Source organism: Mustela lutreola, chromosome 10 (genome assembly GCF_030435805.1).
Source record: "Mustela lutreola isolate mMusLut2 chromosome 10, mMusLut2.pri, whole genome shotgun sequence".
NCBI lineage: Eukaryota > Metazoa > Chordata > Mammalia > Carnivora > Mustelidae > Mustela > Mustela lutreola.
In genome coordinates this window covers 47104394-47248572 of record NC_081299.1, presented here as the reverse complement: position 1 = coordinate 47248572, position 144179 = coordinate 47104394, and the positions used below count along the sequence as shown (strand labels likewise).

Below are 144179 nucleotides of genomic sequence, written 5' to 3'. Positions count from 1 at the left end.
AGGAAGGAAGCAGCAGACAAGGAAGATTCCCCGTGATCAACTACATGCATTGAACATGGCAGGGAACCCCCCGTCACCCAGATTAGAGTTTCCAATGCTCACAAAAGCAGTCAGAGGTAGGTATCATGATCTCATTTTATAGGAGAAGCAGCCAAGGTTCATAAGGGCTTAGTCACGTATCCCAGATTATAAACCAAGGAATGGTAGAGCGAGAGTAGATTCAATTGCATGACTAATAATGGCTGAGATTTGTTTAGGTGCTTATTCTCTGCTGGGCTGTGGGATATGGACTTGGATACATTTAATCCTTACAACAATTCTATGAGGCAGATATCGGTTTTTGTTCTATTTTGCAGACGAGGTAATTTAGACCAAGGTCACAGCTCAGGATGGAGATTCAAAGAACAGCCTGTCCTCCAAAGCCTTGGTTTGTCTCCAGACTGTCATATTATCCTGGTCTCGGGCAAAACATGTAGGCAAATCAGGAACTTGCCCCAAATCACAGGACATAATGCCACTAAGACAAAAAGTTCATTTCTAAAACAGATGAGCTCTCCAGGGTCTGGGTTTAAATCTCACCATTTGTCAGCCTCTTCCTCGCCTCCCAAGGGGTGGTGATGCTACCCCATCGCAGAGGCAGGTAAACCCCAGACTGGCGAATGTGCTCCGCCCAGGCACAGGGATAAGGATCAAGTCACGTGAGCCCTCACTTCTCAGGCAGGAAGCAGGTTTATGGTTTATCTTCGCCTGCAGAGGGCTGGCTCCTCTCCGGGTATCTGTTTTGACCCAGTGAGGCTGCTCTCCAGTGTTTGCCCATGTCTCAGACAGGAAGGGATGCTCAAGGTCCCTCTGTTCGGGGGCAACTCTGGGGTTCTGTGATAGAGAGCAAGGGACAAACCCTAGGCTGGGAGAGGGGCAGGGCAGGGCGATGGGGTAGCTGGACGTGGGGTCTAACTGCTTCCAAGAAGATGGGATAGTTCACTAAATCCTCTCAACAGAACTGAGAGGCAAGTGTGATCTCCGTTTTTCAGAAAAGTAAACTGAGGAAGTTGACATGGAACAAATGGGCAGGAGGAGGAACTGAGTGGCGGGGCAGGTGGAGAACGAGCAGAGAGAGAAGCGGGGGAGATCTCTTCCCCTCTCGCAGGTGGCGCGTTCCACACCAGCATGCCCAGTCTCCTGCCCCACTTGGGGAGAAAAGGTGAACTCTGGATGGGGGAGGTGTGGGCGCAAAGGTGGTATTATGATGCCCACTTATAAGGTAAGAAGCCAGAGGCCCTGCCTGAGGGCCACAGATGGTAGATGGTGGAGGAGAGCCTGGAACTCAGGCTGGTCCTGCTCTCGCACTGATGGGGTCTCTCGTACCCATCCATACCTTGCTTAAAGTGTTACCAGGACCAGCAGCTTCATTCTCACCTGGAGATTTTTTTTTTTTTTTTTTTTTTTTATAAAAGGAATCTCAGGGCCAGCCCCAAGCCTCCTGGCCAAAATTTGCCTCTTACCTGGATCCCTAAGTGATTCCAACATCCACTCACACTGAGAAGTCCTGTCCTACACCACACACAGGTTTTCCTGAGGTTCCTTCTAACCCCCAGGTTCTCACTTTTCCATCGCAGGTGGGCACGTCCCCGTCGCCTCTCTCTGTTTCTCTCTCTCACAGCCTTGGCTCCCAGACCCCCTGCAGCACACACAGCGTGCTCTGCTCTCTGCCAGGCACCTGGGATTCTTGGTTCCCACTCTCGTCCATCTCCGTGAGCTGGTGAGTGCGTTGGGGGACAGGAGTGCAGCATAGCATGTTGTCCACACAGCAAAAGCAGCTCCTTAGCTCCTTACTCGTCTCCACCGCTATCTACAGACCTCATCTCATCCTGATCTTTATCAAAGTAAATTACAGACTTGCCCAGGTTTTCAGAGCTAGTTTCGTTCAGATGAAGGGCTCTTCAGTGCTCCTTTCTCTCTCTCCGTGAAAAGAAAATCTCACTGCCAGTTTGGAGATACTGAAACACAGGCATAGTACGTATTCTTTATTTGTTTTTAAGATTTTATTTGCTTATTTGAGAGAGAGCGAGTGAGAACCCACGAGAGAACATGAGCACAGGGAGAGGCAGAGAGAGAAGGAGAAGCAGGCTTCCCCATGTGGGGCTTAATCCCAGGATCCTGGGATCATGACCCGAGCCAAAGGTAGACACTTAACCGACTGAGCCACCTAGGCACCCCTAGTACGTATTGTTTTAAATGAGGATACTGGTTGCTACAAGAATTAGTCTTCTGGAATGCCCTCTGACCTGCACGAGTCCCCCGTGACACTGGGACAGTGGCCCGTCCTGAGGCGTGCTTCCTCTGCTGGCCAATCTCATCATTCCAGAAACCAGTAGCCTTAGCCTCCAGCCTCCACTCTCACTCACTTGCCGTGAGACTTTGTGAAAATTGGCTCTGATGTAAGAAGCACTTAGTTCAGGGACGCCTGGATGGCTCAGTTGGTTAAGCAGCTGCCTTCGGCTCAGGTCATGATCCCAGCGTCCTGGGATCGAGTCCCACATCGGGCTCCTTGCTCCGCAGGAGCCTGCTTCTCCCTCTCCTTCTGACTCTGCCTTCCACTCTGTCTGCCTGTGCTCGCTCTCTCTCTGACAAATAAATAAATAAAATCTTTAAAAAAAAAAAAAAAAAGAAGCACTTAGTTCAGTGCCACAAGCAAAGGAGACAGGAAGAGGCACTTCCTATTGATCCCTGGGTCTCAGTTTCCCCATCCAGGGAATGAAGGTGTTCTGCTAGAATCAATTTTCAAACTGTGGTCTACAGAGCTTTGGGAATCAGGCTGGATCTATACCTGGTTTGGGCTGAGACAGGAAAGAGAAAGCAAAGGGATCCCTGGCTGCCCCTGGTTTCAGTCAGGACAGCTGACATTTATCTGTTTTACACACAAACTTTCTCAGGAGACATTCTATAAACATATATATTTTCTGGTCTAAAATAATTTTGAAAACCATTGTGCTGAAAACTGTCTGAGATTCCTTCTAGCTAGGACCAACTGTGATTCCAGGCCTGACTGGGATTTATTAAGGAGCACTAAGCAAATATTTATTGAGTATCATCCTGTCCTTTGCTGAGTGACGTGCCTGGATGGCTGCTTTACGATGTTCCTTTTGGTGGCTGTAGGGAAAGCGGACCATAAGGATAGGTGAACATCCACTCAATGTTCTCTCTGTAGCAGCAGAGCCCAATTTTTAGCTGGACCCCTGGTTGCGCAGAACACACTCTGTTCCCAGCCGCCTGGGTAGCTGTTTGACTATATTCTGAACAATTCCATAAATGGAAGTGGGTACAATTTGTGCACCATGCCGTTAAAAAAAGAGGGGGTGTATGTGCCTTCCCCTTCTCCATTGCTTCCTCCCAACTGGACAGTATGCAGACAGTGTGGTGAGCAATGTTGGGTTACATGAGCCAGAAAATACCAGAACTTCTACTTACATTTATTGTATCCTATCCTCGTAACCTATTTTTTTGTATTTATCTCATAATATACATCCACATTAGTATGACAATACTCGTAATAATAGCCACCTCTTAATGAGACCTACTGGAAACTGGACCCTCTTCTAAGTACTATGCATTAAACAGCTCATACAATTGCCCCAATGAGCGGGTGAGGTTGCTATTACTATCATAAAACTGATTTTGCAAAGGGGAAAACTGAAGCACAGAAATTAAAAATACCATGTGCCTGGGCAGACACAGAGATAGGCTGTATTTATGCCTCTCAAAAGGACAGCATGAGGGGCACCTGGGTGGTGTAGTGGTTTAAGCATAGGAATCTGGATTTCGGCTCAGGTCATGATCTTGGGGTGGTGAGATCCAGCTCCCAGCTCAGTAGGGTGTCTGCTTGAGATTCTCTCCCTCTGCCCCTTCCCCACTCACGTGTATTCTCATAAAAAAAAAAGAAAGGAAGGAAGAAAAGAAAAGAAAAGAAAAGAAGAGAAAAGAAAGGGAAAGGAAAGAAAAGAAAAGAATAGAAAAAAAGTCCTCGGGGAGCGGACAGCCTCCGGTAGTTCATTCTTCCTGGCAGGCTTGTCCCTTCCCAATGCAGCCCCAGCCAATGCCTGAGCAAGACAATGGCAGAAGGGGCTCAGCCTCTCCACCCAAAGTGGGATTCATCTAAAGGACTCCCTCCCTCCTACAGCACTCTCCTTTGGGCAAGCAGAGACTTTATCAAAGAGTAGTTCCAGCAGCTTCCTCTGTAGTTCTAGCAGCTTCCTCTGCCTAGTCATGCTCGCTCCTTTCCTAAGTCTACTCTTGGGAAGTTACTTACTCTCTGTGGCTCAGCCACTACTTCCCAGTATGCCCAACGGACACAGTGGCAGAGCTAGGATAGATGCCCGAGCAATACAGATGACTCTTTGTGCACCCCTCGTTATCCTGTCCCTGCTTCTGTCTTTGCACTTGCCATATGCAGTGACATTTTGGGTTTCTGAGTCTGGGGTGTGTGTGCATGTGCGTGTGCACATGCCAAAACATACATAACATAAAATCTGACATCTTAACCATTTTTGCAGCGTACAGTTCAATGGCTTTAATTATATTCACACTGCTGTGCAACCGTCCCCATGCCATTTCCAATACTTGTTCATCAGCCAAAACAGAAGCTCCGCGCCCCTTAAACAATAACCTGAATCTGCTTTTTAGGCCCAAATATAAGCTGAGCTTCATCAAGACAGCAATTCTGCCTTACTCATCTCTATCTGCAACTCCTAATGGGGCCTGATATTTACTAGGCATCCAAGACATTGCTTCCTGAACTGAAGAATTAAACGAGAAAATTTCTTCTGAGATACCTGGAAAAATTTGGGAGAAGTGACATTTCACTGGACTCTTACAAGATGAATGAGATTTCAATAGGTGGGCAGGAGAAAAGGGCATCCCAGGCTGTGGGAACAGAAGGACAGGGTGACTACTTCTGGCGGCCACTCCAAAGTCAAAGTTCCCCTCTCAGAACTGCAGTTTTGTTTACGGCAGCAAGGTGCACAAGTAAGAAATATACATACATTTCCTATCCTCTCTTTCAGATCCAGATGGCCATGTAACAGTTGTAGCCAATGAGATGTAGGCAAAAAAACAAATGGTGATTTTGGGGGAAGGTTCACATTCCTGAAATGGGTATTGCCACTTCCTCCTTGTTTTCTTCCTTCTACTTCTCATCTGGAATGTGGGTGTAATGGCTGGAGCAATCGTAGCCGTCTTGCAACCTTGTAAAATTATGGAGTCCTTGGTCTTGCCATTTTTGTGCCACTGAATTAACGACTCTAGATGTTTGTGTTTAATTCCTAACTGTAAAACTTGCCTGAGATTTTTTTTTCATAAATGGCATTTAATATGTCTTTTTTAAAAAAATATTTTATTTATTTATTTGACAGAGAGAGAGAGACCACAAGTAGGCAGAGAGGCAGGCAGAGAGAGAGGGGGAAGCAGGCTCCCCACCAAGCAGAAAGCCCAATGCAGGGCTCGATCCCAGGACCCTGGGATCATGACCTGAGCCGAAGGCAGAGGCCCAACCCACTGAGCCACCCAGGTGCCCCTAATATAAGTCTTAACTGATATGTTAGTCAGCAGTTTTAGAAGCACTGGTAAGCTTGGAAAACGAAACTAAGTACCACCCCAAGAGCCATGGATGGCTCTGACCAGCAGAAGAAATTCTGCCTTCTCTGCCTCATGTAACTAGCAGCCAAATGGGGAAGTGGCCTCTGCAGTGGCTCTCTGGCAGGATCAGGAAACCACACAAGTCAGCAAAAGCCACAGTCTAGAAGTGAAAATGACCAAGAAGCCGCCATAGTCAAGCAGTGTCTCTGGGAAGCCAGATCTCCTGGGCATTTGCCAGCAGAGCCCCAGAAGCAGGCAGGTGAGGCCACCTTGCCACTCTATCTTCTAAACCCTGCTTGAGAATATATGACTGATTGGACTAATTCATATTTAGAACTCGTACCACAAAGGAACTCTGGAAATGCATTTTTGTTTTTGTTTTTGTTTTTAGGTTTCCAGTCTACACTCGCCAGAAGGAGGTTGGAGTAGAGACTGAATGCCATGCATGACATGTACCATAGCCTGGAACAGATATGTTCTCCATCTTCCCCTGACCAAGTACTGCTTATCCTCCAGTTTTGGGGTTAGACTTCAACTGCTGGAGAAGGCATTACCCGACCCCCCCGGTCTATTTAGATGGCCCACCTCATGTCCTTGCTGAAAATCCCCATATCATCCTGCAATTTTCCATAACAAACCTCATATTCAATATACTCCTGCTCTTAGAGCGTGTCTTCCTTGCTAAGCTCCATGATAGCAGAGATGGGTCTCTCTTCCTCACCCCATGTCCTGGGTAGTTTGCCCAGTGGGTGCAACATTACAGTCTCTCTGTGTGAAATGAGTGAGCGTGTTGCACGAGTAAATCAATGGATGCACAAAGGAGAGCATAGGGGTAAGCACTTTGGAAGAGCAGGTCATGAGGCCAATACAGACATTGGTCAGTTCCTCTGACACGGGAGGGGATTTCCATCTCTGAATTGTTTGGCAGCAATGATAAGTATAAAGGCTGGTGGACCTGAATATCATCTGGAAAAACCTGTCACACTGTAAATAATTTTCATCATCTTTGAATGGAATGAGACTCGCCTAAGAGAAGGGGATTTCCTATTCACGTGTGTCTGTCTCCAACACCAAACCCTGGTCCCCAGACAACTTGACATTGAGGAGTCCGAAGAGGCATGAGATGCTCAGGAGCCTAAAAGATGCAGGAAAGGGGTTTGTTCAGAGGTTGCCCACAGCCTGGTCCCCAGAACAGACTATCTCAGAAAAGGAACATTTCCCATATAGTTCTGGGACAGGAATGTTTTGAATACAGACTCACTTCTTCAAGGGTTTGACTTGATAACTTGTTCTCCTGTGTGGAAGCCTGGTCATAATATTGAAAAGTTCACTTCTCCGAAGAGAGAGCCTGAATGGTAGCTATGTGTTAGCACAGTAATGCTTAGGCTCTGGCACAAAATCAGTCTATCAGAAGCTCCTTCCCTCTAAATACAGGGACCAGTTACACAGGCTCGACAAAGGTCTTGAGTCAAATGAATGCAGAGCCCATTTTGGGATTCCCAGCCCTGCTGTCTCTCGCTCCAAAAAACTGATTACAGTTGAAATTAGTAACAGCCCAGAGGCAGCAAAGCCTAGGGGAGAAACTGGCGCTGATCAAAGGAGAGTCACACTTTGGGGCTTGGTTTTGACATATGTTATGTGGAGTCACACTTCCCCCAAGATACACTCATATGGTAACAAAACGAAACTTTGCAAGGTCAAGGTCACATAGAAAAGAGGTATTAATTAGAAACTTATAATATGTGTATATGTATATGTATACATATGTACATAAATATGGAATATAGGTATTTACAAAACATCAGTGGACAGTGGTCAGCGTCATTTAAGATGTTCAGGACCCACTTGTGCCTCATTCTCACGTGGTCTCACTATTGATCCATTCATCCCCAATCCATCCCACCCATGAATCCTCCTGCCTTGCTTACAAATCTAGGAAACATTTAATTTTTTGTTTTCTTTCAGTGGTCCTCTTTTCTTTCTTACTACTTTCTTGGTTTAGAATAGTCATTGAAAGTTAGAGCTCTGGACTCAGACTTTCTCAGTTTAAATTCCAATCTACCACTTGCTGCTCTGTGACCTAGGAAAATTAACCTAATTTCTCCCTGTCTCAGCTTCTACTCTCTAAAATGGAGATTAAAATATCTCTAACCACACGGAACTGTTGTGGGAATTCAATGAAGTCACCTACATGGCATTTAAAATAATGCCTGGCATATTGTAACTTCTCAATGATATTCGTTATCCTTCTTATAATTACTGTTATTAATATTTATGGTAGCACTCCTTTACTGTTTGGAGGCTTAAATTCCATAAATTTTATGTAGTAAGTCAAATTTATGGTTTAAATGACAGCTAGATCAAATTTGTTTCTCTTCCATTCTCCATTCTGGGACTTTGAATAGAGCAAGTGAGCTTGGGTTGATCTCAGAATGAGCTGGAACTGAAGAAATTAAGCTTACTCACCAAATGTGCAAATTTCAAAGAAAAGAATTATAGCATTAATTGGGTTGCCTTGGGAAGCAGACAAATCCTGCACAAACTGGCTTAATCTAGAAACAAACACATTAGTTCACATAGTAGATATCCAGCGGTAGGCAGGGGTTAGGTGGGTGGGGACCTCCAGGGTTGGTTGATTCAGAGATTTGATGATGCCATTTTGGTCCTAGGTTCCTGTTCTTTCCATCCCTCCCCTCTGTCCTCTGTAGCAGTGACCTCATCCTAAGTCTGCCTCCCCTTGTGTTCATATGGTGACAGCCAATGACAACGATGACACATGCGTCTTCTTTGCCATCCAGTGAGGGAGGAAAAAAAGGCTAAATAACCCTGAAACATTCTTCACTGGAGTCTCCAGGAGGCTCTCCTCATGACTCAGGGGCCTCCCAAATCTACCTGGAAAGAATGGTGATACCATGGTTTCTGTAGACCCATCAGCTGAGGTGGTGTGCAGATTGGAGTTCAGTCCCTGTGACCTTTGTAGAGATCACATGCCATGTGAAGAGGCTTTCAGGTGGTGCTAGGGTTTACCTCCAGTGTCAGCAAATGAGGGTGGTGTGTTTGTCTATTGCTATACAGCAAATGACCCCAAACTTAGAGATTTGAAGATACAGCTATTTTGTATCTCACAATTTATGGGTCATGAATTCAGGCAGGGCACAGCTGGGAGATACTCCAGCCTCACACAGCTTTGACTGGGATCACTGATTGATATCAGCTGGTAAATAGGCTGGTCTGAGGGTCCGAGGATGTCATCACTTGCACCCTAGGGACAGCTGGGGGCTGGGCTCAGCTGGATGCCTCCCCCTTAGTGGGTGGTCTTTCTACAGAGGAGCTGGACTTCTCCCAGCTCAGTCTGCTACCCTGCTATAAGGGACTGAGAAATTGTGAAATAGAAGGTGATTCCAAATGATTTGAAATGTTGTCTTCAGTACACATAAAGCGCATAAAGAAATAGGCATGCAACTTCTACTAATAGACACTTTGTTTCCCTTCATGCCCACTAAATGGAAGTGTCCATTTTTAAAATATCGGTTTGAAGATGTGCTGCTTTGTCATACAGCCCAGGGAGCCAGTGTCACTGGCTAGCCCGGTCCTGGGTGAGCTGTGGGGCCATCTTTCCTTCTCATCAGCCCTGCTTGGTCTAGGGCGCCATCACACACATCTCCAGGGTATCCCAGGAGCCTCCATTCTGAACTTCCTGCCACCAGTCTCATCCTTGAGCGGTCCACTCATCCTCTGTATTGTTTTCCAGTGTGGTTTCTCTGAAACACAAATCTGCTCAGACCACTCTCTTGCTTAAAGTCAATATTGGGTTTTCATTTAACAACCGGATCCAATCCAAAGTCTTCACTATGGCTCACAAGCTTTTCCTCTCCGGGGTCAATTCCCCCAGCTACCAGTGGAATGTAACCTCCAAGAGGGCAGGGATCTTGTCTTTCTTATTCATTGCTTTATCTAGGAGGCACTTCATATATGTCTGTGAAAGGAAGGGAAGAAGGGAGGATGAGAAAGACAGCGGAAGAAAGGAAGGAAAGCCGGAAGTAAGTCCCTGTCACACCCTGTGCTTCACCTACGGTAAAACTCACTTTTAGTTTCATGTCTGGCTTCCTCATGGATGGTCAAGTCCATGGGGGGAATAGACAGATCTTATGCACTACTCCTAGCACAGCGCCCGGAACAATGTAGGTGCTCAAAAACATTCCTAAAATAAGTGAATTAATTAATAATGTGCTAAGTGCTTAAGGCACGTACACAGAAGGCTGAAAGCCTGAAAGGAAGGCCACTTGATTCTCTGGAGTTTGGGAGTGGCAATGGGAAGGGGACAGGGCAGGAACGTGTCCTTGGAGGGTGATGCCAATGGCTTCTGCTTGGGGGTCCGGGCTCACAGGAGTTCAAAGGACTGGTTCCCTTTAGTTCTATGGTCCTGGAAATTTAAATCCTTTGCTAGGTCCTGATATCTCTTTTGTGCATCCAGTTTTCTTATTTGGCATGGGTATCCAACCCTGCTAGTTTTTTTCCAAGAGAACAAGTTTTTTGAAGTGATGCGTGGACTGCCTTGTCTCAGCCTCCTGGAATGTGACCTCATTCCTTCCCCAGGTCAGTCCCCTCATTAAGCGGCCTGCCCGGTCCTGCTCCATCAGGCAGTCTGCCAGCCATGCACTTGGCATAGGAGTGCCAACTCCGGGGCCAAGGCAACCTTGACTCTTTAAGAGCATGGGTTTGAGATTCAAAGAGACCAGATTTTGGATCCTGAATCCACCACTTACTAGCTGTGTGGTCTTGAGCGAGTTGCTGCCTTGACTTCCTCACCTGTAAAGTGGAGCTAATAATAGTGCCTAATTCAGAGCGTATTTGTGAGGATTAAATTAGATACTCCATTAGCCTACACCACAGAGAGCTCAATAAATGTTGCTTATTATTTTCCTGCTCAAGGATGACTCAAGACAATTTCTCTGGGATGGAGCAGGGGTGAAGGGAGAGAAGGGGAAGGGGAGGTAGCATGCATTGAGTGCTTACGAGGTACCAGGCACAGTGTGGCGTGTCTGCAAGAGATATCTCCCCCACACCACATGACAACCCTGTTGCTGTGTCTAACGTTCGTCCCATTTTCCAGTGGAAGGCATGCAGACTGTAGAGGAGACAAGCGGTTGGAAGGCAGATGCTCAGCGTGCACTTGCCACATGAGTCTGGGTGAGGCCCTCCGCCTCTCCAGGCCTCGGTTCTCCACCAGCAGTGGTAGTTTCTATCTGATAGGCTTGCTGTGTATGTGCCTTAAGCACTTACCACATTATTAATTAATTCACTTATTTTAGGAATGATTTCAAGCAAAAGCACTGAGCAGGAAGGCAGGAGGGCAGGAGCCCGGGTGTCTGATGTCCGGGCAGCTCTGTCTGCCATCTGATCTCTGGCAAGTCACTTCCCCAACCTGGGCCTTTGTTTGTCCGACGGTAAAATGCAGTGGTGGCAGGGCGCCTGGGTGGCTCAGTGGGTTAAGCCGCTGCCTTTGGCTCAGGTCATGATCTCAGGGTCCTGGGATGGAGTCCCGCATCGGGCTCTCTGCTCAGCAGGGGGCCTGCTTCCTCCTCTCTCTCTCTGCCTGCCTCTCTGCCTACTTGTGATCTCTCTCTGTCAAATAAATAAATAAAATCTTTAAAAAAAAAAATGCAGTGGTGGCAAATAGATGGTGGGGGCCCCTCTACCTCAGACATGTGGCTGCGCTTGTGTCTGGAGTTTCCACTGTCAGAGATCCTCTAAAGTAGGGTAGGTACGGGCAGAAAGTGGCTGAACTGGCAGAACTGGCCTCCTCTAGGGACAAGAGTCAGAGCTTTCCCAATACCCGGGAGCCCAGAACACAGGGAGCTCTGGGATCAGCCCTGTCTCCTCCCTGTGGCTCTGTCCCGACCCAGAAACCAAGGCCTGTGGTCCCCATCCCAGCCCCTCCCAGCGGTCTCTGACCTGTGATATTTGCTGCTTCGGACTTGAAGCTTCCCCGAACATAATTAGAGCTTTTGCCACTTCGCCCACTCAAGCCGGACGTGGATGGGAAGGCCTCTGCACCAGGGAGGCTCCATGCACCTTGGCAACGTCGACTTATTTGTAACAAACAGGTTTGCTGAGTTGGGCAGCCGGCACCTTGTTTTCTGTTGTGATTTAAGCCACCTGAAGGTAAATCGGGCATTTGAAAAAGTCCTGGTTTGGGAAAGTAGAAAGTAACACTTACTGAAAATGTACGGCGGGCCACAGGCTGCTCTAATCTAAGGGTCTGGAAACTACGAACCAAGGGCCAAATCCTATTTTTGTATGACTGCCTGTTTTTATGCGGTTGTGCATTAAGAATGTATTTTACATTTTTAAATAATTCTCTTAGGATGCCACAATAGCTGTGAATTTTGCTCCTTACCCAACAAAGCTTACATTATTGACTATCTTGGGGCACCTGGGTGGCTCAGTGGGTTGAAGCCTCTGCCTTCGGCTCAGGTCATGATCTCAGAGTCCTGGGATCAAGCCCTGCATCGGGCTCTCTGCTCAGCAGGGAGCCTGCTTCCTTCTCTCTATCTGCGTGCCTGCTTGTGATCTCCGTCTGTCAAATAAATAAATAAAATCTTAAAAAAAAAAATTATTGACTATCTTGCGACCTACAAAAAGCTTGCCTACCTCTGCTCAAAGTTCTTCACATAGATGCACTCCCAATCCTCACAATAACCTCACAAGTACGTTACTATTACCTCCGTTTTACAGATGAGAAAACAAGAGGCTTAGAGAAGTTAAGTGTTTTCCTAAAAATCAGTAGCTGATAAATGGTAAGATCAGGATTTGAACCCAAGTAACCGGCTTCTGAGCTCCTTAAAACCAAGCAGATGTTTTCACGAACTGACTTTGTGACCTCAAAGAAGTCATCGCTGTCTCCACTGAATGAGGAGAAGGCACTGAACAGCATTAGAGATTCTAACTTGGGGGTGGGAGGGTTCTTGAGATAAATAGACTCCAGAGGCTCCCAGATGCCTCCCCTGGAAACCCAGTCAAGATTCATGAGTTCCGTGTAAATGTTCGTGTGTCCACATAGTCACATTTACTCGAGAGAATCCTAGTCACCCTCCCCCCACCCCTCAGCAATGGATTCCATGACTTGAACACCACAGAACTCCTGGGCTAGCTTTCTTGGAGAGTCATTTCTAGCTGTAATGTGCTTTGCTGTTTCCCATTTGGGCTGTCAGTTTTGTCCCTCAAGTGGTATCTTCTTTTTTTTTTTTTTTTTAATTTCTTTATAGGGTAACAGAATTGTTTATGCACCACACCCAGTGCTCCATGCAATCCGTGCCCTCCTTAATACCCACCACCTGGTACCCCGACCTCCCACCCCCTGCCCCTTCAAACCCCTCAGATTGTTTTTCAGAGTCCATAGTCTCTCATGGTTCATTTCCTCTTCCAATTTCTCCCAACTCCCTTCTCCTCTCCATCTCCCAATGTCCTCTGTGTTATTTGTTATGCTCCACAAATAAGTGAAACCATATGATAATTGACTCTCTCTTCTTGACTTATTTTACTCAGCATAATCTCTTCCAACAAGTGGTATCTTCTTAGGCTATCTTTTCCTACTCAAATGGTCTTTATTTCAGTCATATTTTCTGTATATGTTACCTATTGGGTTGTGTTTTTCCCCAACCCCCACCCCCAAAGCTCTTTGTACTCATCACTGAGAAAAATGAGAAAGGAAAAAAAAAAACAGACACACTTAAGAACCAGTGAGGTTTTTCTGCTGGTGTATTGTGTAAAGAGGTGAATAACCCACGTGAGTGGGGAGGGTAGGAACTGTACTTTATAACCCTTCATTGTAATTATCTGTTCAACAAATATGTACTGAGCCCCGACTAGATGGTGGTCGTTGCATGGGCTGTGAGCTGCTCAGGGTCAGGGGTCAGGTGCTATTGGCCCTATAGCCCCGTGGCCAGGTCCAGGCCCGGCACAAGGCAGACCCTCTGTGAGCTTTTAAAATGAACAAGTCATGCCTGGTAGCTGGACAAATGGAGGGTGAAGGGGCGTAAGAGAACCCAGTCGGGCGGGTGGGGAGAGGAGGCACACAGTGGCACGCGGATTAGTTCTGCTGGCTCTCCCTTGCTTTCCAGTCGACAGCCTTCTGTGTTCATGGAGAAGTTTCAGAAGGCAGTCTTCATTTTCCCATCGCCATGGTTTGAAAGGTTATAGCTGACGTTTCGCTGACAGAGCCAGGACTTCCCACATGAATCCAAAGAATGAGTCCCATCTCTTGCATCCCACAGAGGCCAGAGGAACAACGGGGGCTTCCTGGCCCTCTGTCTTGGACCCAGACATCCCCACGTTTGAGAACAATGAAGCCTCTTTCTCCCTCCTTCCCATTCTCCCCAGACTTCTGAACTTTCCTTCTCTCCTACTCCTTCTCGCCTCTACTTCCGTCTAGTGACTCAGAGCTACTGAGGGTAGGAATCCAAGCCCCTCTGTATGGTCGGCTCCTTGGGCTGATGGGTCTGGAAACATCTAGAAATAAACAGCCTCAGAGGCTGGGAAGAGCAGAGGGAAAACCACAGCCCAGGAGAGGGTTGAGATGCTCGTGCCCCTGGAAGGGCAACACAGGAGCTGAGGAAAGCATCTACTGCTGGGAAGTCTGGAAGGTTCTGACCTGCTCTGAAGCTGGATGAGCCATTACCCTGCACTTAACTGGTTTTTTTTTTTTTTTTTTTTTTTTTTCCATCCACATGATGTATATCATGCCTCGTCTGCTTCCCCGAAAGGGTGAGTTCAATCAAGATGTCAGGGAGCAAAACTGTAAGTTGTCCTATAAAATCAAAGCCGTACCTTTACTTGGCTTCAGTTGAGAGACTATTTTGATGTTCTGATTCAGCATCTGTAGAAGAAAAAGAAGTTGCGGCGTAGTTTGAACTTGTAGAGGAGTGAATTTGTAGGAAGGTGTGGTGGAGGTTAAAACATTTGGGCTGGGGAGATGAACATGGTCTGTAGCAGCACGGTGTTAGAAAGAAGAGAATCTGAGTCAGACAGGAATGAGTGTGAATTCCAGCCCTGCCATTTACTGGCCAAACATTCCTGGGCAAGGGTCCTTCTGCATGGGTTTCTTATTTGTAGGGTAAAAATAACAGAACGTCCCTCGTTTGGATGATGTAAGGTGAAAGATAAGCCATGTTGAGCAGCGGGGCCATAACAGGCTCTCAGCAAATTTTTCTCCTCCCCCTCTTCCTCCTTCTTTTCTTCTTTTTTAAGACATCTATTTATTTATTTGACAGAGAGAGAGAGCGATCACAAGTAGGCAGAGAGGCAGGCAGAGGGAGAGGGGGAAGCAGGCTCCCCGCAGAGCAGAGAGCCCGATGTGGGGCTCGATCCCAGAACCCTGAGACCATGACCTGAGCCGAAGGCAGAGGGTTTAACCCACTGAGCCATCCAGCTGCCCCGAAAGAGCTCTTCTGAAAAGCTTGCTTAGAAAAACAAACACAGGAAAACAGGCTATCTCTTGTCTAATTCTGTTAGAGACCAGAATTTGTAGATATTACGAATATTGCTCAGATGGGAACAGAGGGAACGAGTAGACAGGTAAGGGATGGTTTGGGTTACACCTACCTTCCCAGGCAGAGAAGAGAAGCAGGACACCAGGAACAAACTCTCCTTCAGAGCTTCCAGGAGGATCCTCGACTAGGATCTCCCCACACTGCCTCGTTCCGTAACATTATGTGTTGAATGGGGTCACTGACAGAAACAACGCCACAACCCAGCGTGTGAGATTGGCAGAGGAGGAAGGATGAGGACAAAGGGAGGTTTCACTAGAGAAAGGCAAGAAAAGAGGCAGGAAGGACTGGAGAGGAGAGCGAGGGGACCAGAGAGCTGGCTTCAGATCCATCCCGGAGGAGCCACTGAGGGGAAGGTGAACATGGCTTCCTTGGTGTTGCTCTACAGATGGAAATTCAGAGTGTGGGAAGATTAGAGGCCCAGAATTTCCCTGAATATTTTGAGGAGCCTTACGGAGTTGGTTGGGACTAGGCCAGACTGTCTGGTGGGGAAGACGGTTGTTTCAGCACCGCAGCAGTGCGTAAGGCCCTGTTACGGGACTTGGAGACAGAACCCACTCTTTGGGTGGGAGAGGGAGGTCAATGACCTGTGATGTCCTTCTCAATACCCCTAAGGAGCATCCCTTGGACCAGGACTGCCCAAAACAGGCAGGCTGGTCTGGAAGGGGTAGCTGCACATTTGAGGCCTGTCACCACTGTCCTCACCTTGAAAGGACTGGAAGCCCCCAGAAACAGCAACACCTCCACACCCCCTCATGGGAGCCTCACACCTCGGCTGGCTCACTCTGGGAAAGGAAGCACCATGACTCACAAATGTGGGGTTGGAGAAACGTGGCTGCCTCCGGAATGTTGTGACAAGGTTTCCCAATCTCTCCTCATTTGCTGCCAAATCTCTCCGGAAACAACACTCCCAAGAGCCAGTGAGATTAACTACAAAGTAACTACACAGTTCTTGGGTGTTTTATCGGCTTTTACCCTGAGTGTAAAACCCTTGGAAAAGAAGCCAGTTACCTCAGGGCAAAGAGCCCAGATGTGAGGGGAGGGAGGCCGTTAAATGGTTTACAACTCCTGAGAAGGAGACCCTGACAAGATCGTGAAGGGAAGTTCATAGGTAGGAGATACTGAAATGAAACAATGACACACACTCTTCCGGTGACGCCCGCAGTCACTTTTCAAATCCTGATGGACTACAAAAGCCAATCAGCGTCCCGAATAAATACAGTAAGGCCGCACCCAAAAGACCACACAACAGAGAAACTATTGTCTTTCCAGAAAAGTGAAAAGATTAGACATTCCATTCCTGAGGCCTCCCAGACCCAAACCCCGCCCAAACCACACCCTGTGTACCATTCTTACGTCTTTCTTCTACTCTTACTCATTCAAGACTCTTCATCAAGACACTAAACTGTGTCACAGGAAAGTGTAGATGCCCCTCTCACCAGAGCTGGCTTCAAGGCCCTCCTCCATTGAGTCCTAGGAGTGTGACCTTAAGCCTCAGCTTCCCCATCTGGCAAATGGGGACAAGAATAATTATTTTTGTAGAGATGCTGGAAGGATTCTAGGGAATTTATTTATAAAGTGCCTGGCACAAGGTTGGTGATCAAAAAATGGCAGTTCATATTAATAACAGAAACTATGGAAATGGGAAAATAAGATAATTTGAAGCAGAAACAGAAATTTTACCTCAAATAGTTTCCTAAAACTTAATTTGAGGGATTGACTTATTTTTAAAAAATTAATCAACATTTCAATAACAATAAACATGAAAATATAGAGGGTGTACCTTATCTCCAGGCTCTTTTGAATTCTACTACTTGGCAATGCTTTTTTTTTTTTTTTTAAACATTTCTAAAGAAATGAAACATTAAAGCTAGAATCATGTATGTTTTATCTATTCTGTGGTCTGCATCCCTGCTCCCTAAGCCCTGCGCTGACTTCCCATTCTTCCTATGGTTTCTTGGGGCTTTCTTCCTCCATCCTGAGCTAACAATCACCACAGCCCACTTCTCTGTCTGCATTTTCTGCATTCTGACTGAAGCATCACCTGCTTCCTCCAGCGCTCCAAGCTGTCTCTCAGAAGGAAGGGAAACCCTGACTGGCCTTCCGGAATTGCCCCTTGCCTCAGTAGCCGCTCCTGACAGAGAACAGAGCTGACTGTGGTCAGGCCAAAAAGAGGACTGAGCGGTCTTCCTAACCTGGCCTGAGCAGCTTCACAGACATTACACTGCAGAATCCCCACCATGTCGCTCACAGGCAACATCATCTCCGTTCTACAAGAGTAAACCAAGCAGAAGGTGCTGCCTGTGGCCTGGCAGGGCAGAATGCAAATGTGGGCTGCTTCATCCCAGCAAGGCAGATAGCAAGGAAGGTGTCCACTCCAATATGGAGGAACTGGTGGGTAATGGCATGAGTCTTAGGGTTTCGGGTGTGGGATCACTGCTGTGCCCTATGCAAGTAGCTAGGTTTTTTGCTTTTCTCAAAACCTGAACTTTCTAAAAAAAAAAAATGTGTATAACTAAGAGAAAGAAAGAAAAAGAAAATCCGAGGAACCTCAGATGAGACTCTAACCTCTTGACCCCTTTGATTCTCTTCCACCTTTTTAATTTGTATGTACAGGTGGTGTCAGGAGACCCGAATTCTAGGCCTGACCTCACCACTTATAAGCTTGTGACCATGAGCCATTCCTTCTCTTGTCCTCCCAAGGCCTCTGTTTCCACATCTGTGAAATAGGGATAATGTCTTCCCTGCACATTCTCCAAGGGTGCTGTAGGGCTTTCAGCAGATGATGAGCAAAGAAATGCTAAAGCCTGATCTGCAACTAGATAATCTCCTTGTTCCTGCATCCTGGGGGTCAGGACGACAAGGGCTCAGGGGCAGCTCCCCTCCCTTGCACACAGCCTCTGGGGCAGGTCTTCAGCAATCCCCACAGTCACCAGCTTTGCGCAGGAACCTATAATGATCCCCAGGCATCCTCACGCCCCTGAGACAGTTGATAATAATAACTGAGATGAATTCTCCCTAGTGTATGCCATACACTGTGTTGGGCATTTTATATTTTTTATCTTGAATCATTAAAAATAATTATAGATGGTAAGTATTTTTTTTTATTAATCAAATACAGTTTTGTTTTTATAAATCACACCCTGAAATAGAAAACTGATGAGCTGGTATTGGTCTTGCACAGAGGAAAGTCAGATTGTCAACACCAGCTTAGAAAACAGGGTGCAAGGGGCACGTGGGTGGCTCAGCAGGTTAAAGCCTTTGCCTTTGGCTTAGGTCATGATCCCAGGGTGCTGGGATCAAGCCCTGCATCAGGCCCTCTGCTCAGCAGGGAGCCTGATTCCTCCTTTCTCTCTGCCTGCCTTTCTGCCTACTTGTGATCTCTGTCAAGTAAATAAATAAAATCTTTTTTAAAAAATGAAAAAGAAAACAGGGCACAAGGAGACATGAAGTTGAAGTTCAGTTGGGGAAGAATGTGTTCATAATAACAAGGCAGGAAGTCATCCTTTTCACAGGTTCTGGGGAAATGTAGATATTATTACACCCCCCCATTTTATAATTAAAGAAATTGAGGGGTGAAGTAACTTATTCAAAATCACACAGCCAGTGAGTGACGTGAAGCCAGGATGGGAGCCTAAGTCTCACTAGATCCCGTTTTCCTTTAGCTGCACTGGACTATGTTTCTCTGAATCTCTGTCAGCTCACAGACCCATCAGCCTGTATCCCGACTCCCTATGGCTACTGGCCGGTAAAAGTTCGGGATCGTGCATAAAAGCAAAAGTAACAGTCAGTTTAGCATTACTCAATCCTCCTTGAAACTGGGTGTTTGGAGGTTGGGTTAGGGTACAGTAGGATAGAGGTTTGTGGCAGGGGTCGATGATGAGAATTGGACTTGCAGAGAAGAACTGAAATGGCCACCATGAACACTCCTGGGAATGTGTATTGATCCTCTGACATTCGCGGCACATCCCACAGTTAATTAACCCAATAAGCATTACTGAGCCCCTAATAAATGCTGGTGCTGGGGCTCAGTAGTGCTCAGATATGGTTCCTGTCCCCCATAGACATTTGACAAACCTGAGTTCACGGAATGCCTTTGTTAAATACTTGAAAGTTAAAATAAATAAAAAAAAAATACAAAGAGCTAAAGCTAACGCGTGGTATTTTGCAGACCTTGTCAGGAAAGGGATGAAGCGAGGAGGGAGAATCAGAGCTGAGGCTGTGCTTAGTTAATAAACCCATAAGGGCACCTGATTGGCTCAGTCAGTAGAGCATGGGACTCTTGATCTTGGGGTTAGGAGTTCAAGTCCCACACTGGGCATAGAGCCTACTTAGAAAAAATAATTAAAGTATTTCCCAACTAACTCCCAAAAGAATCTATAAAAAAGAAAAACCAAAACAAAAAACTCATCATGTTTGTGTGTCTGTTGGGGAAAGCCTGGCTCACCACAGAAATTAAGAAAGAGAAGGGGGGGGTCACTCTGACTTCCACAGAGGACATTGAGAATAGGCTCCCTTTATCCCCATCCCCCAAACACTTACTATGGCTGAAAAAGGCCAAGGCTTGGAGACTTCATAACACTAGCCTAAATAGCTAAGCAGTCAAAGACACCTTTGTACACATTCCCCAGCCCTGAGAACCCTTCCCCATTAGCTTTCCTCCTGTCAGCCTGCGATGCATTGGAATATCAGACAGGTAGCTCTGCCATTTACAGAGGATTAGGGCTACTTAGTCAGTAGCTGGAAAATTAAAAAGACAGGATATGTTTTTAACAAATAAAAATGCAACCTGACATTTTTACAGTGTCTTTCAGTTTATAAAACTTTGGTATCTACTGTCTCATCTATTTTAGATTTGATTGTCAGAATGCCTTATGAAATAGAGAGATGCAGGGCACCTGGGGGGTTCAGTGGGTTAAAGTCTCTGCTTTCGGCTCAGGTCATGATCTCAGAGTCCTGGGATGGAGCCCCACATCGGGCTTTCTGCTCAGCAGGGAGCCTGCTTCCTCCTCCTCTCTCTCTCTCTGCCTGCCTCTCTGCCTACTTGTGATCTTTGTCTGTCAAATAAATAAATAAAATCTTAAAAAAAAAAAAAAAAAAAAGAAATAGAGAGATGCTATCATCTCCATTTTACAGATGGGCGGACAGAAGCCCAGAAAAGTTAGTTTTGCTGTTCTGGTATGTTACAGGATTTAGGAAAGCACAGAGAAGGAGCACAGCCCTCAGTGCAATAGACAGGGCCTATCAGGTAAGGCTTCCTGGGGGCGATCCAAGAGCTCAGTAGAAATAGCACAATAATGCACTAAATAAATGAGGGGGAGAGTCCCAGTACATGATTTCACGAAGGCTTGAAAATGTGGAGAAGACTGGAGATACTGGCAGGAGCAAGATGAATATAACCACGGTGGTGTTGGGGACCAGGACAGCCGCTAACACCTATCCATGTTTACTAAGCGCAGCTACTGTTAGAACAGACACTCTTCTAAGCTGTTTATCTACATTAATTCTCACACCTACCTAGTTAGTAGGTACTTTTATTATCCCCATTTAACAGATGAGGACATTAAGGCACAGAGAAGCACCTTGCTCAAGGCCATACACCATCTTGTTTGCTAACTTAAAAAGTGTGAATTCTATTCCAAGCGCCACAAGCACCTCCCACTAGGCTCTCAGCAGAGATCAACACAGATTTGTGATTTAGAAAGCCTTCTCTGGGGGTGCCTGGGTGGTTCAGTGGGTTAAAGCCTCTGCCTTCAGCTCAGGTCATGATCCCCAGGTCCTGGGATCCAGCCCTACCTTGGTCTCTCTGCTCAGCGGGGAGCCTGCTTCCTCCTCTCTCTGCCTGCCTCTTTACCTACTTGTGATCTCTGACTGTCAAATAAATAAATAAATAAATAAGCTTAAAAAAAAAAAGAAAGAAAGCCTTCTCTGACACAGGATAGACTGGGTGTTGGAGAGGGGGAAAGAAACTGGAATCTGACTAGGTTTTTGGTTCAAGGAGCTGAACAGAGACAGCGGGAGTAGAGAGCAGGGGAGCATTCCCACAATACCTGGTGCTTGTGGGGAAGAAATTGCCCTCACATGACTCTGCTTTCTCTACCTGTAAAGGGAGAATGATGTATTTCCACCTACCCGCCTCAGGAATTACTCGAAAATTAATGGGATAGAGGCTATGTGGCTTTCATGTGTTAAACAACACCCTTGTACTACTGCTGGTGTTCATTAAATGCTGAACATATAAAATGTGCTTTGAACGAAGGAGCTGGGAATAATTATAGCTTGCTAATTATTGTTAATTTTACCACAGCGTTGAAACCCAGGACTTTCTCAATGATTCAAAAAAGAGATTGCAACCCCGCCATCCCATTAAAGTAGCCACGAAGAGGCAGACCAGCCATTTCCCACAGGCCCATCCATTTCTTCTTTGCAGTGGTTCAGCTACTTATCTGGGCACAGAAAAAGAAAAGCGACTTACTCTTTCAGAATCAACGTATACAAAGAACCCCTTGTAATGTTACTTGTTCTTCTGAAGAACTAGTTCCTTTCTGTTTCCCTACTCTGACTACATGTATGAATGTTATGTTTCTGTGTGTGTGTGTGTGTGTGTGTGTGTGTAGAGGAAAACTGTGTTTAACAGAACTTCTGACACACTGGATTCCGGGACACCTGGGTTTTACTCATGATATGGTAACACTGCTCCCTTTCTTCCGACTCTGCACCACTCTGTTTCCATAAACACTGATTTAAGGTTTCACAATCACTAGGCAGAATACCAAAGACTCCTCCGAAGAATTTGAGGATATTGATGGCTTGGTGACTTTAAGTCTCAGCCTCAACTGCATCGCCTATAAAATGGGTCTGAAAGATTGTACATACCTGTCAGGACTGAAGCGAGGCTGAGATAATGCCTGTGAATTCTAAACTAACCGACGGCTACTGGGAGAACTGGGTGGTAGGTTATGGATAGGGGTTGGGAAGGGAGGGGGTAGGGGACAAAAGGCTGGCGATCTCCTGCGCCTTACTTTTTAAACAAATTCTTAAGAATTCCTGTTCAGGAGAGCAGCCAGGCCACCCGCCGTCCTCAGGCTGGGGGCGGCTGGGATGGCTGCTCCTCCCCAGGTGAGGCAAGGGCGGGCCGGGGGCGGGGCGGGGTCCCGCAGCCCGCAGGTGAGTATCGGTTTTCCTCTCCCGGGCTTTCGGTCTGGAGGAGGCGGGAGCAGCCTCCGCTCCTCCGATCCTATCGCGGGCGGCGCAGGGCGGGCTGTGCCTTCCGTGGGACGGTGACGGGGCGGGGGCCGCGGGATGTGTCACCCAAATACCAGAGGGTGAGTCCGCCCAACCAGCCCGGCAGGTCCGGCGGAGTATAAGAGCGGAAGGGAGCGGCCAGCCGCAGAAGCCCGAGACCGTCCCAGCGCGGAGCTGGAGCCCCGCAGAGTCCCCAGCGCCTGGTCCGCCCGCGTCCCGTCTGCGCTCCGCAGCCCCACCATGGCCCGGGGTTCGGGCCTCGCGCTGCCGTCGCCCCCGCTGCCGCTGCTGTTGCTGCTCCTGGTGGCGGCGATAGGCCCTGCGGCCGCAAAGGACAACTGCACGTGCGCCACCAATAAGATGACCCTGTGCCGCGCGGACGGCCCCGGCGGCCGCTGCCAGTGCCGCGTGCTCGGCTTGGACTTCCCGGTGGACTGCTCCACGCTGACCTCCAAGTGCCTGCTGCTCAAGGCGCGCATGAGGGCCCCCAAGAGCGGCCGCGCACTCGTGCGGCCCAGCGAGCACGCGCTCTTGGACAACGACGGCCTGTACGACCCCGACTGCGACCACGAGGGCCGCTTCAAGGCCCGCCAGTGCAACCAGACGTCGGTGTGCTGGTGCGTGAACTCGGTGGGCGTGCGCCGCACCGACAAGGGCGACCTGAACCTGCGCTGCGACGAGCTGGTGCGCACCCACCACATCCTCATCGACCTGCGCCACCGCCCGGCCGCCCGCGCCTTCAACCACTCGGACTTGGACGCCGAGCTGCGGCGGCTCTTCCGCGAGCGCTACCGGCTGCACCCCAGGTTCGTGGCGGCCGTGCACTACGAGCGGCCCACCATCCAGATCGAGCTGCGGCAGAACGCCACCGAGAAGGGCCCCGGCGACGTGGACATCGCGGACGCCGCCTACTACTTCGAGAGGGACGTCAAGGGCGAGTCGCTGTTCCCCGGCCCCGGCGGCCTGGACGTGCGCGTGCGCGGCGAGCCGCTGCTGGTGGAGCGCACGCTCATCTACTACCTGGACGAGAAGCCCCCCCAGTTCTCCATGAAGCGCCTCACGGCCGGCCTCATCGCCGTCATCGTGGTGGTCGTGGTGGCCCTCGTCGCCGGCGTGGCCGTCCTGGTGATCACCAACCGGAGGAAGTCGGGGAAGTACAGGAAGGTGGAGGTCAAGGAGCTGGGGGAGCTGAGAAAGGAGCCGAGCTTGTAGGTCCCAGCGGGGCAGGGGGGTGGGGTGGGTTACCGGATTGCAGCCCGGCCCCAGCCCAAAGAGAGCCGCTCGCCTTGACTCTTGGCCCAGAGGGGACCTTGCTCTTTCCAAATTCCTGCCTCTCCCCACCCCCATTGGGTTTAATCAGGGTCACCTCTCCTTCTGACTTCTGGCTTCAGAGGAGGCATTTCTAAAATTCCTTCCCTTTCGGTCCGACAAGAAGCCTGACTCAAGAGTTCAGCGAAGTTCGGCGCAGGGTTACGTATGAGAATCACCTGTTGGTGTGACGCTGCGGCCGGCTTTGCCATGGACGCGGAAGGTGTTGGAGGCTCGCCAGCGCTTCGATGGGGGGAGGGAGGACAGCGCTTTTTACTGTCTTGGGTTAAGTTACGTGGTTAGCTCCACCAGGATCCTGGCGGTGCTGGTGAGGAGAGGAGTTTGCCCACTGAGCCCGCGTAGTACCCGCTGTTGTCGTGGTTTGTACGACCAACCACATCTGCTGGTCGGTGCTGGTGAGGAGAGGAGTTTGCCCACTGAGCCCGCGTAGTACCCGCTGTTGCCGTGGTTTGTACGACCAACCACATCTGCTGGTTACCGGGAAAGAAGCCTGTTTCAGCCGCCCGAACACATTTGAGATTCTTTGTTTGAGAGCAGACTGTGCCCTCGAAACCCAGAGTTTGTTCCTCAGCCTGCCCTTGGTATAGCTGGTATTAGTAATGTTTCTTTTGTAAAATGTTTGTACATATTTTGTCTTTGATAATGCTGCTGTGATTTTAAAAAAAAAAAAAAAAAACCACGAATTTAATAAAATATGGAAAAGGCACAGACCAAAAGATGAAGTTTGTGAAAACTCGCTCCAGATTTCTGTCATTTGGGTTTCCTCCGTTCCCAAGACTCAAGATTTCTTATTTCAAATTCTAACACTTTTTCTTTTTTTTTCTTGCAGGAGTAGGCATTTCATTTTGCCACTCTGGTGTTTTCTGAGATGCCTTATACAGGCTGGTATAAATACTGATCTTTCTAAGTAGGATTGTTTGGAAGCTTCCTCCAGAGTGGGGGAGGGAGGGTGGGGGAGGCTAGAACTAGATGCTATTGTAGGGAAAGGGGACCAGCTTTTGGTTCTCTAAAGGCTCTCCAGTGGAGAAAAAAAGCACCACCTTTGTTTCAGAAACTGTGTCTCCTTTGACTCCTAGCCCTGCTGGGAAGTAGTGGTATTATTCCCATATAGCCCCTGGCGATTTACTTCATGTCAAAGTACCCTGGCTTGCCAGACAGGTTAAAGGACTTTCCCATGTAGTTACAGCTAGTCTGTAGTGGGTCCTACCCCGTGGTGTGGGGGGGAGGTAGGGGGAAGCACACACCCAAGTTGTTTTCCTAAAATTTCACTAGTAATATGCTTTTAAAATTTTTACTTCCTATTAGCTGTAAAAACTGGCAACCTGTCGCTCCCGCCTCCTGGCTAAGTTCAAGTGTAAAACCAGCAACCTGTCTCCTTCAAGCTCCTGTCCTCATTTTTACTCCTTCCCGTTCATGGATGTGGAGTGTGTTAGAAGGTCACTGTTGGGTAGTCTACAGGTAAACATGTTTCAGCAATTACTGGGAAATTGATTCAACAGTGGGTGTACACAAAGGAGGGAGTGGTTGGTACACCCAAGGGCTAACTGCAGGACTACTGTTTCCTCCCCTGGAACCCACCTCTTTCTCCTCCTCCCTACTCCTACTCGACTCTGTGGTTTATGCCTACCACTCAAAGACTGAAACACCAGTTAAGAACTGGAGATGTGGCTTTCAGCTGTGGCCTTCCCAGCCTGAGGTGCATCCCTAAGTATATAAACACACACTCCCTTCAGCTGCCCCCACCTATCCTCCAAAGTCCCCTCTAGTTCAAATGAGGCTTAAGGAGGGGAATGGGAAGGTGTAGGCTGGCTTTCCCCAAGTGCATTCTGCCCCAGGCCAGAATGGGAGCTGGTAGAGTGTCAGACTTCACTCTCCTTCGGCTCCCCTGAGTTCCTGAAAGTGCCTTAGCTGCATGGATCTTGGCCATCACCTCTAGCGCAGTCCCTTATTTTACTGAAGACACAGGCAAGTGATTGTTCCCATGGCCACAGCTGGAACCAGACAGTCTCACATTCCCTAGTCCAGGATTTTTTTCACGACCCCAGGCTGCTATTGTTTCAAGAGTCACTTCAAAAAACCAGCACTTGACTGCCTACAAAATAAACAGATTAAGGACTGAGTAGGCAGCTGAGCAGTGGGAAAAACCCTGAAAAAGCCTGTTTCTTCATAGAGTATCACTTCTGGTAATTTCTAAATTCCTATGTTAATTCGGGACTGAGAGTCTTTGCACTTTATTACACTTGATACTTCACAAAAACACTTTTTACACTTATCTTCTTCGAGACATGGGCTTACTGGAAATAACCCAAGTGATGACAACCCCGAGTCCAAATCCTGCTCCACTAGACAAGTCACTTCCCTCTGTGCAGTTTCCCCATCTGTTGACTGAAACCTACAGATCTCTCTCATCAATGCGAAGTTTAAATGCAGTAACTGGTAAGAGTGCATGGAATGATCTGCGCACTTAGAGTTCAGGGTATGTTAAATTTCCTCCTTTCTTTTAGATTGGATCCATTTCACATGTCAGAAAACTGAGGTCCAAAGAGATGGGGTTACCCAGGATCACCCAACCTCCAGGTGCCAAAGCCAGGGTTTAGAACATTGGTCTTTGGCTTCCTAGCCCAGGTCACTATTCCATGTACCTTCACACTTGTGCTTTGAAACAGGTCACATCTGCTGAGGGCAGGATCATCCAGACCTCGCTCTAGCCAGGGTTTTAGCCTCCCCCTCCAGGGTTTCCCCTAGAACACCCATTCACTGCCTTGGGCACAGGCCTGGGACCAGCCTTGGGAGGAATGTGAGGAGCAGGTGTGCCTTTACCAAGCAGGTCGCAGCTTGTCTTCTGAGCCCTGTGGGAGGCCCATCTGATTTCCTTGTTTCAGTCACTGGGGCTTTCTCACTCTTGCTATTTCCTTAAATGGAGCAATTTAAAAAAAAAATTACATGATTTCTCCCTGCTCCCATATCTTTGGCTTTACTGTTTTCCAAACGGAGTCACAGAATGTCAGAGGTAGAAAAAAGATCATTGAGTTTATGACTCTACTTTGCCCATGAAGGAATGGAGGCCCAGAGGAGAGAATGGATTTAACCGAGTCAGGCGGAGAGTGGCAGCCTTACTCCAAACCACCGATACCCTGATTTCTGTCTTGTCTAATGTTTGTTGCGCTTGTCTCCCTAATAAGTCTTCTGCTTGTTTTTATTTTTTCCTTCATCATTCCTACTCCTAAATTGTGTTGTTTTTCTTTAGCTTTTGAATATCACTTAAATTCAAGGGAGAGAAACTTTGTTTAAATGTAAAATGTATGGGCTTTGAAGTCACCTGGACTTTCAGACTCTGGTTTTCTTACTTGTAAAATAGGTAGAGTCTTACCTAATATGCTGATTTTAGAGATTACATTAGAAGAGAGGCGCTTGGCTGGCTCAGTCGCTGGAACATGCAGGCCTTGATCAGGGGGTCGTGAGTTCAAGTAATGTTCGACTTTACTTAAAATAAACAAATAAATAAAAAGTTCGACTTTTTTAAGTAAAGTTCGACTTTACTTAAAATAAACAAATAAATAAAAATAAAAATAAATTAAGAAAAGATTACTATGGAAGCTAGGAAAAAAAACAGTATTTTGTAAATAATCACTATTGTTAGAATGACAGCAAAATCTTCAAGAATCTGGGGAAAAAAATAAATGGTAATGGTTAGGTTCTCTCCAGCATTTTGGTGAATAGCACTTTCATTGCATTTTCCTTCTTTCTTTCTTTTTTTTTTTGAGATTTATTTATTTATGTATTTAACAGACAGAGATCACAAGTAGGCAGAGTGGCAGGCACAGAGAGAGAGGGAAGCAGTCTCCCCACCAAGCAGAGAGCCAATGTGGGGCTCAATCTCAGGACTCTGGGAGTCAGGACCTGAGCCGAAGGCAGAGGCTTTAACCTAATGAACCACCCAGTCCACTGCATTTTCTTAAGGGAACATCTGTGTCCCTAGACTTCTGTTATTAGGGAAACCAGAGCAACCTAGGAAGGCACCTGTTTCAAAGGCTAGAGGCACGGCCCATCTGGTTTGTATAAGATAGTTGTCCACACCAAGTGGGACACCTTCATTATGGTGTGAGAAATAGATGTCTTTGTTTTGAAATTATATTATTATTAGGTCTGTAATAGCCTTTTATTTTATGTTAGCATACTCTTTTACTATAACTAGTTTAAGTGTCTATATTATTATTCCTAAAACTGATGAAAAAATTAAGACACTAAAGATTAGCTTACTTGCCTCTGGCCAGAGATCTAATAAGTTGTGCATCTGGGATTAGAACCCAGACAAACTGACCCTCAAATCCATGTTCATAACCACTGCAGTACTGCCTCCTATAATTTATAAATTTGCAAGCCAGACTATATTCATTTTTATGCATTTATTATATTGGCCTGCATTCATTATTTTTCAATTCTCTAGGTCAGAAGTCCAATACAAATCTCACTAGGCCTAAAACCAAGAAGCCTGCAGGGCTGCATTCCTTTCTGGGGGTGCCAAGGGAAATTTTATTTCCTGTTTTTATTCAGGTTGCTGGCAGAATTCACTTCCTTTTCTGTTGGGAATCCAAGATGTCTGCTTTCTTACTGGATGGATGCTAAGAGCTGTCCTGGGTTTGTAGCACTTTCCTTAGCTCATAGTCCCATCCTTCATCTTTGAGGCCAATGATAGCCAGCTGAGTCTTCACAAGGCATCTTTCTGACCATGCTTCCCCTGTCTCTTCTCTTTCTAGCCACAGCTAGGCAAGGTTTCCCACTCAAGAGGACTTGTGATCAGGCTGAGTCTATCCACAATGTGCAGAACAAGGTTATCCCATCTCTAGGTCTCTTCACCTTAATCAGATCTGCAAGGCCTTTCTGGCCCTGTAATGTAACATATTCACAAATTCTGGAGATTAGGAGTGGGCATCTTTGGTGATGGGGGGATTCTCTCTACCAAATCCATGCTCTTAACCAATATACCATCCTGCCTCTGGAAAACTATAAGGCAGGGGGTTATTTTTGTGTCTAGTTCAGAAGAGCTCCTTCTCCCGTGGCCCTCTCCTCTGTCCCTTTTTGAACAAAGACTTTCCAAGGGGGAAAGTGGATTCCTGGGGAAATTAATCCTATAGCCCACACTGGGTGATCCAACTAGTAAGCCCTCAGGAAAGTGTGTTGACTTAAATGGGTACCAGTTGATGGGGTTTTGGAACATAGGTGAGGTTTGGTGGGGTGGAGTCAGGAGACGATGACCAAGAAAGAATTCTTGGCACATCTTTTGGTGCAAAATGGTGGTTTTATTAAAGCACGGGGACAGGACCTGTGGGCAGAAAGAGCTGCTGCCCTGGGGTTGGGAGGGGTGGCTGACTGTATACTATGGGGTTGGGGAGGTAAGGAAGAAGGAGGCTTTTGAAAGGATTTTCACACATGTTAAAGAGGACCTACAAGATACCAGAGGCCTTGCCATTGTCAGGTTAAGGTGATTTTTCCCTCTAGGAAGGCATCAACATTAAGACAGTTGAGAGCTTCCTGGAAGAATGTCGCACATGTCCCGCCCAGGAGTGGGAGTGGGGGTAGGTTGTAGGGTGTCGGTGTGTGCTTTGTCCTCATCTAGCCTTCTGCTCCCTCATCGCCAATGGCTACCGTTTACTAAGCACATAGGACATGCCAAACACTGTCTTACAAGCTTTATCCCCATTATCTCATTTATTTCACAACAACCTCATAATATGAAGTATGTTCTGCTGTTCTAGTTTTACTAATGAGGAAACTAAAGCAGAAATAAATGACTTGCCAGAAATCACATGGCTGGTAAGGAGGACAGCTGGAATGAAATCATCCAGGGCCACCCTCCTCGGAGTCTGTGCTTTTACCCCTAGACTCTCTGACACTGTAGGGTAAAGACCCATGTCCCATGCTAAGTGGTGAAGATGCCAATGGGAAGGCCTATTCTTCTGGACCTAGAGAGAATCCCTCAAAGGACTGCCTGGGAATTTAATGGATTTCCTGGTGGGCATCTTTCCACCATCATTTCCCTCCTGAAACCATTCTCGTTCACAGCTAAATACCACCAGAAGTTTCTTGATTGTCTTTTTTTTTTTAATGACAATCTTCAGGAAGGAATTGTCGGGAGGCTGGGAGTAGGTAAGGGGCTAGGGTACACTGAATGCAGGAGAGCTGTATCCCCAGGTACCGCAGCCATAAGTCCTCAGTTTCAGGGGGAAATTCTCAAGCCCACACTGTGCAACAGGCCAAACCAAGATGGGTGAGAAGGGAAAGGAAAATGATCTAGAGTGGTCTGTCTGAACACGTTAACCAGTGGTTTTGGAGCAGGCAGTTCGGCTTACCCCGTATCATGTTATGTCTCCTTGGAAGGGCAGGGACAAGAATCCCTTGCCTAGTTCATTCTAACCCTCAGAAGCCTTATGCACTCAGGGCTCCCACCCTGGATGTGATTCAGTTTCCTTAGTAGTGCCGTGACCCTCAACTCCCTTGTTAACCCCCAAACGAGCCTATGTAGAATTCTGACCTAGTCTTAGCAGGAGTCACATCCATAAGGAACTGACACTAAATCTGAGATGCAAGCTACTAGTAGATGTTATTTATGCGCGAAGAGGAGCATTTTGGTAAGGGAGAATGGCATGTGCAAAGGTCCTAAAGCTCAGGGAGTGTGGTCTCTCTGAGGACCGGAGAGTAGACCAGCAAGACTAGAATAGAGATAATACTGGGAAGGTGGTACTACATGAGGCTGGATAAGTGGACTGAGGACAGACCATGGAAGACCTTTCAAGCTTATTACATGTTTTGACCTTTTATGGAAATTCACAAAAGACATGCCCTCTGTGCAGACAAGCATAAAAAGGCATCCTTTCTAGTTGGACCTAACACTGCCATGCAGGGTTTGGCATGGGGGCTGGTGAGGACCTTTATGTGAAGAAAAAGGGGCCCTTTCCTCCCTGATGACACAGCCTCACACCCACACCAGACAAGAACATAGAGAAATCATTGAAAACGTATCCTATTTTTCAGGGGATGATGTAATTATATTGTGTTCCAAAACAATCACTGGCTGGAGTATGGAGAACAGACCAAAAAAGAGCAAGAAGAGGGGAAAGGAAACAGTAGAAGACCAGAAGAAAGATTTCAGGTAAGAGACAAAGGTAGTTTGGACTGAGAATAGGTGTATAGGATAGTGGTAGCAATGGAGATAAGTGGGTGTATGGGAGGGATACTTAGGATATAAAATCAGTAGGACTTGGGGATGGATTCAGTATGGGGGTGGTAAGGAGGAAAGAGGTATCAAGAATGACTCTTAGGTATCTGGCTTTCATGACTGGTTGGGGGTACCTTTCACTCCCTTTGGCAGAGAACATAGGAGTAAGAACATTTTGGTAAGAGTGAAATGGTCAGTATGGTTTTTAGACATGTTGGATTCATCCAAGAGTTGGATATAGATATCTGGTGTTTTATGGGCTGGCGCTAGGAATTCGGGAGGCACTGGCATCTGGGTACTTCAAAAGTACATCTAGTACTTCAAAACCACGAACAGGGATGTGATTGCCTAGGGAAAGGTAAAGGACTGACAAGGGAAGAGAACCTACATGGTGTTTCAAAAGGCTCCAGCACTCCAGGGGCAGAAAGAGGAGAAGAAATTGTAAAAGGAAACCGGAAAGGGTCGAACCTAGGGACAGAGACAGAAGGACAAGCCCAGATTGGTACCAGGAGACAAGACCAAGTCAGAAGTTGGGGGTCACCGACCAGATCGGGAGGAGAGTGTTGGTAGGAGCAAAGCCCCAGACTAAGAGAGACTGGAAATGTCTGCCATTTATGATTACTGTCTGCCCACTGCCTGCTATTTGGGGGCAAGCATCTGGGAACAAGGAGAGGGTTGGCATACGTAGCTCAAGTGACCAATCTGTGATTGATGTGGTGTCTGAGAGTGTCTGGGTGCAACTTCTGGCAAAGCTTCTTGTCAGTGTGTGATCTTGGGTCCAGTTACTTAACCTTTTCATGCCTCAGCTTCCTTACTTATCTAATGAGGACAATAGTATACCCACCTCCTCAAAGGGTTGGTGAGGTAAGTAAGTATGTTGGTACACCTGTGCGTAGACCAGGGCCTGGTGCTCCTAAATGTCAGCTATTGCCAATAGCTACTTTACTATGTTACTACATTAAACTTGAATACATAGTGTCCAGTGCAAGCCAGTGAAGGAATGGGCTGTTTCTTTTCTATTCACCTCTGCATTTTCAAACCTAGCACAGTTCCTGGAACATAGCAGGGGCTCGATAATTAATGCTGATTAAATGGTTGGATAGATGAGGTGGATACAGGTGTCTCCGCAGATGGCTAGCTCTGGCCTGGGAGTTTGAACAGAGCCGAATGTGTCCCTTTGACAACTGGGGTTAACCATTTAAGGAGGTAAATTTCGTATGCTCATAGTCCTTCACTCAAAATAATATTCAGAAGCAAAAGGAAGAGAAAGAAAGAATGTAAGAAAGCCACTTAGAACTCCGTGAAGGTTTTGTTAATGAAAAGCAATGTAGAATGCATTTAAGTAATTTATAAGTGGAACAAACACAAACCAATAAGCAAGGAAGATACAGCAGGAAATGATATGCAGAAAGTTAATAGCTTTATTCTATACAGAACCCAGACAAATTGATTAGAAAAACAATGCTCTAATTAAGGCCTTAGCTAGGTACCTTGGTGCAAATTAGAAAAGGCGCCCCCCTCTGGGCAGATAAATTAGAAAAAGGCACCCCTTGTAGTTGGACCCAGTGCAGCAGTGAGGGCTTGCCAAGTTCACAGGCGGCGGGTAGCTTTGTAAGAAGACAAATGTGCCCCATCCTCAGCTGAGGACAAGGTTCTCAGGTGGTCCTGATGTCAGTAGAAAATGGACAAAGGTCACAAATAGACAACTCCAGAAGAGGAGCTAGAAATGATAGTAAATACCTTTTATTTTAAGATTTATTTATTTATTTGACAGATAGATAGAGAGCACAAGTAGGCAGAGCAGCAGGCACAGGGAAAGGGAGAGGGAGAAGCAGGCTCTCCACTGAGCAGGGAGCCCAATACAGGGCTTGATCCCAGGACCCTGGGATCATGACCTGAGCTGAAGGCAGCCGCTTAACTGACTGAGCCAGCTAGGCACCATGTAAATATCTTTTTAAAAAGTTTTATTTATTTAAGTTATCTCTACACTCTACGTGGGGCTTGAACTCACGACCCCAACTGGTTCTCCAACTGGGGCCCTGATAATAAACAGTTTTTAAAAAATGTGCCTGATATCTCCAGTAGTTATAGCCATTCAAAGAAAAGTGGGACAAAAATTCTCCTTGTGAAATTAATACAACTGGTATTATTCAGTGCTGATGGGGGGTGGTGGTATTCATTGGTATTAACTTTCTGGTAAACAAGTTGACAAACATCTACCAAGCCCCTTAGAAGTGTTTATTGTCTTTGCTTTCCTAATTCCATGTCAAAGAACTTATGTTAAGGAAATAAAACTGATGCACACAAAGGTTCACATAGAACACGTGTTCCCGGCAGCAATTTTGTAAGCAAAACCCTGAAAGGAACCTAAATATGCAACAACAGGGAGATGGTCCTACATGTCCACGGCTTCTTGAGGGCATGTTTCTGAATTCAGAATTTTGGAATTTTAGAAGGATAGTTTGGGGCATGTTATTTAGCTCCCTCAGGAGGGTCTGTGGCAGCATGGTCCACACATCCAGGTTTCTGCCATGAAACTTATTTAAAGTCACACTAATTGGTATAAATAAACCAGAAATTGTCCTAGGCCACTTCAGGTCAGTACCTGAACTTTCAAAACAGCTTTTGGTTTTCGGAGAAATTTGAACTTGTCGATAAGGGATCGTGGATCTGTGTAAGTTACAGTATAATTTTTGAAGACTTTCTAATATGGGGCCGGGGAAGAGTAACAAAATTATAGAATGATCCTATTCCATTTCAAAAAAGAGAAATGGGAGTACAGTTGTTACTCTGAATGCACCATTTGCTGTTTTCCATCTAAGCTGACCGTATCTGCTTTCTTTCCCCTCTTTTTCTCTTCTCCCTTTCCCTAAAATCTCCAGTGGAAAGGTTTAATTTTTATCAGGGTAGGAATCAGTCTTTGCCCCACTCAGCTTTCTCTGCACTGCCTGCTGAGGGAAGCTGCAGAAAGGAAGGCCTCCTTGGCCACCTCCCTCCCATTTGGTGATGCTGAGAACGAGCCTTTGCATGGGCAGAGGGAGGGCCCTTGCTTGCAGAAGGAGCAAAAGAACCTAAATTGCTTTGTGTGAAGAAATGGGAGGGAATTTGGGGGGCAGAAGCTGGGGGATGGGGGAAAGGAAGGATTACTTAGCAGGGTGTTGGAGTCTGTTAGTGTCCTGGAGCTTTCAGGATCCAGCTCCCCAAATTTGGTGGCTTGAAATATCAGAAAACAATTTCTCACAGTCTGGAAGTTAGATGTTCAGAATCAAGGTGTCAGCAGAACCATGTACTCCCAGAAGGCTCTGGGGAAGCATCCTTTGCATTCTCTAGTTTATGGAGCTTGGGAAGCAGTCCTTGGTCTTCCCTGGCCTATGGCAGCGTAATATCAATCTCTGTCTTCTTCTAAAGGTGGTCCTTTGTCAGTGTGTGTCTGTGTCTAAATTTCTATCTTCTTGTAGGACAAGAGTCATTGGATTAGGACCCACGTTAATCTAGTAAAACCTCATCTTAACATGACTGCAAAGACCCTATTTCCAAATAAGGTCACATTTACAAGTTTCAGGTGGATATGGATTTGTTGGAGCCGGTGTGGGGGGGTTATTGTTCAATTCAGTACAGTCCCCTAGTGTGGGACTTGACGGAGATAGGAATTCTAATATTCCTTTTTTTTTTTTTTTTTTTTTTTTTCAGAGAAGGAGGTTGGGGGAGGGGTAGAGTGAGAGGGAGAGAGAGAATGTTAGGCAGGTTCCACACCCAACACGGAGCCCTATGTCAGCTGGATCTTACAGCCCTGAGATCATGCATGACCTGAGTCTAAATCAAGAGTTGGATGCTGGGCACCTGGGTGGCTCAGTGGATTAAGCTGCTGCCTTCGGCTCAGGTCATGATCTCAGGGTCCTGGGATCGAGTCCCGCATCGGGTTCTCTGCTCAGCAGGGAGCCTGCTTCCTCCTCTCTCTCTCTCTGCCTGCCTCTCTGCCTACTTGTAATCTCTGTCTGTCAAATAAAATCTTTAAAAAAAAAAAAAAAAAAAGAGTTGGATGCTTAACTGACTGAGCCAACCAGGCTCCCCCAGTACTCCATTTTTTTTTAAAGGCTCTTTCTGCTGAATGAATGAATGATGTATATGGACCTGTAATGTGAATTTCCTCCTTGCCTTAATCCCCAAAATTTCAGTATACGTTGGCCATGCAAATGGGCCATATGGGCAGTGTCGTTTGTGTGGGAATCAAGGAAAAAGCATTTCTTTGTTTCTGTGAGATAAAAAGGGAACAACCATGAGAAGTGAAATCAGGAACCTCAAAGAGGCATAAGGTAAGAGCAGGAGAATACCCTGGGAGAGAGAGTTGGGATCTGAGCTGGTATCTGGTTATGAACGCACACAGAAATAAAATGCAAGGATTCATTGATGGGGGAGAATAGGGCTTTCTGTTGTTTCGGATGATGCTTTTACATATTTCCTATAATGATTATAATTTATTTTAGTAATCAGGAAGAAAAAATCCCAAAAATTATTTAAAAGAAGAGCAGTACATGGTGATGTATTATTTAGACTTTAATCCAGATCTCCAGAAAATGCTTGAAGACCTGGCGAGCTGGCTTCTTCCTTTATTTAGTCTAATCAGACCCCTAAATACTATTAAAGCAATACTTTTCATCCTTCATGAGGATAATTATCTTATTCAAATTATTCTCTTTGATCAACGTGGGGAGTTTACAAAAATTATTATTATTATTTCATTAAGAAATCCTAAGTAAAAGCCATTACTAGCTTTTATGCTAAAAATTAATCAGCACATGTTATAACTGTCTAGTAGCCATACAAAAACACTTGGCCGTCATTTATTTTACTATACTTCTGAAAAACAAATGAAGATTCAAAATTGTGAATGAGTAGACTTTAGCCACTTACTATGTTGTATCACTATGCTAGAAACAGGAATAGAGCAATAAGCAACTTCTGCCCTCAAAGATCTTATATGTCAAAGCAGCAGTGGTGTTGGGATTGGAGGATCAATTAAACAGGTCATTGCGATAGTGTGGGGCAAGCGTTACTGATGTGGGAGACAGGGGCAAAATAAAAAATTACATTTCCTTCCTGCCTACAGCCTATTGACAAGCTTTTGAAATAGATAGAGTGAACTTCCTCCCATAGCTCAGCTGCCTTGATGTTCACACTTTGCTAAGGGCAAAAGGTAATCTTGGCTTAACATTATTCTGATCCTGCTCCCCACGCCAGGACCCTCTGAGTCTAGTTTCACATATAAAAATCCCTTTGGAAAGTTTCTTTATCTCTACCTTCCCCAAGATATATGTTAGCAATCATCCCCCAAGCATATGGCCCACTGATACACATCTGAAGAGTCTCACGACTCAAGTTTTATTAGACAGTAAGAAATGACCTTTTCCCAACAATAGCTAGCTTTCTCAAGGTCCCTGGAAACCTTGCTTCCAAAATACCTTAGAAACTTAATCTATCTGTAATCCCCTCCCATCTTGAAAGTATATAATCGGCCATTTCTCATGACCCCAGTGCTGGTCTTTCTGCTCACGGGTCCTGTCCCTGTGCTTTAATAAAACCACCTTTTTGCTCCAAAATGTCTCAAGAATTCTTTCTTGGCATCAGCTCCAAACTCTATTTCCTCATCATTACAATGAGGGAGTCCTGGGCTCTGACAACATCGGTTGGGGAGAACTGATGAAATCTGATAAGGAGGTGGGTATCAGCTTAAGGAAGATCTGCTTCCAGAAGTTGAAAAGAAGAGGAAGAGGAAATGGATTGAGGATGAAAGCAAGTGTGCACCACTTCAGTCTGTCAGTGAGGACTGTTTCCATTTCAAGTGTTAACAATTCAACTCAAACTAGTTTAGGCAGAAGAAATTTGTTAACTGATAAGTGGAAAGTGAAAGGGAGACATTGGCTTCAGGCATGGCTGGATCCAAGGGCTCAAACAATGTCAGTTTCTATTCCTCTCTTCATATCTTTTTTTCTGTTTTCGGTTTGGTGTCGTTCTTTAGTCCAACTTTCTCCTCATCGTGGGCGAGATGGACACTAGCAGTTCCAGGCCCACATTCTCCTAATTTAAGGACCACTGAATAATGTTATCTCCTTTAACTTTCCTTTGGAAATAGAGTCATTGTAGATGTTAATTAAGCTAAGGATCTTGAGCGGAGATCATCCTGGACTTAGGGTAGGCCCCCCCAACACAATGGCCGGTGTCCTTATTAAAAAGAGAGAACACCCAGAAAAACAGAGCTGATTGTGATATGAAGGCAGAGGCAGAGATTGGAGGGATACCTTTACCAGCCAAGGAGCTCACTGGTCTGCAAGCATGTTGGTGATTTTGTCCTGGCGTTTGGAGTGAGGCCAACCTGGGCCTCAGAGCCAACACTTACAATCTCTTAGTAGGAATAAAATGAGCACAGAGTGCTCCTGGTGCACAGAAAAGTGGGGCAATTCACCAGGCTTGGTGCAGATGCAAGACTTCCCCACGTGGGTGATTTCTGCCCCACATTTTGAAGAATAAATCAGCCAGATGACAGCAGAAAGGGCATTCATAGCAGATGCCACTGGTGCCCACTCCTATCTCTCAGCATGTTGGTGCCTGGCCCATATTTCTATACATGAGGGTCCAACTGGCAACTGCCAGCATCTGAATTCCTTTGCTTGAGGCTTTTTCTGGCCTCCCAGGAGCACATGAAGGAGGCTGGATGTACTAGAGAATTAATCATCCCCAAGATAGCCCTCAACCAATGACTAGCTATAATTAGTGGATAAATAAACCAGCAACTTCAGCCTTCAGTTTGGGAACTCTGAGGTGTGTGTTACGTGGTCTTCCCACATTCATCAGAGGGATTCCCCTCCATCTGCCCCCATTGTAACTAGTTTGTTAATGCATCATTTATTGGCTTCCTTTCCTTCCCTGTCTCACTTCCCTACACCCCATGTGGTACTTCCTGGAATTACTTCCCATTGAATGACTTGCATTTAAATCCTTGTCTCAGGGTATCCCTCTGAGGGAACACCAAATTAGACAGTATCTCATACAGAGAAAGTGGGTTGTTCAAGAGCTGGGGACATAAGCGTGGAAATCTCATGACACCTTTAAAGTGATTGTACAGATTATTTGAGAATCTGCTATCCTGGTCTCTTGGTCAACTGTTTGGACTCATCTGAGGCTTAGAAATCAGTGTGTACCACGTTATAATGGCTCCTGTTTTATTTTGGGAACTGTTGGAGTTTAGAACCCCAGGAGATTGTTAATTTTCCCTGGATTCCTCAGACCTACGCCGTGTTGGACACGTAGTGCATTCCATGAGTGATTTTGAATTAGTGAACTTGTTTATTTTATTTAAATTAGTATATGAAAAATTCCAGTGCCTAATATGTAATGCATGTTCAATAAATGTTTATTGAACAGAATTAAAGGACGTTGCAAAGTCGGACTTCTTTTGAACAGGCATTTTGCCACCTAGTGGTGATTTTGAGGAGGGGCTTTGCAGGCACTAGTCTTGTGGTCCAGAATTTGGGGGACTTTGATTTTACTTAGTTTGGAAGTTCAAGGTTGGAAGTTAGAGTTATTTGTAACAGCAAAATGACAGAAATAGCTTAAATGTTCACAGCAGGGGCATGATAAATTAAATTATGCGATATCATCTTCATAGAACACCATGCCGTTATCAAAATGGATTGATTTATATACACTGATACCAAATTTTTCCAGGCCCCGTTGTTCAAGTGATAATCTGGAAAATAAACTGGAAATCACAGAAAATATTTATAGTATAATGTCATCATGTTAAAACAAAAGGAAAATACCCACTATATATTTGGTTGTTTGAGAGGTGGGCTCAGCAACAGACTGGGTGGGGTGACAAGAAGGTTTTTCAGTCCCTTCCAGTTCTGCGATTCTGTAATCCTATGAAGTCAAAGTTTACAGTTCCTTTAAAAAATATATTGCTTTGACCCATATAAAAAAACTGTAAAACTTTATAGAGGGACATAAAAGGAGACCTGGCTAAATGAAGACACATGTCAAGTGTCCTGGATTGATAGAGTCAACCTTGCAGAAATAGAACATTCCTCAAAATTAATCCAAGTTTAAAAACAACAATAACAAAATTAATATCCCAGGGCATTTTTGGTTCGGGAGGACCTGAAAAAGTCTTATAAAATTCATCCTGAAGTTCAAATTATTAAGAAGAGTTAGAAAGTATTTGAAAATGAAATCCATATTGTAAAGTTAGAATAGCATCATACACTAGAGCTAGAACAGACAAAGGAAACAAAAGAGAAAACCCCAGAAGCAGAGAATTTAGTATATACCAAAGTGATGCTTCAAGTCAGTCAGGAAAAGATGGGTTATTCAATAAACTGCTGGGATAGCAGTTGCCTTGGTGGTCCTTCCCATGGGCAAGACACCTGTACATATCATTTCTAGAAAAGTTTCACTATCCTGACCATTCAGAAAATAGTTTAGGTTGTATTTTTCTGTCTGACCTTGTAATGAAATGAATTCCTGCTAAATTAATGAAAGAAAAAAGAACAAAGCCATTAAATACGAGAAATACTGGTAAATATATAATGTTGGTAATATTGGTAAATATATAATGTTGGGCTTGAGATAGACTATAAATATAATCTTAAAGGCAGAAACCATGATGAAAAGACAGATTTGTTTCTATCAAAATTTTTTAAAGTTTGCATATCTGTGGATATAAATTAACAAAGCTGAAAGACAAATACCAAGCAGGGGAAATGTTTATTACATAAATGACAGAAAATTCTTAAATATATAAAGCGCTTTCACAAGACAGTAAGATTAAAAGGAATGTTTGATAGACAAATGGATAAGGATATTTGGTAAGGATACAAATGGATAAAAAAGGATACAAGAAGGATACAAAGGGATACATGCTTACAAATGGTAAGGATATTTGCCAAAGAAGAAATCCAAACAGCATATAAGCAGGAAAATGTTTACATCGTTGAAAAATCAAGGGAATGAACATTAAAAGGACAGCGAGGAACCTTTCATCCTATCAAAGTTTCAAATATCTAAAGTCATTTTAATCTTGCATTTCAAGAGAGTTGCGTATCAGAGTGTTGACAGTGATTAATTATCTGTGGGTAGTGGATTAAGGGCACTTTTCACTTCTTTGATTTTTCTTGGTATTAATAGTTTACTTTTATAATAAAGGAATAATAGTTTGTGCTGACTCTTAAAAGAGTGCTCCACTGAAATCTCTGGAGAACTCATTCCTGGGGAAGGAGCAAAGGACATGTCGAAGTGATGGGCTTCCTCTAGGGCCTGGCTTGCAGTTGCTGACCCACATTGCATCATCTTGGCCCCAACATCAGGACCCCGGGGCTAGGTGGCTGCTATTTTGGACAAGCGGCATGAGACCAAGTCACAGAGACCACTCAGCAAGTGGGAGCCTAACAGTCCTGGTGACAATTTATGAAAATAACACACTAGAACTTGATGTGACTACTCTCTTCAAACCCCCCCCCCAAAAAAAAAAGGGAAAAAATTAAAGGCTTGCCTGAATGCCTGATTGTGTTCTGTGGGAAGAAAGGCTGGGTTACCAGAAGAAAAAGTGAAATCATTCAAGCCTGTGGATGAAGAAAATGCTGAGCGAGTGTTTGTTGAAGTGGAACAGGCAAATGGAGATGCCATAGTTGTCTTCACTGGGGTCATTTCAGAATCAGAACCGGTCTGTTCCAACAGTTAGAACAGTCCCGCCTGGCCCATGTTCAAGAAAAATGAAAGTTCCCTTCAGTCAACGTATCACCAGGTCACTGCAGCCTATCAAGTGTGTGACCCTTATCAAATCCCATGGCCACTTTGCTTGGCTCTCAAACTGAATCAAGATCAGCAGAGAGTTACGTAGTCTATTGAGCTACTGTCTACATCTGGTTTTAAACCAAGCTGAGCTTCACAATTCTTCAGTTACTCTCTCTTTAACTGAGGATTCAGCTTCTGGTACTTCCTCTGGGAGGTGTAGATGAAAGTCTCTCTGTATCCAGGCAGCTTCTACCTCTGGAAAAAACTGAGTTACCCTGGGTTGGGTTCCCTGGAAGCAGCCTCTGAGATAAGTCTCTGTGTGCAGAGTTGTTGGGGATGCGATGGAGGGGTCCTCAGGGACAACACCCACAATTGAGGGGCAGAGGACTGGGCAGAGGGAGAAATGGTGCTTCTCAGCCAATCCTATGGAGAGTTCTGGAAGCGCGGTGACCTTGTAGTGGTGTCCTCAACTGAGACACAGGGGCTAGGCCTTTGTATCCCCTAAATTAACAAGTCACTGGATGCATGCTATTCCTGGGGAGAAAGCATATTTTGGATGAGGCAGATTATATCAGTCTTTGCCAAGGGAAGTCTCTAGGGAGGAAGGCTGCTGAATTGTCCTAGCAGACTGTTGAGGAATAAAAGAAGGTCCTGAGAGAAATGGGCCTGCTGGAAGGATTTCTTGTGGAGCCAGAAGACCAGACAGATGGGTATGCTCCACGGGAGGTCCAAAGGACAGACCATCCACAATGGCAATGGGAAATGCACTAGTGAGAGAAGTACCAGCATTACGAAGAAGTTCAGAGGGGGTTCTTTTCTGCAGGCCAGGGATGATGGGAAGAGAAGCAGTCATAGGGCCGGGGTTGGTAATATCTTGGTTGGTAATGACAGCATCCTGGGGCCACAGAAGCCAGGTGATGGCCTTCACCACCAGAAGCCTGGAGGCTGTAATTACCAGAAAAACTGCCAAGCTAAGAGAGGCTGTGCAGGGAATCAGATCCTCAGGGGCTCTGAAGGTATTTAATAGTATAAGGTGGGCCTAGGGGAAAACTAGATGGGCAGCTAGCAGGGTGCTGCTTAATATCTATAATCAGAAGAAGGCAAGAATGGGGGAGCAGGAGTCTGAAGGTGGTTGCCCTAATAAAAAAAAGTCATGCTTCTTGCTCAGTTCTCAGATCTGAGTCAATCTTCAGACCAAAACCACAGAACCCATCAACTGAAGAGGTGTCTGGGTCTTTAGGAAGGACGCCACAACACAGAAACAAATATCTACTACAATGATTACTCTGTGGACTGTGACCATTTTCATGGCTAGCTGTATGTTGGGGAAAGAGAAACACCCAGAAATTTTGCAGGGTCTGAAAGGATCTCATTAGCCAGAAACCTGAAGTGTTATCATGGTCCCTCTGTAATTACGGGGGTCCGTGGTAAGCAGAGTCCTGAATGATATCTAGCTTATGATGAGTCCATGGGAGCACAGACCCATACACTGGTCTTTCCTCAGTCCCTGAGTATATTATTGGGATGATATATTGAGAGCAAGCTCCACATTAGGTCCTTGGCCTTGAGTACTCATGCTGGGGAAGACCAAGGAAAGCCACTAAAACTGTCCCCTCCCTACCAAGATGAGCTAATAAAGCAAAACCAATATTTCACCCAAGAGGACAGGAGGATGATGGTAGAGATTAATGCCACCATTAAAGATCTAAAGGAGGGGTGCCTGGGTGGCTCAGTGGGTTAAAGCCTCTGCCTTCGGTGATCCTGGGGTCCTGGGATTGGGCCCTGCATTGGGCTCTCTGCTTGGCAGGGGACCTGCTTCTGCCCACCCCCCCGCCTGCCTCTCTGCCTACTTGTGATCTCTGTCTGTCAAATAAATAAATAAAATCTTAGGAAAAAATAACCCTAAAGTATACAGAGTAGTTGTCCTGTTATATCTCCATTTAATTTGCCAGTCTGGCCGCTTCAGAAACCAGGAGAACAGTTTATTGACTGTGGACTTAACCATGTAGTTGACCTGATGATAGTCACTGTGCCATCTTGGTGATCTGTCATAATACAGTCCAAAAGGATAGGAACCACCTGGACATCGCAGAGAGCCCCACCCCATCTGTTACACTGATAGCAGTGTGCTCCTCAGGCATGTTGGGCCGGAGATAGCTAGCACATTGCAACCCTTGGTCAGACACATGCCCTTCAGAAAAGCCCATGAAGATTCAGGGACTTGCCACTTCTGTTTTCAGGGAATCAGTGATCAGGGATCTGCCAGGATAGTTCCTTCAAAGTAAAAGGCAAATTAGAAAACACAAATAAGCAAGGCTAAAGAAAATAGTGCCTATAATCATGTAAAACCTTATAATCCTCTAAAGGTGTCCTTAGTGTTTACATCTTTTAGGATGTTTTTCATCGTGCACAGAATATCAACCTAACAAATATAGAATCATACCACTATCTGATACCGTGTTTATTTCCTTGTTCGCTTGCTCACTGCCTAGATCTCCTCACTGTGTATACAAGCTCCGTGAAAGTCACTTCCTTCTCTTGTTCACTGCTGCACCCCTGGCACCTAGAACACACTTGGTGCTGGATAAGTATTTTTTGGTGGCATAAACCATACATACTAGACGCATTGTTTTGTAGCTAGTTATTTTCAACGAACTTCCAGCTGCTTCAGGTTGTACTTCATTTTTCTTAAAATGTGTCGTTCTGGAAGTCATGTGAAGTCACGTGAAGCAGAGAGCTCTCACTCCAGAGACTACTTTCATCAGTGCAACTTCAAAACCAAGAAACCTTAGTCTTTCGGCAGCCCTCGAGTCTCTTTCCCTTTGGCCGGCCCTGCCTTAGACTCTTTATTTATTTTTTTTTTTAAATTAAATTTATTTATTTTCAGCATAACAGTATTCATTATTTTTGCACCACACCCAGTGCTCCATGCAATCCGTGCCCTCTATAATACCCACCACCTGGTACCCTGCCTTAGACTCTTGAGCCGTCACGGCCTTGCCTGGATCTTTCTTTAGAAAGATCAAGACCAAACCAGGTTCCAAGGACTCCAGGGAAGACGGGACAGGCAAACAGCCTAGCCGGCAGCCACGTCCCTCCTCCGACCACGCGGGGGCGTTAGAGCGCCTCCATGGGCTCCGGGCCAGTGGCCCGCTAAGGAGACGACTCTGCGGGTGTGGGCGGAGCAAAAGGCGCCCCGGCCGGGACAGGGGGCAGGAAGTGAGGAGGTGGGGCTTCTGCGATGGGGCAGGCGCTTGCGCAAGTCCGGTCGGCGGAGCCTTCGTTTTCGCCACTGCTAGGGTCTGTCCTGGTGGGGACGCGTTTGCCCTTCTTTTACGAGTTGGGCCGGGCCCAAGGGGCGGGGGCAGAGTGCTCGAGTTGGGGGGAAAGAAGGTCTTCGAGGTGGAAGGACTTCGGGGGGGGGGTACGGGGTGAGGGGGGAGGCTCGTGAGCACCGCAGGGAAGGTTGGGGTGGCGGAGCCTGGGGGGCAGGGACGAAGGGGCGTCCGGCCGGGAGTGGGGAGGGCCGGCGTCTGCGGTCGGGGGAGAGGGGCGAGTGGAGAAGGGGTGCGGGAGAGCCCCGCCTCAGCCGTCCCTCCCGTCCCGGCGTGAAGTGCAGGGACCCCAGGATGCCCAGCCAGCCGGGGAAGAGCAAGTCGGCAGGTGCATGTGGCTTCCGGGAAGCGAACCCTGCCTCTCCCCTCAGCCTTACCTTCTCTTCAGCGGCTGTGTTTGTTTGTTTGTGTAAAGTAGTAGTCTTAACGCAGCCCGGCGTGCCTCTCACGGACACCTTCCCCTGTGGAAAACCGCTCCTAGCCGCCGGAAGCAGCCCGGGAGGCAACCCCTCTCTCCCCTCCTCCCTCTGAAAGCAGAGAGCCTAAAAGTTTTCCTGCCTAAGCCCTGCCACGAAGAAGGGAACATTTCCTGTCGCTGCAGCTCCCCGGAGTTGTGATCCTTCCTTCCTGAAGTCGGCTACGAATGCTGCTCTTGACACGCTTTAAAGAATGTCACTTGCGTGCGTGGACAGGAGCGACGGTGTTGTGGCGCCGTGCGGTCCTCAGTGAGAAACTGGAGTCCGGGCCGATGAGAATCGCTCAGGGGGAGCTCAGGGACTGGCGGGCTCTGGTGACGGCCGCCAGCACTGTGTAACCCTCGCGAAAATGATGCGGGTCTCTCTGCGGCCTCTCAGCCGTGGGGGCGAAGGGGGGTGCAGCCTGGCATTGGGAAGCTGAAGAACCGAGTCTGTTGCCTTCCAGTTTATTTATTTTTTTTAAAAGTCTTCCATCATGGGTGTACTTTGCTTGAGTGATTATTTTAAAGTACACGTCCTATCTTTGCCAATCTGACAGCTGTTGCCATAGAAACCAGAGAAGAAATAGTCATTTTCAGCAGAGTTGTTAAAACCCGTCTCCCAGGCTTCGGCTGCGGGTGCCAGTGAGTGCTGTCCTTGCTCGCTCTGAGATGGTCCTTGAAGAATTAAGGATCTGAAATGTTCGTAGAGGCTAACGATCCAAGTGGTGTGATTTTTTTTTTTTTTTCTCACATCATTAATTTAGTAGTCTTAGAAGTTTGCCAGTTATGTTTGTTGACCTGCTACGGTTCTTTGAAGAGGAAGTGTCAACCCTGATTCTTTCTTAGGCTCTGTGTAGTCTGTGTTGGTTCTTTGAAAACGTATAAATAGATTTCTTCCCCAATCCTTTACCCTTTCTTAAGGATAAATGAGGGATTGCAAAATATCAGGCACTATTTCTGTTCTAAATGACACTTGACTGTCAGTGAAACAGATGATAGTGTTTCTAGTTATGTTCATGTAATGTTTGGGGCTTTTGCTTATATCTTCTGTGTCAAATTTTTTTTTTTTTAAAGATTTCACGCAAGACACGAGAGATGAGCAGGAGTTTGCTTGCGGTAGTCACAGAGCTAAGCAGTGCTATAGATGTGCATAGAAATAGAGACGCGAGCTTTTCTGAAGGGTGTAAGTAAATCGGTGGGTCTAGAGCTTAGGAATGGGCCAGGGAGAGCTGGGGTAAGATGCCTGGAGAAATAGTGGGAGGTGGTGTTAGGAGAGGCTTGGCTTTTTATATAGAGGAATTTATGGAAGCCCATGGAAACCACTGGAAATTACAAAAGTAGTTGCCCTTACTGGTTTTGGGGCTTAAGAGTAATAATACATCCTGTAAAAATTTAAACAGCACAGAAATACATGAGATGAAAATACTAAATCCTTTACATCCACCATTCTGTCACTCAAAATAACCATAATGAATAGTTTGCTGTGTTTTGCTGTAGATTTATTTATATTTATATATACTAGCATATTTCAGCATTGCTATTTCTGTAAGTTGGGCAGAGATTTTTGTTTGCTTTATTTTCTGTGGTATCTCAAAAATCCAGAATGGCATGTGGTATGGCATGTAGGAGGCACTCATTAAATATTTAATGAATGAATAACATCATTCAGACATCAAAAACTGAATGGGGTCTAGTGTAGGATTGTTCGGCCGAGGTGGTTAAAAAGGTTTTTGTTTGTTTGTTTTTTAAGTTCGTTGCCAGCATTTTAAAACTGATAACTTTTCACATTAAACTTGAATTTCTGACTTTTCTTGAAAATACTGAACTGTGGTAACACTAAGCTCAAGTTCCTTTACACTTGTTGCATCTTCTTTAGGTGGACATGAACCTGCATTTACTTAAGTATGACTTTGCCTGGACCCTACAGACTTGTGCTATTGAGTACAGTAGCCACTAGTCACCTATGGCCATTTTGTTTCAAATGAACTAAAATTGAGTTCATTAAGAATTCTGTTCCTCAGTCACACCAGCCAATTTTGAGTGCTCAGTAGCCATAGGTAGGAGCTACCATATTGAACAACGCAGACACATTTCTATCATTGCAGAAATTTCTGTCCTGCAGCACCGGTTTACACAACTGAGTTTGCCATTCCTGATCTACAGAATTTTTGCAAGTAGCATTTGTTGTTATTTTAAAGAATTTTTAAGATTTGTGTCTCTTTTTGCTATTACACAGATCTCCAATTTTAAAAAAATGGCTGCATAGTACTTAACAATGTAGGACTTTATGTGAGTAGTGGGAGTAGGATTCTGTTGTCTGATTTGCATTTTAGAAAGATTGCTTAGTTCTAGTTTGGGGGAGGGGTGATGAGCTGGAGGGGTAGGAGTTGGTGGTTTAATAGGCAGAGAGTGGAGGGTATATAATAATCCACAATTTAAGGCCACAGAGCCTAGGAAAGGTAGATTGAGATATTAAGGAGGCAGAATTGACATGACTGATTTAATGTGGATTGAGATTTTTTTTAAAGATTTTATTTATTTATTTGACAGACAGAGATCACAAGTAGGCAGAGAAGCAGGCAGAAGAGAGAGGAAGAAGCAGGCTACCTGCCGAGCAGAGAGCCCGATGCCATGCAGGGCTCTATGCCAGAACCCTAGGATCAAGGCAGAGGCTTTAACCCACTGAGCCACCCAGGTTCCCCTGGATTGAGATCTTTTGTATGGTAGAGTCACTGCAGAGATTATCCAGAACTGATTATCTAGAACTGATTCAGTGTTGAAGATTGGGAGTTCGGCTTTACAAAGTCTAGAAGGAACCCTTAGCTAATTCTAATAAGCAGCATGTGTAATGTCAAAATGTTACCAGCTTGTATAGGTGTAACTTACACCGTGTAACTTCTTAAGTCAGAGATCACTTATTTACAAGATACGGAAACTCTTTGAAGAAAGGGAATTGGTTTTGGAAGAAAGTAAAAGCTCATGAAGCTCAGTTAAATTTAGAAGTACAGTGGGCTCTTGGGAAAAGGATGGTTTGAATCTTGCCCCCCACCCCGCTTTTCTTCTCCCTGAGACTTCATGACCTTTTCCTTTCCTCGCATTGATTCCATTGTCCTTCCTGTTGATCTGTTTCTTTTGTAAAGGTTTTTGTTTGCAGTTCTTGCTTGCATATTGCTTTGTGTTGCCATAGCACCAACTATAACTCAGGTTATACATGCCTTTACTCCTTTGCCTGATACTGCCTCACCAAAAGTCTTTTCTGTGTTGTATATCCACTCCTGGTTCTGAAGCCAGTGGCAGGGTCTCTGGGAAAGATTGAAAGTCCGGCCCTGTCCCTTAAGTTGAGGCTGTAGGATGCCATTATAAAGGGAGTGTGATCAGGCAAGTGTCTGAAGCTTATCTCATATAGTAAAGGATCTAAGAATGTGGGTTTGTGTTGTTTTTGCAGTTTGACTTCTAGCAAATTTTTAAACCTTAAGTATATTTTCCCATTTGAAACACTTTTTCTCCATCTGCCCATACTCTTCTGCTACTCATGGATATCCTTTCTTTTTTAAAAATTCATATAATGCGTGGTACTTAATGAGGAACTATGTCTTAATATCCCTTAATAGTCTTGCTTAGATACATTTTCCCCCTCAACTCCATAACATCCATGAAGGCAGGGACTGGATTTTATGCTGCATCTGTAACTCACAAACTACCTAGCTGATGAAGAACCTTACTAGCTACTCAAATACTAATTTTGAAATTATTTTTAAGCTTCATTTATTTTACTACATTCTGCTTGGTTCAAAAAAAACAAAACAAAACTTGGAAAGTATCTTGTTAATAACATCAGATTATTATGTATCAAGTCTGGACTCATTTAAAATGGATAGTGACTCCACAAGGTTTACTTGGAGTTGATGTTTACTTAGCATGCCCTTTATTCACATGATATGTTAATAATTCAAGGTTGGAATATATAAAGTATATAAGAATTTTGAGTGACTTTCAAATAGCTTGATATATAGGTAATATGGCCTATTAAAACCGATATTCTGAAGCATCTTTCTAAATAATATTGTATTAGTCTAGTTCGAGTTAGATTTACATATTTTCCTCCACCTTTATTGTGAGGATTTTGAAACAGAAAAATTGAAAAAGATTTTAATGAACACATCTATAAACATGACTTAGATACGATTGTTAATATTTTACTGCATTGGCTTTATGTCGCGCGTGTGCGTACGTGTGTGTGGCTTTTTGTTACATAATTTGAAATGATGAATTTTATTCATCATAAATAGCTACTTCAGCAAGTACTAAGTCAGGTGTAAGATATTCACTTACATAACCACATCACTATCATCTAATAAGCAGTACTTACATAAAATAACCTAAAAGCAAATCCATGTGTAAATTCCCCCAAGAGTCCCAGTTACCTCCTAAAGCTGTTTTTTTTTTCTTTCACGCTAACTTCTAATCAGAGTTCACACATTGCATTTTATTGTTGTCTCTTTTTAGTATCTTTTGAAAAATAGTTTAATTGATATGTGATTGATATAAAATAAATTGTACATAGTTAAGCTGTATAGTATAGGTTTTGGCCTGTGTGTAAAGCTGTGAAACTAACACCACAGTAAAAATAGTGAACATATTTTTATCTCCAAAACTTTATAATCTCTTTCCTGATTTTTACCTTCCTATCCTCAGGCAATCATTGATCTCTTTGAAATATAAATTATTTTGTATTTTTTACAGTTAATATTATAGAGCTGGAATCATAGAGTATGCACTTTTTTGGAGGGTGTAGGGTCTGGCTCTATCACTTGATAGTATATAGAGATAAAATTGTTTTTGTATATTGCTTTTGTATCCTGCCCCCTAACTAAATTCATTATGATATCTTTGGATTTTTTTTTAAATTTATTTTGTTTTTTTTTGAAAGATTTTATTTATTTGTTTGTCAGACAGAGATCACAAGTAGGCAGAGAGGCAGGCAGAGAGAGGAAGGGAAGCAGGCTTCGCTCCAGGCAGAGAGCCCCATGTGGGGCTCCATCCCAGGACCCTAGGATCATGACCTGAGCCAAAGGCAGAGGCCTCAACCCACTGAGCCACCCAGGCACCCCTATCTTTGGATTTTAAAAATAGATGATCATGTTACATAGGCCTAAAGGCCATTTAGCTTATATGTTGCTTGTCTGTGTGCCATTTATTTAATTAGACATTTATTCATTCTATCGTGTTGACTAGGATCTCCAGTACAATGTTGAATTTAAGTGGTAACCGTGAGCATCCTTGACTCAGTACTGATCTTAGGAAGAAAATATAGTCTTTCTCCAATAAATATGCTGTTGGTTATAGTTTTCTATAGGTGTCATAGTTTACTGAGTTTTTTTTTTTTTTTTTTTTTTTTTTTTTTTTTAAATCAGGGTTGGATGTGGGATTTTATCAAATGCTTTTTCTAGGGCACCCTGGTGGCTCAGTCAGTTAAGTGTCTGCCTCAGCTCAGGTCATGGTTCTGGGGTCCTGGGGTGAAGTGCTGCGTTGTGCTTCTTGCTCAGTGGGCAGTGTACTTCTGCCTCTGCTTTTGGCTCCCCCTGCTTGTGCTCTCTTTCTCTCTCCCTCTGACAAATAAATAAATAAAATCTTTTAAGAAAAAGCTTTTTCTTTATTGAGATGATCATGTAGTGTTTCTTTTTCAGTAAATAGGGTGGATTAGATTGCTTTATGAATTTTTATTCAAATTCAAAATTACATTCCTGAGACACATCTCAGCTGGTTATGAAGTATTCTTTTTATATATTGTTGAATTTGATTTTCTAAAATGCTGTTTTGTATCTATGTTCATGAGAGATATTACTCTATAGTCTTGTAATTTTTTTCTGGCTTTAGTATCACAGTAATGCAGATCTTATGGAATAAAATATAAACTATTAATTTCTTTTAAATTTCCTGGAAGAGTTTTAATAGAATTTTTATTAATTCTTTCTTAAATGTTTGGTAGAATTGCCCAGTGAAGATATTTGGGCTAGAAGCTATCTTTGCAGGAAGGTTTTTAACTACAAAGTTCAATTTAAAAAAATAAACACAAGGCTTTTCAGATATATCCATTTCTTTCTGAATTAGCTTTGGTAGTTTGTGTTTGTCAAGACATTGGTCCATTTCATCAAAGTTATGAAATTTAAATTTTTCTCTTCCACTGGTTTTAAGAAATTTGATTAGGATATGTTTCTAAGTAAGTTTCCTTTGTGTTTATTATGTGTATGGCTTTTTAAATTTCATAGATTTGTGGGTTTACAGTTTTCATGAAATTTGGAAAATGTTGGCCATTATTTTTCTAAGTTTTTCTTTTTCTCTCTCTCTTTCTTTCTTCCTTCCTTCCTTCCTTGCTTGCTTCCTCTCTCCCTCTTTCTTTCTTTCTTCCTGTCTATCTATCTATCTATATCTATCACCATCCCTCCCCTCTTCTCAGGGACTCCAGTTATACATATATTAGGCCACTCAACTTATCCTACATCTTCCTGATGCTCTGTCCCTTTTTTTACCCCCTTGGTTTTTTATTTTCGTTTTCTTGGTCCCTATTGATATGTCAAGTTCACAAGTCTTTATTTCATTGTACAATATCTAATCTGCTGTTAGTGTCATTTTCATTGAAGGCAATGTACTTTTCTTGTCTTGATGTTCTTTGTAGGTCTTTTAAAAAAACATATTCCATGTTTCTGCATAACATTCTCAGATTTTCCTTTAAGATCCTAAACACATAGGATATGGTTGCAATAACTACTTTAATATCCTTATCAATCAATGCTGTTGTTCATGTTATTTAGGACTGAGTTTTTATTAATATTTAATTAATATTAATAAATTAATAAATCAATATTTAATTAATATCCTAATTATAGGATATTATCCTGCATCTTGGCTGCTGGTAATTTTTAATTATGAATTTTACCTTATTAGTGGTGGATATTTTTATATTCTTTTAACTGTTTTTAAGCTTTTTTCTAGAATGTGGTTAAGTTCTTTGAAAACAGTTTGATCTTTTTTTAGTCTTGCTTTTAATCTTCGTTGGGTACGGCTAGTATTGCTTTTAATCTTGGTTGGGTATGCCAGAGTAGCTTTTAGTCTAGGACTAATTGTTCTCTAGTGGGGCAAAACCCTTCTGAGTACTCTACCCAATGCCCCGTGAATTCAGAGGTTTTCCATTTTGAAGGGTAGAAATAGGCACTCTTGTCTGCCCTCCACGGGCCCTGGATGTTACTCCACTAATCCTGTCAAGTGATTCTTTCCCATCTTTAGGGACTTTCTTCACATGAATGCCCTGTTTAGAACTCATTTGAGGACACCAAGCAGATTTCCCTGCCTAACACCTTCTGGAATTCTTTCTCTGCACAGTTGTGTCTTTTCTCGTACTCTGCTCTGCAGGGTCTTTTTTCTGTGGCCTACTTGAACTCCCAGCTTCATGTCTCCAATTTAGGAACATTGTTGGGCTGTGCTAGGTTTCCCCTATCTACACAGTGGGCTGGAAATTCTCCAGGTAGGAAGGTGGGGCAATTGTAGGGCTCATCACATTTGTTTCCCATCTCTCAGGGGTCACTGGTCTTCATTGCCTGATGTCCAGTGTGTTGAAACCATTGTTTTATTTATTCTGTTTTTTCATTTGCTTTCTGGGAGGATAAGTTTAGCTTATCTTATTCCATCTTGACCCTAGTCAGTAGTATGAGGATTATATTTGAAAGGATCAGATTGTATTTTAAAAAATACATTTTTAAACTTTGATTTTACTGTTCCATTACATGCTTTTCCCTTTACTTACTGCCGTTGCTAAACCTACTGTTATTTTTGCTTAATTCATTTTGTATTTCCCAATAATTTAACTGTTAAATTAAACTAACAGCTGAAACTAAAAAATGAAAAGGAGAAAAAAAAATACAAATTTCTAAGGATGTGTTGTAGAGGGGAAAAAAAAAGTGAGTAAAAGCTGTTTGGTTTGTATTGCATGGGCGTGGTGGTAGAAACCCAAGGTATTTCAGTCTGAAATATGTCAGGGGAAGAACAATTGACACACCTATTTCTTAAGAGTTATGTTCCCAGTTTTGTAAATACATATTTTCCAGAGATATTTTTAACTTATTTTTGTGTGTGTGTGTTCCAGATAATCAAGGAGAAGAAAGATGAACTTAATCTATGGACTGCAGTCTACTACTAGAAACTGTGTTTTCTTCCGATTTCGTTTCCTGGCCCACTGGAGAAGATCTAACACACGAGCTGTAACCTCATCAGACTGCCATCAAGTACAAATTAATCATATAGTTAATAAGTATCAGGGTCTGGGAGTAAATCAGTATGATAGGTTGACTTTTCTGCCTGAAAATTTTTCTTTCTCTAAGACCTTCAGTAATGAAAGACCAGGATGCCCCTTGAGCATGAGATATAAGGAAATTGGGATGGTTACCCCAAAATGTACTGTGTGGAATGACTCTTCAAGACAACTACAGATAAAAGAAGTTACAGGAGTTCCTTCTCTTTCACTATTGCATCCTCTGAACTGTCTTCATGAAAGAGACATCAGGAGTTTCCACACTTCTCCTCAGTTTCAAGCTGCTCCGGTTCCTCTCTTGTTGATAATTCTCAAGCCAGTGCAGAAACTATTTGCAATCATTGTAGGCAGGTAAAAAAACTTAAAAAAAACTTTTATATTACAATGTATTTATAAAACTGTACTTTTAACTAGATTTCCCACCTATATTTAGCTCAAAATTCAGTTTCTAAACAGATGGTTCTACCCCATTTTGTTAAGTATGATTTAGTAATTTTGAAATGATTTACTGCATATTATTTTTTTTATGATTTTATTTATTTATTTACTTGGGAGAGAGAGAGAGACAGACAGACAGACAGACAGAAGGGGGAGGGGCAGAGGGAAAGGATGAGAATCCTAAGTAAACTTTGCACTGAGCACGGAGCCTGAGATCTCTGAGCTTTACAGTCCTGAGATCATGACCTGAGCCGAAATCAAGAGTTGAATGCTTAGCCAACTGAGCCACCCAGGTGCCCCAATTTACTGCATATTATAGTATAAAAATATGATCTTTAAAAAATTACCTTATATAGATGCTTTTTAAAAGATCTTATGTTTGTGATTACAAGAATGAGAAATGTTGGTTATAGCTTGTAATAAGAGCAGTACTTACAAACATATGTGTTTAGTTTACAGAATCTGAGGCAGTGGGTCATGAAACTGAAGAACTTTACTTATTTAAGAATGGGCTTATTCCTAGCCAGGTTAATGCTTAACTAGCATTTATTTTTTCTATTCTATTTTTCTAGGCAATATTTTTCTATTCTATTTCCAACATATCTTTGTTATTTTCTCTTGGGTAGTCCTTCATAATAATTATGTTTTTACAGTTAATAGTATCTTATATTTAATTTAGAACCCCCCCCATAAATAATCTTGTTTTGTCTTATTTGCTCCATTTATTAAAGAAAGGTAAAGTCAAACATTGTCTCCTCATAAAGCTTTCTGACATTTGATGATTGTGAAGGCCCTTCTAGCCCTCCTACTCCCATACTAACTAAACCAATTTTCTTTCTATCAGAAATTGAAAACTTCTATTCTCTTAATATATTGTGTTCCTTATGATTTGACACTGGCATCCAGAAAAAAATACATTTGTGGTAGCTGTTGATGTAAGTAACGGCTGTGAGAGAAAACCAGAGCTAGACAATAGTTAAAGCAGTAAATACAGATTTTATGCAGGACTTTTGCAGTAGAGGAAGAGAGACCTAAGTATGGAACCAGAGTTAATTTTGAATACAGCATGGGCAAGAGGGAATTTATAGAGTTAATTTTGAATACAGCATGAGCAAGTGGGAATTTATAGCCAAGGAGCAGGGTGAGGTTTGGTGGATGAAAAATTGCTAGGAGGAATCATTAGGAATAAGGGGGAATTCTCTCTAACATGACCCTACCAAGCTTCTTGCTGAAGACAGGTAAGGGTGATCAGATATCACTTGGGGGCTGGTGAATGATGATGAACCTAATCAGATACTGAGGGTGATCAGATACGGAGGATGGGGGATTCTGGGTAAACTGATTTAGCAGGACTCTTGCTGAAACTGGACAATGGAGAGAGAAATACAGAAGTCCAAAGGTGAGGCCTTGTTGAAAAAAGCCTGAGTAGAGTCTGGTGGAAGAGAGAATCTTTGTCACAGCTCAGCCCAGGTTCTTAGGCCAATGGCTCTTTATCGTCCTTTTTAATCATTATTTTTAACTTTTTGTTTTTGTTACTATTATAACAACATTTTCTTTTAAGCTGTGTTTTCATAATTTTAAGCAAAAAATACTAAGTCATATAAAGTTTAAGTAGGAAATAAGTCTGGCCTAAGTTTCTTCAGGTTGAAACACTTTGAGGCATTTTAGGTGTGTCACTTAATAAAATTAAGATAACTTGAAGTTATTTTATAAGACGAATTGTGTCAAGAGAATAATGTATTTATCTTAAATTTTTGTTAGGATTTCACAGATGACCTTACAAGGGCAAATTTTGCCCCGGTGTTGAGAACATTGCTTATCAAAATGTCTGTGAACCCCAGTAAACAACAGAGAGTATTGTTGCCTGGTAGAAAGTAGACCTCCTCCTGTGTTAACCATACCGTCTCTCATTTCTTTATTTATAGTGTTTAAGCCCTTATTACTTCTCCTTTGTCATGTTCTTGAGGGGTAGTGGACTTTTTTCTGGTGAGCAAGACTTACATCTGAAATCAATCCTGAGGTAGTTTCCCTTATACCTTGCTGAAGTACTGGCAGATAGTAGTAGTGCCAGAAGTCTCATGAGCAGTGCAGAGGATCATGGTTAAAGGAACAGATTATTGTTACCATAATCTACTCAGATGTTTATGGGGGCAGTTCATCCCTACTCAGTGGTTAAGTGCTCAGACTCTGGGATCACATTGTCCTCCTTGCCTAGTTACCCTTATCCCTTCTGCAACCTTGGACAAGTTGCTTCACTTCTCTCTCTGTCTCAGTTTTCTTTTGTCTAACGGGGTTATTGTGAAGGTTAAATTAGATGACATATGTGTAACAATTCGAATAGTGATTTGCATGTGGTAAACAGTCAATAAAAGTTAATTAATCAAGTTGTGTAAAATAGATACTCACTTAATGTTCACCTTTAAAATAACTGAAGAAGAAAATGTGTGTAATGAACATTAGAATTTTTAACTATAGTTCTATATAACTGATTACGTGTTTATCATTTAACTAAGAATTTTATAAATTGAAAAAAATCAATCTATACAGAGAAATATATCAGAAAAATTCAAGTGTTTGAAGACATAAAATCCCAGCATAAGATTAAATTTTGGTGATATGTGCTGATACTCTTCTCAGGACTTTGAATTTTCTTTTTACTCTAGGGGCATAAGGAAATGGTGGCAGGCACTTCCTCCTAACAAGAAGGAACTATTTAAAGAAAGTTTAAGAAAGAATAAATGGAAGTTACTCCTATGTTTCAGTAGTTTTGGATTGCTGTTTGTAGTGTTTTATTTTACTCACCTGGAAGTGAGTCCTGTCACGGGAAGGAGGAAGCTACTATTATTGGGGAAGGAACATTTCAGACTTTTATCAGAACTGGAATATGAAGCAGTAAGTATTAAGAATTGTTTGTAATTAGATGGCTTAATATAATACTCAAAGCAGGAAAGTTTCTTCAGATGAAAGATGCACTACTTTTTAATGTTGATCTTTGATAGAAAATTAGCATTTTCCCAAAAGGCCCCCAACTTTTTGTACTTAGTATTCCTACTGCCTCCATTGCTTTTCTTCTCACTCACCCAGCTAACTCTTGCTCATCACATGTCACCTTAAATGTCACTTTCTCAGGAAAGCCTCCCTTGATTATCCAGGCTGGGTTACGCAGGTTGGCTACTTTAGGCTCTAGGGGTATCCATCCAGACTAAATTATGAATGAGCTCATTTGTATTTGTGTCCAGTGCTTGGCTCTATTGTGGTCCAGTCTCCTACTTTTGTTTTCTCTTTGCATACTGTACTGTTCCCTTAAATCACTTATCATGAGGGTAACATAATTATTTGCATAATTATTTATTTGCTGATCTATCTCCTTTGTTAGCCTAAGCTCTGTGGGAACACAGACTCTGTTTCATCATTTTTATCTTAAGTACTAGCACAGTGTACAAAGTAATGCTTAGTATACACATATTTTAGATAAGTAAGTATGTAATAGAATTTTGTACCTTGAAAGTAATCTAGAATAGGATTTTTTTTCTGAAATATCATTTCTGGCAATTTATTATATTTTTTGAATGCAAAATAAAGTTGGAATTCAGAAGCCTTAACTCCTTAGCAAGTATGAGATAAGTTAAGCATTTTATACCACTAGAGAGTTTCTTGAGGACAGATCCTCTTTTTCCAGTTCTTAGCACACATATATAGCATGTACTCAGTAATTTTTGAATTAAAGTCTCATAGTCTTATTTGACAGTTTTGGCATGGCTGAATCTTTGTGGCTTTTTATTTCAATGAATCTTCTGAGTTTGTCAGTGGAAAGTTACCATTAAAAAAGAAATAACAATTTTTTTCACTAAAAAGGTTGTTCCTAGTAAAGATAAGATGGATCTCTTCTAGTAGAATTTATACAGAGATTGGAGGTGTTTCTTAAAATGCAGGTGTCTTACCTGAAGCAAGTTTGAGGAAAATGTTCTGGAAAGATTGATGCAGGCCTAGTGTTAAATTAGTATGTCTTCTACCATTCATATCACTTAGATGCTTTAAAAAATTATGTGTTCATATATATCCTTTTTTTCACAAATGTAATAACCTGCTTGATATGAAAATTGAATCACATGTTCTTATAGAGATATTATAAAGTGCTGTTATTATGTATAATTTTGCCTACTTCAGAAGTATAGTAATATTTTTTGTTTCAGTTTACACTGGTGACTTGTGCTTTCTAAAAATGCTGTTGATACTAAAGACTATTTAGATTCTAGTATGACAGAAACATCTATTTTTAATATATCTCAGGGAAGGTTATAAACTTTTTGCTCCATATGTGAAAGAAGTTACATATTTTGTGGAAATTAAAGTAATATTTTCAGAACACCTTTAATTTTCCTACACTTAAAAGGGTTTCTCATGAATATAGCTTCAGAAAAGTGTCTTCATATGGTGGCTATTCTTACTCAACATAGTGTAGAGAAAATGACATGCCTATTCTAAAATTTCAGAAATTTCCTTCGATTCTGTGTGAATAAACCTTTAAAATTAATGAAATGTCCTTTTTTTGGTAAAAGTTTTTTTTTCATTAAGTATAGGCTGTTCTATTCAGTAGGTTATGAAAGTGATTTTGTTTTATATTTCCTTATGTGAAATCTTTTTCCCCTAGGCAAAGTTTTGTTTTCCAAAATATTTAGGAAAAGTAGAAATCATATTTTAGCATTTTATTTGTTTATAGGCTAATAGAAAAGATAAAAGTTTTATTTCAACCAATTTATATGAAAAATCTTAGTTATTAGAATTCATTCCATTTGTGAGAAATCACATTGCCTTTGCCTGAATAATTCAGATTTAAGGATCTGAGTGTTTAGTATATGTAGATTTTTACATAATTAAAAATTAAAATGTTCAACAATAAGTAGCCATATAACTTTTCATGAAGCAGTATAAACATTTTGTAGTAGAGCTACAACTCTCCTAAGATAAAGATGACTTTTTAATCTTTCAGTGGATGGACGAATTTAAAAATGATATGCTCACTGAGAAGGATGCCCGATACCTAAAGGTTAAGGAGGTGGTTAATCATTTGATTGAATGCAATAAAGATATTCCAGGGATCTCTGAGATCAATTGGATTATTCATGTGGTTGATTCCCCAGATGTAAATGCCTTCGTGCTTCCAGTAAGTGAAAGTTCTCACACCTAATGTTTAATTGTTCAATTTAATGTCCTTGTTTTTTTAAGGTGTCCACTTGCTTACATTATTTTCTTTATGGTGCAGAATGGACAAGTGTTTATCTTCACTGGGCTTTTAAATAGTGTGACTGATATCCATCAACTTTCCTTCCTTCTGGGCCATGAAATAGCACACGCAGTACTTGGGCATGCTGTAAGTACCTAGAATGAATATTTTGTTCTTATAATACCGCTTTGAAGTTAGCAAGTTAAATCTTTTAAAATTGGCTTTTCAGTTTTCTTTTTCTTTAAAAGATAGAATTTTAATCTTCAGTAATTGACTTATTCTGTTACCTGAAAAAAGATGATTGGGTAATTGTGAGAATTTTTATGGTCTTTAGTATTTGGTACCTGAATAATTAGTATTTCTCTTAAATAGTATTGTTATCACCTGTCTCTTTTGCTAAAAAGTAATTATTCTCAACATCTAATTACTTCAAATTAGATTTTAAACTTTCCATAATTATTAACATACTTGTAATCTGTTCAGAAAATTAACTATATGAAAGTGATATTGCTATTTAAGTGGGTAAATCAGTTTTCTTACTTTTTTATTCATTCTCAGAGGATTGCTTGGAGCATCTCAGAAAATCTCTGGAATGATATGCCATATATAATTAATGCAGAGTAATAATAATGATGTCTTGCCATTTTATAGTTTGCTGAGCTTTTAAATACATACCTTCTCAATTATAATTTTAATAACATTCTCATTAAGTATGTATTTAATATCTCTATATTCTGTATGAGGAAACTCATGTTTAACCAACTGAGCCACCCAGGCATCCAGGAAACTCATGTTTAAAAAGACTCTAAGTAACATGAGTAATGAGGCCAACTGACAGATTGGGATTTCAACCCAGTTCTTGTGTTTGTAAATCCAACACTGCTTCTTTTTACCATAGTTACCTGATTATTGGTAGAGCTTATTTTAATGGATCATAGAATTAAGGTTGATTTATACTCCTGTGAATACACATCTGTTTGACTTGGTATGAGTCCAAAAAACCCAATATATTTATTTACTCATATATTTATTTTTATTCATTAAAAATAAACATGTCTCTCTTGTCCACATTAATTAGAAAGACATGTATTTCCTAATTGAAAACAAGGAGATAAATAGTGAAAGAATTGTGAAATGCTATGTTGGAAATGCAAATAATACTAATTTTAAATGGAAATGATAATGTTACTAATCTCTCTAAAAGTCCTCTCAAATTCTGTCTATTCCTTAAAGTATTAATAAATTGAGGTTGGCCTCAGTTGTGTTTTTTTGAAGAACAAATAGTAATTATCTCCCTCATTTCTTTTGAGTTATGGAAAAATAGAAAAAACATTTTCCTCGAACAAATATGTATAAGAATAAATCTAAACAATCAAAATAGATTGTCTTTCAAGAAAGGGCTTCATACCTGTCAATTAGTATTGGTCATTTTTAGCATTTAAGAGATGTTCATATTCTGTGCCTTTACTTTTCTGGCCTCTAGTTCAGTGCCTTATTCAGCATATTGTTGTCATCTCAGTCAGGACAGGAATGCTAATTAGATAAGATACAAAAAGAAAATACCAGTCTTAAAAATTAAAAATAGCTATTAATATTTTTTGTAGAGGTCTTACACATTATCAGCAGTGTATTTTCTCTTTCAGCAGTCTCCAGTTTGATTTCATGTAGCCTTTAATGTTTTCTTTCTTCTACAAATACATATTTAAAATTTTTTTTTAGTTTTTTAAAACTCTCTAATAGCAATTATATTCTTTAATAATTAATAACAAGGATGTTCTCTTCAGTAATGACTTTATCATTTGTAGTTTTACTCTTCTGTGCTAAAATAATTCCTTAATTGTTTTCATGACACACGGTTCATGTAATAAAGCAAAGAATGCTTTGTGAGGGTAGATTATATCATTAAGAGAAGTGTTCTAAGTGATTATGTTTAGTTGTCAGACTTGTTTCATACATTCAAGTAATGATTCCTATACACTCAATATCAGCATTACATTAACATTTATTAATCAGCTTTAATTTAGTAGGGAATGATAAATAATCCAGTGTGTTAAACTTGCATTTAGAAATTACTACTCAAGACAGCTATTTTAAGTAAAATTGGTTACTGTTCTAAATAAATATAAAACTTCATAAAACTCTATTTCCTAGTGAGAAATACCAGAGTGATAAAATTGCAAACTTGCATAGATGAATTATACCTCATATATTAGGTCATAAAGTCCAAAAGACTTTTATTTGAAATAAATTTCCAATATTTTTCTGAATTTTCTGTGTTTTAACTATTTCATATGTTAGGTAGTATTTAGTCTGTTCAAAGGTATAAGCTTAACGAACACATTTGGTTGCTTTAAAAAGTAACAAGTGTATTAGAAACTAAAACTTCCTGGGTTTGTCATTTTACTAATAGCTCTGTGAATTTTCGCAACTCTGTTAACTTTTCCCCATCTTAGTTTCTTTATAAAATAGGGTAATTGTACCTATTTCACAAAATTATTATGCTTGTTAATATAAGAAGTGTACATTCTTATATATCTATATAAGAATATACATTCATATCCATGAACTTGTCATTGTGTCTAAATGATGTTAGGTGGCTAGGTAAATGAATGATTGAATGTATATACACATAAGCAAGTATGTAAGCAAGGGAGGGAATGAATTAATGCACATGGAAGAAGAAGCATATGCAATTTTAGTTGGTGAAGGTCAGTTAAAATGTAAATTATTCAATGTAATTATACTTGATGAACTAGAAAATGTAGGTATATACTGTCTTTTTATTTTTTGTTGTATATTCTTAATTTATTAAAAGTAATTTTCATTATTTTGATTATTCTCAGGCAGAAAAGGCTAGCTTGGTTCATTTATTGGATTTCCTAGGTCTGATTTTTCTCACAATGATTTGGGCCATTTGCCCTCGAGATAGTTTGGCACTTTTGGGCCAGTGGATACAGTCTAAACTGCAGGAGGTAAGTGTGAGACAGTAAGTTGAATTTGTAATGGCCTGTGATGAAGATATTTTAAATATTACTATAAAGTAACAGATACCAGAGATATACCAGAGATGTTTTGACATACCATGAAATACAGCTACTAAATTTTAGTGTCTAAGTTTTCTCCTTTTTAGGAGATACTCTTCTCCTTCCTTCCTTCCTTCCTTCCTTCCTGTTTTTTTAAGACTGATTTATTCCTGAGAGAGAGGACATGCAGACATGCACGCGCACGCGCGTGCGCGCACACACACACACACACACAGAGGCATCAGCAGGGTGATGGGGCAGAAAGAAAGGGAGAGAGAGGCAGATTCCCTACAGAGTGTAGAGCCAGCAGGGTTTGACCTTACTACCCTTGAGACCATGACCTATGAGAGATCAAGAGTCGGAGGCTTTAGCCAACTGAACCACCCAGGTGTCCCTTTAGGGGATGTTCTTAATAATGAGCATTCCAATTAGAAGATACTATATCTTTTAACTGATGGGGGATAGATGTGTTACAAGGGCTTAGTAACTTTTGGCTAACACAGTACTGTGTGTGGGGGGGTGAGGTACAAAGTTATTGGTCTAAAGGAGAGAAAACCTGGTCACAAATCCTTTCCTCTATATCTTTACCTTTAGATTTTTCAGTTTTGTCTCTCATAGTGACTGTGGTGTACTTACTATGACTTTTCCTTTCCCCAAATATTTGCATTCTGATGGGAAACTCTTAAAACCTGTAAATTTTTATGGGCATAGTGTTGCTGAAGCTGCTTTACCACCCTTGTCTCCTTACTCCCAGTTAAATTAAAATTACCTGGAAAATACTGAAAGGATAATCTTTTTTTTTTTTTTAAAGATTTTATTTATTTATTTGACAGACAGAGATCACAAGTAGGCAGAGAGGCAGGCAGAGAGGGTGGGGAAAGCAGGCTCCCTGCTGAGCAGAGAGCCCAATGTGGGGCTCCATCCCAGGAACCTGAGACCTTGACTTGAGCTGAGCCACCTAGGTGCCCCTGAAAGGATAATCTTATTAGGTGTTTGTTAACTTTCATTTTAGTACTTATGTATGTTGATAATCCTTTTAAAATTTATTGGTGTCCTCATTTTGTTCAGAACACTTCACTACTGAAAGTAGGTCTTGCAATCTTGATAATTGCTTTGTTAACTACGATTAATTATTTTGTTTTACATATTTTTTTTTTCATATACTTTCTCTTGTCCTGGGAGGTTTGGTTATTCAGGAACAATCTGTTATTTGTTTATTTAATGATTTGTGGAGGACCCATCATTGTGCCATCTGGGTGCTGTTTAAATCTAATGTGTAAAATGAGACAAAATGCTTTTGAAATTGGATAACTAAGTCTTGTATTCAGTGTTACTGTATCGTCTGGCTGCATTTACATCGAAATAAAGGTTCTTAAAAGGAAAAAAAAGAATTGTAATTACTTAGGTTATAGGGTCTCATATTTAGAATTTTATTTCTTTTATTGATATGCTGGGAAGTCAAAGGAGTTAATGTGGTTTTCCCCTCATTTATCAGTATATAGCTTTTTTCTGTAATGTACTTTGAAGATTTTGTCATGAGAAAGATAACTTGTAGCTGTTTCTCCCTTGAAAATACTTCATGAATCGGGCTACTTCATATAATTTTTTTTTTTTTTTAAAGATTTTATTTATTTATTTGACAGAGAGAGACCACAAGTAGGCAGAGAGGCAGGCAGAGAGAGAGAGGAGGAAGCAGGCTCCCTGCTGAGCAGAGAGCCCGATGCGGGACTCGATCCCAGGACCCTGAGATCATGACCCGAGCCGAAGGCAGTGGCGTAACCCACTGAGCCACCCAGGCGCCCCAATTTTTTAATAATTAAAAATAAAGTAGGGATTACTTCTTTTGAGCTCTTTTTCCCTAAATCAAGACTCCCCCAGTAATTTTGGTGATGAGGGAAAGTTTCTCTAGACAGCTTTGCTCCTTATGATTGGAGAGCAGGAGGGGATGCGGATAGGGAAGTCATAAAGGAGGGGGAATTGCTGGCATTCATTTGTCAGAGAAAAGAAGAAACAGGAGTCTTCACATAACCATTGGGGAGTCATATTTTTGTAATTTTAAAAGATTTAGGTATAATATAGTAGCCCACACAGAGTGCTACCACGTAGGGTTTTAGAAGCTGTGATAAGATTTATTGGTTACTTACCATATGTTAGGTATTAGGATAAACACTAGATTAATTATGGATGGGGTTAAGAATACTAGCTGTGAGCAGATGGACCTATATTTGAATTTAGGCTCTGTTAGACCTAAATTCTATAGAACCTAGGCAGATTACTTCACTAATTATAGGTCTCAGTTTCTTCATCTATAAATTGACATATTACTGGCTAACTCAGAGCACTGTTATGGGTTTAATGATGCATTTTGTTTTATTTTATTTTTATTTTTTTGAAGATTTTATTTATTTATTTGACAGAGATCACAAGTAGGGGGAGAGGCAGGCAGAGAGATGGCAGGAAGCAGGCTCCCTGCTGAGCGGAGAGCCCATGTGGGGATCAATCTCAGTACCCTGGGATCACGATCTGAGCCCAAGGCAGAGCTTTAACCCCTTGAGCCACACAGTCGCCCCTAAGATGCATTTTAAAGTAGGATCCCTCAATCTAAGCCTGTTGACATTTTGGACTAGATAATTCTTTGTTGTGGGGAATTGTCCCATGCATTGTAGGATGTTTAGCCTCTAAACATCTGCTCTGAACATCCGACCTCTACCCACTAGATAGATACCAGTAGTACTTTCACCCACATCTGCCCTCCCCCACAGTTGTGACAATCAAGAATGTCTCCAGGGGTGCCTGGGTGGCTCAGTTAAGTGTCTGACTCTTGATCCTCATCAGTTCGGGTCATGATCTCTCGGCACAGGTCATGATCTCAGGGTCATGAGATTGAGCCCCACATCAGGCTTGTGCTGAGTGTAGAGCCTGCTTAAGATTCTGTCTTTCCCTCTGCCCCTAAACCACTTGTGTGCACTCTCTCTCTCTTCAAAAAAAAAAAAAAAAAAGTCTCCAACATTTCCAAATGTCCCTGGGGGACAAAATCATATTCAGTTGAGAACCAGTGATTATAAAGCATTTAGTGTAGTACCCAGTACAAAGTAAGGACTCATTAAATAGGCGCTGCTATTATTATTTCCTCAGTTTATCCTGTCTGCAACCCTAGGAGGTTGGTGCTGTTGCTACTCCATTTTACATATGATGCAACCAGGCTTAGAGAGGTTAAACAATTAGCCAGGGGTTCACAGTTAGTAAGTGTCAGCATTTGGACTTGAGTCTAAGTTTCTGTCCTTTAAAGCCCATGTTTTTAACCAGTTATGCTATCAGTAGACTTGATGGACCCCTGCAGACTGCTCATTGAGAGTGATGACATGATACAATACAGTTAAACAGCCTAAAAAAGACATGATTGAGAAGGAAGAAAGTCATATCTAGTAGTCCATGTACTATGGATTAGATTGATTATATTATTTTTAGACATCACTGACATGTAGCTACCTCTGAAAAAGTGTTTCCTCTATTAATAACTCTGTTCTCAAAAGTCCTGCCTATTGATCCATCGCATACAAATTTTAGTACTTACTGAAAATTAGAATTTAACTGGAAAGCATTCACATAAATACAAGTAATTAGGAAAGTTAAAATTATGATATCTAGGGACGCCTGGGTGGCTCAGTTGGTTAAGCAGCTGCCTTCGGCTCAGGTCATGATCCCAGCGTCCTGGGATCGAGTCCCACATCGGGCTCCTTGCTCCGCAGGGAGCCTGCTTCTCCCTCTGACTCTGCCTTCCACTCTGTCTGCCTGTGCTTGCTCTCACTCTCTCTCTCTCTTACAAATAAATAAATAAAATCTTTAAAAAAAAATAAAAAAAAATTATGATATCTATTTGTATTTTTTAATTGAAGTTGAAAGAAAATTTCATTTCCCTAACTAATCAATACTTAGGAGAGAAGGATAGCATTAAGATAATTTATCAAAGAAAGGAAAGTCTGCTCTATGGTTAATTTTCTAACTGAAATAAATTCTCTGGTAGTGTCAGTGGTTATTATCTAGCTATATTTTTTCAGTTTTCTTTAAAAATGTGAGATCTGGGGCACATGGATGACTCAGTCGATTAAGCATCTGCCTTTGGCTCAGGTCTTGATCCCAGGGTCCTGGGATCAAGTTCTGTGTCAGGCTCCCTGCTTATTGGGAAGTCTGCTTCTCCTTCTCCCTCTGTCTGCTGCTCTGCTTACTTGTGCTCTTTTTCTTCAAATAAATAAAATTTTTAAAAAATTTAAAACTGTAAGAACAAAATGATCAAAATATTAAAACTTACATTAATGAGGTTTCTTTAGGGGATCCTCTACACAGTAGGTAGAGATTATAATTGGGAAAATAGAAGTGCGGGTATCCACTGCTTTCTGAAAGTTCATGTTAAATCACTTTGGTTTTAGGCTTTTTTTTCATAAAAGTAAACATACTCTTTGGATTTTTTTTGGTCAGTGAAAACAGGTACTAATGTAGGTCTTTTGTAAAAGCAAAGTAATGTGAGGCAAACTTTTGGAAAATGGGGGATACCTGTACAGTGATACTCCTACCCCATTATCCATGGGGTGTGGAGAGGGGAATATATTCAAGACCCCTAGTGGATAGGCCTAAAACCTCAGATAGTAGCAAATCCTATATATACTATGTTTTTTCCCGTTTATACATATCTGCGATAAAGTTTATAAGTTAAGCACAGTAAAAGATTAACAACAGTAACTCATAATAAAATAGAACAATTATAACAACATACTGTAAAAAAAGCTATGTGAGTGTGGCTTCTCTCAAAACATCTTATTGTACTGCATCAACTTCTTGAGATGATGTGAGATGTAAAATACCTATGTGACAGGATGAAGTGAGGTAAATGATGGAGGCTGTGGTGTAGCACTAGGCTGCTAGAGACCTGACTGTGCGTCAGAAGGACCGTCTGCTTCCAGACCCCTGTTGACTATGGGTAACTCAAACCATGGAAACTGAAGTCATGGGTAAGGGGGATTGCTGTACTCCATGTGATACTGTAGAGTCTCCAGAAGTCTGTAGGCATAATTTTTTAAATATTCTTTTCATGTTTTAAAATATTAATCTATGATGGAGGAAATAAAGCTGCACTTTGTTTTATATCATAGTATTCTTTAAATGTTAATCATGGGGAGCATAAAAACTTTATCCTAGATGCTCCATGAAATTAATTTCAAAAATTGCATTTTGTTAATCCTTTTACTATGGAATAAATATCCTTAATGGAGCTTCTCTTTCTTATTTCTTCTTAGTATATGTTTGATAGACCGTACAGTAGAACATTAGAGGCTGAAGCTGACAAAATTGGACTACAGCTTGCTGCAAAGGTAAATGCTTGGTAGTTGAGAAAACACAGTGCCCTTCGCACAGTAAAAGATAAATGTACATTGTCTTTATGAGCTGTGGCATGAGCAGAGAATGAGAGTTGGACTGTATGAAATTTTTCATTAACACCTTTTTAAATTTGTGCTTCTAGAAGGTGATATACTATCTTTGTTATACTTCTCTCCCTTTCTTGCCGAAGGGCTTTTCTGAGTAAAATAATGTATAATTGTTTTTTTTTCCCCACTCAAAGGAAGGTTTGTTCTATTGTAGCTATGATCTTAGATGAATCACCTGATTTTATAATTTAAATAAACAGAAGAACAGGCTTATTACTTTGTATCTTTGAGATTATTGTTGTTGCAGCAAATGACTGATCTTGGCTAGTCAGAGAGCAGCTCTGGGCCTGTACTATGATTTAAGTTGGCTTTTGCTCATATCTCCTTTACAGGGCACTGGGTGCCTCCCTGCCATTTTTATCATCTGTGATAACTGAGTATTATTAGTAGAATTTAATATTAGAAGTAAAACTGCATTTTTAGAAATAAGTAAAAAACAATGCCACTTGGTACATTAAATCCAAATTGTACTTGATTCCTTGTTGAGTTTCCAGTTGTTATTAAAAATCCTAGCTGTTAGAAATCACTATTATTTGAAGTTCTTATTATGAGTTTTATGGATTTAATTTCATAAATGAAGATATTATCCATCACAAAAGTAAAAGTAGTTATGTGAATGTTACATAATGAGAATTGAGTAAATTATCTGACTATATAGATTAAGAGGTTTCCAAATAGTGGGCCGCAGATTGGCTGTAACAAGTTTCCTCATTTCAATGTACTACAGTCTGTGAAATTTTCCTTTTAATATAAGTGTGTTTTGTGTTCTGGTTAGGAAATCTTTGCCTATTTCAATAAGTTGTTGCTGTTTTATTTCCAAGAAGCTTATTATTTTATTGCCTTTTAAAAATATAATATGTGGAAGAGGTCAGGATACTTTTTCCCCCATGTGGATATCTAATAGCCTCAGCACTGTTTATTGAAGAGTTATCTTTTCTCCACTATACTTCAGTGTCTCTTTGTCATAAATATGGGAGGCTATACATAGGTTTATTTCTGGACTCCCTATTGTATTCTACTGGCCTGTTATCTGTCTTTGAGCCAATACCACATTGTCACTGTAGCTTTGTAGTAAGCTGTAATATCTGATAACTGCTGTCCTCCAGTGTGGTTCTGCAAGATTGACTTGGCTATTCTTGGTTTTCTTCCTTTCCGTATAAATGTCAGAATCAGCTTATCAAATCACATGCCTATACAAAAACATGCTTGGGATTTTGATTGGAATTGTGTGAATTTGGGGACAGTTGACTACTGTCAATAATATTGAGTCTTCCAGCCCACGAGTGATTTATTTGTCCATTTATTTAGATATTCTTGTAATTTCAGTGTTGTTTCCAAATGGTTTGTGTGTATGTGTGTGTATAGGACTTACAAATCCTTTGTTAAATGTACTGCTAAGTGTTAGACATTTTTTGATGTTATCATAAAGTGTCATTTAAGAAATAAGCTTCCTCATATATAGAAGTGCATTTTGTTTTTTTGTAAATAAACTAGTATCCAACAGCCTTGCTAAAGTCCCTTAATTCTAATAGTGTGTAGATTCTTTTAGATTTTATATATACACATTTGTGTTACCTATGAATAATGACAACTTTAGTTCTTCCTTTCCAATCTATGTACTTTCTCTTTTTTATCATACTGCAATGGCCAGAAACTTCAATACAGTGTTGAGGGTGAGCAGTGAGCACTTTTGTTTCTTCATGACTTTAGGGAGAAGGCATTCAGTATTTCACCATTCTGGTGTCTGTTATAACTTTTTTTGTTTCTGTTTTTGTTTTAAATCTGACTTTTTAGAAGAGTTGCCCTTCTATTCCTTATATGCTAATAGTTTTTTTTTAAATTGTGAGTAACTTTATCAAATTCTTTTTCTGTATTGATGAATATATAGTTTTTCTCCTTTAATCTGTTAATGTGACAAACTACATTGATTATTATTTTACCCATTAGGACAACTTGTTATTTTAAAATTATTTCACACATTATAACAATTTGTTATTTTAAAATATAATTTTATCAGTTATATTATCCTTCCCACATATTACTGAAGTTGGTTTGCTAGCATATAGCTTAGAATGTTTGTATCTATATTCATAAGATATACCAACTTGGAATTTTCTTTTCTTGTAATGCCCTGTCATGTTTTGCTATCAAGATTATGCTGACCTTATAAAATGAGTTGGGAAGTTTTTTTGTTTTTTTGTTCTTTTCTCTGGAAGTGTTTGTGTAATATTAGTAATATTTATTTTTAAATGTTTAGAGATTCCACGGGTAAAACTGTATGGGCCTGCAGATTTCTTTGTGGATGGTCTTTAGTTATAGATTCAGTCTTTCTAACAGATAAGAACTAATTCACATTTTTCTGTTTCATGTCAGGTTTAAAAAAAAAAAGATTTATTTTAGAGAGATTGAATGAGTGAGGGGAGGGGCAGAGGAAGACAGAGGAAAAGAAGTAGACTTCTGCTGACTGCAGAGCCCAATGCGGGGCTAGATCTCATGACCCTGAGATCATGATCTGTGCTGAAATTAAGAGTTGGAGGCTTAACCAACTAAGCCATTCAGGTGCCCCAGTTTTGTGTCACCTTTTTTATAATTTTGTTTTTCTAGAAATGTATGTTTTGTTTAAATTCTAAACATTACTGGTATAAAGTTTTTTAATATACATATATATTTGCATTTTGTGTTTTTTTTTAATTGAAGTATAGTTGACACACAATATTACATTAGTTCTGTGTGTACAAAACAGGGATTTGACAACTCCATGTGTTATGCTCACCGTAAGTGTAGCTACCGTCTGTCACCATACAATGCTCTGATAGTACTGTTGACTGTATTCCTTATGCTGTACCTTTCATCCTGTGGCTTATCATTCTGTAACCGGAAGCCTGTTTCTCCAGCTCCTTCATCTATTTTGCTGCCACTTCCTGCCCCTCTCCACTGGCAACCGTCAGTTTGTTACCTTTACTATATTTTGAATGTCTGAAGGATACTGCATTCTTCAGATATATTTGGTTTATTTGTTGATTCAAAAATTAATACAGTTTTAGTTAAGTAGTTACACATGTTGTGTTTCCTTCCACTGCCAATCACCTTAGTTCTTCTAAAGTTTAAGTCATAATCTTCAAGGTAGCGCTTTTTTTTAAAAATTTTTTATTTTTTATAAACATATATTTTTATCCCCAGGGGTACAGGTCTGTGAATCACCAGGTTTACACACTTCACAGCACTCACCAAAGCACATACCCTTCCCAATGTCCATAATCCTTCTTCCAACCCCCCTCCCCCCAGCAACCCTCAATTTGTTTTGTGAGATTAAGAGTCACTTATGGTTTGTCTCCCTCCCAATTCCATCTTGTTTCATTGATTCTTCTTCTACCCACTTAAGCCCCCATGTTGCATCACCACTTCCTCATATCAGGGAGATCATATGATAGTTGTCTTTCTCTGCTTGACTTATTTCGCTAAGCATGATACGCTCTAGTTCCATCCATGTTGTCGCAAATGGCAAGATTTCATTTCTTTTGATGGCTGCATAGAATTCCACTGTGTATATATACCACATCTTCTTGATCCATTTGTCTGTTGATGGACATCTAGGTTCTTTCCATAGTTTGGCTATTGTGGACATTGCTGCTATAAACATTCGGGTGCACGTGCCCCTTTGGATCACTACGTTTGTATCTTTAGGGTAAATACCCAGTAGTGCAATTGCTGGGTCATAGGGCAGTTCTATTTTCAACATTTTGAGGAACCTCCATGCTGTTTTCCAGAGCAGTTGCACCAGCTTGCATTCCCACCAACAGTGGAGGAGGGTTCCTCTTTCTCCGCATCCTCGCCAGCATCTGTCATTTCCTGACTTGTTGATTTTAGCCATTCTGACTGGTGTGAGGTGATATCTCATCGTGGTTTTGATTTGTATTTCCCTGATGCCGAGTGATATGGAGCACTTTTTCATGTGTCTGTTGGCCATCTGGATGTCTTCTTTGCAGAAATGTCTGTTCATGTCTTCTGCCCATTTCTTGATTGGATTATTTGTTCTTTGGGTGTTGAGTTTGCTAAGTTCTTTATAGATTTTGGACACTAGTCCTTTATCTGATATGTCGTTTGCAAATATCTTTTCCCATTCTGTCAGTTGTCTTTTGATTTTGTTAACTGTTTCCTTTGCTGTGCAAAAGCTTTTGATCTTGATGAAATCCCAATAGTTCATTTTTACCCTTGCTTCCCTTGCCTTTGGCGTTGTTCCTAGGAAGATGTTGCTGAGGCTGAGGTCGAAGAGGTTGCTGCCTGTGTTCTCCTCAAGGATTTTGATGGCTTCCTTTCGCACATTGAGGTCCTTCATCCATTTTGAGTCTATTTTCATGTGTGGTGTAAGGAAATGGTCCAATTTCATTTTTCTGCATGTGGCTGTCCAATTTTCCCAGCACCATTTATTGAAGAGGCTGTCTTTTTTCCATTGGACATTCTTTCATGCTTTGTCGAAGATTAGTTGACCATAGAGTTGAGGGTCTATTTCTGGGCTCTCTATTCTGTTCCATTGATCTATGTGTCTGTTTTTGTGCCAGTACCATGCTGTCTTGTCTTGATGATGACAGCTTTGTAATAGAGCTTTTTAAAAGCGCTACAAAGTAGCGCTTTTTTTTTTTTAAGATTTTATTTATTTATTTGTCATAGAGAGAGAAGCGAGAGCAAGCACAGGCAGACAGAGTGGCAGGCAGAGGCAGAGGGAGAAGCAGGCTCCCCGCAAATCAAGGAGCCCGAATGTGGGACTCGATCCCAGGACACTGGGATCATGACCTGAGCCGAAGGCAGCCGCTTAACCAACTGAGCCACCCAGGCGTCCCCAAGGTAGTGCTTTTAAAAAAAAACTTTGTGGGGTGCCTGGGTGGCTCAGTTAGTTAAGCATCCAGTCATTAACTGCAGCTCAGTTCATGATCTCAGGGTTGTGGGATCAAGCCCCATGCAGGGCTTAGTGGGGAGTCTGCTTGAGATTCTCACTCCCTCTGCCCTTCCTCCCTGCTCATCCACTCTTTCTCCCTCTCTCCCTCTCATTCTCTCTCTCAAAATAAATAAATGAATCTTTTCAAGGAAGAGTCACTCAGTCCACAGTTCTTTCAGTTTGGCTTCTTGGATCTTCATTTGAATATGGACATGCTTCAGAACTTCACCAGCTGTAATATTTAGGATCCAGTTTCTTTAAGCAGTTTACTTTAGAGCCACATTGAGAGTCTGAGTAGATGGATCTGCTTAGATCTTAATTTCAGACACCCTCTAAACATGAATAAGTTCAAGCTGTATTCACTCCTGAACTGTCACCCTCTAGAATAGTACAGATAATTGGGATATGCTAATACCTAAGATTATAATAATTTGACTGTTAGTTCTTTGATGGTTTTAGCAGATCTGTCTTGTGGTTCTTTCCCATAGATAACACATGTTTCAGCTTGTATATTATCTGTAACTGTCTTGTAGCTCACTAATCCTACTTTCAGCTATGTCCATTCTGCCATTAGACACATCTTTGACTTTTAAATTTTATTGTATTTTTAAAAATTTTTAAAAAAGATTTTTACTTATTTATTTGACAGAGAGAGATCACAAGTAGTCAGAGAGGCAGGCAGAGAGAAAGAGGGGTAAGCAGGCTCCCTGCTGAGCAGAAAGCCCAATGCGGGGCTCGATCCCAGGACACTGGCTTAACCACTGAACATAGAACTATTGGCTCTGAATGATAATTTCATCCATTGTAGGTGATTCTCCCTTAGTCTGGAGGACAATTAGAATAGAGCAGATTATTTCAGTCAGACAGAGCCTGAGCTGGGTCTTCATAAGTTTCAATTTACCTGTACTCACCTTCATTTATAAGAGTATTGCTGTACAGGGAGGTCTGCTGAAGGCATGGAGTATTTACTAAGTTCCTCCTGTGTAGTGGTTTTTGAACTTCAGTTTTTGATTCACTAGCACCATGAGACTATTGAAATCTCTATTCAGTTTTCATCAACTTTTTGTTTTAAAAGTGCCCTGTGCAGCTTAAGAATTAATAAGATGCCTTGTTGAACTGGCATCCAGTGGTGTCTTTGCCCTCCTATTTTTCAAATCTTAGCTTCTCAAATTTGGCTGCCTTGTTAAGCCTAACTTGTAAGTTTTGGCTCTCTAGCCCTGCTGGATGGCTGAAAACTCTCCTTAGTCACCTCTTTCTACTTGGATTTCTTTTGAGTTCTACTTGTATTCTCAGCCTCTGGCTCTTCATTGCTTAGAATTTAACAGATTTCACTGAAATCTTTTCTTTGAAAAAAGTTGATGGTATTTTGATAGGGATTGCATTAAATGTGTAGATGGCTCTTGGTAGCATAGACATTTTCACATTTTCTTGGTAGCATAGACATTTCCAATCCGTGAGCATGAAACATTTTTCCATTTCTTTGTGTCTTCCTCAATTTTTTTCATACTATATGCAGCTAGGCTGTCATTGAAAGTAGAAGGGGAGATAAAAATCTTCAGGACAAAAAAAAACTAAAAGAATTTGCAAACATCAAACCAGCCCTATAGGAAATATTGAAAGGGATCCTCTAAGCAAAGAGAGAGCCTAAAAGTAACATAAACCAGAAAGGAACAGAGAAAATATACAGTAACAGTCACCTTACAGGTAATACATGGCACTAAATTCATATCTTTCAATAGTTACCCTGAATGTAAATTAGGGCTAAATGCCCCAATCAAAAGACAGGGTTTCAGAATGGATAAAAAAAAAAGACCCTTCGATATGCTGTCTATAAGAAACTCAGAGACTTCTCCAGATTTAAAGTGAGGGTGTGGAAAACTATTTACCATGCTAATGGACATCAAAAGAAAGCTGGGGTGGCAATCCTTATATCAGACAAATTAGATTTTAAACCAAAGACTATGATAAGAGATGAGGAAGGACCCACCCTGTATCATACTTAAAGGGTCTATCCAATAAGAAGATCTAACAATTTTAAATATCTATGCCCCTAGTATGGGAGCAGCCACTTATATAAGCCAATTAAAAACCAAATCAAAGAAACACATTGACAATAATACAATAATAGTAGGGGACATTCACACCCCCTGACTAAGTTGACAGATTATCTAAGCAAAAGATCAACAAGGAAATAAAGGCTTTAAATGACACACTGGACCAGGTAGACTTCACAGATAAATTCAGAACATTCCATCCCAAAGCAACAGAATATATATTCTTCTCTAGTGCACATGGAACATTCTCCAGAACAGACCATATCCTGGATCACAAATCAGGTCTCAACTAGTACCAACAGATTGGTATCATTCCCTGCATATTTTTGGACCACAGTGCTTTGAAAGTAGAACTAAAAAATCAGAAGAGGAAAGTTGGAAAGAACTCAAATACATGGAGGCTGAAGAACATCCTACTAAAGAATGAATGGGTCAATCAGGAAATTAAAGGAGAATTTTAAAAATTCATGGCAACAAATGAAAATGAAAACACAACTGTTCAAAATCTTTGGGGTGCAGCAAAGGCAGTCCTAAGAGAAAAATAAATAGCAATACAAGCCTTTCTCAAGAAACAAGAACAGTCTCAAATGTAGTTGGCATCCTTATTCACATATCCTTATGTTCCTTGCACTTACATAGCAGTAGGGTGGGATTGCTGGCACTGCTATGTTTGTTTTTAAAAGATACTTCCTGTTATTACAGAATGTTATGGCAAACCTTAACCAGTGACATATCGCAATACCCTTTTTTTAAATACCTGCATCAGCCCTGTTTTCAATATCTTTAATTTTTGTTAATTTGGACAAAAAATGGAATCTCGTTGCTTTTAAATATTTGCATTCTCTTGCCTAGTAGTAAAGTTGAGAATATTGTTTCATTTTTATTGACTATTTCTTTTGAAGATGGCCTTTTTCTCTTAATGTTTTTCTTGGTAGATTTTCAAAATACATATTCTAGGCCCCACACTTGGATCAGTAGCAGGGTGATGAAACCCTGAATCTGAATATGTTTAGAAACTTCCAAGTGATTTCTGCTATCTAGGCAGGTTTGGAAATTACTACTTTGAGTGATCAAATGTCAATTTTATGTTTTTGGGTGACTTGGTAAGATAAATTTTCTGTGGTATTTAAGAAAGAAGAATGAGGGCGCCTGGGTGGCTCAGTGGGTTAAGCCTCTGCCTTCGGCTTAGGTCATGATCTCAGGGTACTGGGATCGAGGCCCGCATCGGGCTCTCTGCTCAGCAGGGAGTCCGCTTCTCACTCTCTCTGCCTGCCTCTCTGCCTACTTGTGATCTCTCTCTCTCTATTTCAAATAAATAAATAAAATCTTAAAAAAAAAAAAAAGAAAGAAGAATGAAATTAGGTTAGCAAATATTGATATTCCTTTGATTATCTATAATATGCAAGCCATCTATTTTTTAAGAGTGTATCTGGGTAGCTACAACTATGATTTCATTTTCTAAAGCATATCTAAATAATTGTGTTGTGGATGAGTTGACCTTTTGCCAGTTGTGACATAGTACTTAGTTCAAAGGAGAAAACAACATTGCTACATGTATTAAGTCATGGATCCATAGTGATACAGGCAATATCTTTGTTATGGAGCACTTAGGCTATAATGTTCTTTGTTAAGAAAAATATTTATTAATTTGAGTGAGATAGAGCATGAGTACAAGTGGGGGTATGCAGAGGGAGAAGCAGGCTCCCCGCTGAGCAAAGACCTGGATACAGGGCCTGATCTCAGGCTGCCAGGATCGTGACCTGAGCCAAAGTCAGATGCTTAACCGACTGAACCACCCAGGTACCCCTGGAGCACTTAGGATATAAAAATGCCGTCTCAGTACAAGTATTTATTTCCTATCAAAAGGGAGGAACAGTATAAGAACCTTAGATGTTATATTGATACCAGCATTTATTCTGTGATACCACCTGTTTAGATTATAATGCTATTATTTGTCATTCAACACTATATTCTGATACCGTGCTTAGTATGTTATATATATTGTCTGGCCTAATCCTTTAGTAACTCTGTGAACTAGTGATTAGTATCATTATCTCCATCTCACTGATAAAGGAACTGAAGCCCAGATAGAATAAGTTACCTTCTTATAGGTACAAAATGGTAAAACCATGATTCAAACCCAAGGGTGTATGATTTCAAAGTTTGTTGCTGCAGTTTTGTTTCTGATCTTATCCCTCTACCACAGTTATATTTCTCAAGATCAACTAGTCTCTATGTTGTCATATCCCATGCAGCTTTTCTATGTTTATCTTGTTCTTTATCTTAGTAACATTTGACACTATTAACACCACTCCCCTGTAAAAATATCTATATATTTGTGTGATTAGCTACACATTTCATTATAGTATAAAAAGCTGTTTAGTTTTATAAACTCGTAATGGGAAATAATAGCCCTTACTGCACCTCCGCCTTATACTCTGGAAGTGAAAGTCCCCTTAACTTCTTTATCTGTTTACTGCTCTCTATATTTCCACATACTGTGTTTATTTTGTAATTTCTTGACTCAGTAGGTTTAAACAATTGATTTCTTTTTATGGAATATTTAATCTTTTATAAACCTGATTAATGTTTTTGTGTGCTTATTTGCTATTTGTATTCCTTCTTGGTTAATTATCGTTCAGTTTTTTTTCTCCTCCATACTCTAATCGGATTGTCTGTTTTCTTATTATTCACTCTGGAGTATTTTTTCGTATTCTGGATACAGTCATTTGTTGGATATGTGATTTGAAAATGGTTGTTCCTTGTCTGTGGCTCATCTTTCTTAACAAAGTTGTATGTATGTTGTGTTTTTTGGTTTTCTTTCTCTCTTTTTTTTTCAGAGCAAACATTTTTAATTTTGATGAAATCTAGGTTAAGGTACCCTCAAGGAAACTGCCAATTTCTGGGGTGAGCTTCTTTCTGGTACCTTAACCCACAAATTCCAACTACTCCTTGCAGTCCTAAACTCTTATCTTCTAACTCCTTAGCTTAGCCAAACTTCCCATGTTCTGCTTGGGTTCTACCCCTTACAGTGTGGTCAGGAAACTGCCTCCAGACAGAGAGCAGATGCAAATCCAGGAGTTGCAGTACACAGTGTGTCTCTTTTTCTCAAGAATCACGGTCTAATCTTGCCTTTTGTCCGGTACCTGAAAATATTTGCCTCATGTAGTCTGTCCGGTTTTATGGTTATTTGTGGTGGGAGATCAAATCCAGTACCATTAGTCTCATGAATGGAAGTGTGTACATCCCCAAATTTGTAACTCGTGATTGTCCATATCTTAGAAGAACTCACTAAGAAACTTTTCAGAAGCTCTGTATATACCTAGGTATCCAAACCTAGGGATAGCAGACTCCACTGTAAGATAGATAGGGCAGTGAGCTAGTTCTCTCTTTGGGAACTTCCACATGGAATATATGTAGACCCTGTCTGTGGCTGTTAAAGTGTCTTTGCAGAAGAATCCTGTAAAACTGGCTGCTGTCATTTAAGGGTTGGGAAAGGAGAGGGAGGTGGGGTTATCTCATTCATTGTGGAGACTCTTCTTTAATTCTCTACTTCAATCTTACACCTGAGCCCTTTTTTCTTGAGTATCAGATACAGAACCTTTCTGGAGTCCCCATGGTGTGAGGGTATCAGCTGCCAAAGAAGCAATGTAGTATAATGATAATGAGCAAGCTCAGGAACTTGACTGGCCAAGTCTGAGGATCTGCTTTGCCAGCTCTATGTGATCCTGGGTGAGCTTTTTATCCTTTCTATACTTCAGTTCTCCCCATCTATAGGATAGGAATGGTAATTGGATCTATATTATAGAATCAATACAATTAAAGTCCTAGGAGCACTAGTCTTCTAATCATTTATACTTAAATATATGCCTGTGTTTCAGCTATAGTCAAAAAATTAAAAACAAAAAAACAAAACAAAATATCTGCCTATTATTTCCTCTTTCTGTTTCACAAGTATCTCAAAACTAGTATGTTCAATATATCCTTGATTTTCCCCTTACATCTACTAGTCTTCCTTTCCCCAATAAATAAACCACTTTCTATTTAGTAGCTTTTGGAAAAAATCTGGAGTCCTCCTTAATACTTCCTTCTTTTTTATCATTCATGTGGAATTTTTTACCAAGTGTGGGTAGTTATATCTATAAAATGCATCTCAGTATGTTTCTGTCTCCACCATTGGCATTTTACCTGAACTTTTCTGCCAGCCTCATTACAGCTTTCATCGACTCCAGTCATATTTCCCTTCTCATAATAGTTAGGTCCAGGCAGCTAGGACATTTACTTTCTCAAGGTAAGACTTAAGTGGACACTGGCCAGCATTTGCCTTCAGAGTTTTCTTATTCTACTTTTGATTGGCACATTCTTTTTCATATTTGTTAATAAACCCTATTAGAAGACATCTTTGAAACCAAGGTGACACTTTTTACATTGATATACATAGACCTTTTTTGACCTATTATGTTGATTTCTATTTATTGATTCAGTGTATATATCATCTTCTAGAATGTAGGGATACACAATACCATTATGGAGGTCAGAATTTGAGTGAAAAGCAGAGACATTAAATAAGTGATTTTTATAGTTTAAAGTATTGTGACAGAGATACACAAGATCCCCTGAAAAAAAGAGAGCAGAAATGTAACATTAGCTAGGAATGAGAACTTGGCCTAGAGATTAGACTGAGAAAAAGATATTTACAGAAGACATCTGAAAGCTAAGTAGTAGTTTTCCTGGTGAAGATGTTGATGGGGGTGTTTGGCATGCGGACAGCATGTTCAAAGGCAAAAGTAATGATTGCTTAGTCCAGGAGTTAAAAGCTCACTGTGCTAAAATGTAGAGTTCAAGAGCACCAGTGGCAAGAGATTTTATATCTTTTTATATCTTACCCAGCATAGAGGTTGGGACCTTGGACTCCTGAGTCAGACTGACCTGTGTTCAACTTCTTGTCTCTTTTCGTCATTGTGTGCAAATCACTTACCCTTTCTAAGTCTCTTTTCTAGTCTAAAAAATGGGAATAATGATACTACTACCTCAGAGGGTTATTTTACATGTCCTCCACTTGATTCTTAGTTGTGGCTTGAATCCTCTTTTTGGACATTGATGCATGAGACTTTCTTGACTTCTTGCCATTTAATATTTAAATCACAGAATGTAATTATCTTATTCCTAATTCTGTCCTTATTAGGCAACCTTGTCTTTATAGCCTGGCTTCCTTGGTTCCATGCCTAAAAGGGAAAGAACATGATGAATTGAGGATGCAGGTGCCCTGTGCCCTTGGTAGTTTTGGCAGTAGTAGTTATTGCCACACATTAACAAGTTGATATTCTTTTTTTTTTTTTTTTGAGAACTTCTTTTTTTTTTTTTTTTTAATTATGTTAGTCATCATATAGTATATCATTAGTTTTTGATGTAGTGTTCTGTGATTCATTTTTTTTTAAAGATTTTATTTATTTATTTAACAGAGAAAAAGAGAGAGACAGAACACAAGCAAGGGGAGTGGGAGAGGGATAAGCAGGATTCCTACTGAGCAGTGAGCCCAACGATGTGGAGCTCCATCCCAGGACCCTGGGATCATGACCTGAACCCAAGGCAGATGCTTAACAAGTGAGTCACCCAGGCACTCCTCCATGACTCACTGTTTGTGTGTGACCCCCAGTGCTCCATGCAATACGTGTCTCCCTTAATACCCATCAAGGGGGTAACCATCCGCTGAAACCCCTCCCCTCTGAAACCCTCAGTTTGTTTCCTGGAGTCCATAGTCTCTCGTGGTTCATCTCTTCCTTTGACTCCCCCTTCATTTTTCTCTTCCTTCTCCTAATGTCCTCCATACTATTCCTTACATTCCACAAATAAGTGAAATCATATGATAATTGACTTTCTCTGCTTGACTTCTTTCATTTAGTATAATATTCTTCAGTTCCATCCATCCATGGCTGTTGCAAAAGTTGGGTATTCATCCTTTCTGATGGCTCAATAATAGTCCATTGTATATATGGACCATATCATCTTTATCCATTTGTCTCTTGAAGGGCATCTTGGCTCTTTCCACAGTTTGGCTATTGTGGACATTGCTGCTATGAACACTGGGGTACAGATGGCCCTTCTTTTCACTACATCTGTATCTTTGGGGTAAATGCCCAGTAGTGCAATTGCAGGGTCACAGGGTAGCTCTGTTTTTAAACAAGTTGATATTCTGCTTTTTTATCAATCTTATGGACTTGGTTAATGGGAACTGTTCCTGTGAGATGTATCTGTTGGTCACATGCTGTCTCATTAGATTTATGAGATTTTAAGGCCATGAACTAGACATAATATGGAAAATTCATTAAAATCAGGTTATTCAGGAGGTCTCTGAAAATAGGCAGCTTGCCTCCCTTAGAGTGCTCTCTAGTTGTGCTTTGTTATTGGGTTTGAGTTTATATTTTTATGGTTATAATTTTTCATTTATAAGACATTTAGTTTATCATTACATAAATTATCAGAAAGACTAATACAGGGTTGGTAAAAACTGGTTGGGCTAAGGTGTGACCCAGAGAATAATAACTAGATGTACAGTTACCAGATGACAATCAAACTATTTGATTTTATGTGTAGGTGTGTATTCATTTGTCACTGTAAAGATAATTCAACACTTTATAGTCATTTACATAAATGAGTGATCTCACCACAAGTAAGTCATTTTTATTTTCTAGTATCTATTTTTTAAATATGAAAAAGGAAACTAATTTTTTTTCAGTGGTTTTAATGCAGGAGCCGCCTTTTAGTAGGGCACTCACTGTATGTGATGGTGATTATCACAGTGATTAGGTAATAGAGATTACTGGTGTTTAATGGGGATGCGGGGGTGGGGATGGAGACAGAGATCTTGAATCCGCTATAATGGCCTAGAAAGCCCCCAAATTTGTTAAGTGTTGATGTACAGAGATGCTGCCAGATGGTTTCTTCAAGTAGCCTGAATAACTATGCAGATAGCACCATCTAGTGACAGAAATAGGTAATAGAATCTAGTTTTGTCAAAAAAATAAAATAAAAATTCTAAAATTTTTGTAAATAATAGGTTAAAATCATGGACTTTTGGAACAGGAAAGAAAGTTGGAGATAATCTAATCCATCTTCTCCTTTTACGGATAAGGAAATTGGGGTCCAAAGAGGTGATTTCTCCTATAATATGCACCTAGTTAGAAAGAGCCTATGCCCAGGTCTCAGTTTTCCAAGTTGGTAATCTGAGCCTTTGTCATAGAACACTATTTTTATGTTCTATTTGGATTAATATTTTAGGTGCTTTGCTTAGTTATTTAAGAATAAAAAACAGTAAATGGGGAGAACATCTCATTTACTAAGTGTGTTACAATGTAGATTTTCATAAAGCATGAACCTCATTGTATCACCTAGACAAATGAGACAAGGTTTTGTGTATTCATTTCATTTTTTTAGTTGCAATGATTTTAGCTCCAAATGTTGAATCTTAAGATAAAACTTGAGCATGGGGGGAAAAATATGTACATGGAAATTTATTAAAACTTTATTGTATTGATTGATAAACTGACATGTTGGCAATCAAAAGATGCAAGAAACTTTAAAATGAAATGAATTAAAAAAATGATGCAAGTCTTCCTACTTCTCTTTGTTAGGGTATATAAAATGGTTTTGGAAAGTCAAGGTTCTTTTGTTTTGTTTTTAATGAGAGGGATGGGCAGATATTGAGAATGGTTTACTTGAAACCATCTTGAGCCTATGTCACATTCAGTTGGAAAAGAGCAATTTTTAAGTATTGATTGTAAAATGTTGTTTATACAAGAAATGGGTTCCACGGTAAAGTGAGCTTTAGTGAGTGGTGCCATCAGAGGTATTGGGACAGTGAATGTATGAAAGTGAGAGATGGGGAGAACCAGTTTCCTGGCAGTTGGTGGTGACAGTGATGACAGTAGTGCTGATAACACTGATGATGATAGTGACAACAAATGGCAGTAATGTAAACTAACATCTCTACGTGCAGGGCACGTGCATGTGTTTGCGTGTGTTAACTCTGTAATTTTCATAACAACCCTGTGAAGAATAGGTGTTATTATTATCCTCATCTTACAGATGAAACTCAGGGATAGAGAAACCAAGGAACCTGACGAAGGTCTCACAAATAGCAAGATTTTTCAACAAAGGTACATTTGTTTATGAAGTGGAACTTTCTACAGTTCCACTTTCTACAGTTCTATAATTTCGGTTTTCTGCTGCACTACCTCTAAGATCGCCATTTTAAAAAAATCTGTTCAGTCTTTTTTTTTTTTTTTTTTTTTTTAATTTTTTTTGAGTAACATATAATATATTATTTGCCCCAGGGGTACAGGTATGTGAATCATCAGGTTTATGTTTGGTCTTTTTAAATGGTATCTTAAAATAGCCTCAGTGTGTTCTTCTACCTCTGGGAGTCAAACTACCCTTGTGCCATAGTCCTTTGTAGTATTATCTCAGATAGCTATTTTACCAACCACTTGTCTGTGAAATACAGGAGAGGATGTCAAAAGGACTGAGACAATTGTAAACTGTTAATGGCTTTCTAAAAAATGACTCTGAACTGCTAATGTCAGACTTTACCTCTTAGGGTTATTGCTGACAGGAGTTTTGTTGGAGAATCTAGGTGAATGTAAAGCAAAATTCAGAGATGCTTTTATCGTTAACGTTTTTAATGAAAATTTTGGCTACAGGTAGGATATACTGGGTCTGGATTTATTTATACAATTTTTCCAGTGTTGTTTTGGCATTGGAAAATGTTCAAATAGAAGCATAGCTTTTCTACTATTGTACTCTTATGAATATCATATCCCACTGAGTTTCTAATTGAATAGAAGCAAATTCTTTTTCAATTAATATGTCCCTTAATGCATATTCATGCATGTTGATAATTAAACTTAATCCTTCTTTAGTTGTAAATTTGTGATATCATCACTTATGACCGAACCTAATATCCTATAATATTGGTTGCTCACCAGGGGAAAGTAAGAGTAAAAATAGTATCCACTGTGTTCTGGATCTGGACTGACTACTTTATAAAAGTTATCACATTTAATCCTAATGATCTCCTGCTCTCATTTCATTTTTATAGATGAATCTGAGACTCTTGGAGACTAAGCTATTGGCCCAAGGTCACAAACACTTCAATCATTTTACTTGTGTTTAAATCCTAACTCTGTCACTTACTAGTTATGTTATTTTCAACAAATTACTTGACCTCGTGGGTCTTGGTTTCTTCTTATCTGTAAAATGAGTGTAATAATAGTACTTAACTCAGAAGTTTGTTATGATGATTCAGTTAGTTAATATTAGTCATACGCTTAGACAATACCTGGCATTTAGCTCCATGTAAGTAATTATTAGTTAAATAAAATAAATGGTATTTTGAACCCAGTCTTTTTGTTTCTCCTTTTCCCATTGTCCCAGTATAATGCCTCAAAAAGTATTCCGGGACCTATGTATTTCGCTGAGAGAACTCTGGTTAACTCTGACAATAACTAATTCTATTTTAAGAAGTTAACTCTGACAATAACTAGTTCTATTTTAAAGAAGAAAACCCAGTCTAGAAATTATCCACTTTTTTTTTTTTTTTTTAATTTTTTTTTTATTTATTTGACAGAGAGACATCACAAGTAGGCAGAGAGGCAGACAGAGAGAGAGAGAGGAGGAAGCAGGCTCCCCGCTGAGTAGAGAGCCCGATACGGGACTCGATCCCAGGACCCTGAGATCATGACCTGAGCCGAAGGCAGCGGCTTAACCCACTGAGCCACCCAGGCACCCTATCCACTTTTTCTTAATGTACTTGTGGACACTTGGTAAACACAAGTTCCTTACTTTACTTTTTTAAAAAAGATTTTATTTATTTGTTTTAGAGAGGAAGAAGAGAGCATGTAAGTAGAAGGAGGGGCAGAGGGAGAGAGAGAGAAAATCTCAAGTGGACTCCATCCCAAGCACAGAGCCCAACACAGGGCTCAGTCACAGGACCCTGAGATCGTGACCTGAGCCAGAACCAAGAGTTGGATACTCAACCAACTGAGCCATCCAGGCATCCCTGCCATAATTTGTATTGAGGCAAGTGAGTTAGGCTTGTGATGAACTGAATATTTATTTTCTAAATATTTCTATTTTGATCTATAATTGATCTGTAATTTTGATAAATAGTAATCATTTTATCTTTTTTTTTTTTTACTGTGGCAAGAATGTTTAACGTGAGATCTATCATCTTAACAAATTTTTAATTTGTATAATACAGTACTATTAACTGTAGGCACAGGGTGGTACAGCAGATCTTTAGACTTTATTCATCTTTTATAACTGAAACTTTCTGCCTTTTGAATAGCAACGTTGTATCTCCCTATACCCAGCCCTGGCAGCCACCATCTACCCTCTGCTTATGTGAGTTTGACTATTTTATTATTTTATTTTATTTTTTATTTTATTTTATTTTTTTTTAAAGATTTTATTTATTTATTTGAGAGAGAGACAGTGAGAGAGAATAAGAGCGAGGAGGTCAGAGGGAGAAGCAGACTCCCCATGGAGCTGGGAGCCCGATGTGGGACTCAATCCCGGGACTCCAGGATCATGACCTGAGCTGAAGGCAGTCGTCCAACCAACTGAGCCACCCAGGCACCCCGAGTTTGACTATTTTAAATCCCTCACATAAGTGGAATCATGCTATATTTGTCCTTTTGTGACTAGGTTTATTTCACTTAGCATAATATCCCCAAAGTTTATCCATGTTGCTGCATGTGATAGGATTTCCTTTTTTTTTAAAAACTGAATAATATTTTATTGTATGTATATACCACTTTTCTTTCTCCATTTTCCCACTGATGGACATTTAGATTGTTTCCACATCTTGATTGTTATGCGTAACGCTGCAATGAACGTAAGAGTGCTGATACCTGTTGGAGATCCCGCTTTCAGTTCTTTTATATAAGTACCCATACGTGGAAATGTTGGATCATATAATAGTTCTATTTTTAATTTTTTGAGAAACATACATACTGTTTTCTGTAGTGGCTGTACTGTTTTACATTCCACTGACAGTATACTAGGGTTCCACTCTTCTCTGTGTTCTCACTAACACTTACCCTTTTATTTGTTTATTTTTTAAATCAGCCATCCTGACAGATGTGTGGTGATCTCTCATTGTGGTTTTTTATTTCCTTTATCCTGGCGGCTAGTGATGTTGAGGATTTCTAAATATACCTATTGGTCATTTTTATGTTGTTTTTGGAGGACTATTTAAGTTTTTTTTTTTCCCAATTTTAATTGTTATTTGTTTTTTGGTTATTGTTATATAAGAGTTTTTGTATGAAGTATTAACCCCTTATTAGTTGTATGGTTTGCAAATATTTTCTCCCATCCTGGAGGTTGCCTTTTCACTCTGTTAATTATTTTCTTCATTGTGCAGAAGCTTTTTAGTTTGATGTAGTCCCATGTGTCAGTTTTTGCTTTTGTTGCTTGTGCTTTGGGTGTCATATCCAAGGAATCATTGCCAAGATCAATGTCATGAAACTTTTCCCCCTATATTTTCTTTGAGGAGTTTCACATGTTTCAAGTTCTGTGTTTAAGGTTTTAATACATCTTGAATTGATTTTTGTCTGTGGTGTAAAATGAAGGTCCGATTCCATTGTTCTATATGGGAATATCCAGTTTTCCCAACACCATTTAATGAAGAGACTGTTTTTTTCCATTGTATATTTTTGGCACTTTTGTCAAAGATCACTTGACTGGATTATTTCTGGGCTCTGTATTCTGTTCAGATGGTCTGTATATCTGTCTTTCTGCCAGTATAATTGTGTTTTAATTATTGATTATGTTTTAATTATTGCAGCTTTGTAACACATTTTGAAATTAGGAAGTATGATACCTTTACTTTTCTTCTTCTTTATTACAAATATTTTGCCTTTTGGGGATCTTTGGTGGTTCTTTGTGAATTTTAGGGTTAAAAAAAGATTTTATTTATTTATTTGAACTAGAGAGTGAGAAAGCATAATTGGGGGAAGAGGGAGAGGGAGAAGCAGGTTCCCTACTGAGCAGGGAGTTTGATGTGGGCTCAATCCCAGGACCCAGGGTTCATGGCTGGAGCCAAAGGCAGCCACTTAACTGGCTGAGCTACCTGGGAGGGCCTACAATTGTTTTTTCTATTCCTGTAAAAAATACTATTGGGATATTGATAGAAATTGTATTGAATCTGTAGATTGCTCTGAGTACAATGGGGATTTTAACAACATTAAGTCTTCCCATCCATGAGCACAGGATATCTTTTAATTTATTTATATGTTTTTTAATTTCGTTGATCATTGTTTCATAGCTTGTAGTATATAAGTCTTGATCTTTTTAGTTGTATTTACTCCTAAGTATTTTATTGTTTTGATGCTAGGTGGCATTATTGACTTAATATGCTTTTCAGACAGTTTGTTTTTAGGTTATAGAAACACAACTGAATTTTATGTTATTTTTGTAACTTGAAATTTTGATAAATTCATTTATTCTAGCAGTTTTCTTTTGTGGCATCTTTAGTGTTTTCTATGTACAAGATCATGCCATCTGCAAACTAAGATAATTTTACTTCTTTTTTTCTGATTTGTGTACTTTTTCTTCTTTTTCTTTTTGCATAATTGCTCTTCCTAGTTCTGATGCTGTGTTGAATAGAATGATGAGAGTGTTCTTGATCTTAGAGGAAAAATTTTGTTTTTCATCATTGATTATGTTGTTTGCTAGGGTTTTTTTCATATACGGTTTTTATTATATTAAAGTAATTGCCTTCTATTCCTAGTTTGTTGACTGTTTTTTTTAATGAAAAGGTGGTAAAGTTTGTCACGTGTTTTTTCTGCATCTGTTGAGATGATCATATAATTTCTATCCTTCATTTTGTTAATGTACTGTATCGCATTACTTGATTTTTATATGGCGAATCATCCTTGCATCCTAGAAGTAAATCTTACTCGGTCATAGTGTATGATTTGTTTTTTCAGGCTAAATACAGCTTATTTTTACAATGAAAAAAAAATTAGCTGAAGTATGGTCCATTTTAACTTCAGGCATACAACATAGTGTGATTCAATGATTGTATTCATTACACAATGTTTGTGTTAAGTGTTATTACAATCTGTCACCATCCAAAGTTATTACAATATTATTGACTATATTCCCTATTCTGTACTTTTCATCCTCAGGACTTATTTATTTTGTAACTGGAATTTTATACCTATTCAGCTTTCTTTCCTACTCCTCCAACCCCTCCCCACTGTTCTTTATATTTTTGAGTCTGTTTCTGTTTTGTTGTTGTTGTTGTTGTTCGTTCATTTGTTTTGTAGATTCCATATTAAGTGAGATCATGTGTTTGTATCTCTGTCTGACTTATTTCACTTAGCATAATACCCTGTAAGTCCATCCATGTTACCGTGGATGGCAAGATTTAATTATTTTTTATTTATGGTTGAGTAATATTCCACTGCATATATGTGCCATATCTTCTTTATTATGGACATTCAATTTGCTTCTGTATCTTGTCTATTGTGAATTGGTGTTTTCTTTTTTTTTTTTTAGTAAATCCCCCGAAGTGAAATTACTGAATCATATGTTATTTCTACCTTTATTTTTTGAGGAACCTTTATACTGTTTTTCATAGTAGTTATACCAGTTTACATTCCCACCAACAATGCACATGGGTTTCCTTTTCTTCACATTTTTGCCAACATGTGCTATTTCTTGTCTTTTTGATACTATCCATCTGTCTGGTGTGAGGTGGTATCTTATAGTGGCTTTGATTTGTATTTCCCTGATGATTAGTGATGTTGAGCATCTTTTTCATGTGTCCATTGACCATTTTTATGTCTTTTTTGGAAAAATGTCTCTTCAGATCCTCTGCTTTTTTGTTAATTGGATTTTTTTTTTTTTTTTTTGGTGTTGCACTGTAGGAGTTCTTTATATACTTTGGATATTAACCCCTTATCAGTTACATTATTTGAAAAAACCTTCTCTATTCAGTAGGTTTCCTTTTCATCTTGTTGATGCTTTCCTTTACTGTGAAAAAGCTTTTCAGTTTGATGTCATCTCAGTAGTTTATTTTTGCCTCTGAGTTCCTTGGAGGAGACATAGCCAGAAAAATATTGCTAAGGCTGATGTCAAGGAGATTACTGCCTATGATTTCTCGTAGGAGTTTTATGGTTTCAAGTCTTGTATTTAGGTATTTAATCCATTTTCAGTTTATTTTTGTATGTTCCATAAGAAAGTGGTGCCGTACACTTGCGTGTGGCCATTCAACATCATTTGTTGAAGAAACTAGACTGTCTTTTCCCCACTCTCTATGTCCTATGTTGAGGGCATAGATATTTACAATTGTTACATTCACTTAGTGGATTTATCCCTTTGTTGTTATGTAATGCCCTTCATTACTGTCTCTTTTTAAAGTCTATTTTGTCTGATATAAGTACTGGTAACCCCCTTTTTCTTATCTTTTCTTTTTTTTTTGCTTACCTTTGCATGGAGTATCTTTTTCATCCCTTTACTGTCAGTCTTTGTGTGTCTTTAGCCCTGAAGTGAGTCTCTTATAGGCAGCATATAGATGTATGTTTATTTTTATGAGTAAAATTTTTTTCTTCCATAATTTTCTTCTATTTGTGGCCTTTTATTTTCCATTTTAAAGAAGACTATTCAGCATTTTTTGTGCTAAAAAATGTGCTGAAAAATTTTGGGCCTCTTCAGTGGTGATGAACTTTTGTTTGTCTGGGAAACTCTTTATCATTCCTTCATTTCTGAATGATAACCTCTCCAAGTAGAATATTCTTGGTTGTAGGTATTTTCTTTATAGCATTTTGAATATATAATACTATATTGCTCTGGCTTAGTTCTTCTGAATAATTACTTTGTAGCCTTTTCCTTGAGTTCTCCTTGTATGTAACTATTGGCTTTTCTTTTGAAGCTTTTAAGATTCTCACTTTATCTTTTAATTGTAATTATTATTTGTCTTGGTGGACCTCCTTGAGTTCACCTTGTTTGGGTCTCTGATGGTTTCCTGTACCTGGATGTCTGTTTCCTTCCCTAGCTTAGGGAAGTTTTCAGCTATTATTTCTTCAAATAAGTTTTCTGCATCTTTCCTTCTCCTCTCTCTGGGACCCTTATAATGCAAATATTAGTATGATGTTGTCCCAGGGGTATCTTAACCTATCCTCATTTTAAAACTTTTGATTTTAATGTTTAATTTTTAAATTATTTTTAAAAGATTTTTAAACTTACTTATTTGACAAAGAGAGATCACAAGTAAGCAGAAGTAGGCAGAGAGAGAGGGGGAAGCAGGCTTCCTGCTGAGCAGAGAGCCCGATGTGGGGCTCGATCCCAGAACCCTGATATCATGACCTGAGCTGAAGGCAGAGGCTTTAACCCACTAAGCCATGCAGGTGCCCCTAATTTTTTAATTTTTAAATTTGAGTACAGTTGATCCACAAAGTTCTTTTAGTTTTGGGGGTACAGCATACTGATTCAATATCTATATGTTATACCCTGCCCACCACAAGTGTAGCTGCAATCTGTCATTATACACTGCTCTTACAGTAGCATTGACTGTATTTCACATGCTGTGCCTTTTATTCCTGTGACTTACTAATTCCATAATTGGAAGCTTATATCCCTCAATCTCCTTTACCCATGTTGTTTATTCCTCTACCTACTTCCCTCCAGCAACCATCAGTTTGTTCTCTGTATTTGCAGATCTGATTCTGCTTTTTGTTTATTTATTCATTTGTTTTAGATTCCACATTAAGTGAAATTATATGGTTTTTGTCTTTCTTGGTCTGACTTTTTCACTTAGTCTACTACCCTCTAGGCCTATCCACGTTGTCACAAATAGCAAGATCTCATTCTTTCTTATGGCTGTGTAATATTCCATTGTGTATATATACCATATCTTCTTTATCCATTCATCTGGCAGTGGACCCTTGGAATGCTTTCATATCTTGTCTATTATAAATAATGCTGCAGTAAACATAGGGTGCATATATCTTTAGAAATTAACATTTTTTGTTTTCTTTGCATAAATACTCAGTAATGGAGTTACTAGATAATATAGTATTTCTATTTTTAATTTTTTGAGAGACTTTTATACTGTTTTCCACAGTGGCTGCACCAATTTGCATTCCCACCAGCTGTATGTGAGGGTTGCTTTTACTCTACATCCTCACTAACACTTGTTATTTCTTGATTTTTTTATTTTAGCCCTTCTTAAAAGTGTGTGGTGGTATCTTATTTTGCTTTCTTTTTGTAGTTCACTGATGATTAGTGATGTGGAACAGTTTTTCATGTGTCTGCTGACCATTTTTATGTCTTCTTTGAATAAAGGTCTGTTCACATCCTCTGCCCATTTCTAAATCGGATTGTTCGGGGGTTTTTTTGGTGTTGAGTTATGTAAGTTCTTTATATATTTTGGCTATTAACCCCTTATCAGGTGTATCATTTGTAAATATCTTCTCTCATTTAGTAGGTTGAGTTTTTGTTTTGTCGATGGTTTCCTTCTCTGTATAAAAGCGCTCTGTTTTAAGGTAGTCCCAGCAGTCTATTTTTGCTTTTGTTTCCCTTGCTTTAGGAGACATATCTAGAAAAATATTGCTGTGGCCAATGTTAAATCACTGCCTGTGTCCTCTTCTAGGATTGTTATGTTTTCAGGTCTCACACTTGGGTCGTTAATCCATTTGAGTTTACTTTTGTGTATGGTATTAGAGAGTGGTCTAGTTTCGTTCTTTTGCATCTTGTCATCCAGTTTTCTCAGCATCATTTATTGAAGAGACTATATTTTCTCCATTGTATATTTTTTCCTCCTTTGTTACAGATTAATTGACCATATAAACATGGGTTTATTTCTGGGCTTTCTATTATTTTTCATTGATCTATATGTCTATATTTGTGCCATATCTTCATTTTTAATTTTTTTTTCTTTCCCCTGTTCAGCCTGGTTGCTTTCCATTACTCAGTATTCTAGATCTCTGATGTGTTCTTCTGCATCCTCTGATCTGCTTTGGATCCCCTCTGGTGTATTTTTCATTTCAGTTATTGTATGCTTCAGCTCTGATTGGCTCTTTATATTTTTAAATATTTAATATAAATATATCATATTTATAAATATATTTATATTATCTTTATCTATATATTTTCTATTTCTTTATTGAAGTTCTCACTGAATTTATCCATTTTTCTCTTAAGTGTGGTGAATATCTTTATCACCATTACTTTGAACTGTATCATATAAGATTACTTATTTCCATTTCGTGTAGCTTTTTTTCTGGGGTTTTGCTTTGTTCTTTTGTTTGGAACATATTCCTCTGTCTTTTCATTTTGTCTGACTCTCTTTGTTTGTTTCTGTGTATTAACTATGTCTGATATGTCTCTTGGTCTTAAAAGTAGTAGTGTAATGTGAAAGGTGTCATGTAGTGCCCAGTAGCTCAGTTCCTCTGGTTGCCAGAACCAGATGGTCCATGGGTGTCACCTGTGTGAGCTGAATGCACTCTCCTGTTGTGGCTTGGTTTTGGGTGCTGAGGATGTCTTGGTGGCTGGAGCTGGCCTCTAAAGCCTGCCTGTCAGCAATGACTGGCTGAAACTACTGTGAACACACCAGTGAGCATGGCTTGCCCCTGGCGCAGCTGGCTGAGGGTTGGCTGTTGTCACCATGGGCATGCTGGTGGATAAGGCCAGCCCTTAACCTAGCTTTCTGCTGTGATTGCCCTGGATGCATTTGGTGGGCAGGGCTTGCTAATGGCATAGCTGGCTGAGGAACCTAGCTGGAGATACTGTAGGCATGCTGGAGGGTTACATTTGCTTCTACCCTCCCCTAGACAGGAGTCAGTTTAGAGGAGCACTGCTCCTGACCTGTTGCTTTGGAGGGGTGCCTGCTGGGATGGGTGGAGGGGAATGCTGCAGTGGGGCAAATGGTGCTAGCAAGGTGATGCAGAGTGTCAGAACTGGCTCCTACAAGCATCCTGCTAGCTAGGCTAAAGGAAGGCAAGAAGAATGGAGCCTGTCATAACTTCTCTTCCCAGAGAAATCTGCAGATTCCTGCCTCTCTGGCATACGTCCTAAAATTAGACAATAAATCTTCATGTATAACAAAGACTTTTTAAATTCATGCTTCTGTGCTGGGTCTCTGACCGAATGATATAGTGCACTAGGCTTTTAAAGACAGAGACTTGTTTTCCTGTAGCGTTCTGGCTCCCTTAGAGTTAAGCCTCATTGATTTTCTTTTTTTCTTCTTTCATTCATTTTTTTTTTTTGTACTTCTCCTCTGTATTTATTAGATGTACATGTAAGTTAAAAATCATATATATGTGTGTGTGTGTTTTATATAATAGGTTTTATGTAAGAAGTTATATAGAACAAATTATACACACACACATACATACTGGGTAGTGACAGGAAGCATTAAACTTATATTTAGGAAATACAGTAGCTATTTTTTATAGTCTTGAAGAGTGAAGAAGGTAGGTTTTTGGTGTGTTAATAAATGCATCTCCTGCAGTCCACACATTCTCATTTATTTTCAAAGCTAGATATTGTGGAGATTTGTCTTTTGAGTGTTAGGCCCAATACCCCAGTGCCCAGTGTTAGGCCTAATACCCTTCCTCTTCCGTACTTGTTATTGTTTCTCTACTTTACTGGTTGCTGTGCCAGAGGTTTGGTTCCCTACAGTGTCTGTGTCCCTCCTTCACTTCTTGTTGTAGCCTTCCTTTTATGATTTTTGACTGTGAAAATCTGTTCTGCCAATCTTCAGGTCATTTTCATATTGAGTTGCAATACCTGTAGTTGTCGCCTTGATTAATCCATGGCAGGAGATAATCTTAGGATCTTCTACTCTGCCATTTTCCCCCAATCCCCCTGTTGTACAATTATTTCAATGTGCTATTGGGTTTAGTTTTCTAGTATTTTGTTAAGGAGTTTTGAATCTGTGTTTATCAGGATATTGGGTGTATAGTTTTTTTAGTGTCTTTGGCTTTGGTATTGGGATAATGCTGATTTTGCAAAATGATCTTGGAAGTGTTCCCTCCTTGTCATCTCTTTTGTGTGAATTTGACAAAAATTGGTGTTAATTCTTCTTTATTTCTTAATTTTTTAAATTTAGTTTAATTTTATTTTTTTCAGCATTAAAAAATTCATTGTTTATGCACCACACCCAGTGCTCCATGCAGTATGTGCCCTCCATAATACCACCACAAAAAGGCTCACCCAAACCCTACCCCCCTCCAAAAACCTCAGTTTGTTTCTCAGAGTCTACAGTCTCTCATGGTTTGTCTCCCCCTCCGATTTCCCCCAACTCACTTCTCCTCTCCATCTCCCAAGGTCCTCCGCGTCATTTCTTATGCTCCGCAAGTTAGTGAAACCATATGATAATTTACTCTGCTTGACTTATTTCACTCAGCATAATCTCTTTCAGTCCTGTCCATGTTGATACAAAAGTTGGGTATTCATCCTTTCTGATGGAGGCATAATACTCCATTGTATATATGGACCCTATCTTTTTTATCCATTCGTCTGTTGAAGGGCATCTTGGTTCTTTCTATAGTTTGGTGACTGTGGCCATTGCTGCTATGAACATTGGGGTACAGGTGTCCCTTTTCACTGCATCTGTATCTTTGCGGTAAATACCCAGTCAAAAACCTCCCAAAAAACAAGAGCCAGGACCTGACGGATTCCCTGGAGAATTCTACCAAACATTCAAAGAAGAAATAGTACCTATTTTCCTGAAGCTGTTTCAAAAAATAGAAACAGAAGGAAAACTTCCAGACACTTTTTATGAAGCCAGTATTACCCTTATCCCCAGACCAGGCAAAGACCCCACCCAAAAGGAGAATTTCAGACCAATATCCCTGATGAATACGGATGCCAAGATTCTCAACAAGTTCCTAGCTAATAGGATCCAACAGTACATTAACAAGATTATCCACTATGACAAGATGGGATTTATCCATGGGATGCAAGGATGGCACAACATTTGCAAATGAATCAGTATGATAGAAGAAATCAGTAAGAGAAGAGAGAAGAACCACATGGTCTTCTCAGTTGATGTAGAAAAAGCATTTGACAAGATAAGCATCTGTTCCTGATTAAAACGATTCAAAGTATAGGGATAGAGGGAACATTCTTCAACTTCATAAAATCTGTGAAAACCCCACAGTGAATATCATCCTCAATGGGGAAAAACTGACAGCCTTCCCTTTGAGATCAGGAACACGACAAGGATGTCCACTCTAACTCTTCTTTAAATGTCTTGTAGAACTCATTTGTGAATTCTGGGCTTTTCTTTTTCAGTAGGTGTTTTACTCTTGATTCAGTCTTCTTTCTTGTTTTAGATCTTGTCACATTTTTCTGTTTCTTCATGATTTGGTCTCAGTAAATTGTGTGTTTCTAGGGTTTGTCCATTTCTTCTAGATTTCCAATTTTGGGACATGTAACTATTTGTAGTTACAAATATGTAGTGATCCTTATGATCCTGTTTATTTCTGTGACTTTAGTTGTAATGTCTCCTCTTTAATTTCTGATTTTCTTTTCTCATTTTTTCTTAGTCTAGCTAAAGGTTTGTTAATTTAATTTCTCCTTTCAAAAGTCAGTTTTTATTACTTCATTGATTTCTTTTCCTGTTGCTTTTCTATTCTCTATTTTGTTAATTTCTGCTATAATCTTCATTATTTTCTTCCTTCTGCTAACTTTATACTTTGTTCTTTTTTATAGTTCCTTGAGGTGTAAAGCTGTGTTGTTTATTTGAGATCTTTTTTAATGTAGACATTTATTGCTATAAACTTCCTTTCTAATAATGCTTTTGTTGCATTGTGTAAGTTTTAATATGTTATATTTTTGTTTTTGTTTGTCATAAAACATTTTGTAATTTACCTTTTCATTTCTAATTTTATCCGTTGGTTTTTGGGAGTATGTTGTTTAATTTGCACATACTTGGAAATACTCAGTTTTCCTTCAGCTATTGGATTCTAGTTTCACTTCACTCTGGCTGGAAAAGCTATGTGTTTTGTGACCTAATGTGATCTGTCCTGAAGAATGTTCCATGTGTGCTTGAGAAAATGAGTATTCTTCTTATGTTGATTGGAATGTTTTGTAGATGTCTATTAGATCAATTTGGCATATAGTGTTAAAGTCTGCTGTTTCCATCTTGATTTTTTTGTCTGGAAGTTTTGTGCATTATTTAAAGTAGGGCCTTGCAGTCTCCCATATTATATTGTTGTCTGTTTCTCCTTTCGGTTCTACCAATGTTCACTGTGATGCTGGTGCATATATATTTGTAATAATTATATCTTCCATGTTTATTGATCCTTTTATCATTATATAATGTCCCTTTGCTTTTGTGACAGATTTTGTCTTAAATTGTGTTTTGTCTGACTTATGTATAGTCACCCCTGCTCTCTTTTGGTTACAGATTTGCATAGAATATTTTTTTTCCTAGCCCTTCACTTTCCAACTATCAGTGTCCTTTAAATAAGTCTTGGTAGACTGCATATAGTGGGATGTTATTTTTTCATTCTTTCAGAAACTCTTTGTCTTTTGAGTGAGGAGTATAATGCATTTACATTTCAAGAAATTGATAGGGAAAGAACTTACTGTTGCTATTTTAATTGTTTTCTCTTTGTATTACAGTTCTTTAGTCCTTAACTTCTGGTGCCATCACTGTATTTTGTTGATTTTTTTTTGTATTGACATGCTTTGATTCCTTTTTATTTTGTATATCTTATATGGATACTTTCTTTGTGGTTACTATGGAACTTATGAAAATGTTTTGTAGTTATAATAGTCTATTTTAAGCCAATAATAATTTAACTTCAGTTATATACAAAATTTTATACTTTATGTTATTGATTTCACAGTTTACATATTTTTATATTGTATATTCACTAACATTCTTATAGTTATTTTTAATACTACTGACTGAACTAGAATTAAAATAATTTATCTGCTACTATTACATTATTACAGTATTCTGTATTTGTCTATATATTTACCTTTACCAGTGAGTTTTATACTTTCAGTGCTTTTGTATTGCTGTTTATAGTTCTTTTCTTTATTTTGAAGAGTTCTTTTAATGTTTCTTGTAAGGCAGTTCTAGTGGCAATGAAATCCCTTAGATTTTGTTTGAGAAAGTCTGTGTCCTTCATTCTTGAAGGACAGTTTTGGTCGACAATTTTTTTTTCAGCACTTTGAATATAATGTCCCACTCCCATCTGGCCCTCAAGGAGTCTGCTGGGAAGACTTGTGGAAGTGCCCTTGTATATACTGGTTTACTTTTCTTTCTTTTTTTCCCCCCCAAATTCTTTGTCTTTGACTTTTAAAATTTGCTTATAATGTGTCTATGTAATTGATATCTTTGAGTTCATCTTTCACAGTTTGTCTCTGGGTTTCCTGGATCTGGATATCCTTTTCTTCCCCAGTAGTGGAAAATTTTCAGCTGTTACTTCTCTGAGTAAACTTTGTGCTCTTTTCTCTCTCTTTCCTTCTCTGGGACTTCCATAATGCATATATTGGTCTATTGGATGGTGGGTGTTCTATAAATGCTTAAGTTTCCTTCATGCTTTTATTTTTATTTATTTATTTATTTTTTACTTTTCTGGATAATTTCCTGTGACTTGTCTTTGAGTTCACTGGATCTAAGTCTGCTCTTGAATTCTTATAGTAGCAAATTTTTCAGTGCATTTATTTTTCATTTCTAAGATTTCTGTTTGGCATTTTTTAATATTTCTATCTCTGTTATTCTCACCTTTGTTTATGTATTTCTTTTGACCTGGGGGACTATCTTTATGAGGGTTACTTTGACTCTCTCCGGTAAATTACATACATGTTTCATTAGCATCACTTTCTGAAGATTTAAGTTTTTCCTGTAGGATATATTTCCCTGGCTGTTCATTTTCCTTGACCTGGAGTTGGTATCTTTACATTAGAAAAAAAACCAGCCAGCTTTTCCAGGCTTTGTGAACTGGCCTTCCACAGGAGAGGATCCTAACCAATTAGCCCAGCCAGAGATTTTGTGGCCCTCTCAAACCTTTGTGCCAATCCAACCCCATCTTTGTTCTTAGTGGAACCTAGACATCTCAGGTATGCCAGGTCCTTGGGGAGCCTGGGTGGCTCAGTGGGCTGAACTTCCAACTCTTGAATTTGGCTCAGGTCATTATTTCAGGGTGGTGAGATCAAGCCCTATATTGGGCTTTCTGCTGGGTGTGGAATCTGCTTAAGATTCTCTCTTCTGCCCCTCATATAAATAAATAAAGTACACCAGATCCCATCATTGCTCTGTGATAGGTGAATTGTAGGCATTTTCTCAGGCAACTCCCAGAAATGTTGGAACATTAAATATATGGTTCACTTTCTTTCCTCCCCAGGGAGGAGAAGCTCAGAGCTGGGGAATTTTGCCACTCACTCTTTGTTGGAGGGAGGGGCTATTGCAGTTGTTTGTGTGCTAGTTGAGACTGCTATCCTTATTCTCACTGGCCTCCAGGCCTACCATGTGCTACATTTCATCAATGCTTTGAGACAAGACAGAAGCCAGTTTCTTGGGCAGCCCTGGAAAAGTTGGAATATTGGATACATCATCCAGTTCTTTCCCTCACTAGGGAGAAGCTAGGGTAGGGTAGGGATTATGGCAAGAGGCTGTCCCAAATCTTCCTACTGGCTTTGATGTGTGTGATTCACAGTTGTCTAAGGTACAGGAGCCTCTAAGCTAGTTTCTGGATCTCTCAGAAAGAGAATTTGTGTGTATATTGTTAAATCAGTGTGTTTGTGTTGGGAAGAAGGGTCCATTGCTTCTTATTCCCATATCTTACTGATATCCCATCACTTATTTTTCACAAACTAGAAAAATATAAGTAAAATACCCCTTTTGAAAACAAAGTTATCTCACATTAGTGGTTCTTTGAATTTGGTTTTGGAAATACAGACACACTTCAGTATCTTTATCTTACTATTAAAGCAGATATCGTCAGTCCTTTTGGAATACTTTTAAGTTGGGAATGTTTTTCAGTCTGTGGGATAATTATTTTCTTTTATTTCTGAATATAAAATATTGCTTTAAAGATTGCCTTTGTGTTTTTTAAGAAGAGGGAGGTACTTTATTTTACTTTTGATTATCATTTTTATTTATTTTTGTTTTAGAGAGAGAGCATGCAAGTAGAGGGGAGGGGCAGAGGGGGAGGGAGAGAGAGAATCTCAAGTGGGCTCCGTGTTCAGTGTAGAGCCCAATGCAGGGTTTGATCTCATGACTCTGAGATCATGACCTGAGCCACAGTCAAGAGTTGGATGCTTAATGAACTGAGCCGCCCATTGCCCCTGATTAACACTTTTAGTGTGAAAAAATTTTGGATATTGTTTTGGTATGTGTAACAGAATACCTCATAGTAGATAATTCCTGGATTTATAATGTCTCTTGAAATGTTTATCTTAGTTTTCAAAAATCTTAGTTTTCAGGGGTTGTTTTGTTTTGTTTTGTTTTGAGCTACTATATGGGCTGTGCTTTTTAAAATGTAGTAACTGTTTCAACTTGTATTTTTATGAATTCTCTTAGAGGAATATCTTGTTTGCTTGTCTCATCTTGTATTTATATTATTATGAATATGTTGACCTGCTGTTGAAGGACATATTTTTGTGTTTTTAGAATTCAGTATCAAATAACTACTTATGTGTGGACACACACACAAACACAAGCTCACACATGTTACATATGTATTTTACACATATATAGATATACATATATCTATATTTATTTTTATCTTAAATGGGTCACATATTTATTTTTATCTTAAATATATATTCCTATTTATAAATATGTACACATATCTGTCTATATATGTACAATAAGGTAAAATACTTTGGATTCTTTTAAATTTAGTGTATTTAGAGGTCTTAAAGAATTATGTTGCAGTTCTGATGGTGGAGTAGGAAACACTAGGGATTTGTTTCCCCAGATAGACTACAATTAAACCAACAGAGTCTGTCTGATTGTATCTATTTTGGCATCTGTTTAAAGCTTGTACCTTCCAGGGGAATACTGGACAATGAATTGTGCCTACGTTTGGTCAGTTTCACCTCTTACAACCTTACCTGCCACCTATCTTACCTGTGTCACATGGCAGTGCACAGGTTTCTGGAGCAGCATGTACACAGCTTGCCAGAGCCAGGGTAAGGAAAAGGTCCCTGTCCTTCAAGTATCAGTGATCTGTGCTCTAGTCACTGAATGTGGCTTTTGATCTTCAGGTGCATATAGGTGGGCAGCCATTGTTTTGTACTGCTCCTCATTTTAGCAGGCCCTGCGCCTAAACATCTGGTAACATTCCTCTCCCACCAACTCCCCACTTGATTTATTTTTTCCACTTTTTTGGTGAGGGGAGCCAGATACTGAAGACTAGGACTTTCGAAAACAACTGCATATTTGGGGAAAATTAGAAAATGACTGTGCATGCTCAGAAAAATCCCAAAGAGACATTATATTTATATCCCAGGCTAACCCTAGGCACAGAGATAGCGGTAGGAAAAAGAAAAAGAAAAAGACAAAGAAGGAAAAGAACAATAACAAAACAATAACAAAAATGGTAGACTCTGTTGAAGGGGTAGAATCTGATATCCAGAGTTTCATTATTAAATTCAAATGTCCACTGTTCACTAAAAAGTACAGGCATGTAAGAAACTGGAAAGTGTGGCCTATTCATAGAAAAAAAATTAAATTAGCAGAAACTGTCTCTTAAGAATATCTAATGGCAGACATACTAGACAATGACTTTAAAACAATTGTCTTAAAGATGATTAAAGAACTAAAGGAAAGTGTAAGTCAAGAAAGTGATTATGAACAGAGTGAAAATATCAGTATACAGCTAGACACCCCCCAAAAAAACTAACAAGAAATTTTGGAGCTGATAAATACAACGAAAATATGGGCAGATTCAAAGGGAGATTTAACAGGCAGAAGAAAGAAGCAGGGAACCTGAAGGTAGGACAGTGTAAATTACCAAAGCTGAGGAACAGAAAAGATAGATTTAAGAGACCTGGGAGATGTGATCAAGAGGACCAACATATGCAATGTGGGAGTCCCAGAAGGAGAGGAGAGAAGGGGCAGAGAGAATATTTCAAGAAATAATGGCTGTTAGATGTCCATCAACAGTTAAAGGCATAAAGAAGATGTGATATATATATATATATATAAGCAGCCATCAAAAAAAAAAAAAAATCTTGCCATTTGCAATGACATGGATGGAACTAGAGGGTATTATGCTAAGCGAAATAAGTCAATCAGAGAAATAAAATTATCATATGATCTCTCTGATATGATGAATTTGAGAGGCAGAGCAGGGGTTTTGGGGGGAAGGGAAGGAAAAAATGAAACAAGTGGGACCAGGGAGGGAAACAATTTATAAGAGATTCTTAATCTCAGGAAACAAACTGAGGTTGCTGGAAAGGAGGGAGGTGGGAGGGATAGGATGGCTGGGTGATGGACATTGGGAAGGGTATGTGATATGGTGAGTGTTGTGAATTGTGTAAGACTGTTGATTCCACAGAACTGTACCCCTGAAACAAACAATACATTATATGTTAATTTAAAAAAAGAAATAATGGCTGAAAACTTCCCTAATTTGATGAAATACATAAATATAAATGTCCAAGAAGCTCAGTGAACTTCAAGAAAGATGAACCCAGGGGTTATATGTTATAATAAAACTTCAAAAAGCCAAAGACATAGAGCAAATCCTGAAGTAGCAAGAGAGAAGTGAATCATCACATTCAAGGTATCTGCACTAAGATTATCAGCAGATTTCTCATCAGAAACTTTGTGGTCCAGAAGACAGTGTTTGTTATATCCAAAGTGCTATAAAAGAATAAAGCTGTCACTAAGAATCCTGTGTCCAGAAGAACTGTTTTTCAAAAGTGAGGGAGAAGTTAAGACATTGTCAGTTAAATGAAAGTTGAGGGAATTCATGACCACCAGAACTGCCCTGCAAAAGATGCTCAAGGGAGTCCCATTGGTAAGAAGAATGGATATAAGAAAGTAACTCAAAGCTTTTTGGAGAAATAAATATCTTAGTAAAGGTAAATATGTGGACATTTTCAAAAGCTACTATTATTATAACAGTTGTTTGTAACTATACTTTTTTGTTTCTGTACAATTTTAAAATGCCTTTGAATGTATACCTTTAAAGGAAATACCTTTAAAGAAAAAAAATTATTAGTATAAAAGCTAGTGTTACTGTAAGGTTAGTTTATAATTCCAAATCTTGTTTTCTGTGTAATTCAGGGGACTAATGCTTTTAAAAGAATTACTTATTATTGTTATTATTTTGTTTATATAATATATATATATATATATAATATATAATTTTGTTACATTAGAGACTGAAGAGAATGGAGACAGAGCCATGAAAGAGCAGAGTTTTTATATGTTGCTGAAGTTGAACTGGTATAAATTCTAAGTAGAGTGTATAAACTTAGGTTGTTAAATGTAATCTCCATGGTAATTAAAGAGAAGATAGCTGTAGAATATGCACACAAGGAAATGAGAAAGGAATTTAAATGTTTCACTACAAAAAATCAACTAAACAGAGAAGACGATAATGTAGCAAATGAGGGCAAAAAGGATAGCAGACATAGAGAAAACAGTTAGCACATTCATAGAAGTAAGTCCCTCTTTATCATTCATCACTTTAAATATAAATGGATTAACTTTCAGTCAAGAGACAGAGATTGCTAGAATGGATAAAAATACGTGATTCAACTATATGCTGTCTATAATAGACTAATCTGAGACCCAAGGACATAAGCATGTTGAGCATTATAGGATGGAAAAAGATATTCCATGCAAATAGTAACCAAAAGACAATAGGAGTGGCTATACTAATATCAGACAAAATAGACTTTTATTAAGAAAGATTACAAGATCATATGATAGTTGTCTTTCTCTGCTTGACTTATTTCGCTAAGCATGATACGCTCCAGTTCCATTCATGTTGTCGCAAATGGCAAGATTTCATTTCTTTTGATGGCTGCATAGTATTCCATTGTGTATATATACTGGAGACAAACCATAAGTGACTCTTAATCTCACAAACTGAGGGTTGCCTGGGGGGAGGGGGGTTAGGAAAAGGGGGTGGGATTATGGACATTGGGGAGGGTATATGCTTTGGTGAGTGCTGTGAAGTGTGTAAACCTGGTGATTCACAGACCTGTACCCCTGGGGATAAAAATATATGTTTAGAGAAAATAAAAAATTAAAAAATATAAAATGTTTTTGCATCGTGGGGGTGAAAAAAAAAAGAAAGATTACAAGAGATAAAGAATGGTATTATGTAGCAAAAAAGGTTTGAAACAACAAGAAGATATAACATTTACAAAAATTTGTGTACTTAATTGCATACTACAGATATACATGAAGCAAAAACTGACAGGACTGATGGAGGAAATAGATAGTTCTGTAATAATAGTTGGAGACTTTAGTAGCTTTACCCAGAATAATGGATAGCACAACCAGATAGAATATAAAGAAATAAAGTACTTAATGCAGTAAACCAACTAGATCTAAGAGAACCTATAGAATTCTCTATTCCAAAACAACAGAATGTACACATTCTTCTCAAGGGCATATGGGACATTTTCCAGGATAGGCCATACATTAGGTCACAAATTCTCATAGATTAAGATATATATCATTCAGTGTATCTTCTCTGACCACAGTGGGATGAAGTTAGAAATAAGTAACAAAAATAAAACTGGAAAATTCACAAAACTGTGGATATATTTTTAAGTTTTTTAAAAGATTTTTGTTTTTTTAAGTGATCTCTACACCTAATGTGGAGTTCAAACCTACAGCCCCAAGATCAAGGGTCTCATGCTCTTCTGACTGAGCCAGCTGTGTGTTCCAAAACAGAATAATTTTAAATAACCAATGGATTGAAGAAGAAATTAGAAGGAATTTAATAAAAAAATACCTTTAGAAATGAATGAAAATAAAAACAAGATACAGAAAGTTATGAGATGCAGTGAAATCAGTGCTGAGTATAAAATTTATAGCTATAAATGCTTAGATTAAAAAACAAGATTTCAGATGTACACCCTAACTTACAAATTAATGGATTAGAAAAAGAACTATACCCAAAGCTAATAAAATGAAGGAAATAGTAAAGATTAGAGCAGAGCTAGAGAACAGAAAAACCATTAGAGAGAATCATTAAGATCAAAATTTGTTCTTTTAAAAGATCAACAAAATTTCCAAAACTTGAGCTAGCTGAAAAAGGAAAAAGTAAAGAAAATTCAAATTACCTGAAATCAGAAATGAAAGTGCAGAGCTTACTTATGATTCTAAAGAAATAAAAGGATTATAAGAAGATACTATGAACAATTGCATGCCAAACATTGGATAATCTAGATGGAATGGACAATTTCCTAGAAATACAAAAACCTTACCAATACTAAATCGTGAAGAAATAGAAAATTTGAATAGACCCATGACTAATAACAAGATTGAGTCAGTAATCAGAATCTAAGAATAAAGTCTGACACCATCCCTGGTAGATTCTACCAACCATGTAAAGATGAACTAATAACAGTTCTCAAACTTTCCCAAAAGATTGAAGAGGAAGGAATACTTCCTAACTCATTCTCTGAAGTTAGCATCATCCTGATACAAAGACAAAGATACTCCAAGCAAACTATAGACCAGTATTCCTTAAAAACATTGATGTAGAAGTCCCCAACAAAATACTAGCAACAGAATTCAGTAGCATTCTAAAAGGATATGCACCATAATCAAGAGAGCTTTATTTCTAGAATGCAAGCATGGTTGAGCATATAAAACTTGATCAAGGTAATATGCCACATCTAACAAAAGGAAGGGAAAAAACCCCACATGATCATTTTAATTGATGTAAAAATTTTTTGAGAATATTTAACACCTTTCATGATTAAAACACTCAACAAAATAAGAATGAAAGGAAGCTACATCAACATAATAAAAGCCACATATGAAAGACTCACAACAAACATACTACTCAGTGGTAAAAGACTGAAAGCTTTTTGTATAAGTTCAGGGACAAGGCGAGGATGTCCACTTTCACTTCTGTTCAACATAATACTGGAAGTTTGTAGTTAGACCAAGAAAAAGAAGTAAGAGTTATCCACATTGGAAAGGTAGCAGTAAAATTATCTTTGTTGGCAGATGATATGATCGTATATGTAGGAAACTGTAAAGACTGCAAAAAAGGCGGTTTGAACTTAGTAAGTTAATTTGCAAAGTATCAGGATACAGTGTCAACACTCAAAAATTCATTTCTGTACACGAACAATGAACAATCTGAAAAGGAAATTATTAAAAACAACTCCATTTACAATAACCTCAGCAAGAATAAAAGATTTAGTAATTAATCAAGGAGGTGAAAGACACAGTGATAACTAAAAATTCATTGCTAAAACAAGAGAAAGAAATAGGAAGATCCTATGTTCATTTGCTGGAAAACTTAATATTTTAAAAATGTCAGTAGTGCCCAAAATAATCTACAGATTCCTTACAGTACTTGTCAGAATCCCAGAGCTATTTTTTGCTTGCATTTTTGTAGAAATAAGAAAACTAAATCTAAAATTCATATGCAGTGTTAAACGACCCGAGTAGCCAAAACAGTCTTGAGAAAGAATAAAACTGGAGGGCTCACACTTCAGATTTCAAAACTTGCTACACAGCTACAGTAATCAAAACTGTGGTATTGACATGAAAGACATAGGCCAATGGAATAAAATAGCCCAGAAATGAGTTTTTTGTCAAGGATGGAAACTGGGCAAAGGACAGTCTTTTCAATAAATGATGCTGGAAAACTGGATATCCAGAGAAAGAATGAAATTGGACCCTTACATAATACTGTATACAAAAAATAATTGATAATGACGGGACGCCTGGGTGGCTCAGTTGGTTGAGCAGCTGCCTTCGGCTCAGGTCATGATCCCAGCGTCCTGGGATCGAGTCCCACATCGGGCTCCTTGCTCAGCGGGGAGCCTGCTTCTCCCTCTGCCTCTGCCTGCCATTCTGTCTGCCTGTGCTCGCTCTCTCCCCCTCTCTCTCTGATAAATAAATAAAAAATCTTTAAAAAAAAAATTGATAATGAATCAGGAACCTAAGTGTAAAACCTAAAATAGTAAGACTCCTAGAAAAAATATACAGGATCAAAACTTCATAACATTGGATTTGGTCGTGATACCTTGGATATGACACCAAAAACACAGGTAGCAAAAGAAAAAATTAGGCAAATGAACTTCATGAAAATTAAAAAAAAAAAAAAGTTTTTGCATCAAAAGACACCATCACAGTAAAAAGACAACCCACAGACTGGTAGAAAACATTTGCTAATCATATATCTGATAAGCAATTAATATCCAGAATACAGAGAATTTTTAAAACCTAACAATAATACAAACGATCTGATTGCAGAATGGACGAAGAACTTGAATAGACAGGTCTCCAAAGAAGATATGTCAATGCCACTAAGCACAGAAAAAGATTCTCAACATCACTGATCATTAAATAATGCAAATGAAAACTATAATGAGATATTACCTCATACTCATTAGGATAGCTACTGTCACAAGAATGGAAATTAACAAAGGTGAAAATGTGAAGAAATTGGAACACTTGTACATTGTTGGTGAGAATGTAAAATGCTAAGCCAATTGTGAAAATGATGTGGTAGTTTCACAAAAAAATTTAAATTCAACGCCCATACAATCCAGCGGCTCCTCTTCCAGATATATTCCTCAACATATTGAAAATGTCTTTAAAAAGGTATTTATTTGTATACCCGTGTTCATAGCAGCATTATTCACAGTAGCTAAAATGTGAAAGCAACCCAAGTGTCCCTTGACCAATGAATGGATAAGCAAAATGTGGTATAGACATACAAGATACTGTTCAATATTAAAAAGGAAAGAAATTCCGCAGTATGCTCTAATACTGGATGAACCTTGAGGACATGGAAGCTAAGTGAAGTAAGGCAGTCACAAGAAGACAAATAGTGTATGATTTCATTTGTATCAGGTACTTAGAATAGTTAGAATCATAATGACAGAGTTTGTAATGGTAGTCATCCAGGATGGGGGTGAGAGGAGAAGGGGGAATTATTTAAGAGCTGTATACAAAATGAGCTATATGGATGGTTCATGGTGGTGGCTGCACATCAGTGTGAGTGTATTCAATACCTGTGAACTGTACACTTAAAAAGGGTTAAGATGGCAAAATTTTTATTTATTTTACCATGATAAAAACAATCGTATTGTTTTGAACACTGAATAAAGTCTACTTGGATTTCAAATTATTTTTTCTTTTCATTTTCCCAGCATTTGAAAATACTTTGATGGTGTTTGTTAAAAACAGAGTGGCGGGGCGCCTGGGTGGCTCAGTGGGTTAAGCCGCTGCCTTCGGCTCGGGTCATGATCTCAGGGTCCTGGGATTGAGCCCCACATTGGGCTCTCTGCTCAGCAGGGAGCCTGCTTCCTCCTCTCTCTCTGCCTGCCTCTCTGCCTGCTTGTCATCTCTCTCTGTCAAATAAATAAATAAAATCTTTAAAAAAAATAAAAATAAAAAAAAATAAAAACAGAGTGGCATGGATGTTGACTAGATCAGCATGATATTGTGTATTTGCCTTTTTGTGTGTCACAATCTCACTGTTTTAAGGCTAAAAGCATATTCTTTTTAATAGCACATTTTACAGTACAGTGTGAGTTTTTTCTTAATTGTCATAATCAAAAGTAAACTAGTTGGGAAATATAATCACTTTAGCCAATCACTGCTTACAGAAAAAATTGGAAATGTCAATAAATTGAACAGGCTTATTATAATATTTACTGAATCACCCTACATAGGATTTGGAAATAATTATATTATAAAAGTAATGTACTTCATATAATTCAGAAATAAAAGTCCTGCTCTTTCTCCATCATCAAACACCCTACTTATACTCTTAGGGTAGCTACTACTATTAACAGTTTCTTAAATTGCCTTCCAGAATTGTTCTTTGTATAGATAAGTATATGTGTATGAGTGTCTGATGGAATTATGCACAAATATACAAGACATGTATATCTTATTTGTTAAAAAAGTTAAACGTTTATAAATATTTTGAATAACTTAAATATGTTCTTTAGCACACACACTGAGGAAAACTAGGAAAATTGATAGGCACATTAAAAATATAACAAAAATATAATTTCATTTCTTTACGTTGAAGTCTTTTAATTATTCTAGTGGTATAGATTAAGAATAAAATTTCTATAATGCAGTTTAATAATAGATGAGATTATAAATCCTTATTTTTATGAAAACAAAATATTAATTTGTGTGGAAGATTTTTGCCCTCAATACGTGTTCTTAATACCTGTCATATTGAAAATAGTGGGTTATCTCTGGGAGTGTGATTACTGTAAATATTGTACAGGAGTAGCTTTGGCTTCTCTAATACCATGTTGTATGAGTTTTTTTTTTTTTTAAAGTAATGAGCACATTCTACTTTTATTAAAATGCTAGAAAAAATTTTTTCATTGCAGTCATTTTTATTTTTGTTTGTTTCTTGCTACCTTTTCATTTGCTTTGTTTTATTTGTTTTTATTTTTATTACAGTTAACATACAGAGTTATATTTTTTCAGGTTATAATTTAGTGATTCAGCAGTTCCATGCAACACCCAGTGCTCATCATGATAAATGAACTCCTTAATTCCCACCACTTATTTCACCCTTCCCCTCATTCTCCTCCCCCCTAGTAATCATCAGTTTATTCTCTGTAGTTAAGAGTCTGTTTCTTGCTTTGTCTTTCTCTTATTTTTTTACCTTTGCTTGTTTGTTTTGTTTCTTAAATTGCACATGAGTGAAATCACATGGTATTTGTCTTTCTCTGATTTATTTTGCTTAGCATTATGCTGTCTAGCTCCATCTATGTCACTGCAAATGGCAAGATTCTTTTTGATGGCTCAGTAATATTCCTGTGTGTGTGTGTGTGTGTGTGTGTGTGTGTGTGTGTATTATACCACATCTTCTTTATTCATTCGTTGATCATTGGACACTTGGGGTGCTTCCCTATTTTGGCTGTTATAAGTAGTGCTGCTATAATTATAGGGGGCATATATCCATTTGAATTAGGGTTCTTCTATCTTTTGGGTAAGTACCCAGTAGTGTGATTGCAGGATTGCAGGGTAGTTCTAATTTTAATTCTTTGAAGAACCTCCATACTATTTTCCACAGTGGCTGCACCATATTGCATTCCCATCAGCGGTGCACGAGTGTTCCTTTTTCTCCAGATCCTTGCCATTACCTGTTGTTTCTTTTGTTTTTTATTTTATCCATTCTGACAGGTGTAAGGTGGTATCTCATTGTGGTTTTGATTTGCATTTCCCTGATGATGTGATGATGAACATCTTTTCGTGTGTCTTTTGGCCATTTGTGTGTGTTCTTTGATGAAATAAATCTCTGTTCATGTCTTCTGCCCATTTTTAATTGGATTATTTGTTTTTTGAATACTGAGTTTTATGAGTTCTTTTTCTATTTTGGGCACTAGCCCTTTATCAAATATGTCATTTGCAAATAATGATAGAAAATATCTTTAAAACATAATGATATAAATTTTTAAAAATGTTCTCATAACATTTTTAAAAAATTAATTCTGGTTTTAGGCTTGTGTGGACGTCAGAGCCAGTTCAGTGTTTTGGCAGCAAATGGAATTTGCAGATAGTCTCCAGGGCCATCCCAAGTTGCCAGAATGGTTATCCACACACCCTTCTCATGGAAATCGAGCTGAGCACTTGGATAAACTCATACCTCAGGTGAGCTAACGCTGTATAAGGCAAGACATTGTTTTTACTGTATCATTTATTTATTTATTTTTAAAGATTATTTATTTATTTATTTGACAGATAGAGATCACAAGTAGGTAGAGAGGCAGACAGAGAGAGAGAGAGGAGGAAGCAGGCTCCCGGCTGAGCAGAGAGCCCAATGTGGGGCTCGATCCCAGGACCCTGGGATCATGACCTGAGCCAAAGGCAGAGGCTTTAACCCACTGAGTCACCCAGGCGCCCCTCATTTATTTTTAATGTAGTTACTTCTTGTGCTTAGAGAGTTTTAGTCTAGCCTATCAGAAATTTTGATCACTATAATTATGGATTATCGGTTTTCATAGAATTTGACTGAAAAATAAAAGTCCTGCTTGTACATAAGTCTTGGGAAATAAATTCCTGTTCAGTTTACCTTTCTTGATGGTGAAAGTTTAACCTTTTTAGAATCATACCTTTTAATTTTAACTGATTTGGTGAAAGTCTAAAACTCAAAGTATGTATTTTTCAACATATTGATCATAATTTAGTCTTGGTGATTTCAGTTTTGTTAAAAACGTTGTTAAAAATACCAGTTGATGGGGCGCCTGTGTGACTGAGTGGGTTAAAGCCTCTGCTTTGGCTCAGGTCATGATCCCAGGGTCCTGGGATTGAGCCCCCATATCATATCAGCTCTCTGTTCAGCTGGGAGCCTGCTTCCTCTGTGCTCTCTCTCTCTCTGCCTGCCTCTTTGCCTACTTGTGATATCTGCCTGTCAAATAAATAAATAAAATCTTTCCAAAAAAAAAATACCAGTTAATGAACTGTGTTTGGCTTAATTAATTATGCTTGTTTGTTTTGATAGTGATGCTGGAATTTGTTTACTTAGAAAAAAATCTTTTTGTATTAGTTTGCTTTTTGGTTATTTGTTTATAAGAAATGTGCTCTGTGGTGTTCGTTCTTTTTTGGTAGAATTCCTGAATGGATCAAGTTTGAAGCAGCTTTCTCACAAGTAGTTTTCACTGTCTTCTGAAAAATCTTTTGACTTAACATCATTCAAAATGTTTTCTATAGTTACAACATCAGTACAAAATGGATGTCAGGCATCTCTAAGCCAGGCTACATCTCTCCTCTTGAATTAAATTTGCTGGTTGGTTATAAAAGCAGAATATACTTTAGGAATTTAAGAATTGGTATTGGTCTGTTTGCTAAAGGATAAAAAGAGATCCAGGACTTTCAGTATGATTTCAAATTCAGTCAAGAAATACTGGGTTTCTTTTATAAGAAAGAAATGATGCTAGTAAGTAGAGGGGATACAAAGAGACATAAGACATGATTCTTGATACTTTCATACTAAGATAAGATACAAATTGATTCTTAATACAATAGGGAATATGATTTACCATAAGAAAAGTAGAAATGTGGTGGTATGCAACTTGAAGGAATAATAACTGGCATCTAGTTTGGAATGGGAAGCAATCACAAGATTCATTGATTCATTTATGTGATCAATATTTGTTGATACTCCACAAATAAGTGAAACCATATGATAATTGACTCTCTGCTTGACTTATTTCACTCAGCCTAATTTCTTCCAGTCCCATCCATGTTGCTACAAAAGTTGGGTATTCAGACTTTCTGATGGAGGCATAATACTCCATAGTGTATATGGACCACATCTTACTTATCCATTCATCCTTTGAAGGGCATCTTGGTTCTTTCCACAGCTTGGCGACCGTGGCCATTGCTGCTATAATCATTGGGGTACAAATGGCCCCTTTTTTTTTTTTACTACATCTGTATCTTTGGGGTAAATACCTAGTAGTGCAATTGCAGGGTCATAGGGAAGCTCTATTTTTAATTTCTTGAGGAATCTCCACGCTGTTCTCCAAAGTGGCTGCACCAACTTGCTTTCCCACCAGCAGTGTAAGAGGGTTCCCCTTTCTCCACATCCCCTCCAACACATGTTGTTTCCTGTCTTGCTAATTTTGGCCATTCTAACTGGTGTAAGGTGGTATCTCAATGTGGTTTTAATTTGAATCTCCCTGATGGCTAGTGATGATGAACATTTTTTCATGAGTCTGATAGCCATGTGTATGTCTTCATTGGAGAAGGGTCTGTTCATATCTTCTGCCCATTTTTTGATATGATTATCTGTTTTGTGTGTGTTGAGTTTGAGTTCTTTATAGATCCTGGATATCAACCTTTTGTCTGTACTGTCATTTGCAAATATCTTCTCCCATTCCGTGGCTTGCCTCTTTGTTTTGTTGACTGTTTCCTTTGCTGTGCAGAAGCTTTTGATCTTGATGAAGTCCCAAAAGTTCATTTTTGCTTTTGTTTCCTTTGCCTTTGGAGACATATCTTGAAAGAAGTTGCTGTGGCTGATACCGAAGAGGTTACTGCCTATGTTCCGCTCTAGGATTCTGATGGATTCCTGTCTCACGCTGAGGTCTTTTATCCATTTCGAGTTTATCTTTGTGTACAGTGTAACAGAATGGTTGAGTTTCATTCTTCTACATATAGCTGTCCAGTTTTCCCAGCATCATTTATTGAAGAGACTGCCTTTTTTCCTGTTTTGTCGAAGATTATTTGACCATAGAGTTGAGGGTCCATATCTTGGCTCTCTACTCTGTTCAACTGGTCTATGTGTCTGTTTTTATGCCAGTACCATGCTGTCTTGGGGATCACAGCTTTGTAGTAAAGCTTGAAATAAGGTAATGTGATGCTTCCAGTTTTATTTTTGTTTTTCAATATTTCCTTAGCGATTCGGGGTCTCTTCTGATTCCATACAAATTTTTGGATTATTTGCTCCAGCTCTTTGAAAAATACCAGTGGAGTTTTGATTGGAATGGCATTAAAAGTATAGATTGTTCTAGGCAGTATAGACATTTTAACAACATGGAGGACATGGGGAGATGGAGAGCAGAAGGGAGTTGAGGGAAATTGGAAGGGGAGGTGAACCGTGAGAGACTATGGACTCTGAAAAATAACCTGAGGGTTTTGAAGGGGTGGGTGGTGGGAGGTTGGGGGAACCAGGTGGTGGGTATTAGGGAGGGCACGGATTGCATGGAACACTGGGTGTGGTGCAAAAACAATGAATACTGGGGCACCTGGGTGGATCAGTGGATTAAAGCCTCTGCCTTTGGCTCAGGTCATGATCCCAGAGTCCTGGGATCGAGCCCCACATCTGGCTCTCTGCTCTGCAGGGAGCCTGCTTCCTCCTCTCTCTCTCTGCCTACCTGCGATCCCTCTCTGTCAGATAAATAAATAAAATCTTAAAACAAAACAAAACAAAAAACAAAAAAAATAAAATACTGTTACGCTGAAAAGAAATAAAAAATGAAAAAAAAAATTTGTTGATACTCATCTCTAATCTGCTATTATGTGTTCTGTAGCCAGGGAGTGAGTGAGGACAAAACAAAAACAGTCTTTGTTTTCTTGGAGCGAACATTTTCATTAGGTAATTCCATAATAAACAAACATACAATATGTCAAGTGGTGATATACATGAGGGGGAAATATAAAGCAGGTTAAAGGTAGTAAAGAGGGCTGGGAAGCAAAGAAGATTTACTACTAGTCTGTGTTCATGTGTCAAAGAGAGGGCCCCACTGAGTAGAACCTGGAAAATCCGTGGAGCAAATCCTGTAACTATATGGAGGGAGTCTCTTGGGCTGAGGAAGTAGCCAGTGTACGGGACCTAAAGTGAGAGTATGTTGTGTCTGTTCAGGGAATAGCCAGGAAGACATGGCAGCTGAATGGAATAAGGAATGTAGGGAAAATGGTTGAGATGTGGAGGGACAAGACCATGAAGGGTCTTTTAAACCATTGTAAGGACTTCTATTTCAAGTGATGAGGGAATCTAGTAGAAGATTTTCAGCAGAGGAGTGAGTTGACCTGACTCATGTGTTTTATAGTGATCATTGGGGCTCCTGTGTGGAAAGTGGAATGTAATGGGGCAATAGTAGAATCAGGGAGACGATTTAGGAGGCTCTTGCAGTAATCCTATTAAGACACTATGGAGGCAGAAGAGAGTGAGAGAAGTGGTTACATTTTGGATATATTTTGAAAGGAATGATGACAGAATTTATTGACAGCTTGGGCATGCTTTGTATCTTTCATGAGCATTGGAGATGGCCAGACATGGGTTCTTAAAACCTTTCCTAAGTATATTTCATTTATGCTCCTAATTCAAAGAAAAAATTTTTTTAGGAAGATATAACAGTGAAATTTACTTGATACAATAGATAGTAATCATTCATCTTAAAAGGGCAACATAAGACTGGGATCATATGTGTTTCATTAGTAAGTGATGTGTACTGAAACTCACTGGTTCTGAGACCCAGGGACCTTGTACTGCCCTGGGAAGTTTAGCCTATCTCTAAAGTCATAATAATCACATGATTTTCTTTTAGAATCCCCTTCCTTTGCATTTTTGCTCAGTGGAATTCTAAAAATATATGGCTTGCTTAAACTGAATAATGAATTCTAGACAACTTTCATCTGAAGCTTGTTGTAAATTCTGTAAAAAAAAATGTGCTTTAGCAAAGTCTTTAAAATAATAATGAATTGATTAGTGTGTATGAGGAAAAGTGGTTGGAGAAACAAATATGTTATTTGGGAACCAATGATGAAAAACACTGGGAGATTTTTTTTTTCTTCTAAAAATAAACTACCCTAGTTCAGAAACTTAATTTGAAAACCTCATATAATTTCTTATATTTTTCCCCCAAGTGATTAAATTCAATTTGAAAGTAATAAAACTCTACTACAATATTGGGAATAATTCAGCGGTTGAAGTGAAGCTGATAGTGCAAGAGTATACTGTTAATTATAATACATGGTCATAATTCAGAGATTGGAATTCCCTACCATTGTAAGTCTAATTTCTATAATGAAACAAAGTGATTCCTCAGGCAATTTATAGAATTATGTGAGTCTATAGACTACTGCTAAGGACTACTTTTTTTGTTGTTGTAGTTAAGATTTATTTAAGAGATTTCTTTTGCTTTTGTATGTTTGTTTTTTTAACTTATGTGAGTACAGTGTTACATTCTACCTATAAAGCTCCTGTCCTTTGACATTCCTGACAGTATGCTTGAGAGATGTACGTCTCAAAGGTAGTTAGAAATACAGCATCAGAACACAGAAAAATCTAGGCAAGAGATGAGGATTTCAGAATCACCTGAAAAATGTGATATTTGAAGCAGGGTAGATGAGTTCACTTAGGAAGCAAACAGAAAAAGATCCTGGACAGAGTTAACAGTATAAAGTAGGTTACCTATTTGACTGGTAGGAAGAAGATTGAGCCTGCAATAAATCAGATTTATAGGAGGAGAAAAGATCAAGAAAATAAGGAAAGTAAGATTCTTTGGTTCTATGAAAACACAAATGTTGATAATTTTGATTTTTTTAAAATTAACTTATTGAAGACAGTATATTTTTTATTTCTTACTGGATTCTCTGAATATCATCAAAGAAATGTATTATTTCCTACCATAGCATATCAAGATTGAAAATATTTTAAATCTATATTTTGTGCATTTGATAAATATTATTTGTTAATGCCAGGCCATAGGTGTTACAAGTGTTGTGAGCAAAATACATAAAAATCCCTACCCTCATGAAGCTTATGCAGTAAAGGGAGACAGACAGTAAGTAACATTAATTAGTAATGTACAGACTAGATCACTGATATATTGTATACTGATCAGTAATGAGTGTTAAGAGAAAAATAAAGGAAGAACAAATATATTAGTCAGCTTGGGCTGCCATAGCAAAATACTAGAGACTGGGTGACTTAAGCAACAGAAATTTATTTCTTCACAGTTCTGAAGGGTAGAAGTCTAAAATCAAGGTTCTGACTTAAGCAATAGCAATTAATTTTTTCAGAATTCTTAAGGCTGGAAGTCCAATAATTTCCTGGCAGATTCAGTTTCTGGTGAGGTCTTTCTGGCTTACATATGGCTGCCTTCTAGAGCATTGTGTCCTCACCTGGTGGAGAGAGTGAGTATATTGGTGTCTCTTCTTTTTCTTGTAAGGGGATGTTAATCCCTCATGAAGACTCCCGACCTCGTTTAAACCTAGATTACCTCCCCAAACCCCATCTCTAAATAATCTCTAATAATCTCTAAATAATCACATTAGAGGTTAAGGCTTCAACATAAGAATCTGGGGTGGAGGGACAGCCCAGTCTATAGTGGATAGGTAATATGTGAGCAGAGGTGGTCGAGGTCCTGGAATTGCTGTTTGAAATGGGGTTAGTCAGAGAAGGTTTCACTGAGTAGATGGTATTTGAAGGAAGAAATGAAATAAATGAAAGAATGAATCATGTGGCTTCTTTGGCCAACACGCTTCCAGGCAGAAGACATAGTAAGTACCAGGCTCTGAGGTAGGATTGAGCCTGGTGTATTTGAGGGACAGCAAGGAGACCAGTGTGGCTGGATGGGGTAAACAAGGGAAAGTGGAGAGTGTGGATTTTGAAGCCAGTGTAAGGACTTTGGCTTTTGCTTACAGATGGGACACCAATGGAAACTTTTAAGCAGAGAACTAGAGGAGTAACAGGATTGACTTGTGTTTGGAAAGAATGTGATAAATAGCTCCTACAAAGCACTAAAATCATATTGTTTTAAGTATTTTAATATAGTATGTTATTCATAATATAGATTGATTTCCTTGTTTTGTTTTGCTTTTAAGATTTTATGTATTTATTTGACAGAGAGAGAGAGATCACAAGTAGGCAGGGACGCAGGCAGAGAGAGAGGAGGAAGCGAGCTCCCCACTGAGTAGAGAGCCCAATGTGGGGCTCCATCCCAGGATCCTGAGATCATGACCTGAGCTGAAGGCAGAGCCTTAACCCACTGAGCCACCCTGGTGCCCCTTGTTTTGCTTTTAAAAATCAAGAAAATGCCCCCAAGTTAGAAAAAAACTGTACCTTTGCTATTTTTTAATGTGTATTCTGCAATGAAGCATGTATAAATGCCTAGTTAAATATAATCCTGTAATCCACCAGCATTTAAAAGTGATAAATATAGGGTTATAGTATTAATAATATTTATAGTTAATAAGATGATATGCTATAATTTTATTTACTTGAAATAATCAGTTAAATTTAGGAAACAAATATTCCACACATTTTGGTTACCATAACAACTTGGGGGAAAAATTGAAGAACAGATGTTAAATCAACCTGTTGATGTTTAATGGTATGACAGTTTTAAAATTATACTTAACACTGTTCAGATTTTAAATTTATGTGTAACATAAGTTGTCCTTGAAAGAGATCCCTTATTTAACTTTCTTTCTATAAAGATTGTTATAAAATATGGATGAATAGATGTGAATAAAGGAAATGGTATGATAACCCAGGATAGAAATTTACTTGAAAGATTTATTTTACAATGGAAAGGATTCAGACTGAATTTTTTATTTTATGTTTCTCTCACTGACTTACTCTCTGCCATCTGGGGGAAGGATATGGAGAATGTTAGAATGTCTAGGAAAAACATTTAATTTGGCCTTACTTCTGTTTAGGGTTATGTTATAATAATTTTGAGTAGGATTTATTTTTTAATGACTCTTAGAACTTTCAATGTCAGCCTTATTTGTAAACTGTTTTTTAAATCTTGGTGTTCACATTTACAGCATTCAGTTTTTATAGATACTGGCAGGCTGTAAATGCATTCATTTTAATCTCATTTTATCTTGAATTCTTTAAACTTTCAGGAAGCTGGGGGTTGAGAACTTATAAATCATTCCCATGCATTTATAATTGGACAAAGTAAATGCATAAATCATTAATATTATAAATCTCATGAGTAGAAAATATGAGTGTTTAACATTGAAGTGAAATGTCGTTGTTGGCCAGTGTACACAAACATACACTGTTCACCTTACAGAATTTCATTTTGTCTGACATGGAGAGTGTTGAGGAAAAGGCAAATATCATAGCAGCTACTGTAATTGAATTGGCCTCTGAATCATATAAAGCCAGGAAGCCTGACAGTAACATTGTCTAAAACCTTAAAAAAATATTATGGTTCATGGGATGTGTATCTACTTGAGGCTGAAGTGAATGGGCTATTAGAAAAAATTGCTTTTAGGGGGGAAAGAAAAGTATGATATTTTTAGAAAAACGTGTTAAAAAAGGAGGTGATTTTTTTTTCTTGAAATGACTTGGCTTCTACTTTCGAAGGAAGCTTTTAATCTAATTATGAAGCTTCTCTGGCCATTAAGTTTTTTTCTCCTTTTTTTCTCTTTTTTTTAAACATAATTATTGTGGCTTATTTTTTATGAAAAAGTAATTGCTGTTTTACTTGATATGTAGTGCCTAGAAGAATCCTGATGTGTACCAGCAGTTTTTTCAAAAATACTTCAGTTGTTATCAGAATAAATACAGCCATTTCATAATGTATTGCTCTTTTATGTCAGGAGTGGTTGATTATAAAATTTATTTGAAATTTTTTTCTTATTTATCATTCTAGAGGAAGATTGACATGTGTCAAGGTGGTCTTAATTTTTAAATTTTTTGTATTTATTAAAATTCTTAGTTATTTAAATAATTAACTTTTTTTAGACCACTTCAGAAACTATTCAGATTCCAATTCCCATTGCAGTTTATGAAAGGAAATGAAATGAATTAGAGGGAAAACATTTTTAGAGGTAAAATCATGACTTACACAAATATAAGATGAATAGTATCTCATAATAACTCTTATTCTGGGGAAGCCCCCCCCTCCCAGTTTATATTCTTCTAAAGGTAGTTAGGAGAGGAGCAAAATCTTCTCTTGAGGCCACAGGGTTTTATTGCCTTCAACTCAAAATAGTCCACATGCCAAAATGACACATTTTAGGGAGACTTTTTCTGCATCCCTTCAAGGAAAAACATTTAAACCTTTCATGAGTTATTTTGAACTAAAATTATAGATATAAAATAAAAAATGGGGGCACAGAAATGCAGAAATGACAAGACACTGGAGGATAGGGAGGAAAAACATCTTTAAAAGAATTTTTATTATAAATTTTAAAAACACATGTAAAGATAGAGAATAATTTGAATAAGGTAATGAATCCCCATTTTCCACTCACATTCATTAGTATCAACCTTTTTGTATCTTCTCTTATTTTTTCCCATTTGTATTTTAATGTAAATGCCAGACAAGAAGGCTTTCTCCCCAGTTACTCCAATATGATGTATTTTAGAAAGTGTACCATTTTCATCCACAATTATACTACTGTTCCTAAGAAAATTTACAGCAATTCCTTATTAAAAATTAATATCGTATCCTGCCAATTTGCAGAGTTCTCTGTCTCAAAATATAATTTTCCCATTGGTTTATTCAAATCCTGATCTATCAAATGTATGTGTTGCATTTGCTTATTTTGTCTCGAGTCTCTTGACTTCAGAACAGTGCTCCCTCCCTTTTGTTTTGTTTTTAAACATGTCATTGACTTGAATAAATCTAGCCTCACATTCTAGATTTATGTGATTGCTTTTATATGATATCATCTAAATTGTGTAAAAAAACAAAAGTCAACTGAGTAAATTTGAAGACCAAATTGGTTTTATTCTGCAGTTCATGAATTGAGTAGCATCCTTCTAGCAATAGAAAGGAATTCCAAAAAATTGAATAAATTGGGAGATTTTTGTAAGCAGGAAGGGGCTGGGACAGGGAAAGAGGAGTTACTTCATCTTTCTTTGCTTGACTGAAGGGGTCTATCCAGCAGATTACCACACTAAATGCTAAGAGGGAAATTCCAGATTTACTGGCTTAAGATTCCATTCTGAAAGTAGTTGAAACTGCAGTTAGGTTTGCTGTTAAGTCTTGGTTTGGTGATGTGGGGCTTACCCAAGCGAGTCTGTTTTGGGCCTATTATCTCTCTCTCTGTTTTTTTTTTTTTTTTTTTTTTTTTTTTAAACACTTGTTTCTCTGTATACCTGTAAGCAGAAGTTAAATTTTGGCAAGAATATTTTATAGGCAGTGCATCTATGCTTCATACTGTTTCACATCAGGATTCTGCTGATCTGGCTGCTCCACATTTAGTGATGCTTTATTTTGATCAGGGGTTTGGATGATGATGGCCTGACCCTTCCTTTGTCAACATGGTTCACCCTCATCTGGCCAGCAAGTGATTGCAGGGTAATGATTTAGCACTCCGTAAATATCCAGTTTTTCAGCAGCCTGGGAAGTTTTTTTGTTTGTTTGTTTTTTTATTTTATTTTTATTTTTTTATAAATATATAATGTATTTTTATCCCCAGGGGTACAGGTCTGTGAATCACCAGGTTTACACACTTCACAGCACTCAACATGGCAAATAACCTTCCCCAATGTCCATAACCCCACCCCCCCACTCCCAACCCCCTCCCCCCAGCAACCCTCAGTTTGTTTTCTGAGATTAAGAGTCACTTATGGTTTGTCTCCCTCCTGATCCCATCTTGTTTCATTTATTCTTCTCCTACCCCCCTAACCTCCCATGTTGCATCTCTAATTCCTCATATCAGGGAGATCATATGATAGTTGTCTTTCTCCGATTGACTTATTTCACTAAGCATGATACCCTCTAGTTCCATCCATGTTGTCGCAAATGGCAAGATTTCATTTCTTTTGATGGCTGCATAGTATTCCATTGTGTGTATATACCATATCTTTTTTATCCATTCATCTGTTGATGGACATCTAGGTCCTTTCCATAGTTTGGCTATTGTAGACATTGCTGCTATGAACACTCAGGTGCACGTGCCCCTTCAGATCACTACATTTGTATCGTTAGGGTAGATACCCAGTAGTGCAATTGCTGGGTCATAGGGTAGTTCTATTTTCAACTTTTTGAGGAACCTCCATGCTGTTTTCCGGAGCGGTTGCACCAGCATACATTCCCACCAACAGTATAGGAGGGTTCCCCTTTCTCCGCACCCTCGCCAGCATCTGTCATTTCCTGACTTGTTCATTTTAGCCATTCCAACTGGTGGGAGGAGATATCATTGTGGTTTTGATTTGTATTTCCCTGATACCAAGTGATGTGGAGAACTTTTTCATGTGTCTGTTGGCCATCTGGATGTCTTCTTTGCAGAAATGTCTGTTCACGTCTTCTGCCCGTTTCTTGATTGGATTATTTGTTCTTTGGGTGTTGAGTTTGCTAAGTTCTTTATAGATTTTGGACAGTAGCCCGTTATCTGATATGTCGTTTGCAAATATCTTCTGCCATTCTGTCAGTTGTCTTTTGGTTTTGTTAACTGTTTCCTTTGCTGTGCAAAAGCTTTTGATCTTGATGAAATCCCAATAGTTCATTTTTGCCCTTGCTTCCCCTGCCTTTGGTGATATTCCTAGGAAGAAGTTGCTGTGGCTGGGGTCGAAGAGGTTGCTGCCTGTGTTCTCCTCAAGGATTTTGATGGATTCCTTTCTCACATTGAAGTCCTTCATCCATTTTGAGTCTATTTTCATGTGTAGTGTAAGGAAATGGTCCAATTTTATTTTTCTGCATGTGGCTGTCCAATTTTCCCAACACCATTTGTTTAAGAGGCTGTTTCTTTTCCATTGGATGTTCATTCCTGCTTTGTCGAAGATTAGTTGACCGTAGAATTGAGGGTCTATTTCTGGGCTCTCTATTCTGTTCCATTGATCTATGTGTCTGTTTTTGTGCCAGTACCATGCTGTCTTGATGATGACAGCTTTGTAATAGAGCTTGAAGTCCAGAATTGTGATGCCACAAACTTTGGCTTTCTTTTTCAATATTCCTTTGGCTGTTTGAGGTCTTTTATGGTTCCATATAAATTTTAGTATTATTTGTTCCATTTCTTTGAAAAAAATGGGTGGAATTTTGATAGGGATTGCATTAAATGTGTAGATTGCTTTAGGTAGCATGGACATCTTCACAATATTTGTTCTTCCAATCCAGGAGCATGGAACATTTTTCCATTTCTTTGTGTCTTCCTCAATTTCTTTCATGAGTACTTTATAGTTTTCTGAGTATAGATTCTTAGCCTCTTTGGTTAGGTTTATTCCTAGGTATCTTATAGTTTTGGGTACAGTTGTAAATGGGATTTACTCCTTAATTTCTCTTTCTTCTGTCTTGGTGGTGGTGTAGAGAAATGCAACTGTTTTCTGTGCATTGATTTTATATCCTGATACTTTACTAAATTCCTGTACAAGTTCTAGCAGTTTGGAGTGGAGTCTTTTGGGTTTCCACATACAGTATCATATCATCTGCGAAGAGTGAGAGTTTGACTTCTTCTCTGCCAATTTGGATGCCTTTAATTTCTTTTTGTTGTCTGACTGCTGAGGCTAGGACTTCTAGTACTATGTTGAATAGCAGTGGTAATAATGGACATCCCTGCCGTGTTCCTGACCTTAGCAGAAAAGCTTTCAGTTTTTCTCCATTGAGAATGATATTTGCAGTGGGTTTTTCATAGATGACTTTGATGATATTGAGGTATGTGCCCTCTCTCCCTACACTTTGAAGAGTTTTGATCAGGAAGGGATGCTGTACTTTATCAAATGCTTTTTCAGCATCTATTGAGAGTATCATATGGTTCTTCTTCTTTCTTTTATTAATGTGTTGTATCACATTGATTGATTTGCAGATGTTGAACCAAACTTGCAGCCCTAGAGTAAATCCCACCTGGTCATGGTGAATAATCCTTTTAATGTACTGTTGAATCCTATTGACTAGTATTTTGATGAGAATTTTGCATCTGTGTTCATCAAGGATATTGGTCTGTAATTCTCTTTATTGATGGGATCTTTGTCTGATTTTGGGATCAAGTTGATGCTGGCCTCATAAAATGAGTTTGGAAGTTTTCCATATATATATATATATATATGTATATATATATATATATGAACAGTTTCAGGAGAATAGGAATTAGTTCTTGAAATGTTTGGTAGAATTCCCCTGGGAAGCCGTCTGGCCCTGGGCTTTTTTTTGTTTGGAGATTTTTGATGACTGTTTCAATCTCCTTACTGGTTATGGGTCTGTTCAGGTTTTCTATTTCTTCCTGGTTCAGATGTGATAGTTTATATGTCTCTAGGAATGCATCCATCTCTTCCAGATTGTCAAATTTGTTGGCGTAGAGTTGCTCATGGTATGTTCTTATAATTGTTTGTATTTCTTTGGTGTTGGTTGTGATCTCTCCTCTTTCATTCATGATTTTATTTATTTGGGTCCTGTTTCTTTTCTTTTTGATGAGTCTGGCCAAGTTTTATCAATCTTAATTAATTCTTTCAAAGGACCAGCTCCTAGTTTCTTTTATTTGTTCTGTTGTTTTTTTTTTGGTTTCTATTTCATTGATTTCTGCTCTGATCTGTATTATTTCTCTTTTCCCGCTGGGTTTAGGGTTTCTTTCTTGTTCTTTCTCCAGCTCCTTTAGGTGTAGGGTTAGGTTGTATATTTGAGACCTTTCTTGTTTCTTGAGAAAGGCTTGTACCACTATATATTTTCCTCTCAGGACCGCCTTTGCTGTGTCCCACAGATTTAGAACCGTTGTGTTTTCATTGTCATTTGTTTCCATGAATTTTTTAAATTCTTCTTTAATTTCCTGGTTGACCCATTCATTGTTTAGAAGGATGCTGTTTAGTCTCCATGTATTTGTATTCTTTCCAAATTTCCTCTTGTGATTGAGTTCTAGCTTCAGAGCATTGTGGTCTGAAAGTATGCAGGGAATGATCCCAATCTTTTGATACGGGTTGAGATCTGATTTATGACCCAGGATGTGGTCTGTTCTGGAGAATGTTCCATGTGTACTAGAGAAGAATGTGTATTCTGTTGCTTTGGGATGAAATGTTCTGAATATATCTGTGATGTCCATCTGGTCCATTGTGTCATTTAAGGCCTTTATTTCCTTGTTGATCTTTTGCTTGGATGATCTGTCCATTTCAGTGAGGGGAGTGTTAAAGTCCCCTACTATTATTGTATTATTGTTGATGTGTTTCTTTGATTTTGTTATTAATTGGTTTATATAGTTGGCTGCTCCCACCTTAGGGGCATAGATATTTAAAATTGTTAGATCTTCTTGTTGGACAGACCCTTTGAGTATGGTATAGTGTCCTTCCTCATCTCTTATTATTGTCTTTGGCTTAAAATCTAATTGATCTGATATAAGGATTGCCACCCTAGTTTTCTTCTGATGTCCATTAGCATGGTAAATTGTTTTCCACCCCCTCACTTTAAATCTGAAGGTGTCTTTGGGTCTAAAATGAGTTTCTTACAGGCAACATATTGATGGGTTTTGTTTTTTTATCCATTCTGATACCCTTTGTCTTTGGATTGGGGCATTTATTTTATTTTATTTTATTTTTTTTTTTTTTAAGATTTTATTTATTTATTTGACAGAGAGAAATCACAAGTAGGTAGAGAGGCAGGCAGAGAGAGAGAGGAGGAAGCAGGCTCCCTGCCGAGCAGAGAGCCCGATGCGGGACTCGATCCCAGGACCCTGAGATCATGACCTGAGCCGAAGGCAGCGGCTTAACCACTGAGCCACCCAGGCGCCCCTGGATTGGGGCATTTAGCCCATTAACATTCAGGGTAACTATTGAGAGATATGAATTTAGTGCCATTGTATTGCCTGTAAGGTGATTGTTACTGTATATTGTCCCTGTTCCTTTCTGATCTACTACTTTTAGGCTTCTTTTTGCTTTGAGGACCTCTTTCAATATTTCCTGTTGAGCTGGTTTGGTGTTTGCAAATTCTTTCAATTTATGTTTGCCTGGAAGCTTTTTACCTCTCCTTCTATTTTCAATGATAATTTAGATGGATATAGGATTCTTGGCTGCATGTTTTTCTCGCTTAGTGCTCTGAATATCTCATGCCAGTTCTTTCTGGCTTGCCAGGTCTCTGTGGATAAGTATGCTGCCAATCTAATATTTTTACCATTGTATGTTACAGACTTCTTTTCCCAGGCTGCTTTCAGGATTTTCTCTTTGTCACTAAGACTTGTAAATTTTACTATTAAGTGACAGGGTGTGGACCTATTCTTGTTGATTTTGAGAAGGGTTCTCTGCACCTCCTGGATTTTGGTGCTTGTTCCCTTTGCCATATTATGGAAATTCTCTACAATAATTCTCTCCAATATACCTTCTGCTCCCCTCTCTCTTTTTTCTTCTTCTGGAATCCCAATTATTCTAATGTTGTTTCGTCTTGTGGTGTCACTTATCTCTCGAATTCTCCCCTCGTGGTCCAGTAGCTGTTTGTCCCTCATTTGCTCAGCTTTTTTATTCTCTGTCATTTGGTTTTCTATATCACTAATTCTTTCTTCTGCCTCATTTATCCTAGCAGTAAGAGCCTCCATTTTTTATTGTGCCTCATTAATAGCTTTTTTAAATTTCAACTTGGTTAGGTTTTAGTTCTCTTATTTCTCCAGAAAGGGCTTTTATATCCCCCAAGAGGGTTTCTCTAATATCTTCCATGCCTTTTTCGAGCCCGGTTAGAACCTTGAAAACCGTCATTCTGAACTTTAGAGCTGACATATTACCAATGTCTCTATTGATTAGGTCCATAGCCTTCAGTACTGCCTCTTGTTCTTTTTTTTTTTTTTTTTTGTGGTGAGTTTTTCTGCCTTGTCATTTTGTCCAGATAAGAGTATATGAAGGAGCAAATAAACTACTAAATGGGTGGCAAAGACCCCAGGAAAATGCGCTTTAACCAAATTAGAAGACACCCCAAATCATGGGGGGAGAAAGGGGATAAAAAGAAGTGAAAAAAAAATTAGAAGAAGAAAACATAAAAAAGAAAAAATATATATATGTGTATATTGGGTAAACTAGTTAAAAAAACGTTAGAAAAGGGTAAAAGTTTAAAAAAAATTAGCAGAAGAAAAAAAATTAAATTAAAAAAATTAAATTAACTGCAAGACTAATGAATCATGGGGAGAAAGCCATGAGTTCCGTGCTTTGCTTTTTCCTCCTCTGGAATTCTGCTGCTCTCCTTGGTAGGTGAACTTGGTCTTGGCTGGATTTCTTGTTGATCTTCTGCAGGATGGGCCTGTTGTAGTGATTCTCAAGTGTCTTTGCCCAAGGCGGAATCCCACGGCCCTTACCAGGGGCCAGACTAAGTAATCCTCTGGGGTTCTCTTTTGGGAACTTTTGTTCCCTAAAAGCTTTCCGTAGAGTTCCAGAGGACGGGAATGAAAATGGCGGCCTCCTTATCTCTGGCCCAGAGGAACCGAGAGCTCGGGGCCCCACTCTTCACTGCATCCTGAGAGAAAAGTGCCTAATTGCTCCCGTCTCCCTGGCCTCCAGCTGCGCTCCGAGCTCACCCAGCCTGTGACCAGTTCAAGGTAACCCCGAGCTGAGAGCTCACTCCTTGGCTCTGCCTCTGTAGCTGGCTTCCCCGGTCTAAAACTGCGAGCTCTGCGACACCTCAGACACCCCCAATCCTTCTGTGACCCTGCGGTACCTGGGGCCACACTGACCCCATGTGGGCTTCACCCCGGTTTAGCCTCTGGAGCGATGTCCCTCAATGGAGCAGACTTTTGAAAGTCCTGATTTAGTGCTCCATTGCTCTGCCGCTTGCCTGGAGCTGGCGCTTTCCCCTGCGGTGTATCTTCTGGGAAGTTTTTTTGATTGACCGGAACTGTCATTGTCCTCTGACTCAAAAGGCTAACCTATGTGTGTGTCTTCAGGAGGAATCTATATAGAACAGTGAAGAAGGAACTCAGACCAGTCAAATGAAATCTAATGGAAAAAAAGATGTTACATCCACATTTTCTCCCATTCAAGAGTAGACTTAAGAGGTAGATAAAAGAGATTTTTAAAAAATCAGAATGATGATGAGTACATAAGAGTTGAAAAGAAAAACGATCATAGGTATTGTATTTAAAAGACATTTTGTGTATGAGTGTCCTTAACTAATAACACCACAAGGACCCTCTTCTAAACTAAATCTTCAAAATCTACAACAAAAAGCCTCTGGAATGCCCATTTTCTTCCAATAAGATAAGCTTCAAAGAGTAGAGAAATGTAAAAAAACAAATCTCAGATATATAAAAGCTTTCCTACATGGAAGAGGACAGCCTAGGTGGCCCCTGAAGCTGGCATGAGAAGGCTGATTTAACTATGCTGAAAGTGACAGAAGAAGAAAGAATGACTTTACAAATGTAAGATACATCCGTTCCAGAAAATTGCTAAACTTGTGAATACAGCAGACAAGCTGTAAAACTTTCAGTGGAGGCTGTGAAGAACAAAATTGATGCCCCAGAGCAAAGACTCATTGATGCTGGAGATAAAGGAACATAGCACAGCCAAATTAAAACACCCAAAGCTAAAATAAAGTCCGAAAAATGGAAGAACACCGAAAAGACATGAAATCAAGCTACACAGAACAATAGAAAGCAGCAGTACCTTCATTTATGTCTTAATTTCTTTGGCTATGGTTTCTATAACACATTTGATTTAGATAACATTTCTCAAGATGGGTTTTTAGAACCTCAGAGCATCATGCCTGAGATGCCCCGAAATGACAATGCTTAGATATTTAAATCTGCCAAGTGTTTAATCTTCACTGCAAAAATAGGATTTTGTAAGCTGCCAAGTGTAAAGAGAAAATATAAAGATGGATATGAGTAAGAATGATTTTAGATTTTACCTTTTACATTTTGGAGAAGTGTTAGAGTTTAGGGGAAAAGAAATAAAACAAAACATTGGAAATAATACACTTTGGTATGCATCTAGCCAAACCCACTTTTTTTTCTTTTAAGATAGAAGATCCCTTAATTAATATATGGAACAGATAGAACAATATATCAGTGAAGTACTTAGTGTCTAGAGTTCTCTTTCCAGAATTCATGGATGATCAAAAATTGGATAGAATTTATAGTTTAGTCTGTTTATGTATGATTGTGATTCTAGCTTGCACTGTATTCTTAGAAAACCATAGATAAAGTAAGGAACTAATAAAGAATTGAGTTGAAAGTATGATAAATAAGATTCAACTGACACAAAAAACTACATGCTAGGAAAAAGATGTATTTTTTTCCCAAATGTACATACATCTTTCAGAAAAATATTGGTCATTAACTTGGACAAAAACATGTATACTTAATATAAAAATGTTACGGTTTGATTATCAGAATATTAAAAATTAATATAACAAAAATTAAAATATGGGCAGCCCATGAAAATTAAAATTTTTATATGTATAAGACAAGAAAGAAATCCATAGCAATATGAAGATGCCTTAAAATTTAAAAAAGATTCGTAATGGTTTTGTCTTTTCATGGATTGCTGTCAAACCTATATGTAAGAAAAAAACAACAACTTTACTAATTTAAATGTCTATATTAGAAAAGAGAAAGGAAATTGAGACATGTAATATGCCCTAGACAGGGAAAATAAAATTAAGCAGGAATAAACAAAATTATAATAGTTGATTGTTTCGGAAATTTTGTCAAAGTGAAAATTATCAAATCGGTTAGTTAGACACTAAGAGTAAAAGGTAAATAGGATCAGGAGAAGAGCTACAATAATTTTCATGCAGGAAAACCAAAATACTTGAGAGAATGTTATTTTTAGGTAGGTGATGTTAATTAATGGCTCAGGTCAAAATTAGAAGTAATTAAAGTATATACATGCATGAGTGTGTGTATGTGAGAGAGAACTGCCAAAGTGGGTACAGCTAGAAGTAGAAATTGTAGCTAGAATGTCCCTCCTCAAATTAGTTTTTGAAGGAAAAGGTAAGGTTTACATAATTAAATCAAATAAATGAAAACAACTGTATCAGCAACCCAAAGTCATAACACATTAGCAAAGAAAAGAGCGTCTAGCCCTGATGGGGATTTACTTGGAGAATTTTTTGAAAGTTTAAAGAACAGTTATTTGATGAATAATTAACTCTAGCTTCAAAATATAGAAAGGGATATTGTTAATTATCTGATTCATCCTATGAACATTTTGTTTTGATGAATTGATAAAAATACCACCTTTAACAGAATTTATAGACTGGGGCCATTAACCAGCAAACTATACAGTACTAGGTAATAATAATTATTTACTTGGAGCAAGTAAATTATCCTCAGATACATGGGTAGCGTAATAAAAGCAGTGCTGTTAACACAGAGGAAGGAACTCAAGACTCATTTCTGATTCCTTCTCTATATCCTACCCACAAGAAGATCTTGTTTACTGCCCCTTCCCCACTACCATCATCCCTCATCTGAATTAACTGCGGTCATCTCATATTTTAATCTCCCTCTTCCGTTTTTCACCTCATCCCCTAACAACAGCCTGTTTGCAGTACAATAGCCAGAACCATCTTTTAAATGTCATTTCCCGGTGTAAAACCTTTTAGTGGCATCTCTCGAATTCAGGATAAATATCCAAATTCCCCTCTGTCTTTAAGTCAGGAAATTTGGCCACTGCTTCCTTCTTCAACTTTTTTCCATGTCCCTCTCCTCCAGGTTTTCCTTGATTGCAGGTATTTCACACTGAGCCGGTTTCCTCATCACCGCTCCTCTACTTGCTGACTTCTCTGCTGAAATATTCTTCCTCAGCTCTTTTTACCCAAATGCCATCTCTCTTCGGAAGCTTTCCTTGATTCCTCCCATCTCAAATAGCCCTTCTTCCATGTAGTCATGCTCTAACACAATACATGATTTTGTCTCTTCATGTACTTAAGTACAATGATCTTGTTTGCTTATTTATTGTCTGTCTCCTCCTCTAAGAATGTAAGGCCCTTGGCTTACTGCTGTCTCCCTAGTGCCTGTGACAGTTTCTGAGATGCTTGATGAATATTTGTTACATGATTGCATGATAGGTCATAAAGCAAGAGAAGTAAAATAATACTGGGTTAAAAATAGGAAAACTGGGCAATGAATGCAGTTGAGTAGTGGTTACATTCCCTCATGGAAATTTAGCGTGTAGCAAACTACACACTAAACAGTTGATTATTAGAAAAGGTTGCTTATAGGAAGTAGTATAAAAATAGCAGTGGTCTTGGGAGCTTTGGGTTTTAGTTCTGATTCACCCACCTAACTTTGAAGAAGTTACCTAATCTAACCTTTAGGTTTTTCACCTGCAAAATTGCGATAACAGCATTTCCTGGCTGTTTGATGTGCATACGTGAGTGTTTCTATGGGTAAGGTCCTGCCTCCTTCCCTCTTTCCTTCCTTCCCTGTCTTATAAGACATTTTAATGCTAAACATTCTACATTGGGCCAAGATTTCAAAAGTGCTTCATACTATTTTACCATTTGAGACAACATAAGTAAAATACCTGGCATAGTTGAAGGCACGTAGAAAGTGAACAGTATATGTTCATTTCTTTCACTTCTAGTGGGAATCTGTAGGCTAGCCAATTCCATATTTAATTCCAGTCTTCCTTCAGATTCTTAGAACTGTATGTTTTTGCTATTAGAGTACATTCTTGTTTTCCTAGACTCTCAACTCTTAAGAGTGTTTTCCCTATGACATTTATCATAATGATTTATTCAAAGCTTGTGTTCTATAGGTGTTTCTTTAAAATTCAGCATGCATTTATTAAGTACCTGCTATGTTCAGTGCGTAAAGTTAAATTGCAGAAAATAAAGGCAATGGAAAGGCATATTCTAGTTGTATAGTGTGAAAATATTGCTCACTTTTGAAGAGATATTTAATAGGTTCTTTTTTTTTTTTTTTTTGCCTGGTTAAAAAGTATCATTTATTTGTTAGCATCTTTTTTTAAAATTTAAATTCAATAACCAGCATATAGTACAACATTAGTTTTTGATGTAGTGTTCAGTGAATCATTAATTGTATATAACCCCCAGTACTCATCACATCGCGTGCCCTCATTAATACCCATCACCCAGTTACCCCAGCCCCCGACCCATCTTCCTTTTCACAACCCTTAGTTTGTTTCTCAGGGTCAGGAGTCTCTCATGGTTTGTCTCCCTCTCTGATTTCTTCCCATTCAGTTTTCCCTCTCTTCCCATATGGTCCTCTGTACTGTTTCTTATATTCCACATATGAGTGAAACCATATGATAATTGTCTTTCTCTGATTGACTTATTTCACTTAGCATAATACCCTAATAAGTGCATTTAATAAGATAGATCTGAATTTATAAAAATAAAAGATGTTGACACCCTGAAGTGTAATAAAATAAATGTGGAAAGGAAAGTAAAAAATAAAATTACCAACATATGTGATAAAATCTTTCTATGGAAAATAGATGAAGATTTGATAGAAGTGTGTAAGGTCTGTAATATAATTTTGTTTTGATAGGTAGTTGGAGGAGAGAAACAATTAAAACATGTAGAAATATGAGGAGAAAACCTTTATGAAGAATATATAGGAAGGGAACATAGCTTAGACATCTCAAGGACTTTTTTTAAGTAAAAGATTTACTTAAGAAAGTGTGGTGCAAAAAATAATTAGTGCAAAAGCATTATAGTCTAAAAGCATCAAAAACAAAAACAACAGAAGTGGGTTCTAATCCCTTTTTTTCTAAGTCTTTTTACTTCTATGCCTCCTTAATTTTTTAAATTTATATTTATTAATTTTTTAAGATATTTTTAAAAATTTATTTAGTTGACAGAGATCACAAGTAGGCAGAGAGGCAGGCAGAGAAAGAGAGGAGGAAGCAGCTTCCCTGTGAGCAGAGAGCCTGATGTGGGGCTCAATCCCAGGATCCTGAGACCATGACATGAGCTGAAGGCAGAGACTTTAATCTACTGAGCTACCCAGGTACTTCCTTTTCAGAGTATTTTTTTTTTTTTTTAAGATTCTATTTATTTATTTTTCAAAGGGAGAGCGAGAGCGAGCACAGGCAGACAGAGTGGAAGGCAGAGTCAGAGGGAGAAGCAGATTCCCCACAGAGCAAGGAGCCCGATGTGGGACTCGATCCCAGGACGCTGGGATCATGACCTGCGCCGAAGGCAGCTGCTCAACCAACCGAGCCACCCAGGCGTCCCCTTTTCAGACTATTTTTAAGAGCAGTTTTAGGTTCACAATAAAATTTCACAGAGGGTACAGGAGAAACATCTGATATACCCCTTGCCTCTGCTCCATTTCCCCCACTATATCAAAGTCCTGTAGTAGAGTGCTGCATTTATTACAAAAGATGAACCTACACCAACCCATCTTTATGACCCGAAGTCCCTAATTTATATTAGGTTCACTTTTGGTGTAGATTCTGTGGGTCTTGACAAATATATAATGACTTGTATTCGTCACTACAGTGTCACACAGAGTAGTCTCATTGCCCTAAAAATACTCTGCCTATTCATCCCTTTTTCCTTGATTAGCCCTGACAACCATGGATCTTTTTAGTATCTCCCATAGCTTGCCTTTTCCAAAATGTTATGTATGTAGTAGGAATCATACACTATATAGCTTTTTTAGATAGATTTTTTTTTTTTTGCTTAAAAATATGCGTTTAAGTTTCCTGCATGTATTTTTTTGATAGATCATTTCTTCTTTGCAGTCAATAATATTCCATTGTCTAGATGTAACACAGATTATTCATCCATTCACCTACTGAAGGACATTTGGTTGCTCCCAAGTTTGGGCAGTTATGAATAAAGCTGCAGTAAACATTTGCCAAGCAATTTTTTGTTCCCTGCCAGTCACAACCTCTCTGGGGTTCAATTTCCTTCATCTCTAAATTGTAGCTGATGATTTATAAGGGTTCTGAGGTTGGAAATGATATGGTTATCTAGAAAACAGTCATGAAATCTTATGTTATACTGATTATGAATAACTTAGGTAGGCCTGTATGCTGAAGACATAAGTTGGTAAAGCCTTTCTGATAGAAAGCAGTCTGGTCCTATAGAAACTAAAATTATACTCTGTTCAGATCGTTCTATTTTGGAGGGTGTACTTCAAGTAACCCAAATGGATGTTATAACATTTTTTCTTTAAGTGAAGATTTTCATAGTGTAGTTAATTTTTTAAAAAAATGTTTAAAGATTTTATTTATTTCTTTGAGAGAGAGAGAAGGAGTGGTGGGGAGGGGCAGAAGGAGAAGCAGGCTCTCTACTGAGCAGAGAGCTCATGTGGGGCTTGATCCCAGGACCCTGAGATCATGACCTGAGCCAAAGGCAGATGCTTAACCCACTGAGCCACCCTGGTGTCCCTATAGGGCAATTTATTAAAGCTAAATAAGATAAAACAAAACAATGGAAGCAATTCAAGTGCCCAGAAATGAGGAAATGCCAAGTAAATTGTGTGAGGGCAGGGATCATGACTATTTATTAAGACTAATGTGTGCCGAGCACCTCACTCAGTGTGGTGTTCTAAATATTGGCTGAATGTAAAAATACTGAAGAAAGAACTTAGGGGAGAGAGAAGATTCGATGGCATTCTGCTTTTCCCTTCATTTGCTGCTTCGCATCTCTCTTTGCTCCACTCAGCTGTACTAGCTGTTACCTGCCGGACTCCACACTTGCCCCTTCAGTGACCCCAGGAAACGTCTTAGGTATGTGATGTAGTGGCCATCACATAGCAGCTTCTCCTTGGAAAAGGACATCACCACGGCTGTGGAGGAGTTAAAACAGAGCAGCCTGTGTGTCCCCATTTTGCCAGGGCAGTCTCAGTCTGTGCCTGATGTCTCAGTGTAAAGCTTAGGAGCAGCTCCACGCGCAAAGGTAGCTGGGTTCAGATAGTAGGGTGCCATTTAGCTGAGGCTCTTTCTGTTGACTTCAGAGCTAGAGTTGTGAAACATTTTCTTGATTTTCCAGTTCAGTTTACTTTAATGAACTTTTTCTTTTAAAGCTCAATGGATGATTGTGAGCTGCAAAGAAAATCAGATAAGGCCCTGTCACCACAGAATTTTCCTTTAATGCTTTTCCTCGATAGTTTATCTTGGTAACCCCTAGCCTCCTTCAGAATCAGGTGTTCCTACATCCAGGCTCCTTCTATCACCTCATCCTTTTAGAAGACATTTTTCTGGCTTGCTTCTGGCTGCATGCCTTCCTTTCCTGTGGAACTTAAAGGAATATTCCTAAGAACCTGTGCCCCTACCACATGGCACTCTGGGTATTTGGGATAATGGAATTCCTTGCCCAAACACATTTGAGCCTACTTCTGGGGACTTGTGGATCTCTTCCCTTGGATATATGCACACAAGGCCCCTCTCAGTGCCCGCTAAGCCAGGGATGGGAGGAGACGGGAGTGGATGGCAGATTAGGGACAGGAGGTAGGCAGACTTGCTGCAACCTTATACATTGCAATTCAAGAATCTAATTTTTACCTGGACTTCAGGGTCATTTTGAATGTGTATTCCTCAAAGTAGTGGTTTATTAGCTTGACTTACCACTTTTAGATATTTAAACACATGGTATCTGAGCTTCCATTTACATTCTTGCCATGGACCCCACAAATATCGGGAGTAGGCCCACTCACGGTAAAACCTAAAATCCTTACCATGACACAAGACATCCTATATAATCTGCTCCTGCCCCTGCCCTGCTTGGCTCCAGCTGTGTTAGATTCCTCACTGCTCCAGAACAGCATAGGTGTGCTTCTGTGTCAGGTCCTTGCACTCCCCGCTGCTGCTTCTCGGAATGTTCTTCTTCCAGATATCCATGTGACCTCATGTCTTTCAGGTCTCCCCGACTCCCCCTCTCCTCCCTGTGGCTGCCTTCAAGCAGCACCCCCTCCCCACCACCATCATTACTTTATCAGTGAGACCTCCCCAGGCTAATCTTTCCTGAATTTTATTATCCCCACAAACAATGACTGTCTCCTTCCCTGCTTTACTTACTTCCCTTAACATGCATCACTATAAAAAAGTTAGAAGTAATAAAAAATTAAACTAGGTCCCTTCCTAAATATCTTTCTTTTAACTCCTCCTTAGATATAAAATGTTTTTTCCTTAAAAATTTTCTATTTTAGGGGCGCCTGGGTGGCTCAGTGGGTTAAAGCCTCTGCCTTCAGCTCAGGTCATGATCCCAGGGTCTGGGATTGAGCCCCCCATTGGGCTCTCTGCTCAGGGGGGAGCCTGCTTCCTCCTGTTTCTCTCTCTGCCCACCTCTGCCTACTTGTGATCTCTGTCTGTCAAATAAATAAATAAAATCTTTAAAAAATTTTTTTTCTATTTTATTTTTTGTGTTTTAAAGTCATTTATGTAGCCACTTTAAAGGATAACCTAGATCTCCTAGTCTACTTTTTTAAAGCTGCAGTCCCCCTATTGTCATACCCTCAATTTTTTAAGGGTAACCATTTTCAGCTCTCTTAAATGATTCTTTTAATATTTCCCACCATATCTACATAACAAACATACTTCTATTGCTACTTCCTAGCTTTTCAATTTTAGGCATTACCAATCTACTTTCTCCTGTAAAGAATGAGAACTAAGGTTTCCTTTATCATTGGCATGCGTGCACGCGTGCACGCACACACACACACACGATCCAACTCTCCCTCTTCCCAGTATGAGTTGTGATTTGGGGTAGGTCAAGATTCATTGCTTTTTGAACTGTAAACACCAGTCATAGCTGAGCCATGTTGTAGATTATGATTACTTTTCCTCTAGTACTTTATTCTTCCTGGAATTAAAAATTATGATGGTTTTGATTTGCTTCCTTTTCTGAGTTATTAGCATCAGTGCTCCCTCAGACTGCCCTAGTTATATGTGTCTTCTTTCAGTATGTTCCCACCTTTGGTTTTTTTTTTTTTTTTTTTTAATTTTACTTTATTTTTTCAGTGTTCCAAGATATCCAAGCTCCAAGTGTGGGTTATGTACCACACCCAGTGCTCCATGCAGTTGTGCCCTCCATAATACCCACTTCTGTATGCTATTGTTTTCTATTGAGTCCTCAGATCTTTTAAAATCTGGATGGGTGTTCTCACAGGCCCCATTTGACTGAAATCATAGAGACACCTCTAAAAAGGCTTGCCTATAAGACATTTGGCAGTCACTGCAGATAGAGTTGTTTGTTTCAAATACTTACTCTGTGAACAAACAATGAAAATATAACTCTGTAATAAATTTCTGTATGGTTCTCTTCCATATGTTATGATTAAGATACCTTTTATTTCAAAAATACAGAATGTATTTTTATATTTCATTGTTTTACAAAGAGCATTTTATTTAAATAAATATATATGTTTTGTATATATATTTTGTTTAAAATAAATAAATTTAAATAAAAAATATTGTACTGTATTCTTTATTTATAGGCTCTTAAAATTAGAGAGATCTGTAATTGCCCACCACTTTCTGGACCAGACCCTCGATTACTCTTCAAACTCAGCATGAAGCATTTCCTGGAAGAATCGGAGAAAGAAGACCTAAAAGTCACTGCCGAGAAACAGAAAATGGATACTCTCACCATTCAACAACAGAAACAAATACCCTTAACATATATAGTTGAGAAAAGAACTAGCAGTTGAATTAAAATTTATGAGACACGGGATATATGAAGAATGCAGCGGTCCTTACCATTTTTATGTTATTTTTTTAAAAAATGATGTTTGAAATTTAAAAAATGTATATTCAGGGTCAAATCATGCATATTACAAGTATAATCTAAATTCTTCTAGGTATTTTCATGAAATATTGATGTATTTTAATCTATTTTAAAGTATCTTCAATGAGGAAAGTGTCACAGAATAAATTTATATTACACATTTTACTTTGTCTCATACTTGCTTTTCATTTGGAAGGCAGACCTCTAGTGGATGAGAAATCAGAATGTGCAATAATTCTTAATGTGGAGAGAGTTCCAGCCGAGCCTAAACTGGGGTTCAGAGTCTGGGTGCTTATGATGAACTGGGAAACTGACAATCTGAAGCATGTGTTTGCAGGAACTGATTTGCTCTGGGATAGGATTATGTGGAATAGGGGACCTTGGAATGGAGAATTTCCTGGTCCTCGCATAGGGACTCTGAGGGGAAAAGGGTTACACAGGCAGAAGCTAATGAAGCTGTTTTCATAGGAGGCAAAAGTAGTGCTCGTTGTGGTCCAGGTGACAAAGTACAAAACAAAATGGTAAGGGAGGGTCACTTCCTTACAGGTCCAGTGTGCTGCTGATGTTCTGAGGTCATCTTGGCTCCTTCACAATAGAAAGTTGTGTCATCTTGGCTCCTTCACAATATTATGATTTGGGAATTTTGGGAGTTCGCAGGGAAGGCATCCACCCTGTACTCACTGAGAGGGGCATCTGGAGCAGCCAGAGAAGGTGCCGCCCCCACGTGGACCTTCCTGAGCAGCAGACATCAGCCAAGGGCTGGAAGAAGATGGAACAGGGAGCACAAGGCACATCCCTGGTGATACTCAGAAGTTACTATATTATATTAGTCTGGAAATAAATGTCTAAAATGTACTATTTGTATAAAATTATTTGTACTTCCAAACTGATGAAGTCTAGTGATGTTGCGGTTCTATTCCTGAGAGGGACCTTTTTCTTGAAACACATTATATTACATAGTTTCTTAGAGAATTAAAGGGGAAAGAAACTATCTTTTATTGAGTGTCTTCTCTGAGCTGGGCCCATTTATTCCCAGACTCCATGAAGTAGGTTGCAACAGTTTCCTTTTGCAGGGAGAACCAGGATTTTGGAGAGGTTACATAGTACACCCAGTGCCTCTCAGCTAGAAAGAGTAAACCTAGATCTGTCTTGACTGCACGTCTGTCCATCTCCACAACTTGCAGGTATCTAAAGCTGAGCTCCTAGAGGGAATAAGCACCATTTTCAGGTGTTAGCTTCCTCATGTATGGCTAGTACAGGTAAACATCTAATTATAAAATCAGGATCACTTATCTGTAGGATGGCTTTCCTTCTCTCAGACCCTTCTCTCAAAAACTGCACATGAAAAGCCTGGGTGCAGGTTGGGAGACTACAACCTCTCCCCCTGTCTGTGAAAGCTGGCGATTTCTCATTTTGGATGCGTCCTGACACATTTCCTTAGACATGATATGTACCTGGTTGTTAAGAGAATTTCAGGGACTCTAAATTTTTCAGGCTTACTGAAGATTGCTGGTAAGGAATTTCTTGATCTGCACACAGGACAACACTTGTAAGGAGATTCAGAAGAACTGTTCTCCTTGTTGTTGTTCATACTCCTAGCGATTGCCGTTCTGTCAGAGGCAACTCCATAACATGTAAAGACATTTGGAGAATGTCACCTAGAGGTAAACAGTAAAGCACACTGTTAGATTTCCCTGTAGATTTCATAAGAAAATAGTGTGGAGGCCCTAGTCTATTTTTCCTTCCATCCCATTATCACATGTAATTGTACTATTCGGACTTGCTAGGAAACGTACAAGTTGACATGTCAGAAAAAGCAGAGAAAATATAGAGAGAATAACTTTATAGCGCATATGAAAACAATATTTTTAACCCATGGGATCGATAAATGTTAAAGAAATGTTACATTTTCAGCTCAAGGTTTTAGGGGAAATTAAATGGCAGGTGGCATGTAATATGTATACATATGCTCTAAGTTGTATATGGAAATGACCTCTTCAAGTTCTGCATTTTGTTGCATACCATACTGTCAAGGCTTTTCACGTGGTCAGAGGATTTAGGTGTCATTGGCTAGTTGCTCAGTGGTTAGGAGTGTGATGCCAATAAATAGAGGCACAGATTCAATCAAATCTCTCCTATAATCTGGGTAGTTGTAGGACTGTCCTCTAAACTCAAAGAGAATATGTAGGGGCACCTGGGTGGCTCAGTGGGTTAAGCCTCTGCCTTTGGCCCAGGTCATGATCTCAGGGTTCTGGGATCAAGCTCCACATGGGGCTCTCTGCTCAGCAGGGAGACTGCTTTCCTCTCTCTCTCTCTGCTTACTTGTGATCTCTGTCAACTGAATAAATAATATCTTTAAGAAAAAAAAAAGAATATGTATATTTACTGCTATGTCTCTAGTACCTAATAACTTTTGGCACAATATGGATATTCAGTTAGTATTTTACTGATACCGTACACTCAATATCCTCTGGTTAAAGGATGATGAAAAATAAGAAAGAAAGGCACTTTATGAAATCTCTACCTCTTTGTAGCCATGGGACCCTGGGCAAAGTCACTTCAACTCTCTAACCCTCATTTATTCATTTGTAAATTGGAGATAAGAGATCCCACCTCATAGGTTGACATGATTAAGGCAAATGATATACTGAAAACATTTAGCATAATGCCTAGAGCTCCAAGCATAATAAAAATAGCCACAATTTATTGAATGCTTCCTTGTACCAACCACTGTGCTAAACATTTTTCAAGCACTGTTGAACCTCACATATATATGTGTGATAGATATTCTAGTAGCCCCATTATAGACCAGGAAACTAAAGTCTAGAGGGTTAATGAAACTTGCTCAATGTTAGGCGACATATTTCTTAAGATTATTTTACTTGCAAGAACAGAAAAAAAACAAAAACAGAAACCCTGAAACTCAAGAAAATTTATTGCCTCACCTAACAAAAAAGCCCAGAAGTACACTAGCTTTGGACGTGATTTAGTCCAGAGAGCAGCGGTTCTTTCTCTCTGTGATTTTTCTCAGCTCTGGCTTCACTCTTCCCTGCTGATGTCAAGATGGCTGCCAGCAGCTGCCAGAGCTACATGCTTCATTCACTTCTGGTTGGAAACAGTGGCTCACCTCACAGCTATTCAAACAGAACCTTCATACTAATTGCACCCTCTGAAGAGCAACCCAGAAGCAATGACCAGCACAGGGGATGGGATAATCCTGACTGGCTGGAGCTGAGGATGGTTATAGACAGCACCATTCAAACGAGAGAAAGAATGATGAACCATGAGAGACTATGGACCCCAAGAAACAATCTGGAGGTTTCAGAGGGGAGGAGGTTGGGTGGGTGGAAACGGGGTGATGGCTATTGAGGAAGGCACATGCTGTGATGAGCACTTGAATCACTGAACACTACATCAAAAACTAATTCTATACTATACAGTGGCTAACTGAACATAAATAAAAACAAAACAGAGTGACCAGCATGGAACCGCAGTGTCTACTAAGTGACTGGAATAAGAACCCATTACATTTCTCTTCTTTAAGGAGTCAAAGAGACAAGATAATTTGTAGATTTGGTCCAAAATGATATTTCATCTGAGTAAAAACAATGCTGATATGGCAGTAAATTTTCATTAGTATATTGACTTTATCATTTACAACCTGAAGTATCTCCTAACCTCAAAACCGACCTGAGAGACTGGAAGGACATGTGGTATTACTTCCTTCTAAAGGAGAGGACTAAGGCTTGGAGGGATTAGGCACGTTCTCCCAGCATGCACTGCAAGTCAATAACTGGCCTGGCATGAGAAGGAAAGGATTCCTGATTTGTAATCCTGTGCTCCTTCAGTCATACCATGTTCTTTGGAGAGAGACATATTACCTCCATGTTTCCTCTGGAGACCAAAGCTCGGAGATACTAAGCAACTGTGTGCTCAGCACTGCTCATTATGGCCGAGCTGAGTTTCAAACCCTCATCTTCTGACTCCAAAGTCTGTGCTCGGTCATCCTGTTACTGCCACTGTGGTTGGCAGATCTCATAAAGGAAGTGGCAGTGAAAACTCTTTTCCCTTCACCCCTCATTTGTGAACAGCAGGGCCAATACCCTCCTTTCTCTTAAAAGCAGTCATTTTAATATTCTATGACAGGTGGTAAAAATATTCATTTTAAGTATATTCATATACAAGAGGGATAAAATTCCTGTTAATCATCTTTATAACGTGTTTTTATTGGAGCCTCAAGAGTTCCTTAATCTGTGGTGAGAAATCTCTCACTTCATTACTATCAGTGTGTACTCACCCCTTCACAGTGACCCCCAAACTTCTATCAGAAGACCAGTAGCCTCCAAAGGTAGGTCAGTGACTCCCAGCCTTTTAGTCATCAAGGACTCCTTTTGTGTGGCCTGGCTGTGTGCATGGACTTTCACAGCAGAGTTCTGTCTTGAAAGGGTGGAGGGTCCCGCCTCACGACCAGGGCTTCTTGCCGTGCTGGCTGTTTAGGGGATGAGTTCATTAGGCACGGGGTAGAAGTCACAGTGTGGTCCTGCTTCCATGTCTCAGAATTTCTGTGATATCATCAAAGACCAATCAGGACTTCCGATCATCACGTGATCTCTGCTATTATCAAAATTCCGGCCAAAAGAAAAATTTGTGATTTTAATTAGTCGGGGTGGCCTAATTATGTGTAAGAAAATGCAAAATTTTTAGTTAGGCTTTTTGAAATATTAAGCACAGCTGGCAGATGCCCAGCACTGTCTTTGTGGGCCACGAGGAGCCAGAGACCTCATCCTGGGTGACAAGGGTTTAAAGCAGATTGCTTTGTGTTTTTTCTTCAGACTATAAAAGAAAGTAAAATTGACATGTATTAATTTTGACCAATATATTGAAGTAGAACCATATTTTTGTGGGTTAGGGATGATGGATGATCCACTTAAAGATTCTGTTGTTCTATATTTAAGGATATATTTCTTTAATTACTGTTTTTGTACGGTTGAGTCAAATTCAAACAAGTTGAATTTTATTTTTCTACAGCTTTTCCTCTGATGCTATAGTAGCCTTGAGAGAATCAAAGGCGACATGACCAGTCTTATAGAGTGCAGAATAGTAACATCTGCCCTGATTACGTCTCAGGATTATTATGGGTTTAGCAATGTGTATATGCAGCATCCAAATTGCTCTCCCCCCGCCGATTCTTATATTCTAGCACTGTCTTAGTCTGGACTGTAAGGTCATTAGTTAGCAGAGGGCATTCCCAAAAGGATGGCCATTTGCCTGATCTAGTACAACACAGAATTGAAGATGTGTGAGACAAAGCGAAGCCTTTTTTGTACCATGTTCTGTTTTAGTCTGATTTATGAGTATGGGTGTGTGTGTCTATCCTAGTTATTCTATTAATCCTATAATGACCTTGGTCTAGAGAGTATACCTGGTTTCCATTAATTTCTGTTTTCTGATGCTTAAGTCAGCCTCTTCCTGTCCAGCCCATTCTCCAGAGGATGGACTGAAAGAATGGAAATTCATGTTTGGTGAGCCCTGATAAAGACAAGACACCACAACCTCTTTCTCTCTCTCTGTTTAATCCTCACGGCACCTCCTCAGGGCATGGGTTATTTTCCCAATTGGCGAGATTTGGGGCAGGCTCATTCTGAGTAAGTCACTGTAAAGCTCACTTTTCTTCCTCTGGAAAAATGGAGGTAGTAACGGTTGGGACTTCATGGGGTTATGTGGGGAGGCCCAAATGTATGCCTGGGGCTCAGGCATCTCCCAGCATGTAGGAGGTATATGCATCAGGACTGTGTGTCAGGACCATGTGGGAAGCTCCAACCCCACCCCTTGGCCCACCCGAGCTCACCTGCAGCCAGGAGGGATTGGGGGTGGGTGGGTTTCCAGCACCATTCTCACCCAGCTGCTTCCTTCACTGTTGAGGGGTTTCTCTGCCACCCCGTGATTTGTTCCATCACCAGCAGGGGCACCCCAGGAGAACAGGGGGTTTGACTCCTTCAGGGTGTCCCACATCCAGGGGATCAGCATCAGTAGTAAATGTCTCATCCTTTCGGGATGATTCTAGGGTGTGATCCCCAGTTTGCCAGTGGATAGGACTGGATCTGCCATTGCCCAGAATTTTAACCCACTCCTTAATGAAGACTCTGTAGGCTTCTCCCCCTTCCTTCTTTCTCCATTCAGTCCTCCGCATGTGCTTCCCCAGGATCACTGCCAAATGACCTGGTCACCTAGCCTACCTTAACGCCTGCCTTGGGGCCAAACTGTGAAGTTCACTGTCAAACTTGTTGTTCTTGACTTTCCATAACAGCCCCACTTAATAGATGAAGAAACTAAAGTTCAGAGAGGTAAAGTAACGTCCTGTGGCTGCATCACAAATGGTTCTAATAATCCCTGTGTTGATCATCCTGAGGAAGTCATAAGTCAACTATCAGCTCTAAATGGGTCCTGTAAATGGCCATCTTGGCCATGAGTTCCTTATTTTCCCTTCAGAGTGTTACCTCCTCTAATGATGGTGACATGAACAATGGTCCTCAGATGCCCAGAGTAGCCATGAACATGCCCAAGTACAATAGCTGGTCCTCCCTCCTTCAGGCCACAGTCAATTCCCAGAGCAGCCTCTCCATTGGAACCTATTATCTGTGATTCATGGGCTCTGGATCTGGAGTGACCCTAATAGCTACCCATGCAGTGGGAGTTTTGACTTGGAAATCATAGTCCGGGCATAAAGTGGTATTGATGCACGTGTGACAGTTCGTCCAGGAGCAGGAGAAGTTCATTTAACAGCCGGAACAGATTGCAAAGTTACCACTCAGCGGCCTCATCCAGAGCACAGAAATCCGTCAGGAGCACTGAGACTTAGCAGCACTCAGACTTATTCTGCAGAGGAACTTGGGGTTGGATTGTTCTGGAGATGTGGTCATTAGAGCTCAGCAAGATCACGTTAGTGACAATAAGATCAGTAACCCAAGCAATAATAAGAGTGATCGTTCATCACTGAGGCCTCGTACAAACCAGGCCCCCAAACACTTGACATATTGGATTCCTGCAATAGGACCTGCATGAGGTCCTGTGATTGTCCCACCTTATATAGGAATGACAAAATTTAAGCCCAGAGAGCCTCTGTGACCTCATGTAGACATCACAGTTTGGACAACCTAGCCCTTCGAAGATTTGGGGCCCCAGATTAATGCCATCTGGAGGTGTTAGGTGGTAGTACGTTGGCTCTTTGGCTGGTTGGTTGAGATACAGTGCACAAAGATACAGTGTGATGTAGAGAAATGTCTTTCAAACCAGATAGACCCTAGATTAATATTACTTCACTTTCCCAGGACTAATTTCACTCCTACTAAATATTTGGTAACATCTGCCTCCCAGAGCACCTATGAGAAGGCAGTGGGTTTGTCCATGTAGGAGCTTGGCCCTGGGTAACTGGTCCCTCTTTGCTATTTCTCTTTCCCTCTCAACTTTGTGGCTTCTAGTCCACTTATTTCCGAAGATGATTTACAAAGGAAGGTTTGGGGCCAAAATCTGAGAGGAGATTCATTTCTTTGAGGCCAGGCGTCAAATTAAGAGATTCTTTTGTAAGGCAGAGAATGTCAAGAGACAAATACAAGAGTATTCTTTCAACAAAGTCATTTGTTTTCTGCTCAAGATAACATTAGGTATTAATGGGGCATTACTTGCTCTGGTTTCTGCCCTCTGCTGGCAAGATGTCTCTCCTTGAACTATTTCAAATGTCCTGGTAGAGCCAGAGAGTCTTCCTCACCCCAGGCCCCACTGAACAATGAAGGGTAGATAGAGCTCCCAGGGTCAAGTTCTAGGACCATGACTGATCACTGACTTTCTCCCTTAAAGGGAGCTGCCTCTTTTACCCAAGATGTTGACAAGATGTTGATTCAGGCTAATTTTTGAAGTGAGACTTAAAAAAAGTAATTATGATAAAAAATAAAACAACTAAAAAAGCTAAAAATTAAAACTAAAAAAAAAAAGTACCCTAAAACTAAAGATTATGTTGGGACCAAATATACAAAGGGCAGGAGGGGACCACTTCTGGGAGAAGATGGTAGGTGAAGAAAAATGACACAGAAATAATTATTTTACTCCAATTAGAACTGAATCTTATGGTCACGCAAGGTATAAACCACACACCTCCAGGGAGTGCCATCCAACCACAGAACAATGTAGGTAACATCCAGTATAGTTGTGCAAAAACAGCCTTATCTTTTATAACCCCTTTATCCTTTCTGCCAGGAAGCATGACCGTCAATGTAGAACAGAATTTATGGTGAACTCAAGTTCTAGCTGGGAGAGGAGATGGTCAGAGAGAAGTTGGATACTTTTATTACCATTTATAACAATAGTAGGCAATTATAGTTAACACAGATTTATAATGTGCCAGAAACTCTACTAATCACTTTGCATATGTTCTTCCCTTTTACCCTCAACTCTAGTACTGTTGCTGCCCAGCCAACAGCCATTCTTCTTCCTTTCTAGCAAAACTTTCTTCTGTTTAGGTGGCTGTACTCTGCCCAAGGTTTTTATTTATCATAATAAATCATGATCACTTAAGACAATCAAGGCAACATTATCCCCCAAAGACAGTGGTTGATCTAGGAGTTAGGCAGGTGACCAGATCTGGTCAATGAGGAATAAAGGAACATGTGATATTTTCCAGAGATGGCAAATATTTCCTTCCCCGATAAGAGAGAGGCCACATAAAGGCTATCCTTTTTTTTCCCCCCTTTTTTGGTAACTTGTGTTTTCCATTTCTGCTTTGCAAGTACTGTGGTAAGATATGAAGTTTAGGGGCACCTGGGTGGCTCAGTGGGTTAAGCCTCTGCCTTCGCCTCAGGTCATGATCTCAGGATCTTAGGATTGAGCCCCGCATTGGGCTCTCTCTCTGCTCAGCAGGGAGCCTGCTTCCCTCTGTCTCTCTCTCTCTCTCTCTGCGCCTGCCTCTCTGCCTACTTGTGATCTCTCTGTCAAATAAATAA

General features: G+C 39.6%; 2 protein-coding genes and 1 long non-coding RNA gene across 7 annotated transcripts; 2 read left to right on the top strand and 1 right to left on the bottom strand.

Annotated features, from left to right (window-relative positions):
* Positions 1–9094: 9094 nt before the first annotated feature.
* On the bottom strand, positions 9095–11885 carry LOC131810107 (uncharacterized). Its single transcript, XR_009345407.1, has 2 exons — positions 11587–11885; positions 9095–9607 (listed from the first exon to the last, which is right to left on the bottom strand). It is a non-coding gene; the product is annotated as an uncharacterized LOC131810107 (long non-coding RNA).
* Positions 11886–22439: 10554 nt separating this feature from the next.
* Positions 22440–24469, top strand: TACSTD2 (tumor associated calcium signal transducer 2). The gene has a single exon (XM_059137077.1). The coding sequence runs from the start codon at positions 22665–22667 to the stop codon at positions 23634–23636; it is 972 nt and encodes a 323-aa protein (XP_058993060.1). The 5' UTR covers positions 22440–22664; the 3' UTR covers positions 23637–24469.
* A 19493-nt stretch (positions 24470–43962) lies between these two features.
* OMA1 (OMA1 zinc metallopeptidase) lies at positions 43963–135351 on the top strand. Of its 5 annotated transcripts, XM_059135706.1 has the most exons (10): positions 43963–44055; positions 52688–53203; positions 55954–56182; positions 58281–58454; positions 58554–58661; positions 61358–61486; positions 66829–66903; positions 82090–82160; positions 108674–108823; positions 134897–135351. In XM_059135706.1, the coding sequence occupies exons 2-10, from the start codon at positions 52707–52709 to the stop codon at positions 134973–134975; spliced, it is 1512 nt and encodes a 503-aa protein (XP_058991689.1). In that variant the 5' UTR covers positions 43963–44055; positions 52688–52706; the 3' UTR covers positions 134976–135351. The 5 variants fall into 5 exon arrangements, with proteins under 5 accessions (XP_058991689.1, XP_058991687.1, XP_058991692.1 ...); XM_059135704.1 differs by lacking the exon at positions 82090–82160; XM_059135709.1 differs by lacking the exons at positions 108674–108823; positions 134897–135351 and adding an exon at positions 83883–84054.
* The last annotated feature ends 8828 nt before the right edge of the window (positions 135352–144179 follow it).

What these genes read in the sequence shown, in the direction of transcription:
- TACSTD2 (XM_059137077.1), top strand. Translation starts at nt 22,665, where the DNA reads ATGGCCCGGGGTTCGGGCCTCGCGCTGCCGTCGCCCCCGCTGCCGCTG.
- OMA1 (XM_059135704.1), top strand. Translation starts at nt 52,707, where the DNA reads ATGAACTTAATCTATGGACTGCAGTCTACTACTAGAAACTGTGTTTTC. An exon ending in TTTGCAATCATTGTAGGCAG is followed by an intron (nt 53,204 to 55,953) that starts GTAAAAAAACTT and finishes TTTTTACTCTAG; the next exon opens with GGGCATAAGGAAATGGTGGC. An exon ending in TAAATGCCTTCGTGCTTCCA is followed by an intron (nt 58,455 to 58,553) that starts GTAAGTGAAAGT and finishes TTTATGGTGCAG; the next exon opens with AATGGACAAGTGTTTATCTT.